Source organism: Achroia grisella, unplaced genomic scaffold, assembly GCF_030625045.1.
Source record: "Achroia grisella isolate CSIRO2021 unplaced genomic scaffold, CSIRO_AGI_Agris_v1 utg478, whole genome shotgun sequence".
Taxonomy (NCBI): Eukaryota; Metazoa; Arthropoda; class Insecta; order Lepidoptera; family Pyralidae; genus Achroia; species Achroia grisella.
The window spans coordinates 4,239,934-4,359,914 of NW_026712882.1; the positions used below are offsets into that span (position 1 = coordinate 4,239,934).

General features: G+C 42.9%; 7 protein-coding genes and 1 non-coding gene across 8 annotated transcripts; 5 read left to right on the forward strand and 3 right to left on the reverse strand.

Annotated features, from left to right (window-relative positions):
- Nucleotides 1-14,894: 14,894 nt before the first annotated feature.
- On the reverse strand, nucleotides 14,895-24,853 carry LOC131845604 (fatty acid synthase-like). The gene is made up of 16 exons (XM_059194679.1): nucleotides 24,676-24,853; nucleotides 23,544-24,310; nucleotides 23,107-23,337; nucleotides 22,686-23,012; nucleotides 21,966-22,275; nucleotides 21,225-21,418; nucleotides 20,811-21,039; nucleotides 20,388-20,613; nucleotides 19,178-19,433; nucleotides 18,156-19,097; nucleotides 17,399-18,013; nucleotides 17,106-17,315; nucleotides 16,474-17,028; nucleotides 15,972-16,159; nucleotides 15,370-15,512; nucleotides 14,895-15,019 (listed from the first exon to the last, which is right to left on the reverse strand). Exons 1-16 carry the CDS (start codon nucleotides 24,851-24,853, stop codon nucleotides 14,895-14,897), a joined length of 5,496 nt encoding a protein of 1,831 aa, XP_059050662.1.
- Nucleotides 24,854-37,734: 12,881 nt separating this feature from the next.
- LOC131845647 (TAR DNA-binding protein 43-like) lies at nucleotides 37,735-39,649 on the forward strand. Its single transcript, XM_059194735.1, has one exon. It carries the CDS (start codon nucleotides 37,906-37,908, stop codon nucleotides 38,848-38,850), a length of 945 nt encoding a protein of 314 aa, XP_059050718.1. The 5' UTR covers nucleotides 37,735-37,905; the 3' UTR covers nucleotides 38,851-39,649.
- Nucleotides 39,650-44,743: 5,094 nt separating this feature from the next.
- LOC131845662 (serine/threonine-protein kinase ICK) lies at nucleotides 44,744-48,064 on the reverse strand. Its single transcript, XM_059194752.1, has 5 exons — nucleotides 46,861-48,064; nucleotides 46,503-46,565; nucleotides 46,074-46,217; nucleotides 45,289-45,557; nucleotides 44,744-44,825 (listed from the first exon to the last, which is right to left on the reverse strand). The coding sequence occupies exons 1-5, from the start codon at nucleotides 47,697-47,699 to the stop codon at nucleotides 44,764-44,766; spliced, it is 1,377 nt and encodes a 458-aa protein (XP_059050735.1). The 5' UTR covers nucleotides 47,700-48,064; the 3' UTR covers nucleotides 44,744-44,763.
- Nucleotides 48,065-48,750: 686 nt separating this feature from the next.
- On the forward strand, nucleotides 48,751-50,792 carry LOC131845614 (uncharacterized). The gene is made up of 3 exons (XM_059194692.1): nucleotides 48,751-49,258; nucleotides 50,025-50,142; nucleotides 50,219-50,792. The coding sequence occupies exons 1-3, from the start codon at nucleotides 49,046-49,048 to the stop codon at nucleotides 50,575-50,577; spliced, it is 690 nt and encodes a 229-aa protein (XP_059050675.1). The 5' UTR covers nucleotides 48,751-49,045; the 3' UTR covers nucleotides 50,578-50,792.
- Nucleotides 50,793-50,809: 17 nt separating this feature from the next.
- On the reverse strand, nucleotides 50,810-53,548 carry LOC131845615 (tryptophan--tRNA ligase, mitochondrial). Its single transcript, XM_059194693.1, has 5 exons — nucleotides 53,330-53,548; nucleotides 53,088-53,264; nucleotides 52,426-52,816; nucleotides 52,123-52,274; nucleotides 50,810-51,741 (listed from the first exon to the last, which is right to left on the reverse strand). The coding sequence occupies exons 1-5, from the start codon at nucleotides 53,417-53,419 to the stop codon at nucleotides 51,430-51,432; spliced, it is 1,122 nt and encodes a 373-aa protein (XP_059050676.1). The 5' UTR covers nucleotides 53,420-53,548; the 3' UTR covers nucleotides 50,810-51,429.
- A 380-nt stretch (nucleotides 53,549-53,928) lies between these two features.
- Nucleotides 53,929-70,531, forward strand: LOC131845616 (reticulon-4-interacting protein 1 homolog, mitochondrial). The gene is made up of 7 exons (XM_059194694.1): nucleotides 53,929-54,155; nucleotides 56,047-56,258; nucleotides 58,553-58,764; nucleotides 59,927-60,154; nucleotides 60,314-60,426; nucleotides 61,572-61,830; nucleotides 69,749-70,531. Exons 2-7 carry the CDS (start codon nucleotides 56,063-56,065, stop codon nucleotides 69,917-69,919), a joined length of 1,179 nt encoding a protein of 392 aa, XP_059050677.1. The 5' UTR covers nucleotides 53,929-54,155; nucleotides 56,047-56,062; the 3' UTR covers nucleotides 69,920-70,531.
- A 5,128-nt stretch (nucleotides 70,532-75,659) lies between these two features.
- Nucleotides 75,660-100,838, forward strand: LOC131845600 (fatty acid synthase-like). The gene is made up of 23 exons (XM_059194676.1): nucleotides 75,660-75,768; nucleotides 84,192-84,388; nucleotides 88,849-89,615; nucleotides 89,706-89,936; nucleotides 90,028-90,354; nucleotides 90,432-90,741; nucleotides 91,280-91,473; nucleotides 92,086-92,314; nucleotides 92,716-92,941; nucleotides 93,024-93,279; nucleotides 93,674-94,621; nucleotides 94,793-95,407; nucleotides 95,489-95,698; nucleotides 95,782-96,336; nucleotides 96,652-96,839; nucleotides 97,147-97,289; nucleotides 97,373-97,493; nucleotides 97,720-97,919; nucleotides 98,015-98,212; nucleotides 98,711-98,920; nucleotides 99,484-100,100; nucleotides 100,230-100,394; nucleotides 100,481-100,838. Exons 2-23 carry the CDS (start codon nucleotides 84,217-84,219, stop codon nucleotides 100,835-100,837), a joined length of 7,239 nt encoding a protein of 2,412 aa, XP_059050659.1. The 5' UTR covers nucleotides 75,660-75,768; nucleotides 84,192-84,216; the 3' UTR covers nucleotide 100,838.
- A 17,865-nt stretch (nucleotides 100,839-118,703) lies between these two features.
- On the forward strand, nucleotides 118,704-118,793 carry LOC131845706 (U6atac minor spliceosomal RNA). The gene has a single exon (XR_009357648.1). It is a non-coding gene; the product is annotated as a U6atac minor spliceosomal RNA (small nuclear RNA).
- The last annotated feature ends 1,188 nt before the right edge of the window (nucleotides 118,794-119,981 follow it).

Sequence of the window (119,981 nt, forward strand, 5' to 3'; positions counted from 1 at the left end):
TCTCGGCGTCACCCTAGATAGGAAACTAACGTTTCGTCCTCACATCAAGCGTGTCCGCGACCGAGCCGCCTTTATACTAGGGCGACTCTATACTTTTATTAACAAGCACAGTAAAATGTCGCTTCGCAACAAGCTGACATTATACAAGGCTTGCATCCGTCCCATCATGACCTACGCTAGTCCCGTATTCGCCCACATACCCTACTGCTTAATCAACAGACTGCAGGTCATTCAGAATAGGTTTCTGCGTCGAGCCACCGGTGCGCCGTGGTTCGTTCGCAGCGTAGATCTCCACCGCGATCTTAATCTGCCCTCCATCAAGCAGTTTATGAAGGAAGCGTCTCGACGCTACTTCGACTCTGCCCAATCCCACCCTAATCCGCTTATAGTCAGTGCGGTCGACTACGCACCGAGGAGTAATATCCGACATACGCGACAACGTCGCCCGAGGCACGTTCTCATTGACCCCGACGACCCCATAACGGCAGGTAACCTCCCCACGGGCCCACCCGTTCCACCCCGACCACACTTTTACACACACACACGACACCGTCCTCGCCGGCGAAGACGACGACCTCAAACACACAATATCGCGCATTCAACCGGGCGCCTACGCGCGCCCGGGCGCTCCACACCGGCGCCCCCGGGCGCCCCTCCGATCGATCCCCCGTCCAATTCAAACGGGGATCGAAATTACGACGGCCTGAGCCGAGGTTCGAACCCCTAGTGGTGCCCTCAGGCTAAAGTCGTATCCGTCGGGCAGGAGTTGGCCTTCAGCCGCTCCATAAGTCCTTCCGCGGGTTTGGAGTGCCATCTGCACTCGCCCCATAACGTCCGGTGAAGCTGTAAAGGCCAGCTACGGCCAACAGCATCAGAGTAGTCCGAAAAAAAAAAAAAAAACAAATAAATCAATCCACGGATACTACTAAATTATTGGTTTCTCTTCATCCCATACGAGCCACCACACTGGTGACCCCTACTGGAACACAACCTCACCCGGGAAACTACTTGAAGATGACGAATCAAGAAGCCACTACAAACAGATCAACACTACAAGAAGTCGACGGCATTGCACTATCAATGCGTGTACCACCGTTCTGGCGAGATAAACCACGATTATGGTTCATCGCTTTCGAAGCTGTTACCAACGACCTCAAGAAAAGCGAACTACAGCGGTCGCAAATGGTCATTGCCCAGCTACAAAAAGAAGATATCGAGCAAATATGCGATCTCCTATACGGCGCACCCAGTGACAAGCAGTACACCGTCATAAAAGAACGACTCATATCCGTCTATGAAGAATCGGAGGGAAAACAATTACAGACATTGTTATCCGACATGGAGCTAGGAGACCAGAAGCCCAGTCAGCTGTTACGACGCATGCGCAATCTAGGAAGAAACAAAGTTCCTGACAACACGCTGAGATTGATGTGGATGAATCTCTTGCCTCCACACGTACGATCCGTCCTAGTGGTCAGCGACACCATCAGCAAGGATACTGCACTCGACGAACTCGCTAAGCTTGCAGACAAGATGATGGAACAAAGCCAGGAGATCTGTTCCACGTCAGCCACACCGCTGCAACCTACTCCGAAGCCTATCGACTCCCAATATATAGTCGAAGAGATAAGGAAATTACAACTAGAAATCGCAGAATTGAAGTCGCAGTCGCATAACAACCACACGCCGCAACAACAGCGTCATCTCACGCGCCGACCCTACTCACGGTCGCGCAGTGGACTATCTCCGTCTCGCTCACGCTCCGCTACACCGTCACCGTACTGCTACTATCATCGTCGCTTTGGCAAGAATGCAAGACGCTGCACTACACCTTGCAGCTTTAATATGGAACACAGATCGGAAAACTAGATCAAACGTTGGCAACGGCGGATTCCAACGTTGAAGAAAAATCTTACCGCCTATTTGTCACCGACAGGAAGACTAAACTTACCTTTTTGGTAGACACGGGTGCAAATATATCCGTCATACCGAAAAGAAAAGGCACGTCAGCCAGACCTACCTCATTCCATCTTTACGCCGCGAACAACACTATCATACCTACCTACGGCGAGAAGACATTGGAAATCGATTTGCATCTTCGAAGACCATACAAGTGGAAATTCATCATTGCTGCAGTAAACAAACCGATCCTCGGCGCAGACTTCCTTCGTCATCATCAGATAATCGTCGATCTCAAGAACCGCCAACTTATCGACAACACCACAAAACTGTCAGTCAATGTACCAGTTGGTATCTCCAATCAACCCACTGTACGAAGTATCGACTTACAGAGATCGTACCATGACATATTGGCTGAATTCCCGGGAATCGCAAGATTAACAGCTATGCAGTTAAATTCGAAACATAACGTCGAACACTTCATAGAAACCACCGGTCCACCCGTACACTGCCGCCCTCGTCCCATACCACCACATCGCTACGAACAAGTCAAGAGGGAATTCGAGAACATGATGAGCCAAGGCCTGTGCAGACCCAGCAAGAGTCCGTGGTCCAGCCCATTACATGTTGTGGCAAAGAAGAACGGCGAACTACGAGTTTGTGGTGACTACAGACGTCTCAATGCCATAACCAAACCAGACCGCTACCCTATACCACGAATAAAGGATTTCACCTACCAACTCGCAGGGAAACAGCTGTTCAGCACAATTGACCTGAACCGGGCGTACCAACAGCTCCCCGTCAACACAGCAGACATAGAGAAGACAGCAATCATCACACCATTCGGCTTATTTGAATTCCCGAGGATGTGTCCGGGTCTCAAGAATGCTGGACAGACATTCCAGCGTTTCATACACGAAACCCTCCGTGGCCTCGATTTCGTGTACCCATTCGTTGATGACCTCCTCGTTGCATCAGCTGATGAAGAACAGCACCGGCAACACCTACGCACAGTGCTTCAACGCCTAGAAGAGTACGGAATCACTATCAACCCATCCAAATGCACCTTCGGTAAACGCCAAGTTACATTCCTCGGCTATAACGTATCACCAGAAGGCATCAAACCACCAGAAGAGAAGATCCAGACCATTACTCAGTACCCGAAGCCGAAGACTGTAGAGGAACTAAGACGTTTCCTGGGTATGTTAAATTACTACCGGGAAAACATACCAAATGCCGCCGCCATACAAGCACCGCTACATACATATCTCCATAATACAAAAAAACGAGACAAGTCGATCATTGAATGGAATGAAAATTCATCTCAAGCATTTGAAAACTGCAAGAAATGCATTCAAGACGCAACCCATCTCGCTCACCCGCATCACTCCGTTCCGCTCGCATTAATGTGTGACGCATCCGACAAATGCGCGGGAGCCGTACTACAGCAGCTGATCGAAAATAGGTGGCAACCATTGGGTTATTTCTCAAAAAAATTCACAACAACGCAACTGAAGTATTCCACATTCGACCGGGAGCTTCAAGCTGTCTACCTGGCGGTGAAACACTTTAGAAAAATATTCGAGGGAAGAGAAATAATCATCTTTACCGACCACAAGCCGCTCACATACGCTCTACAGAAAGCATCATCGGACAACGAAACGCCGCGCCGTACAAGGCAACTATTATTTATCAGCGAGTTTACCAGCGACATTCGTCATATAAGCGGCAGGGACAACATCGTAGCTGACGCGCTCTCTCGCATCGAAGCTATCTCCTGTCCCTCTCCAATCGACTACAACGCAGTGGCAGACGCGCAAGAAAGAGATGGAGATATACAAAGACTGTTACTTCAACCCAATACAAAACTAAAGAAAATATTTTTACCGACCTCAACAAAGAAAATTTACTGCGACGTCTCCGCCACAGCAATTCGACCTTATCTACCACAAGAGTACCGTCTTCAAGCGTTCAATGTTGTTCACGGACTCAGTCATCCTGGTATCAGAGCATCACGGAAACTCATGCAGAAGAAATATTTCTGGCCATCCATGAATATCGACGTAAAAAAATGGACTAAAGCTTGTATTGCATGCCAGAAAACCAAGATACAACGGCATACACGAAGCACTGTCGCAACGTTTCCAACAGCCGAGCGATTTGAACACATACACATCGATATCGTCGGCCCGCTTCGAACGTCACCCACCGGGCACCGTTATGTCATAACAATGATAGACCGAGCGACCCGATGGCCTGAAGCATACGCCGTGTCAGATGTATCAGCCGACACAGTTGCCCGCACCGTCTACGAGGGCTGGATTACCAGATTCGGCTGCCCGGTGAGACTGACGACTGATCAAGGTCGACAGTTTGAAAGTCGCCTCTTCGTTGCTTTAACCAACTTACTCGGTATAAATAAAATACACACCACGCCGTACCATCCACAAAGCAACGGCCTAGTCGAGCGTTGGCACCGATGTATGAAGACGGCACTCACAGCCAGACTCACCACCAACAGTTGGGTCGACGAGCTACCTACCATTCTACTCGGACTACGCGCCGCGACAAGAAGTGACACTGGAGTCAGTGCATCCGAATTAACATACGGACACAACATACGACTCCCAGGCGATTTTTTCACCCCGTCGCAAACGGCCGACTCAATGGATTATAACTACGTAAAAAAACTACAATCTATAATCAATGAGTTACGACCAGTACCGGCCCAGTCCCACAGCAATGCCCGTTCAGTTTTCATACATCCAGACTTGAAAACATGTAAACAAGTATTTATTCGTGTGGATGCTGTTAAGAAACCGCTTCTACCATCATACCAGGGTCCCTACGAAGTGATTAGAAGGAACGGAAAATTATTCACCGTCCAATTACCACACAGGGAAGCTACCATATCAATTGACCGTGTGAAACCTGCGTATATTATCAACAATGGAAACAGTGACGTATGTACGCAGCCTGCCGTGCCCGCCGACGCATCTCAGCCCGTCAGTTCAGTTCCGAAGACAACTCGATACGGTCGTGTAGTCAAGCCACCGGTACGCTTCGCTTGAGGGGGAATACTGTAGCAGCGCACAAGAGTAGTGGAACACAGCTACGCGCCAACTGCCGGCGCAACGCGATCGCCGCGCTTATAAACCCGGTGCGAGCGGGAGCGCACTAGCATTGCCTTCTCACTTCATGAATGGAATCACCTGTTTGTATAGTATACTAATGACATGATTTTACGCACATAAGTTGTAAAGCATTCCAAATAAATCAATCCACGGATACTACTAAATTATTGGTTTCTCTTCATCCCATACGAGCCACCACATTATCATTACAAAATTCTTATACAACAAAGTAGCTGTCGCTGTCTGTCCGTCCCTATTTATACCTAAATCTTTAAAACTACGCAACCGATTTTGAAGGGTTTTCTTTTAACAGATAGAGTGATTCAAGAGGAAGGTTTATATATATGATACATGCACAACCGAGCAAAGCCGGGGCGAGTAGCTAGTTATTATTATAAATCCAAAAGTTTGTGAGTTTGGACGAACGTTTTTTACTCTTTCACGCAGAAATTACTCAACGGATTTTATTGAAACTTTACAGTAATATAGTTTATACATCAGAATAACATATGGGCTGCAATTTTTATTGAAATTAAACAAGGGTGAAACCGCAGGCACAGATAGTAGGCTTTAAATTTCGTGAGGATCCAACCCCGGACATGGCTAGTCTTATATGAATGAATGCATACTACAATTTACATATGTATATGTAATTTCACTGTCCGTACTTACATATGCATGTAGTAAAAACTTATATTACAATATAAATACATATATATATGTATATATATATATATTACAAACAGACACTCCATTTTTATTTATATGTATAGATTATATAGTTCTTAGTTTATATATTAAGCGTAAAAATCCTAAGACTTCATCTTGGGATTTCTATCACGTTTTTATTCTATCGCTGCTGAATGTTAGTTACTCCTCGCAGGGTTTTTGTTGAATGATGAATCTACGTCATCATTTCAATGATAACATCAAGTTATCAGAAATACAACTGTACACACAAACCATGTGAGAAGGTATCGAGCTGTATTTTTCTATTTTTCAGTAATGAATATGATATACACAAATAATCTTAGGAATTTTTATTCGTCATCATTAATTTTACAAATAAATGTTATTATACTAGCTGTACCCGCGACTTCTCTACGTGGAATTTAACTTTATTTTTCTAAAATAAAAGTAGCCTAAGTAACTCCTTGTTACATCAGCTACCTGCCAAAAAAAGTCCCGTCAAAATCGTTCCAGCCGTTTCAGAGATTAGCCGGAACAATCAGAGAGACAGACAAGAATTGTAAACGTTGTTATTTTGGTGTATGTACCGTATTTATATTAATATGCATGTAGTAAAAAACGATTATATCAATTTTACAAACAGACACTCCAATTTAATTTATATGTATAGATCCACAATTTATTGGTATATTTTGTTATATTTATAATTCAGCTGCTACAGGTAAATGAAATAAACATCTTGCTCTTACATGACTCCGTAACCTTAGGTTGTAATGCTGCACGAGAACTATATATATATATATGTATGTAATACTAACTGACCCGCGCAGATTCGTCTGCATGACACATACATTTACACGATTTTTTTACATTATAGCCTATATGTTATTCTGATGTATAAGCTATATTACTGTAAAGTTTCATCAAAATCCGTTCAGTAGTTTTTACGTGAAAGAGTAACAAACATCCATATTCACAAACTTTCGTGTTCCTTTATTTTGAAATGCCTGCATAATCCTGCAATATATTGAAACTAGCTACTCGCCCGGGCTTCGCACGGGTGTACACCGTGTACATGTATTATATATATAAACCTTCCTCTTGAATCAATCAGTCTAAACCTACAAGGATTGTTTAAAAGACCAACACACAAGTTTGCGTATTTAATTGAATAATGCTAATTGGTGGTTTGTATTCACACGCTTAAAGTTAAAAATGTAAAGTAATAATAAAATTATTTAAAAGAGCAACACGCAAGTTTCTTGCTCGATCTTGTGATGTGACAGCTTTCCGAATACGATTAGAAAAAAATGTGATGACTATTGAAAAGTGCTTCAATGTACTCGTAAGTTTATTTGAATAAATTATTTTCTATTCTATTCTTGCTTATTCATCTTGTGATGACAGTTTTCTGAATGAGCGGCAGATTAAAAAAAAAATGTTGCCTATTCAAAAGTGCTTCAATGTAAGTTTATTTGAATAAATGGTTTTCTATTCTATTCTATTCTATCTAATAAAAAAACCGCTACAAAATCCGTTACGTAGTTTTAAAGATTTAAGCATACATAGAGACGGACAGACAGCGACAGCGACTTTGTTTTATATAATGATGAAATCGTTGAATTTATCGGTCATAAACCTTTTGTTTGTCACCGTAATAATTACACGCTTGTATCCATAACCGGTTGTAGATTCTATTATACATATGCAATTAGGTTAGTTTATCATTAATACTGTACCCAGTTAATTACTTTAAACTCGTCATTTGTAGATAACACTCTCCTATAGTGACAATTATTTTATCCATCACTAACTGCCCGGCAAACGATGTTTTGCCATATAAATTAAAATCGCTATTAAAAAATAGGGGTTGATGCTAGAAGGGTGAAAATTTAGGGTTGTATGTATTTTTCAATCCTAAATAATAATAAAATGAAAATATATTTAGGGGTGGATATCCCTTACCAATTAGGGGTATGAAAAATAGATAGTAGCCGATTCTCAGACCTACTGCATATGTATATAAAATTTCATAAAAATCGATCAAGCCGTTTCGGAGGAGTATGGTGACTAACGTTATGACACGAGATTTGATATGTAAGATTACATAGTGTATAACAAAGTAGCTGTCGCTATCTGTCCGTCCCTATGTATGCTTAAATCTTTAAAACTACGCAACGGATTTTAAAGCTGTTTTTTTAATAGATAGCGTGATTCAAGAGGAAGGTTTATATGTATAATATATGTACACGAGCGGGCGAGTAACTAATAAAGAATATATTCAATTTAAATAATTACCGAGCGATTTGAAAGATGTACTTTGAAAAAGCACCATCAAACACTAACTTACAAATGTTGGATTTATGAGTTTATTGAATGAAAATATCAAACAGTAATTTTGTCACAATGTCTTTTAAAATACATATTGGTTTCTGAAAGTTTTTGGCTAAAGGAAATTCTTCTCATCTCGAAATCATTCCGAACTGCCGGTAGATTTGACATATCATAAGAGTCTGTAATAGACCTACATGAATAAAGATGTCTTGAATTTGAATTTGATATTTGATATTTACAAATAAACCGAAATAAGGACACCGTTTCCTTATTTTTTTTACCACGAAGGTAAGCAATCAAGCATACGGCCGATCTGATGGTAAGTGTTCATCGCCTAGAACGCTTGAATGATCAGAATCCTAAAAGGACTATGATTACAAGGTCAGAGAAAGGTGAATCTTCGCCACTTGGCAATAAAGTACACTTTTGTTTATACAGTTTATTACACCTAATACAAATAGTAAACAAAAGTTAAATAGTACAGGCCGGCTTATTGTTAAACAACTTCATCCAGACTACCTTTAGGTAAAAGCATAATAATCAGTTGGCGCACCATTAAATATAAATTCACATATATATACAGCATTAATATAATATATATATAAACATAATGAAAACTTAAACGTAATTTATATTCATAAGAAAATACTTATTTACACAGGTTTTCTAAGTGTTATACGTTTTATACATTATTTAAGTAGCTGTTTATTTAAATTGACTGGTAATATAATGTTCGACACGTGATAGTGTTATGAACAAACAGACGACATGTTTGTACCTTTACAAGGTTATTTAAGGCTGCAGCATGTGGTACGACCCTTATTTAAGGCTGCAGCATGTGGTACGACCCTTATTTAAGGCTGCAGCATGTGGTACGACCCTTATTTAAGGCTGTAGTATGTGGTACGACCCTTTTAATGCTGCAGCCCGTGATACGACCCTTATTTAAGGCTGCAGCATGTGGTACAACCCTTATTTAAGGCTGTAGTATGTGGTACAACCCTTATTTAAGGCTGCAGCATGTGGTACGACCCTTATTTAAGGCTGCAGCATGTGGTACGACCCTTATTTAAGGCTGCAGCATGTGGTACGACCCTTATTTAAGGCTGCAGCATGTGGTACGACCCTTATATAAGGCTGCAGCATGTGGTACGACCCTTATTTAAGGCTGCAGCATGTGGTACGACCCTTATTTAAGGCTGCAGCATGTGGTACGACCCTTATTTAAGGCTGCAGCATGTGGTACGACCCTTATTTAAGGCTGCAGCATGTGGTACGACCCTTATTTAAGGCTGCAGCATGTGGTACGACCCTTATTTAAGGCTGCAGCATGTGGTACGACCCTTATGTAAGGCTGCAGCATGTGGTACGACCCTTATTTAAGGCTGCAGCATGTGGTACAACCCTTATTTAAGGCTGCAGCATGTGGTACGACCCTTATTTCAGGTGCATCGTGTGGTGCGACCCTTTTAAGGCTGGAGCTTGTGATAACTGTGAATCTGCTTTTCTATTTCTGTACAAAAGTAGATATTCACCAAAAGCAGGATTTTCTAAAATGCCATTCATTGTAGTTTAATGATTTTAAAAATGAAAAATGATTATATTGCTACTTCTCCTCGATTGAAACTATTTCAAACTATTGCACTATTGAGAAACCCAAATATAATGTGTTTACATAAAAAATATACTTTTGGGATTTGATTAAAAAAGTGGAACTCTTTAATAAACTCCAAGTATACACTAAACTTATCCTCCATACTTGTACACATAATATAAACGGGTATTTACTATTATTTACGATATCATTTACGGTCGACCCGTGACTCTCTCAGTCATCTGAGACATCGAAATATATAGTTCATCTATACATACATATAAATAAAATTGGATTGTCTGTTTATAATACTGAAATAACCATTTTTACTACATATATATGAATATAAATACGGTATATACAACAATATAACATTTTTTATAATTTTTGTCTGTCTGTCTGTCAGTTTGTTCCGCCTAATTTCTGAATGGGCTGAACCGATTTTAACGGAACTTTTTTTGGCAAATAGTTGATGTAATAAGGAGTACCTTAGGATACTTTTATTTTAGAAAAATAAAGTTCAATTCCACGCGGACGAAGTCGCGGGTACAGCTAGTTAGTAATAAAATTAATTATTCAGAACTCCCAACTTTTATAAGACTTCAAGAAAGCAACCTGCGCGTGTTGATTTTACTTTTTTATATTGAAATAAATTTCTAAAAAAAAGTAGCCTAAGTTACTCCTTATAATATTGGCTATCTGTGAGTAAAAGTGTCGTGAAAATCAGTATAGTTGTTCAGAGATTAGCAAGAACTAACAGACAGACAGATAAAGAAACAAAAAAATAATAATTAATATTTTGGCGTATGTTCTGTATACACTTACAGATACATTTATTGATTAGCTGTTAATTTGTAATTACAAACACACTTAAATTTTATTTATTTGTGCAGATGATTCTTTTTATCTTGCTTTTAGATTACTGTCTGCAACGATTTACATTCATGTCAGCCACGCACTATTTTATTAGTTACTAGCCGTATAATATTATAAACGCGAAAGTTTGTAACTCTTTCACGCAAAAACTACTGAATGGATTTTGATGAAACTTTACAGTAATATAGATTATGCATCAGAATAACATATAGGCTAGTATTTTCTTGAAATTAAAGGGCGGGCGAGCAGGGATGAATGAAAGAGAAAAACATATTACGTCGACCACAAATAAATGGGATAAGGAAGAAGCAGATGATCATGCGACTCATTCTACGATCCAAGTCTGCGAATAGACTTGGTTCGTAGAATGATTCGCAGACTTGGTTCGTAGAACAGCGCGGGATGCTGTGAGACAAGTTTTAATAATCTCGCTCGGTGGAGACACCGTCGGAGCAGTCAGTGGTCGATGGCGGCGTTACCGCGGCGTGGTGGGCGCCACTGACGGTACCACCTCCCCGACCAGCTCGCGGAGCTTGTCCAACGTGAGAGTGTTTATCTCGTGCACGCCCAGCACCAGGTCGTAACTGCGCTCCAGGGTCTGCTTGATCTCTGCACTCATCAGCGAGTCCAGCCCCAGCTCTGCGAGGGTTGCCGTTGTCGATGTTTTGCTAGGGTTGTCGATTCCTGTGTAGTTTTTAAAATAGTATATAAATATTCTATTTGATTAGAGCTAGAGAGAAGTTCTCGTTCGTGTCGTCGACTTGGTCAAATCTTCCATTTATTGAACAATGTTTAAATAGATGTAAAAATAACCTTTATTCATATACAGCTTACTAAAGAAAACTGTCGCGGGCACAGTTAGTAAGATATATATTTGAACCAGCTGCTACCGCGACTTCGTCTGTGTGGAATTTATTTTTATTTTTCTAAAATAAAAGTAGCCTAAAGAACTAAAAATTATTTTGTACGTCTTAATTTATTAATTCCATTAAGTACTGTTCGAACTAATATATTTACATCCTGTATCATCCTTTATTTTATCCCCATGGGGGTTGAATTTATCAATATCCTATTTAAGCGAACGTCTTCATCATAGTAGCTCCAATCTTTAATTTCAGTTCAATCAGTCGAAAATGTAAGAAGATTTATACAAACTTTCATCAAACAGATGGTGGATGGGAGGTGGAATTTATCAAAATCCTTTCTTAGGAGATGCCTACGTCATAGTAGCTTTATGAGTCTCAGCCCGATCGGTTTAAAATTGACAAAGTTTCATACCCTATTTTATCCCCTTGGGGATAGAATTAATCAAAAAAATCCTTTCTTAACGGACGCCCACGTCATAACATCTACCTGCATGCCAAATTACAGCCCGATCCCTCCAGTGGTTTAGGCTGTGCGTTGACACACAGATCACTATGTCAGTCACGTTTGAGTTATATATATTTAGACTTCATCATACAGTCCATTTTTATTGAAGATCCCTTAGGGTCCATCTAAACTTCGAGTTGTATGACATACCGAGTATATTAGCGATGGTGGATACAACGTTTTGTTGCGGCACCGCAGGTCCGCGTCGCTTGTCAGCCAGCACCATGGCGGCGACCACGGCGTGGGGCTGTGACATCGCACCATTCAGAGTTTCCATACACGAGGAAATACGCTGCGGCACCGTGCCGCAAACTACCGTCTCGTCCCCCCCAGACATCGTCTCCATGACCAGACCCACGTCACCTGTAAAAAGAGACAATATAGAAAGAAAGAAAAATTTGTTTCACCTAAGTGCCGTTTGACGAAAGTTAGTAATTGTTGACTGTAGTCAATTTGCCAGAAAAAAGGATCAAATGGTTTCTAAAATATTTTTTTTGTAAAAAAAGTTCTCTATAAAAAAGCTTATTATAAAATTAAAGAATTTATAAATGATAATGTGTTTGTAAAAAAATATCTCAACTTAAAATTCATAGCGCTGACAATGTTATCTGATTGAACAGAGATCAAATGCTTAGCGGTTTCTATATTGATTGTCGCATGCCTAATCCTTGTTAATGTAAATCTAAAACAATATTTATTTAAAAGAGCAACACACAAGTTTCTTGCTCGTTCTTCTTGTGATGAAACAGCTTTCCGAATGAGCGGTAGATTAAAAAAATGTTATGACTATTCAAAATTGCTTAAATTAAGTTTATTTATTTAGAATAAAAGATTATCTATTCTATAAAAATAATAGTATTGTAATCAAATGCCAGGCGAAAACGTACCTATAGCGCCCCACTGCACAGCGAGTCCGGGCAGGCCGTCGGCTATCCGCTGTTCGCAGATACGTTCCATGACGGAGTTGGCAAATCCGTAGTTACTCTGTCCAGGGTTCCCGCGTCCACATGACACCGACGAGAACACCACGAAGTGGTCCAGCTGCGGGGCCAGCTCTCGTGTCGCCGCGTCCAGCGCCCGCGTGCCTGCACAGTTCATACAAAAGTATATAGAATCTACCTTTACATTACACGTTTTTTTACGCGCAATCAGGATGGTATCCGATATACCGGAGTATTTGCGCGCGCACGCAATCGTGATTGTTATTTTCTGATTGATATTGATATTATCGTTTGGAAAAAGTCAATAGGTCTTTTATGGGAATAGGTATAAAAATTTACAATAAGATACCAAAGGATATATTGGAATTACCCTTAAATAAATTCAAAACATCTGTTAAATCATATTTACTGAGCAAGGCCTATTACTCACTAAACGATTACTTGAATGACGAGCGTGCATGGCAATAGTTTTCATGTTCGGGATTTTTATTTGATGTTGGACATAGACACCTATATAAATACCTATGCATTGTAAATAAACTGGATTTAAAAAAAAAGTAATTCAATTGAGTTTCTTGCCAGTTCTTCTCAATTGGATCTATATACCGAACTGGACGGTAGGGAAAAAAAATATAATGTCAAAACTTGACGTTCATAAGCGGCTAAAGTGTCCTACATCAATAAATGATTTTTGAATTTGAATTTGATAAAGTTTGTATCTATTTGTTATCTCCATTTGTTCCAACGCGATTGCACGTGTGTTTCATGTAGGGGTTAAATTTTAATTTTCATATTATTCAACCTTCATTTTCGGTAGACTTAACGTGCTATCGTCGTCATCGATCTCTTACAGCCTCGGTGGTCTAGTGGTTTCGCATACCGCTTTACTATCCGATGGTCGTGAGTCAATTCCTCACACGGCACAAACATTTGTATTCATGAGTATGATTGTTTGTATCGGTCTGGGTGTTTTCTTTGTATAATATGTATTTATTTACAAAAAAATGTATCCATGTATTTCTATCAGTTGTCTAGTACCCATAACACAAGCTTTAGCAAGCTTAACTTGGGTCTAGATGGCGCTGTGTGAATTGTCCTGAAATATTATATTATTATTATAAATTTACTACTGAAGGCTATAACAGAATAGCAGAGAGGCTGGCTGGACTCATTGCCCCCCTCTGAGTTATAGACCGCTTTGTTTACTTCATTACTTTTAAATTTTATTATTGTATGGGCAGAAATTGTATTAGTTTGTGTTTGAGACAAATAAAGATGATTATTATTATTATTATTATTAATTAACATTAAGAAATTAACGGAAAATCTGTAATTAGGTCTTTGCTCATATGTTTCTAGTCCGCCATTTTGAAGAGATAATTATTTATTACAAAAACGCGCGAAATCACGCACTGCACACACACATAGAGCACGTCATTTTACCCATTAGGTACTTACGATGTTTGGTTTTTAGATATCTGTGATAGTTCCTAATTAATCGCCAGCGCACACTTAACGATTACACCCTGTATATCTACTGATATACAAATAGGCAGCACCATTGACTCACCGTCCACTTTAGCTTTAGCAACAGTTTTGAAGTCTTCTGGTGTGAGGTTTTCAAGAAAGGCGTCGCGTAGTACAGCAGCCAGGTTGAACACGCCGCCGACTGGGCCCAGCGTGGAAGCTTCGTCCAGCAGCGCGCGGACACCGCCAGCAGTGGTCGCGTCCGCCTGAGACACCGCTACCATCACGCCTGCCTCTCGCCACCTGCACACCACTAGACGATTCAAAACTCTCCGTCAACCGTGCGACCCATGTTCCACCACTGTATGAGTCTGCTGTGACCCACACAATCTGGATGCTATGATGTGTTAATGATAAGTCCGGGCTACTTTCCATGATGATTAAGTACACGATGATGGATTGGGTACTGATGCTTCCTTATGAGTATTTGGTGTACTGAAGGGAAAATGGTATGTGTGGGCGTTATATGGACACGGAGCGGTGTAAAATGCTGACGGCTGTACGTACCGTACAACCAGTTACCACCCGTTACCTGCGGATGCACATGGACTGGTAGCCGGTGCGGACGCCGCTGCGGGAGTTCAGCACGATCCGCGTGGCGCCGCGCACCACCAGCCACTGCGCCAGCTCGAGTCCGAAGCCGCCGAGACCACCTGTGCAGAAAATAACTTACTAAGATCGACTACCTTCAATACAGAATAGAATAGAATAGAAAATCCTATATTTAAATAAACTTAATTAGCACTTTTGAATAGTTCTTTTGTTAATCTACGGTTCATTTGGAAAGCTGTCTCATCACAAGAAGAACGAGCAGGAAACTTGAGTGTTGATTGCAGCACGGGCTTTTTAAGAAAGGTATATTAAAATTACTTAAGGTTCAGCAACGCTTTCGTGACACTCCTGGTATTTAAGGCATCCATAGGCTACGGTAACCATTTTCCATCAGGTGGGCCTCGTATATTTGATTGCCACCGTCGTGGTATAAAAAATATATACCACTTACCTACTAATACGTAACTCTTGGTGGGGTGCAGGTACGTGCGTGGGATGGCAGATATCAGTTTAGGAGCAGGTCGCGACGCAGCACCCTCTTCCTCTCGTATACGTAACAATACTTTACCGACGTGCTTTCCAGTTGCCATATATCTGGAAATAAACGTAAACTTCAATCGATATCTGGGATGGAAATTTTAGTAATTGTACATAATCTACGTTTGTACATTGCAGAATTCTCCTCCTTGGCTGTAAATAAAAAATACATTGAGAACCAGATAATTGGGATAATGTAAACCACGTGAACCGAAGAAGGAACAGAAGTAGTGCAACAGCACGATGGAGATTCGAGATGCCGTCAATCGAAATATACAGTCAGCGATATACTTGGTACAAAATAGATGTACCTGGAGAGTAGTGGTCTGAAGAAAGAATGCTAGTGGTACTTTCAGCCTTGAGGAATCGACTAAGAATAAAAAGAAATACATAAAAGCTTAAGTTCAACCGCTTGTCTGGCCAACGGGCTAGTTGTAGTCTAATCATTCTCGTATAGGGACAAAATCAATTGCATCAATTATTTAAAAACTGAGAAATTAAAGAATGCGCGTGTACCGGAATGCCTGCTCGAGCTGGTGGTCGTGGTAGACGGTGGCGGGCAGCGGGCGGACGGCGCCGCTGGCGATGCCCTCCGTCATGCAGCGCACCACCGCCGCCTTCTCCGCGTCCTCGGCCGACGCCTCGAACAGCGCGTCCAGCAGGATGCCGTGGAATGTTGTGTTCTTCAGGAAGATTGACATACCCTAACAATGAAGAATTGAATTATATATTATGGACAACTTCACGATGCATTGACTAGAAATATGTACTTTATTTAATTTGCATTCTTTGTCTTTTTTTTGAAATTGGAATGGCAAAGAGCTGAATATTTTAACATTAAAACACGCTGAACTCGAGCCCGAGTATACACTCCTACAAGAGCACCACGTATTAATCTAACGCACTATACGTGTTTTAGGGTTATATTACCATAGTACAAAAATAAATTAAACAGTTTTAGACTTTTTTGTTTAAAAAACTTTATTAAAATATTTGGATTAATCTTGATTATACTAACAAGAGAAGAATTATTGGAGAGGTCTAGCTTGCCGATCTCAAGGAAGCGGCCGCCCTCGGCCAGACAGCGCACGGAAGCCAGCAGCATGTCGGCGGCGAGCGAGTTGAGTATGAGATCGACGCCGCGACCGTCGGTCTGCTGCAACACCAGCTGCTCGAAGGAGGTGTCGCGCGAGCTGCCGACGTGGTCGTCCCGCAGCTGCGGGAAGCGCTCGCGCAGGAAGGCGCGCTTGTCGGGCGTGCCCACCGTCGCGAACACGGTGCAGCCGGCGTGCAGCGCGATCGCGATGGCGGCCTGCCCCACGCCGCCGGTGCCCGCGTGCACCAGCACCGCCTCCCCGCGCCGCATGCGCCCGCGCACCGCCAGCGCGTAGTACGCCGTCGCGTACGCCACCGGCACCGTCGCCGCCTGCTCGAGCGACCACGCCGCGGGCACCTCCCACAGGAACCCCGAGTCGGCCACCACGCTGGTCGCCAGCCCGCGCGCTGCCACCATGCCCATCACGCGCGCGCCCCGCGACGACCGCCCGCTGAACTCCAGCCCCAGGATACACTCCTGCACCGAAACGTGACGTAATTAAAGTAAAGGAAATATGGTATTTTGTAAAATGTGAGGGGTCATCTAATGTGTACCTGCCCAGCAAGATTTCCCGGCAACGCGTCGGGCGGTAACTTGCCAGTAGCCAACATAATGTCGCGGAAGTTCAGTGGCGCGTAGTAGACGCTGCACAAGTCCGTATGCGCGGGCCACTGTTTCTCGCTGGCGTAACGCAGGGGACTTTCGATCCAACGGAGCGACGATAGGTCACCGCGAGTCAAAGTATTGACATATGCATGCTCCACCTGTTGTAGTATAATAAGATTATAATGTAATATACATAGAATTGTTAGAGCATCCATTCCCGAGTATAGGTGAAGACTGATACCTGAATTCGCGCATCGGCAGCGTCGCCGAGCAGCAGGTGCCTGTATGAGCCCCAGACGCCGGCGCGCAGCACGTTGACGGCCAGGTCCTTGCGCAGCTGGTCCGCGAAGTGGGGCGCGGCGGGCTGGAAGGGCTCGCGGCAGTCGGGCAGATAGAAGACGCGCAGCGCGCGGCCGCCCGGCTCGGCGCGCAGGCACGTGCCCAGCCCCAGCACGCCGCCGCCGGCCGCGCGCGACACCGCGTACACGCGCAGCTCCGCGGCCGCGCTCTCGGCGCGCTTCAGCGCCGCGCGCAGCGGCTCCACCCAGCCGTACGAGCGCTCGTCCTCCACCTCCACCACCACGTGCTCGGCCGGCGGCGGGACGCGCCGCCGCAGCACCAGGTACTCGCAGTCGGCGGTCGCCTGCCGCGACACCACCTCGAGGCCGGCCCGCTCCGCCGCCGCCGCCCCCAGCGCGCCGTGCGCCTCCTCCACCAGCACCATGCCGCCGTCGGCCAGCGCCTCCGCCAGCCGGCCCAGCACCTCCGCACTGTCAGGCGACGACGCCACGCCGCCCGCCACCACCAGATGGCACTCGCTGTCCGGCGCGCACTCGCTCGCGTCCTTCGATGTCACCTGAAATATTTAATAAAATAGTATGTCAGTATATATCTTGAACAGTAACTGATGAATAACTTCATTACTAATAAATCTGTATAAATCCTTAGAATAGTCGTGATTACTTTTATGAATGGTATCCAAACAATTAACAATTTACCTTTACATCGAGTTCTTGAAGAGCCGCCGCATAGTATGCAGACATACTGCCAGCAGCCAAACTGGCTTCGAAGCGTACCTGCGGCTCGCTGTCCAGTATCTGTAAAGCCTGTGGTGTTATTAACGCCTCCACGGGTCGACCCAACACTGCCTCCGTGATTCTTAAATTCAACGTAAATACATTCTCTAAAACTAACTGCAAGCTGACCGTTAAAGCCTCATGCTTTGTGAGCAATGGTTTTTTGGTACTAATGTCATTCTCAATATATGGCACAAAAGTATATCTTTCTAATTTTGGCTGTGACTGCATATTTATACGTCGAGGTGCGAGATTCATCTTGATCCCTCGAAATTCAAAACCACCACAGTTCACTGCTCTGATATTTCCATTACGATGCAACAACAACTTCCCAACGCCGTCTCTAACTGCTCGATGAGCCATCGGGTCAAAGAGAGCGCGTTGTATACGTGTAGGTAAAAATAACTGACGAGATTTCATGCCGATGACTTCAAATTGTACCATTGCGTCGGTAAAGGTGATCCAACTGTCATTCCAGGCAAGTTCTCCTTTAGTGCCTCTCGGATCAGAACTAAGAATACTACGGAATACGCCACTATAATTGTATCCCCGAAGACGGAATTCTTTGTATATGTCGTTAGTGTCTAGAGATAGTAGGTTTGGTTCATCAGCAGTTGCAAAAAATGGCGTTTGTAGTCGGTCGGCAGACGGTTCTTTTGCAAGTCGCACTTTACCTGTTACAACGACACTGCTTCCCTCACATACATCAAAGTCACCGGTACCATCTAAAATGTTTATTAGAAACCGAACAGGAGTGTTTCTCGTTATTATGGTTGCCTGTTTAAATTCTAAGTCTTCAAAAACAACTGCGGTCTCCTCGAGTTTTTGGTTGTGAAGTTTAGCTACGGTACGCCAAACGAGGACCTGAAAATGATGACAGTGGAAATTAGATTGGATGTAATCAAATAATAGCATACAGAACTATTTACACTAAGTTCACTTACCATGTATCCAGTAGCAGGGAAAAGTACTCGACCATCAATGTCGTGTCCTGCTATGTAGGCGTCCTCAGCTCGTGACAGATCAACTTCGACGATGTTCTCGCCTGAGCGCGATACGGTGCCGAAGTGTGCAACATTCCACTCGATGGAGTGGTCCCAGCGGACATGTGAGGCCAGCCCCGGCGTGCCGCGCGACACGGGCCACGTAACCGCGGGATAAAGCCGCCCAGCAGCTGGTTGCGCTCCCGCCGCGTACATTCTGTTGTTTACAACTACGTCGGTGATGAAGAGTTTATTGACAAGAGTTGATACATTATTTATAACAAACAGCGCATACGGCACTTTATAGATAGTTACATATAGCATGATATAATTTCAATATTTAGAATTTTAGAAGAACGAGACATCATCAAACACTCATCCTCATCATCATCATCATCATCAGTAGGATAACTACACATCACTACATCAACAACCAAACCGTCGCTTCCAAGCAATATTTTTTTAGGTCTCTGAACTACTCACACATGTTAATGCCATGCACATGGAATTAAAGAAACTACAACATTAAATATAAGCGAACGCTTCCGATTATGCCTCATCTGTCACATTATGATACGCAGTTTCAATTAAAATTTACATCCAAACAAATCAAAATTATAATTCTCATTTTTGCTCGTCGTAGTCGCCAAAAAATAAACGACGTTATAGCACATTAGCCTTTTATGCAAATGTGTGTACCTCAAGGGTGTAATCTTGGTCCATCTGGTCTGTATGGACGATCCATTTTATTAACCAAGACATACATTAAGATTTCACCGAAACAAACATTTCAATAATATTTTTTCTTTTCTATTTTGGTGATACATTATATTTAAATCCTTGAACATCTTTCCTGTTCAAATATTTTATGTGCCTTCTAATCTCAATGCCATATACATCACGCTTTAATCAAAATATATACTGCTGGCAGAAGATATCTCACATAAACATCTATGTGTAAAGTCTTCCTCTGTTGCTTGAAATTTTTCAATTTGCAATACTATTGCAAATTGAAAAATTTGCAAGATTATACAAGAGTCATAACCAAAATGGACCTCTCTTAAATTCTATATTTATCCAATAGAAAGAAAACGATACTATTTGAATTTCAGAAGTGCTGCCAACTCTAAAATTGCTAAAATTTTTGGTAGAAACGCGCCTTTATACTAACTTGCCGATGGCGGAGAGCAAGTAGAGCAGGGTGTCGGGGTGGTCGCGACGAACGAGAGCCACGTGCGCGGCGGCCGCGGGCAGCGCGCGCTTCAGCACCGCCTGCAGCAGCGCGTGCGGCGCCACCTCCACCACCAGCGCGCGCGCCGGCACCGCCGCCAGCGCCTCCGCGAACAGCACCGGCGACACCAAGTTGTTCACTTGGTACTCCGCGCTGCTCAGTTTCGCTGTTAACATAATATATGCTCATTAAACATACCTTTTCTGGCATTCATCTTGCATGGTTTTCTTGTAAATCTTAACTACTTTATTATAGACACAGTATTTCTATAAATTAAAATTGAACTAGCGATTTAAAACAAGCAAGCGAACTAATGAAACTATGACATGGTAAGTATTATAAATCAGTAATTTAAATATTTACCGAGCTCTGAGTTCCACTGGTCCTTGGGTACAGAGGTGGAGATCCACCGCGCAGATCTTGGTTTCGGATTAGGAATTACGGCTCCGAACCGCGTGCGCAGCAGCGGCACAGCCCCCGTGACATACTTGCTGTGGAATGCCATACCGCTGCTATTGATACGCCGCGCGAACACACCGTCCGCGTTCAGTTCTGCCACGAACCTCTCAATTGATGGCACGGGGCCGGACACCTAAAATAATAACAAAACTTTAAAATATACGAATGGCAAAATATCACCAGTTAGGAACATGGAAAGTTTTGATGCATGACGGATTCCATAATGAGTGGATTCCCCACAGAAAAAAAATGAATATCATTAGGGCAATAATAGCTGCACTAACTTGGAAATAAGCCACAATTAAATAGGATACGTACGGTGACACTGTCCGCGGCGTTGTGGCAGGCCGGCACGACGTCGGGCGGACAGCGCTCGACGCACTGCTGCCACGTGAGGCCGACGGCGGCCATCGCGCCCGGCGGCAGAACAGCGTCTACGATGCTGCGTCCGCGCCAGTACGCCAACAATACCGCCTGTTCCACCGTCAGTGTCTCGTCTGCGTACGCGCAACCTAAATGTTTATGTAAAAAATAATACATTTCCAAAGATAATTATTACAAATTCGTATAATAAAAAAAGTCTCACAAGTCCTATGAACTAAAAAAAAACGAAAAGTATGTACAGTTAAAAAAAAATATATTGGTGTAATCTACATAAAACGGGAATTGTTTTTAAAAAATCACTTCAGCCAATAGAGCACTATTTCGCTGTATGGCATACTTGTAAACGTTGATTAAAATTTTCGCAATACATACGTATGAATTAGTCTCCTCGAACTTATGAACCCAATTTTTAATCGTTTGAATACGAGGACAGTCATTAAATCTGCGTAATTTCCGATGTTCTCAATGTACTATACCGTCGCTGACAGTGATCAGGTAATCTTTCCAACTTGTGCTTTGTGTTTGCTTTTAACTACCAAATCGATTTGGAAAGATTATTTGTTGTCTCTACATAGTTATGTACTTATCTATAATAATGTTTCTAGTTGCTTAATAGAAGTCGAATGCTTGAAATAAAGTTGATATAGAAATAAGATGTGTATGCATCTAACTAACCAAGTTCCCCGGCAGAGTGTCCAATAATGCCATCAGGTCGAATGCCAATCTCCCTCAGCACATCTACAAGCGCCACTTGCACGGCCGTGATGGATACGAATGAATAAACAACGTCCTCAAATGCAGACTCCGGCGCCTCCGTTAGTATATAGAGCAGGTCGACGCTGTGCGGGCGCAGTGCCGCGGCTGCGCGCTCTATGGTGGCTGCGAAAGTCGGCAGACCCATCAGCTTGCACCCGCAGCCTGCCCACTGCGAGCCCATGCCCGAAAAGACGAACCAGATCGGTCGCGGCTCGCTGCTGTCTAATTGCTGTAAGCAAATGTTATGTTTTATCAATTTTTCAGTTTTATCAACACATTTTATGGGTCACAGTAACGCCACAACAGAGGTGACCCCGACGTGATCTGATCAGGGATCTCTCCAAGGGAGTACCTTTCTATACACAGGGGAGAAGTTGTTAGGGGAAGGGAGCTGTTCTAAATCTCACATCCCCACCTTGTTGGGACCCATAATCTTATTAGCTGGGGTAAGCTATTGGTCAATTCATGCAGACATTATTGTTCAGGCGCTGTGTCGTCATTATCGGGCTTAAGCGCCACTTGTCAGGCCCACGAGAGGTCATATACGAGTTTCAAAGACCGCCAAGGATTTCAGTTCGCAATCGAAGTAACTGTGTCCCATACATTTCAACAAACATTTGGACGCGATTAAAAACTCACGAGGATCTCCTGCACCGGGGGGTCAGCGAGCACGGCGTAGCCGCGATGCGAGTGGCCGGGGATGGCGCGTGCGTGCACGGCGTCGAGCAGCGCGTGCAGGTCGGCGTTGGAGGCGTGCTCGGCGGCGTGCTCGAGCAGCGCGCGCACGGCGGGCTCGGTGCGGCCCGACGCGACCACCAGCCGCGGCAGCGCGTACGGCGCGCGTGCACTCTCACGCTTGCCGTGCGCGCGCTCCGACTCCAGGATCACGTGCGCGTTCGCGCCGCCGAACCCGAACGAGTTCACCGCCACCAGCCCGCCCTCCCACGGTGTGTTGCGGTCCACCACCTACCACAGATTATAAAAAGACAGATTAGAAAAATATTGGATAATATAATATATTTCAGAATAATTCCTTAAATTGACTAAAAATATGATTTACCTTGATTCTTCCGTCAGCCAGGCTAGGAATATCAGGATTGGGTATGTTGTAATGCAAATTTCCAGGTATGACGCCCTTCTCCATGGCGACCAATACCTTAGCTATAGAACACAGGCCTGACGCAGCTTCGGCGTGGCCCATGTTAGACTTCACGGAACCCAGCAACAGCGGAGTTTTCCGATTCTTACAAAATAGTTCAGTCACAGCATTAACCTCCTGTGGATCACCCGCCTGCAATACAAATTGTTTCGTACTTATTACCAATCAAAAGGCTATTTCTGAGTCCTTGTTATTCACGAACATATACATATACTAATCCGATTTTATCGCGGTTCGTCCGAGGACACCGTACTAATTATAATTAGATTGTATATGTATAAAATAAAAAAATGAAATTATAAAAACTTTCTGAATAATTCTTCTCAATAATTACTTACTTTTGTACCTGTGCCATGAGCCTCGACATACGCGACGTCCTGCGGCCTGAGTCCCGCCTCCCGGAACGTCTCGGCGGCGAGCTGCCGCTGCATCTCTCCGGCGGGGTAGGTGATGCCCTGCTCCTTGTGGCCGTCGGTGTTCATGCGCGCGCCGCGCACCGTGGCGTACACGCGCCGCGCGTGGCCGCGCTTCTGCAGCAGCACCACCACGGTGGCCTCCGAGCGCACGTACCCGCGGCCCTCCGCGTCGAACGCGGCGCACCGGCCCTCCGGCGACAGCATGCTCAGTCGGTGGAAGTTGAGAGATGTTCCAGGTTTGAGACAGACGTTGGCACCAGCCACGACTGCAGCATCGCAATGTCCCGCTCTTATTGCTCCCACAGCTTGAGCGAGTGCGAACAGAGAACTCGAGCATGCTGTGTCGATGGCGTAAGAGGGTCCTTTTAAGTCGAACGTGTAGGATATTCGGTTAGCGAACATAGTGCGCCAACAGCCAATGATGCCGTATCCGTCGACCTTATCTGGTTCGAGTGTCCATATTTCATCGGTTTCGGAGTTGGAGACGCCAACAAAAACACCGGTGCGTGTGCCTCGCAGCTCGGTCGGGTTCAGGCCGGCGTCCACGATCGCCTCATACGTCACCTCGAGCAGTAACCTCTGCTGTGGATCCATGACGTGTGCTTGTTTTGCGTGGACGCCAAAAAAAGTGGCGTCGAAATGTGCCAAACTTTTGATTTTTCCATTTCGTTCTGGTAGTCCATGGAGACCTGTAGATATAATTAATTAGCCAATGGTAATTCAGGAAATAATTACCTTAACGTTAACAACTAGAACTTTAGACATCTCTTAGTCTACCTCTAGAAGTTTCATGTGCAGTTTAGCAGGCAGATGCTTACAAATTTGTTTTGTAATGCGTAAGAATATTATGCCAGGTACGCTGATTATAATCTCAAATTATTATCTCAACTCTTTCTATAACTGATTATAATCATTTTAACATCATAAACACTGGAAACAACTTTAATATACTCCTGCAGTAGAGTTCGTAGGGATGCTAGTCGTTCATATTTAAAGATATCAAAATTGGTAAGTCCTTCACAATTCAAATATATAAAAGAGAAGTCTCAAATACCGGGCGTCCAACGTCTGTCGTCGGCTGTGACGAGGTCCACTCCATCGAACAGCTTCTGTGCGAACTCTTCTATAGTATCCGACTCGGGCAGACGGCCCGAGAGACCTGAAATTACCAAGTCTGTGTCGGAACTGTCTCTCTTCAACCCGTTCACCACCGCCGAACCACCGGTCGGCATATCTGTTAAACAATTTAGTATTAATAGTATCACTAAAGAGTTAAACTTCAAGGGACAATACCAGGAAAGTAGACTATTCCATCAGCCGAGAACCAATATGTCTTCCGTCCCAATGCCACACCTGATATTTAATAATGATGAAATAATGTATCCCAGATTGGGTACTCAGAAGCGCGGTCAGCCGTACACGTTCTGCTGATGGATCATTTGACAAACCACAGGCATTGCATCATTAAAAATCATCGGACGATTAACAATTTTTAATTGACACTTTTTTTATTGATTTCGTTATCATCAGATGATTATCTATAATATAATTCGGAGCAGAAGGCCATCATTCTCTTAATATACTAACATAAAAAACATGAACACATTCTTCGTGTTATTGTTTTTTCACTTCGCTCATAAAAATTAACCATTGCGTCCCATTGTGAATTTTTGTTATTTATTAGGAAAGTACGTTCAATAATAAAAAAATCAAGAATACATCTAGGGTTACCACTCGAACTTTATAATAAAGTATTATTTCAGGTAATTGTACTCTATACTTTATATGAATAATAAAGTACACGGTAATTCTTTATTTTTTGCATGATTTGATTCTTGAAAAGTTTAATCGTATGTATCTTCTTATTAAGCGAAATTTATCAATTTAAATAAAGACTGTAACAATGCTGTGCAATTATTTTGTAGAGATACTAATTTGATACAAACTGCAAAAAGAAATTAAAAATATGTTTTTAATGAAGAATTTTAATGAAGAAAACCAAACTGTACTTTATTTTTATACTACGTACTTTTTTCTTACCTATAACCAATGTAATTATTTTATATAATTATTATAATTAACTGTAAAAAAAAGGTGGCAACCCTAAATACATTGTTAATTTATTGTAAAATAATATAAAATGTAGCTAGGAGTATATATAATGAGTGTCGCCGAAACACGTTACACAACAGTAACAATGTGAAGATTTTTTTCTGTCAACACTATTACACCATTGTTTTCGTTACTTTTAGAGATCTTTCTATTGTTAGTCGAATTTCCGTTACCTAAGTATCAAAATGTTCGGTACTACTAAACCCGCAAGATGCCGTCAAAATGCGATTTGAAAGGAAAGTTGTTGAGTATAGGTAGTGTAGGACTCCGTGGCATCCAACGTCATATATACCGGATACAAATAACGAACAATGAACCTTGAACGCTGCGACCTTTATATAGTACAATACGCACGCAGACTCTAACATATATCGCAGTGAAAATATAAGTAAAAATGTATTGTTTTGTTTCAGTGAAGTAACAAAGTCCTTAGCCTATCACGGACGGCGGCAAATACACGATCATCGAGGCGGCCGCGTGGTTCCGTCCGTCCCTTACAAATTTATAGCAATGCGACAGACTGTCTAAATTGCTCTAAATCATTACATAGTGTAAAACAAAGTCGCTGTCGCTGTCGCTGTCTGTCCCTATATATGATTTAAATCTTTAAAACTACGCAACGGATTTTTAAATAAAAGTTTTTTTAATAGATAGAGTGATTCATGAAGAATGTTTATATATATAATACATGTACATCCGTGCGAAGCCGGGGCGACTAGCTAGTAAAATACAAATACATTTGGTATCACACACAAATGGTATATGGCAAAGGTCACCAATATGAATAGCACCTCACACTCGAAACATCACGTGACGTTTGTGGTGCTATATAACTATGCATTGCCATTCCAGAAGCCTAAGTTGTCACGCCTGCGTAACTTGTAAGTTATGTGCCTTAAAACAGGATTAGTTAGTTATGAAGGTCTGGCAGTAGCTTAGTTTGTTTTACAAATCGTGTCAACATATTATACGAGTATAGTTTAGCCCTGGTTTTCTAAACTAAATAAATTTAATGTTACGGATTAAATTTATTTAGTTTAGAAAACCAGGGCTAAACCTTACAATGCAGCAAAAAAGTAATACACATACACATAGACTTTCAACAAAATCTATTTTGGTAATAATGTTCCTTAGCGTAAACGTAATATTTTTAATTGAGTTATAATAGAGAACAGCCTCGTGACTTTTACAAATTCAAATTCAAAATATCTCTATTCATGTAGCTCTATTACAGACTCTTATGATATGTCAAATCTGCCGTCAGTTCGGAATGATTTCGAGATGAGAAGAACTGACAAGAAACTCAGCTCGTATTCTTTTCAAATAAATGTTGTACATGTTTACAATAATATAGATTCATTTAAATTCAAATTTGGGAGAATAGAGTGACCACCAGTATATGCTATTGCAAAAGCAAATACAGTGGACCTGCGGTAATCCGGCCCCTGTCTAATCCGGCCCCCCTTGTAATCCGACATTGTCTATTATTTGTTATTGAATATTACTTTGACAATATACTTCAGAGTGCATATACATACATACATATATAACATAGAATCTTATCACTGGATCTGTAATTTGTCGGATTACAAGATACTCTTTTGTAAAAAATTCCGGACTATAAGCAGGGGACCCTTAAGCAGCACTCTATAATCCGACAAATACGATGGTCCGACACTGCCCTGGAAAACGTTTGTCGGATAACCGGGGTTCCACTGTATGTATATAATATAAAGAATCATCATTGGATCTATAATTTGTCGGATTACAAGGTACTCTTTTGTAAAAAAATTCGGACTATAAGGGGTCTTAGGCAGTATTCTATAATCCGACAAATTCGATAGTCCGACACTGCCCTGCAAAATGATTGTCGGACTACCGGGGGTCCACTGTAGTCTACAGTAGGTAACTTCAATGCTCGAAGAAGTGTGCAGCAAAAAAAAGGTTTTATTTATTCACAACAGATAGCACATTACATAAGTATTACAAGTTGTTAAACAAGCAGCTACTAGTAAATTTCATGTACAGTTTCCAATAACTAGATGTCATTACAAATATACGCCATAAAAAAAATAGGTGAAGTTCGAGTCACACTCGCGCACCATATATATTATACTGTATACATATAAATAAAATTGGAGAATAAATATTATATATAAATAAATGCATAATGATCCGATAATCAAATTTTAATAAAAATAAATTATTATGTTCCCGCAATTTCTGTTTAGACGAATTTATTACATTATTATATATATATTAGGCATACGACTAGCCTTATGACTGTTACTTTTTTTAATCTATACATATAAATACAACGTAACAATAACAAACTGATTTTACCTAAATGTCGTTTGGCTAAAGTTAGTAATTCGTTTTATGGCAATTGCGTAAGGTTTTACAATAAAATACCAGAGTCTGTTATAAATCTGCCAGAAAAAAGATTTAAATGTCAAATAAAACAGTTCCTTTGCAAAAAAGCTTACTATAAAATTGAAGAATTCGTTAACGATAATAATGTTTTTATAGAAAAACTTTAAATCTATAGCACTGACAATATTATCTGATTACATTAATAATGAGTGCGTAGCGACTTCTATGTTGATTATCGCATGCCTCTTACTTGTTATACTGTAATTATTTATATAAAAAAAAACATCTATTAAAAAGAGCAACACACAAGTTTCTTGCTCATTCTTCTTGTGATGAATCTGCATTCCGAATGAGTGGTAGAATCAAAATATGACTATTCAAAAGTGCTTGTAATGAGTTTATTTGAATAAAGATTATTTCTATTTCTATTTCTATTTCTAAATAAAATTGAAGTGTCTGTTTGTAATACTGAAATAACCGTTTTTACTACATGCATGTAAATATAAATAGGGTAGATACACCAAAATAACATTTTTTACAATTTTTGTCTGTCTGTCTGTCGGTCTGTTTGTTCCGGGTAATCTCTGAAATGGCTGAACCGATTTTGACGAGACTTTTTTGGCAGGTAGCTGATGCAATAAGGAGTAACTTAGGTTACTTTTATTTTAAAAAAATAAGATAAAATTACACGCGGACGAAGTCGCGGGCACAGCTAGTAAATATAATCTCAGAACAATTTACACAGCGCCATCTAGACCCAAGTTAAGCTAGCTAAAGCTTGTGTTATGGGTACTAGATAACTGATACATATACATAGTTTTTTTTGTAAATACATACATATTATACATAGAAAACACCTAGACCGATATAAACAATCATACTCATGAATACAAATGTTTGTGCCTTGCGAGGAATCGAACCCGTGACCATCGGCCGTAAAGCGGTGTGCTAGACCGCTAGACCACCGAGGTCGTTACTAATTTGTTTTATTGTCTTTGTAATGTAATTTATTTATTTAACTACAATGCACATAAACAATCTAAATATATATAACTCAAATGTGACTGACATAGTGATCTATCAACGCACAGCCCAGACCACTGGACCGATCGGGCTGAAATTTGGCATGCAGGTAGATGTTATGACGTAGGGTGATGAGGGATGCTAAGAAAGGATTTTGATTAATTCTACCCCCAAAGGGATAAAATAGGGGATGAAAGTTTGTATGAAACTTTGTCAATTTTAAACCGATTAGTCTGAGACTTTGCATACATGAAGGTACTATGACGTAGGCATCCCCTAAGAAAGGATTTTGATAAATTCCACCCTTAAGGGGATAAATTAAAGCGAGCAGAGCCGCGGGCAAAAGCTAGTGTTTACATATAGCGGACTTAACTCGCGGAATCAACTCAATGTAATAAAATCCTTTCGTACGAAACCATCCTTTTTGCTAATGGTCCTTACCTTCCTTTTAAAATAGTCCAACAGTCCTACTATTTCAAGAATTTAAAGCGTCGTGCAGAAATAGTAAAAAAAATCTTTTAAATTGTTATTTTTCAGTATGGTTAGGTCAATGCAATTATAATGAATACGTTATAAGACACCCTGTACAGTCACACAGCTCCATCTAGTCCCATATCAAGCAATAAACTTATATTATGGGTACTAAACAAGTACTACACATTTGTTTTTTTGTAAATACATAGAAAACTACCAGACCAGTACAAAAAAACATATTCATGAATGTTTGCATCGAGAAAGGAATGAAAAAAAACGAACCAGTGACCATCGAAATTAAGGCGTTTGCTATACCGCTAGAGCAGTGGGGCCGCTAAATCTTAATGTCATGTAGATAGAAATTATGACTTTGTGATAGAATGTGTGAGAGAAAGAGAGCATGGACAGATGGACATGGTCAAGTCACACCGTCAAGGTTCACTTTTATATTATTGATCAGAAACCATTTTTTTTTTAATCGTTCGCTCCTCATTTTCGGTCATCAGTCTTACTTTAATTTTTGTCTTAAATATAGAGACAATTTTCAGAACTTTATATTTTTCGATAATTTCATATTGAACTCGTATTGCTTACTGTAAGTTATTGAATATATCATTATATGTTACTAAATATGCCCCCGATTTCACCCGCGAAAAATTTATAGACTATATGTTATTCTGGTATATAAGCTACATTACTATAAAGTTACATTAAAATCCGTTCAGTAAACCCGTCTGAAATTTATAGCCTATATAATTCTGATGTATAAGCTATATTATTGATGAATGCTGGAACAATTTACCACCCCCGCTTCAAAATACTATTCAGTTTCGCCTTATACGCCTTAGGGGTCGAATTTATCAAAATCCTGTCTTAGCGGATGTCTACGTCATAACATTTTTTTTTATAACAATGGGGAAAAACTAGCTTGCGGCTCACCTGATGGTAAGTGATTACCGCCGCCCATGAGCACCCGCAACACCAGGGGAATTGCAAGTACGTTGTCGGCCTTTTAAAAAGGAATAAGCTCTTTTCTTGAAGGTTTCAATATCGTATCGGTTCGGAAATACCATTGCGGGAAGGTAATTCCACAATGTGGTTGTGCGAGGCAAAAAGTTTCTAGAAAATCGCACTGTAGAAGACCGCCATTCATCCAGATGATCAGAATGGTATTCAGTTTCTGGCGGGTGGTACGGTGGTGAAACTCAGCAGCTGGTATTAATCCGAACAATTCCTCAGAACACTCCCCGTGATATATGCGGTAGAAAATGCACAGAGATGCAATATCAAGCCGCAAAGCCAATGGGTCGAGTCTGCATGCCAAATTTCAGTCCGATCCGTACAGTGATATGGGCTGTGCGTTGATAGATCACTATGTCAGTCACCTTTGAGTTATATATATGTATATAGATATATTAAATATATAAATAAATATGTTACTTATATTGTATTCAAACTATATTACATTACACAAAAGTCTTTCTATCAACACTTTTTTATCCTTATATATTTTTCTTCTATTTGTCACACATACTTATAATTCATCCATTTAACTCGTTCTTCATTTTATATATTTAAATTCATCACGAATGCTATTTCTTTTTTCAAGTGGCTCCACTGAAAATCAGCGCTGTAGTGACACGCTGCGGCACCAGCTGGGTGGAGACTCTTTCAGCTCATAGCGAAATTTTAGTTTTTAAGTTTTCTTTTTTACTCTGCACTATGATGCTGAATAAATGATTATTATTATTATTGTAAAGTCTCAATAAAATCCGTTTAATAGTTTTTGCGTGAAGGAGTAACAAACATCCTTACATCCATACATCCAAAATCACAAATTTTCGTGTTTATAATATTAGTAAGAGGCAACCTAATTAAATACAAACAGCATTAAGTACATCCAAATTATTACAAATTTATAAATCTGTCGATGCGCTTTTAGCATTAACATAGCAGTGTACCGGGGGTAAACTAAAACTGGCTTGACTCTCAAGACTGCAGCATCAGTAATAAGGTTTACAATATCTTGTATTGCATAACAATTACTTAATAAAACAGGATCTCTCATCGCTTCCACTTTATTATGACCATAATGACATATAATAATCATCTTGCTTCAATGATTTTACAGTATTGGTGTGGAAGGGGATTGTCAGTAATGTGGACTAATAACACCTAATAGCAAGGTACGATGTCAGGTTGACCTCATGTGATTCTCCCTGGAAACCATCGTGATAAATTCATGGTGAATTGACCACAATGGCCTAACTGAGCTGATTTCATGCTCGTCTTATCATCCTCCACTGGTGCCCTGCCAGCGTAAACCGTTAGCGCAGGCAGGTGCACCGTTTCAGTATCATCCATAATATATTACAGTATTGCTACAGTACAATTTATTACTAAGAAATCCAGAATATGGCCTATTTCTGTGCCAAATTTCATTGATAACCGTTCAGTAAATCTTGATGAAGAAAGAACATTGTTACACATTTTTTACTATAGAATAGAATGGAAAATCATTTATTCAAATAAACTTACTTTGAAACGCTTTTGTATCTTATTTTTTTTTAATTTATCACTCATTTGGAAAGCTGTCTTATCACAAGAAGAACGAGAATGAAACTTGCGTGTAGCTCTTTTAAATCATTTAGTTGTAACTTTACATTTTTAAGTTAAAATGTGTGAATACATACTACCAACTAGCACTAATCCAGAGTCAAAATATTTTCGATATCACAGTGATGATTATGTTGAGAATTTTGTGTAAAATATATTTAAATAATAATGATTTAGACTCACCTAAAGTTAGTGAACTCAGACTTTTGAAGTGACTCAGTTCTAGATAGAAATAATGTATTATTTGTAGTAGTGACACTCCCTTTATGTTTGTTTGTCGTGATAGTACACTCTCACTCGCGGAGGCAGCGCGGGACTACGATAACTCTTTGCTACGCCATCTGCGACTGATCAATTTTATTCTAACGCGTCACTGTTTTACGTTTTCCTTCGTGACACGCTGTGACGATGTTCGTTATGACCCTAGGCTGTATTGTAATCGCAATCCAACGACGAAAACTAACTTATTATCCAGTAGGTACTAACAGGTAACATTCATGCGGCGTTTTTGTAAACATTCTACTGCCACAACGTTTCCTCTATACCAGTGGTATATCGACCCCCAGGGGTCTATGACAAACTGCAAGGGGTCTACGACTGCGGTCATCTTGTTGTTTTTAACACTAAACTTTACTACAGTTCAGAATTTACAAAAAATCAATACCAGGTAAGATTGGGGGGTCAAAATCCAACTACCCAAAACCGAAAAATATGGCAAGGGATCTACGATACGAAAAACTCTGGGAACCTCTGCTCTATACTAATAATTAACAATAATAAATACCTAATAAACAACGACGACCAATGCCGTAAGGATACTACAACAGAATAACCGCTTCCAATAAGTTGAAGATGTGTAGACACAATGGCGAGGAGATACATCCACACAGAACAGCAATTTGCAATCGACACCTGCGCATGTTGTTAAAATATTAGACGCTGGTTTAACACCAACATTACCGAAATACTCAAATGCATGTGATGTTGATCCAGCTACTATATTTACATAGTATAAAACAAAACGACGTCGCTGTCTGTCCTCTTATATCTTTTAATTACGCAACGGATTTTAATGCAGTTTCCATCAATAGATAGAGTGATTGAGGAGGAATGTTTATATGTATAATACATGCTTGTTATAATCTAAATATATAACTCAAACTTGACTGACTGACATAGTGATCTATCAACGCACAGCCCAAACCACTGGACAGATCGGGCTGAAATTTGGCATGCAGGTAGATGTTATGACGTAGACATCCGCTACGAAAGGATTTTGATTAATTCTACCCCCATGGGGATAAAATAGGGGATGATGCAGGATATAAATGTATTAGTTTGAACCTATCACTACCTAATGGAACGAATAAATTAAGACGAACAAAATCATTTTTAGTTCTTTAGGCTACTTTTATTTTAGAAACATAAAGTTAAATTCCTCGCGGACGAAGTCGCGGGTACAGCCAGTTAAAACATAGGTTGATAGGACTGAATTCTTGTGTAGGTATATGATTGTATATGGAAAAAGTGTGAGAATAATTGTTGCTTTTTTTCGTACTACTCTAATGCAGCTGGCCTTTACAGCTTCACCGGACGATAGGGGGCGAGTGCAGATGGCACAAAACCAGAAGAACTTATAGAGCCGCTGAAGGCCATCTCCCGCCTGACGAGTACGACTAGTCTGAGGGCACCGCTAGGAGTTTGAACCTCGGTTCAGGCCGTTGTAATTTCGACCCCCGTTTGAATTGGACGGGGGATCTATCGGAGGGGGTGTATAATTATGTATGTGTGTGAATGTACGTATATTTTTAGAAATTAAAGATCTAGTTCCCTGTGTAGATACTAGACTTGTAACTTTATACTACTAGCTGTGCCCGCGACTTCGTTCACAAGGAAAGAGGACGAATAAGGAATTTTAATTTCATCCCTATTTTTACCCCTTTAAGGGTAAAATTCGTACAAACTTTGAATGTCATATTGATAGTCAAAAGCTTATTAAATAAGTTCCAAGCTTCTAGCTTTAAAAATGATACTTCCATAGAACGTTTCATCTCCACTTTCAACCACTTACAACCCTTTCTTCGCACTAAAAAGTAGCCTATGTCCTTTCTCAGGGTTTAGACTACCTGTATACCAAATTTTATTCAAATCGGTGCAGTAGTTTTGGCGTGAAAGCGACACAGACAGACAGAGTTACTTTCGCATTATAATATTAGTAGAGATAGCTGACTGCAAACTTCTGCGGACGCCCATTTCCAGTTGCTGTCAACACAAGCTAATTTGTCATGCACTATGTCAAAATATACGCATGTTAAGGTTTCCCCACACAAATATGCCTACGTGTATGTATTATTCATTATTTACTACATGCCAGTAACAAACACACCGAAGACTGGAATTATTTTAACTAAAACATTGTGTTCTTGAACTTTGCTTTCTTGCAATAAAATCATGACCGTTGGAGTTGAAATCATACGTGAGAGTTCCGTTTATGTAATAGTTTGTACCCATCAGTGGCAACTTTATAGTTCTACATTAGGGGCCATTCAAGTATTACGTAAGCATTATGCACGGGGGTCTTTGGTTTGCTTTTTTTTTTTTACATAAGCGGTAGGGGAGTCCAGATTATGATTACGTCACACTTTTTTACACGAATGGTAACCCTCACATTGTCTTTGCTAAAAAAAATACATTAATTGAAATGTTTATGTAATCACGGAGGGAGGGGGTAAGAGCTTTGCTTACTTTTGCCACAGATAATATAATAGTTATTTGGATAAACTATAGGTACTACAGGTCCGCGAAATTATCGTAAAAGTTGTATAAAGATTTTGTTCACAGGATAATTCACACGGCGACATCTAGTACTAAATCTATTATATTACAATAACAACCAATTTAAACCTATGCTTTTGCTGACAAGGGGGTTGGGGGGTGAATAATTGTAATAAATCTGCTTATGTAATACTTAGACGGCCCCTTACCAGGTACATCTTTAACCATTGTGGCACAGCACCGACAGGTCCCAACTTTTTGTTGCGTGCTGCACCACCGACCACGGCAATGTACCTGTCCCGCCCACACTACGCCACCAAGGAACAGGACATTGTCCACTATACCCGGACCAGAAGTAACCTGACATTGAGGGTGATGCCGCTGGAAACGAGTCACAATGCGAGCTTCAACGCGTTCGTGGCCCGGGTCCCTACTAACATGCTGCCCACCTTCATGAAGGAGGACTACTGGCCGAAGGATGTGGTGTATCGGCGCTACCGTGGTAGATTGCTGTCGTCAGTGCCGTGACCATAGAGACAATTTGAATTTATATTTTATTATTATTTCTTATGTAAGTTAGTCTCTATGCTATTTATAATATGGGCCATGTAGCCTGAATTAAATAAAATAAATATATAAAAAAATATAGTGTTAGTCTTTTTATTGATGACTAGTTGACCCGCGCAACTTCGTCTGCGTTTCATTTCCCCACCTTTTGCAATATTCTTCATTGCAGCTCCGCTCCTATTGGCCGTAGCGTAATGTTATATAGCTTAAAGACTTCCTCGACGAATGGACTATACAACACAAAAATAATTTTTCAATTCGAACCAGTAGTTCCTGAGATTAGCGCGTTCAAACAAACAAACTCTTCAGCTTTTCAATATTAGTATAAATCAGTGGTTCCCAAATAGATTTTGCTGCGTTCCACTTCAAACAAAACCTCAAACCTTGCGGACCCCTTATTGTAGCAATCAAACTAATGTTATAAATGTGAAAGTTTGTGAGTGTGTGTATATGTTTGTTTTACTGATAGGCGCAACTTGATGAAACTTGCCGCAAATTGAAGCCCTTTTGAACAGTTACTGTTGAATATATTCACATACCCGACTACTTTGTAACTACATAATCTGGCCAGCCAGAGCTGCTTTGCGCTGATGTCCAAAAACTCTTAGATAGTAGTGGAAATTGAGGTTTTTTAAAAAATGTAAAGCAAATTAATCCTTACATAGTATAAAATAAAGTCACTATCACAGTCTGTCTCTATGTATGCCTAAATCTTTAAAACTACTCAATGGATTTTGAAGCAGTTTTTTATTAGATAGACTGATACTAGAGGAAGGTTTATATATATAATACATGTACACCCGTACAGAGCCAGGGTAGCTAGTATAGAATAAGGAATAATTAATCTGCATTTTTAAGATAAGCGACTTGGTGACCTAGCAATTTGGCACATCACCTTACTTATCCAATGGTTGCAAGTTCTATTCTGAATGGTGAGTGAATTTATATCAATGAGCATGATTGTTTCCATTTGTCCAGGTGTATTCTGTGTATATATTTATTAAAAAAAAGTAAGTATTTCTATCAGTTGTTTAAAACCTTAACACTATTTTTCATAAGTCAGACATTTCCTAAATTCATGCTCAAATCTACAGAATGAACAGTCTCTGTTGTTTAGTCTTTTCTTGTCTCACAAGATGTCTACAACTGGCTCTTCTTTTAAAAGTACATCATCATTTTTAATGTTCTGTATTTGATTAGATACTGCATAGTCAAATACAGGACTTTAAAAATACTACATAAATTCTAAAAAAAAATCCACTACAGAATTAAAGTCCATATTATATTGTTAACAGTGACTGCTGTATCATACAATCATAAAAAACCGACTATAAGTATACTGTCTCAGAGTCTAGTTTTTAACACTGTCATACATTTTTCGTAATATTCCTCTAGTCCTAGCCTTCTCTTCAGAAATTCGAAACGTTTAATGAAGGAATAACATATGAAAGTTTTCTCATAGCGCCAAGTCTTTGTTGAGTTTATTATTGGAAAACCAAATGTAGCACAAATTTCACCCACTTCTTCTCTGTGATGCAGTATATTGCAATTTAATTTCTTCATTCCTACTGCTATAACCATGTTGTGTCTATAATCAATAGTCAATTAGAATAATGAGATAAATAATAATGAACATAAGTTACTATAATACGAACATAAATGCAGTACAGTATAACACAGACAGCCATAAGCACAGATTACTACTTATGCAGACATGCAGATACTTAGTTCGCAGTGTAAGTATTTACAAAAATATTTATAACTAAGAAAATGGATCTCGTTCTTTGATAAATAATAATACAGCGAAAGAGATAGAGGCACTATCGCATTTCTAATATTAGTTTTAATGTGCCAAATTTTAAGTTAATATTCAATAACAAATAAAATATATTAAAATCATTACTTGCCTATACCTAAACTAGAAGTCTCTTTCTAGCATTGGATTCCGTTAACATTTAGATGGATAGAAATATATATTCTTTTAATATAAATAAAGAACTATAACTCATTGATCTTAGATAGCCTGTAATCTAATTTAATAGTTTCAAAAACACACATTCAAAAGACTTTTTATTTTAATTTCATGTGAATGAATCCTGAGAGCAATGAATCATTGTTCTCAGTGTGAAACTGAACGTGCTCAAAATAGAAACTTCTGTCAGTGACATGAAACGTCACGTCATGCGTCATACGTCACGCGTACGAAGTAAACGTAACAGGCAAACGATTGCAGAAAATCATAATTTAGAAAACCTAATACTAAACTGATTCTGGAATATTTCACGGCTGCATATAATGTAAACGAGATGAAGCATCGAAAAGAGCAAGTGGAGCGGTGAGCGAAATGTCGATAGAGTACGTCCCGGTGAGTGAGGGCGAGCAGGACGAGCCCATCGAGTTGCCAACTGAAGAAGACGGCTCGCTGCTACTGAGCACGGTAGCAGCGCAGTTCGCCAGCGCCAGTGGCCTCAAGTACCGAGCGGGCGGCCGTCTGCGCGGCGTGCGGCTGGTGGACGAGCGCCTGTCGCCGCCGGCGGAGGGCTGGGCGGCCCACCGCTACTGGTGCGCATTTCCTCGAGCCTCGCCCTCGCCTACGCCCCGGCCGCGCTGTTCCGACCTCATCGTCCTCGGATTGCCTTGGAAAACGGGCGAGGATGCCGTGCGAGAGTACTTCTCCGCGTTCGGCGAGCTACTCATGGTGCAGGTGAAACGAGACGTCAAAACCGGGCTATCGAAGGGCTTCGGTTTCATCAAGTTCGGCGATTACGAGGCGCAAGTGCGAGCCCTCGGTCGGCGGCACATGATCGACGGGCGCTGGTGCGACGTGCGCATCCCCAACGGCAAGGACGGCGGCGCGACCGCGCACCGCAAGGTGTTCGTGGGTCGCTGCACCGAGAGCCTGACTGCAGAAGACCTGCGCGAGTATTTCGGCGCGTTCGGGCAGGTGACGGACGTTTTCGTGCCGCGGCCCTTCCGCGCGTTCAGCTTCGTCACTTTCCTCGACCCGGAGGTGGCGCAGTCGCTGTGCGGGCAGGACCACATCATCAAGGGCGTGTCGGTGAACATCTCGACGGCGTCGCCGAAGCGCGACCGCAGCGAGCGCAACTCGCAGCTGCTGGGCTGGGGGCTGGTGGAGGGCGGCGCGCGCGTGTTCAACTGGCCGGCGGGCGACTGGCCGCCCGCGCAGCCGCCCGCCCACGCGCCGCCCTCGCACGCGCCCCACGCGCCCCACGCGCCCCATGCGCCCCACGCGCCCCTCGACACCAAGCTCTACCTCAAGTATGAGTGACTCCTTGTAAATATTGTCCAGTGTCGCCTGATACTTTACTTGTTGATCGCTGTCAAATTTTATATGAAACTAAATGTGTAAATAATATAATATAGTATGGAGTTGTCTATCTGCATTTCAGTTGTAATGTTGTTGGGAATGAAACACAAATACTAATATAATTAGTAATATTAAGAAATCAAAATATTTAAAATGCATCAACATGCATTTGTTACTTTTTTTATAAGTATCCACAGAATGTTAGAAACAAAAGTCAAACCTGTTGCAGATTTGCTGACAATCTGACTCGGTGGTAGTTGTGACAAATACATAGTATTGTAGCTACCCAATACATGACTAAATTGAATATTAAAATTTCATGGTTAGTGCACACAAAACTAATATCTCCATGGGCTCCGTAGCCCCCAAACCCCAGGAAAAAGTGTTGACAAAAGTAAGAACTTTGTGTGAAAATGTAAAATAATCAGGCTGACTTTGACTAAATTAAATTAGGGTTGAATCTAAATCACATAAAACAGATGTCCAATTATTATGTGAGAATAGATAGAGAGTAAATATTTAGAAATATATTAGAAAATTACATACAGAAATTTCCAAAATAGCATTGATATACATATTACATCTGTTGAATGTGTATTTGATCTGATCCTGATGTGGTTGTATCACAAGTCGGAGTACAGTACAGATTGTTATCATATTCAACCTTAACCATAGATTTTCACTACAAATTAAAATTTTATTTACTATGGTTGAAAACTAAAACTGTACATTAAATATTTTTGTAATCTAAAACCATGGTTTTTGTACTTCACTTGTCTGTTTGGATTTAAACGACTCAATTTTATTATTGGTTTATTGAACTGCTGAATTTTTTTTTTAACTACTATTACTAGTATTTTCAGGTCCTCAGACTATGAGGAACTTATTTTTTTTTTCCTGGTTTATCCGTGATCAGTATGTCTACTATAATTGGATTGGTTGGCAAATGGCAATGAGAGTCTGCAGTCCATTGAGTGCAAGATTTATTTAATGACATCATCTGGCATACATTCAGGAATTAAGAACTGGAGTGTATTTTTATGGATGATAATGGAATGCTGCATCCGCCTGCGCTAACGGTTTATAACGGCCCATCGTGACAAATTCACCAAGATTTATCACGATGGTTTCCTGGGGGAATCGCGTGGAGGTCAACCTGACATGGTACATGTACATGCTAGCAATAGGAGTATTAGTCCACATTACTAACAATACCCTTTCTCTCCAAACTAGAGTGTTGCTTATCCAAATCCAGTCGATATGTTCGATACAGGCGTTTTTAAAATTTTATTTTGAATTTATAAACTACTGCATGGGTGAGGCTAGTGTAGCACGGGTAGAGCTATGTTCAATAGTGTAAAAACAATTTACAGTGCAATACTTGCCTACTGTGGGTTTAAGAGAATAGGTGAAATAATATTTCACGTATTCTGTGACTTTATGCCTTACAAATTAAATACTGACTTTCCTGTTTATAGTATTAGTCTAAAAATAATTTATCAACAATGTTTTAATGTAGTAGGGTATATGTATGGACTATATATTATATTGATGGTTATTTTTAATGTATGATGATGGAATGCTGCACCCACCTGTGTTACAGTTGTATATGGCGGGGCAGCAGTGATATGATGAATGAGCATGAGGTCAAATCAGCCCATTGTGACAAATTCACTAGTAATTTATCACGATGGTTTCCAGAGGGAACCGCATGGAGGTCACCCTGACATAATACATTGATAGCCATGGGGTCATTAGTCCATATTACTAACAATTCCCTTTCATTCTACAGATAATCTTTTTCTGATTTCTGATCGTCTTTTCTGTGTGAAAGATGATATGGTAAGAAAGGGAGTAAATAACGAGATGACTGCGAACAGAGATGAATGAAAGCGAAAAACATATTACGACGACCACAATAAATGGGATAAGGAAGAAGCAGATGGTCCATGTATTTGGTATGGCTTGTGTCAGGAGGTTGTACATGTGTCATGTACAAGCCAATTTTATATATAACTAGCTGTACTCGCGACTTTTTTAAACTTTATTTTTCTAAAATAAAAGTAGCCTAAGGTACTCCTTATTACAGCTGATGTAATAATGAGTAACTCAGGCTACTTTTACACCTGCCAAAAAAAAGTCTCGACCAAATCGGTCCAGCCATTTATTTAGATTAGCCGGAAAAACAGACAGACAGACAAAAATTGTAAAAGATGTTATTTTGGTGTATGTACCGTATTTATATTCATATGCATGTAGTAAAAAACTGTTATTTCAATATTACAAACAGACACTCCAATTTTATTTATATGTATAGATTATTGGGAGGAAGCAATAACAAAACTCACATTAATATTATACAAACTTTTTTAATCTCATGACATTAAAACTGGTACTTACTCTCTAACACTTGTTACAGAAATGTTACACAATTACTAAATTAAATAAAATTACATTTATTTGGCCCACACACATGTTCTTTTGTGAATAATACAGTGTATCTGCTGTGTTGACCGGGACAGTCCTGTTTGCCAGTATTGTGATTGATTTTACCTCTGTACAAATAAAATCGGTGCATCGAAGTCGCCAAATGGGCATCGTAGGTAACAGGAGATTTGTTACTTGAACACAGACAGGATTGGGTAAGAATTTATAACTTCAAAGTTGGACCGTGTATAATATAAAAAAAAATTTGCCCTCGATAGAATAACTGCCAAAGTGGTCCCACTTCCTATGTTAGGATTTATTGATATAATCGCAACATAAATTTGAAGATGGACAAATATTATCAAAGATTGTTGTAGGGGATCTGCTTTCGAGAATGCATTGGGGATTGAAATATTTTTGAAACCGCAGTAAAATAATATTACATATTTCAAACTAAAGAAAGTTATAGGCAAATGTATATTTTTTATGTATGATAATGGAATTGCGTACCCGCCTGCGCAACGGTTTACGCTGGCGGGGCACCAGTGGAGGACGATAAGATGGGCAGGAGGTCAGGTCAACCTGACATGGTAGGTACATTGCTAGCAATAAACTCATTAATCTACATTACTAACAATCCCCTTTCCCCCTGCAAATGTACATTTGGACTGTCCGAGCTGTAAACAATCTCATTACAAATTAGGTGTCGACATCTATATTAATATTGTACATATTATACAAGTTGGGTACTACCTACGTGAATCACATTACTTGAAGAGATCATAACAAACATTCCTTGTGTTCTATTACGTTGACAAAACTCACCAACAATTGTTTAATTATAATATCTCAGGACCAATTGCCCTAAGATACCTGAGACACAGCGCCATCTAGTCACCAAACTGAGCAGAGCTTGTGTTATGAGTACTAGATAACTTATAGAAATAAAAATAAATAGATTTTTTTTATATACATACTTAATACATATAGAAATCATTCCGACCGATATTAACAATATTCATATTGTTTTGTATTGTACGGAGTAGTAAGGCGGAGTGCTGAACCGCTAGTCTAAAGAAGCCGTGAAATCATCATAATGGATCACAAAGTAGGTAACATATCTATTTACAATATACAATATACGTAAGCAGACCATGGTGGGACAATACAATCTTCACATCTAATTGTATTACAATCCTTTTTTTTTATTAATATGGTGACAATCAAGCACAGAGTCCATTTTATAGTAAACGTAGCTTATGAACGCTTGAAACACCAGGACAGTTGGTGAGCGTTGCTGATCTTCAAGAAACCTTAATATATTCTACTTGAACAACTGTGTCTCTAGAGAAAACAGGTCGGCAGGTAGTTAATTCTACAATATAAGTGTCGGCAGGAAGCTCCACTGAAACCGCACTGATCAGAACATTTACGGCCCGAGTGCTAGCGACAGCTCAATGGAACTAATTACCTCTCGGTTGAAAACTTATATACATTATATAAGATAAGGTAGTTCTATTGTGAAATCTAGTGAACGTCAGCTCAGGTTCTGAGGGTGGGCTGAAGAGCACGATCATCGCAAACATTGTGATTTATATTTTGTTTTGTAAAATAGACCTTATACAATATAATTTTAAAGTTAATTTCAGTTCTTATTTAGGAAATTTATTTTAACGTGTCTACTGCTCACTAGATGGCGTTAGGTGTCTATACTATGTTGTACATATAGAATTTGTTTAAAATCTTAAAGGTAGGTTCTTCTTTCTGTTAATAATAAATAACAATTATCTATAGTTTCTGGTTAAAGATAATGTCTTTTGTTTGTTATAACTGCACTTAATCCAGTTCTAACGTGAAAAAGTTTCCTGCTGCCTTTAAAAAAAAAACAAAAATATTATTTTATTGAATAAAAATAATTTATATTCAACTTCATAATTTAATATTCAACTATACAATCTGCAGCGCTTACTTTTAAAATAGAGGGTAGTGTAGACAAATACACCTAACATCAAGTGATATTTGCTGGAGATTCGTACGAGCTTATTCAGGTATTTTATGATACACACGTGGCCATACTACTGTTTATTGCATCGACGGACATGTTACAAATCTACTGTTCTGTATTCATATTTTGACTACCACTGTGTTGTGTTATATTACGTTAATGAAACTCCCCAACAATAGTTTAATTATAATATCTCAGGACAATTCACACAGCGCCAACTAGTCACCAAACTGAGCAGAGTTTGTGTTATAGGTATTTGATAACTTATAAAAATAAATACATTTTTTGGGAATACATATAAAAAACATCTAGACCGATATTACCCATCATACTCGTGAATAGAATTGTAAAAACAGGAATGTTATTTTAATAAAAAAATAATTTATATTCAACTTCACAATTTAATATTCAACTATACAATCTGCAGCGCTTACTTTCAAAATCGAGGGTAGCATCAAATATTACGTTATCATCGATAAAACTTTAATAATTGATACAAGGATATGGACTATGGATAAGACTTAAATTTTGAACACGAATGAAAACATAATGAATAAACATACATAAGAATTGGCCTTTGGCCTCATCAGTTGTTCAAATATGAAGAAGTTTAAAAGTAGACTAGGCTGTACGGTCTAAGGATCTTTGCCTGTTCCATCACTGAAAAAGAGATGGACGAATATGGAAAAAAAAAAATATCTGTGGTAGTATGAACAAATACACCGAACATCAAACTATATGTGCTGAAGATTCGTACGAGCTTCATTAGGGTTTTTATGATACACACGTGGCCAAACTTATGATAATTTCATCGACGGACTCGTTACAAATCTACTGTACGGTACGCATATTTGTCTACGGACATATCTTTAGCAATAATTCATATTGCTAAAGATATGTCCGTTTTGACATTTGACACATGTTAACATTTACTAACAAAAAAATTGCGGTACCTATACATTACTCGTTTGTCTATTCTCCCAAATTTGAATTTAGAATTTCTATAAATGAATCTGTATTATTAAATTTTTTTTTCTCTTCTTTTAGCTCCGGCGGTTTGTGTTGCCATTAGCCATTGCCATTAGCCATATTCTGCAATATATAACTTGAAAGAGAAAGAAAGAATAGCATACGCTGGTGGTTAATCTATTCTTCCAAATTTGAATTTAAATGAATCTGTATTACTGTAAACATGTACAACGTTTATTTGAAAAGAATACGAGCTGAGTTTTTTGTCAGTTCTTCTAATCTCGAAATTATTCCGAACTGACGGCAGATTTTCCATATCATAAGAGTCTATAATAAACCTACACGAATAAAGATATTTGAATTTGTACTAGAATCATAAGGATTATCTGCAATCGTCTAGAATATTAGAACGGCGTAGTAGGTATATATGTACATGGATAGTTACGAATTATCTTATCTGTGATACTAGCAACTCAACGTAAATATTTAGCCGCCCAATCTACTCGGGACACGCCGCTGCCCACTGCTGCCGTTTCTGCAAAATAAAATTATTAGTAATATTGATACATTATGCATAGAAAATTGCATCATTATAAACTATATGTCGTATGGAGAACTAATAAAATATAAATCACAATATAAAGATGCGACGAGATATCAAAAAGGACCTCTATACAGGATAATAAGATTAATAAATCTCGGGAATCATATGTTCGTAGAAAGAGATGAAAATCAGATGACTGAAAATCTGATGATGAGTGATTTAGCGCCTTTTTATAATAATCAATTACTGTTAAAAATGGAGGACATGTGACTTTACGGGCAAACGCGTAATTATAGAGTTTATAAAATTTAAACGTGTCTGAAAAATATAATCTGTGACATAAAAAATAAGTAAAATTAGAAAAATGGCTCGAAACGCGCGCTTTCACGCGCGAAAGAGTAATCGCAAAAAATAAATAAAATGCAATCACACTCGATAGAAATCTGAAGAGTACCTTTATAATTACCTCGATGCGTTCGAAGTGGTAGCGGGCGGAACAGCGAGGTGTCGATGCGGCCGCCGGCGACGTACCGCGAGGCGCCCAGGTAGGCGGCGGCGGCGGCGGCGGCGGCGGCGGGGGCTGCGGGCGCGGGGGGCGCGGCCGCCTGCAGCGCCGCCAGCACGCTGCGACCCCCCGCGCGCACCTCCCGCACCTCCCGCACCTCCCGCCGCCCGCCCGCCTGCAGCGCCTCCGCCGCGCCCGCCTCGTGCACCACCTCGCCCCTGCGCACCGCACACTATACACTAACAATGCCCCCTTGGACTTATGATCCCGTTGTTGTGTACCATGTCAGGTTGATCTCCATGCGGTTCCCACTGGCAACAATCGTGATATATTCGTGGTGATTTTGTCACGATGGGCTTAACTGACCTGACCTCATGCTCACGTTATCATCCTCCACTGGTGCCCCGCCCGCGTAAACCGTTATACAATCAATACCACCATCCATCATCATCCATTAAAAAAAACTTTAACCCTTTATTATTAGGTGTAGGAAAAGGATTGTTAGTCATATGTCACATGTCCCATTGTGTATAAGTCTGCTGTGACCCACACAATCTAGATGCTATGATGTGTCTATGATAAGTTCGGGCTACTTTCCAATTTGATTTCTTGAGTACACGATGATTGAGTGTGGCCTGTTGCTTGCTTGTGAGTATTTGCTGAAGGGAAAATGGTATGTGTGGATGTTATATAGACGTATATAGCGGTGTGCGATGTTTTCTCATTTATATTACCCGAGAATATCGGCGAATCTGTCGCGATGCGCCGCCACCACGACCGGTATGACGGGCGCTACGACGGCAGGCGGCGGTTGCGGCGGCGCCGGCGCCTGCACCAGACCCATCGGAGGAGCATTCTCCAATTCACTTCTACTGCTCCTGAATTTTTTTACATATATGTATTTATAAACCCCACCCTACTGACCAATACCACCTATTGGGGGGAAAGCTAGCAATGTAGTAAGTCAGGTTGATCTCCACGCGGTTCCTCCTGGAAACTACAGTAATAAATTCTCGGTCAATTTGTCACGATGGACCAACTGACCTGACCTCATGCTCATCTTATCAACCTTCACTGGTGCCCCGCTAGCGTAAATTGTTAGCGTAGGCGGGAGTACCATTCCATAATCATCCATAAAAAAGATACCACCTATTATAACGAACCTTCTAGCTCGGGATGCCGGCAGGGGAAGAATCAGAGCGGCTCCGATCGCAAAATAAGGAAATCTGAAAACATATAAATTTATTCTATAGCAACCGAATAGACTTTGTCAAAAACAAAGATATTAGATCCATATTTTACTGGAGCTTAAAGTCAGTAACCTATTCTAAACGACCAAAAGAAACATTATTTTTTTTATATTTCAAGAATTATTTAGCGACACGGTAGTTTGATGACTCTGGCAATTAAGCAGTAGTACAACTTTTTGAAATCTGATGAGAAACTGAATCACTCAATGATTACTATTAGGAACCGCCTGCTTATGTCACATATTAGGACCTAATTAGTATTAAAACAAACCGTAAGGCCTGAGGCGCGGTGGGTCGGTCTCGTGGAGGATATCGCAGTAGCGCAGTGAGGAGCGCGAGGGCCGGTGGAGACGCGCTGGGTACCACCCGCGACATCGCCACTCCGGTGCACGTTGGAAACCGAAAACGCAACGCATCTGCCAAGGCGTACCCTTCGGGCCACTCGTCGCGGTCAGGTGTGCCGAGCACTGCGCATATCTTGTGCAACTGATCTATCTCAGAGTTACCGGGAAATAAAGGACGACACGTGTATAGCTCCGCGGCGATACAACCGAGCGCCCACAGGTCAATTGGGGCTCCATAGCGTGTGTCGTGCAGGAGAACTTCAGGAGCGCGATACCAACGAGTGGAAACGTAGTCGGTGTACGGCGGCCGTGAACGCACCTCACGCGCTAGGCCTAAGTCCGCAATTTTCACGAGTTCTGGACCGGCGCACAACAGATTCTCCGGTTTAAGATCGCGATGAAAGAAACCATGGCGGTGCATATGCGCCAACCCCTGCAACACCTGATATAGCATATTTCGCAGGACCGGCTCTGGGAATGGACGTTCTGCGTCTCGTATTAGTTGGTATAAGTTACCACGCATGTACTCGAACACAAAATATAGAGTGTCATTCTCCCGAATCACTTCACGTAGCTTGACGATGTTTGCATGATTTAGTTTTTTTAACGACTTAACCTCACGCAAGTTCATGGCCTCGTCCCACGAGTAGTACTTTCTTTTCATACGTTTAATAGCGACCTTCTCGCCGTTGTCGCGCCGCTGCGCCAGCACCACCGACCCATACGTGCCGTCTCCGAGTTGCTGCAGCACCACGTAGCGGTTCATAATGCCCGCGCTCCTCAACAACAAACTTAATTCACCTCAGGAATTATAGAGGTACACGCGGGCACATTCCATTTGTCAAAGTCGATAAGTTGAAATGAGATAATATGCTGAAAATTTTAGGTAACTTTTTATTTTACGAACGTCCCCAAATCGTTCACAGTCATGCTGACTATATTGTTTATTAATGTAACATACATTTGAAAAACAGATTTATAATCCCAAGACTTTCATATTAAGCATCACTGGGACAGAATCTCCTTTTTCCAAATCCTCAATGATACAATTCACTAATATACATTTGAGATATTGAACCAACATTGTAAACTTTCAGTTTTCCTGGTGCAGCACTCATAGCCAAATAATACGCATTTAACGTGAAACTACACATGCTTTAAATTGAAGAAATAAATCACTATAATAAGACAAATATGAATATTTCATTGAAATTATTTATTTCCTTTCAAGTATTTATCAACATTACAGCAAGTCTTGTAATTATTATTGGTTACCATGGTTTCCAGTTAACAATATTTACGTAATAGATCGATATTTCAAGGGCCTAGTATGGCACTACCAAAGAATAAGGAAATATGTGTACATGTTATTCTAAATAATATAAGATACTATTATTCATCATATTTCATGCTGATGAGGCTAAGAAGATTTTCCAATTAACTAAGTAGATATGTACGTACATATTTATTGTCGTCAATCTAACTTTTGTTTAATAAAATAAATAACATTTGTAAAAGGAGCGTAAGTTCACATGCTTTTTGTTTAAAATAGATAATTATGCTGACTACAAGTTATACGTAATATTTATTTTCAAATTAACAAGCTTAAGTTATTGGACTCCTCTGTCGGAATCGAGTTTTTTTACAATTGCGCTTTTATTAGCCCGAAAACTGACCGATATGATAACACTGAGTAGCAGTCAATGTCAAGAAAGTCTCCTTCACAGTAGTACAGAGTAGAGCAGATCTGCAGATAAATCTGTGGCTCTGTGAATAATAAAAGTTTTGCATCAGTCAGTTTCTGAATTTTGAAATCAATTAAATAAATAAAGTATTATGTGGTTGTCTGTAATAAAGAAAATATAGTGATGACTATATTACAGAATATTCTCGTGCTAACATAGTTTTGTCTATTTAGTTTAGTGTGGCAAATAGTGGTATAGAATTAACTTTTTGTTGGTGAACTCGTTCTTGACATACAACTATACTTACTGTATCTTAGATTTATCAATAATAGTTATTGAATGGATTTACCTATATAGTTAAAACTGTCAGCAGTGTACTTGCCTCCTGTATGGTCAGACGCGGTGACTCCGGCTATGTATATAAACGATGAGTGGCGTTTTAGCAAGATGTAGAGTGAGTTCGGAACAGTTGGATTTATTGCTGTCTTTTATGGAAGAACACCTCGACTTTGCTGCAGGCAAGCAATCGATATATTCGCGCTTTAGCTCAAGTAAATTGTGGAGACTACTCGCGGAGCGCCTGAACGCGGCGGCGGCTGACAGCGGCGGCGCACGCAAGTCGCCGGACAAGTGGTGTCGGGTAAGTACACTACACCTGCCTATTATACTTTCAACATTGTTTGTTTATATCATTGCAATAATAAACAAGCTGATGTAGAATTTATCCTCAGCAGAAGCGGCGACCAGAGTTGGGTAGACAAATATTGACAGCATCACACAATTCAGTGTCACAACACCTGTATTGCCATCCCTGAACTTAAAGTATTTCACTGTCATGTCAGTATCTTCTCATTATTTACTTATTTTCAAGAGTCAGTAACATATGTAATAACTACTTCCCGGAGTCCATATGCTCTGGTAACCATTTATCATCAGTTGGATTATATATTTGATTGCTAACAGAAATAATCACCTTTTAAAATAGCACTTAGCTAGGGGATAGAAATAGGTGAAATTGAGGTATCTATGCAGACTTAACTTTTTATTTTTAAACTTTTGTGTTTAGGTTCTTGTTGTTTCATCTTGTAAAGGTCTCCTTTTAGTAAATTAAGAAGTTTCTTTAGCCCTTCCCAGGTTTTTTATATGTGTAGAGTTATTACATAAGTGCTTTGTTAAATGAATCTGTATAATTATAAAAATGTACAACATTTATTTGAAAAGAATACGAGCTGAGTTTCGTATAAGTTCTTCTCATAGTGAAATCATTCTGAACTGATGATAGATTTGACATATCATAAGAGTCTTGAACTTGTTTTATAACCATCATATATTACAGTAGTGTTTTGCCTATGTAATTTGAACAGAAAAAACTCATAATAATTTAGTCTCTTCTACAATTGTTACAGTATTGGGCAGACATAAAATATAAGGCACGCAAGAAGTCAGCAGCGGGAGGCGCATTGGGGGATCTCTCTACTGCCGAGGAGCGTCTCCGCAATATCCTCAACGGTAGCGGCAGAGAATGTGAGTGATTTCTTTGTATGCATTCGTCAGCGCATCAAACAATGTATAATGTGATGACGTGATACGGTGTGCGCAGTGCCGGGCGGGCGGCCGGGCAGCCGCTCCGACGAGGACCACAAGCCGCCGCCCGACGACGACATGTGCTCGGAGGGCTCGGCCGACGCGCCGCGCGTCTCCACCGAGGAGGTGCTGGCCGAGGCGGCCATGCGCAGCGCGCTCGCGGCCGAGAAGCAGGCCGAGGCCGTCGCGCAGGCCGTCGACCTGCTGCGCGACCTGCTGGCGCTCATGCGCGACCGCGCGCCGCCCTACGCGCCCCACCCGCCGCACCAGCCCCACGCGCCCCATCAGCCCCACGCACCCCACCCGCCCCACCAGCCCCACGCGCCCGACCACGCGCTCGCGCCCATGCAGCAGCACCATCACCACCGGCTCTGACTGCCCCCGAAATTATTGCGTATGCAGAGTTTTCACTTGGTGCTCGTTCTGAAGGGACGCTACTGTTGAATGAACAATGTTAATTACACTTCTGATCATACTGAAGCCTCTTAAATGGGATATTTCTCAACCCTATACATATGTAGTCTTGTGATTAAAAGCCATACTGCATCTAGATTATTTTCTTAAGATTTTTTTACAATAAATAATCATTTATTATAACATTTACATTTGTCCCATTAAATAAAAATTATAAAAAGATAGATAACTATTCATATACATATGTTTAAATGATATTCCACATTAACTATCAATAGAATTTATTCACAACTTTTCTATTTCATAATTCAACATTTGCTTTGTTTTATTATATATGTACAATAGTAAAGAAACTAACAATATGCATTGAATGAATTTTTATATTTACAAAATCATTCATGGCTAACTGAAAATGGCCTAGTAAATGGAGCAGGGTTTGTATGTTATTTCATTTTATTCCGGCCAGTTCTTGACGTTTATATATATATATATATCGGTCGTGATGTAGTCGGTTCAGATAGATGCTAATGTATTCATAGCTCAGAATCACTACTCCAGGTGGGACGCAAAGAAAAAATATATTAACTATACACATAATGTAAATGCGCGATCGCGATAACGCCGATATCGAAAGCGAGCGTAATTAGGAATAGAGATAATAGTCCCTGCATAATTGTGCCTATTTTAATTATAGTTGTATCGATTTCGTTTAATCCTAGTTTCATTGAGACTATCCTAGTGGTCGTAAAATATAAACACTTATAGTACGTGACATGCGAGCGTCTGTATGGTGTGCGAGATGCACTGCTGCGACTAGCGAGCGGGCGGCAGCAGGCCGACGGCGGCGGCCACGCGCGCGTACACGTGGTCGGCGCGGCGCCGCGCACGTGCCGCGCCGGCCCGCAGCACGTGCCGCACCAGGCGGGGCTTCGCGCGCAGCGACTCGGCGCGCGCCCGCAGCGGCGCCAGCTCGGCGGCCAGCGCGCGCGCCACCAGCCGCTTGTACTGCGCGGTGGTGAGCCCGCCCGCCGCCTCCACCGCCTCCTCGGCCGACAGCCCGCCCGCCAGGCAGTGCAGCGCCACCAGGCTCGCCACGCCCGGCCGCCGCTCCGGGTCGTACGTCACCTGCACGGTTAACATCCGTCGTTCGTGTTCGGCGACGAGGTAAATATATCTGCGTCGGCCGACTATTAGATTTAAGATTCGATAGCACCGTTAATGATTTCGATAATAAATAAATATTAAAGTAAAAAACCAGTGTATTTTATTTTTAATGGTTCCCAGTAGAAGATTACAAACCCGAACTTCAAACCTACGACACTGATGTGTCACTAAAAAATGTTAAAAATCAATAAAACTGTGAGGATTAATACGGTGACATTTAATATAAATTTCAAATTAAAAACATCTGTTGTCACAACAAATTGGTGACATGACAAAAAAACTGAAATTTTTTATTATGTACAATTGTGTGATGATTGATAAATCACTTATATTAGGACTCACCTGGGGTGTAAAATCTGTAACAGCTTTTCTGATCTTAAGAGCGATAACATCGTCAGAGTCGGTCAGCAGTATCCGAGATTTAGGATCTGGATCCGATTTAGACATCTTTTTTGAAGGGTCTCGAAGACTGCGTAAACGGTCACTGCCGTCATCTGAATAAAATAATAGAGTTGATTAATGATCATATTATAGTATGTTAGACCCTCAAATAAATGTAAATTATTTATATTTTAAATAATAGGTCTACTAGATTCTTATCAGCTTATAATAATGATGTAGTATTTGATCGGGCTGATGAGTTACCACCAGGCAGTAGCGCGCGCGGCGTGGGGAAAGGCTGGCAGCCATAGCGGTGACGGAACGTGCGTACGAGCTGCGCCGCCACCTGAAGATGTTGCGCCTGATCGGCGCCCACGGCCACGTGCGTGGCGCCGTACACGAGCACGTCGGCCGCCTGCAGCACCGGGTACAGCAGCAGCCCCAGCGGGACCTCCTTGAGCGCGGCGGCCTTCTCCTTGTACTGCGGCAGGTGCGCGAGCCGAGCCTGCGTGGCGAGGCACGCCAGCAGCCAGCACAGCTCCGCGTGCCGCGGCACCGCCGACTGCGTGAACACCACGCTGCGCTCCGGGTCCACGCCCGCCGCCAGCACCAGCGCCGCCAGCTCCAGGGAGTTATCCCGCAGCGCCTGTGGGTTCTGGACCGCGCCCCACTCTTATTGACCATATCATACACATTTTATTTTTATGAACTTTTAATAGCGAACAATCTGACAGCCCACCTGCACCACCAGCACTATGACATCACATTGTCATATGACACCTGTGACACTATATTGGTGCCTAAATGGATAGTTAGATAGACACCCGCACAGATGAGTTACTTTTCGTCATCACTACACTATTGCCTGGTTAGTGACCTCTTTGTTTACCTTTTTAGTAAGTTCTAAACAAACGCAGTAAACTTACATGATGCGTTGTAAGGGAATGTAGGTCAGCTATGAAGATCATGAGGTCTTCGCCGGCATCCTGCAACTGTACGCATCGTCGCAGAGCGCCAAAATAATTGCCAACATGTAGCGCCCCCGTAGGCTGCAATCCTGTTATCACGCGGCGAGGCCACTCTTCGCTTTCTGCTTCACTTTTCTGAAATCACATAATAATTTATGTGAAGTTCTTCGATTTTAAATTCAATATTTTTAAACACACACCTTGGTGCAGTAATTGTGCCCAAGTCCACAGTAATGAAAACGACGTGGATACCGTCTCAAATTAACTATACTTCGTCTAATAAATTCCATTGCAATGATAACTTCCAATAACTTTATTTAATATTTCCTAATAATTCATACATAATGATGGTCTAAGGTTATTTAATACGATATAATCAAAATCAAATGTAACTTATATGTACATTTGACATTGTCAAACTTGTGTCACTCAAATGTCCGAAGTCGAACGATACGTATTCGTTGTGTCAAATCACAGAGCAAGGAGTGTCCAACAAGAAGAGCAAATAATCACTACAATAAAAACGACCGAGTAAAGAAAAGAACGAACCTTATTCCGTAATCATTCAAACAAGTTTGTTTTAAACCTTGAACCGTAATGTCTGAACAACAATTAGAGCAATACTGTTTATTGTATAATTAACAAACTATTTAACTCTCTTCAAACCACTATTACTAAAGTTCACCATTTTTGGCACATTGACACTTTGAAATTAGTCAAAATAATTATTATTGACAAGTCAAGATTGTCATGTCAAATACTATCGAATTCTTTGACAGTCTTAAGTACAGAAATTTTAAATGAAACTTTCAAAATTTTCTAAATTGAATTATATAAATAGTTCGATATCGTTGTGACCCCTAGGTCACCGTGCTAGGTACTGTACTATACTGAGTACAGTACCATAGATTTAAAAGGCCGTGAATTTGACCTACAAACACTTAAATATTGTATAAGAAATCATTTTTATTACTAACCCTCCGGTAATAGAAACGCCGATAACAAACCAAACTAATCAGAGATAAGGTCTGTATCGTTTGAGTATATCAAACCTAAATTTAGGATTCCGTCATCTGCTGAAGAAACTGCTCTCTCGTTCAAGCTGACTGATTTTTATCGTTATCCAAACCTATCAACATATATTAACCAGATGGAAGGGGCTTGTTAGTAATATGGACTATTAACTTCATTGTTAGCAATGTACTACGTTAGATTGACCACCAAGCGGTTCCCGCTGGAAACAATTATGATAAAAATAGAATGAAGTCAGGTGACTTCAAGTTTGAATTTAAAAGTGGATAGCCGCCAGCCGTTAGTGTAGTGTAGTAGAAGTAGAAGGGTGCACCATTCCATTATCACTCTTAAAAAACATATAATTCAAATCCATCAATCATATTCTATTAATTAACTATAAAGCATTAATAAATCTAATTATTGGCATTTAATGTGAAATAGAACTTCATTAGATACAGTTGCAGGTGACAGTTACTATGATGAGTGAGTCCTTTGTGATCCCGTACTCACAGGATAAAGACTATCTAAGATGCATATTGCACATGTGACAACATACTTTACTATTATTGTATATACAGTATCAACTTGACTCATGTTTGGAAGTGAACGGTGGGTATGGTAGAAACATGGAAGTTGGATATGGCCACAATGATGTCTTACTCAATAATAACCAAACGTAAAAGTATAAAAAAAAAAGAAAAGAAAAAAAAGAAAAAAAAAAAAAAAAGGGAAAGGGAAGTGATAAGGGAAAAAAAAAAAATTGCCGAATTACGACAAAAAGTGAACTGTGAAATTAAACAATCAATAATTAAACAAAACCTGGACTATAACAAATAGTGAACTTTGAAAATAGTGTTAAAATAAGATTTCATATAATTGTATATGCAGTGTAAGAATTCATAATGTGTATTGTTACATTATGAATTCTTACATTGCACAATGTAATGAAAACTGTGAAATAAGTAGTAGTGTAAGATTTATATAATTGTATATGCATATTGATAAATCTAATCCTCCAAATAAAGATGGGTGACACTGCATGTTGTCAACTCACCCGGCCGGCCAGCGGTGGTTCTGGGCCAGACGGATAAGGTCTGCCTCGGTGTCACTGTTAGGCAAATTGTAACATCTCGGCTGGAGTTGTACAAAAATGGAAATTAAATAAATATTATAATATTAAAGTAAATTAAAAAAGGCACGGACGAATATGTCTGTGGAAAAATGTATTTAAATATAAAAAAAAAATAACAAAACTATTTAATTATAAGCAGTGGTTGCTCCCTATCATACAAAGTTGCATTCATGTACATTGCGCTGAATGTATTTCTCTCTCTCTCTGCCTAGCCATTTGCTATATCGTTTGGGGTCGACTTTCCTAGTCTTTCTTCGCCAGGCACATCTGTCCTGGGTCTTTGAGTCGGTTACTCAACGACTCAGAACACATGTGTGTATGTATTTGGATGTATATGTTTACAAGAGATGTGTACTCTCCATGGTATGAGTCCTACTTGAATTGGGACGAGATATATGATAGGGCAAGATTATATAATTATTATTGGCATATGCACAATGAATAATTATCATAATATAAGTATAGTTACATCAAAGGCATACAAGTTTAAGTGGTCTATTCTCTATAAAGCAATATAGATATTAAAAACGAACTTAAAAGTATATAAAATTCTCGTGTCACAGTTTTCATTCCCATACTCCTCCGAAACGGCTTGACCGATTCTCATGAAATTTTGTGAGCGTATTGAGTAGGTCTGCGAATTGTCCAACATCTATTTTTCATCCCCCTAAATATTAGGGGTAGTCCACCCCTAAATTTTTTTTTAATATAAGGGAATGTAGTAGTAATGACTGTATTTTGTATGTAGTGAATGTTCCACAAACGTTATAGTTTTCAGAGTGGAGGCATGGAGGAGTGCGCGGCGGCGGCGGCCCGGTGCGTGCGGGGCGCGGGCCGCATGGCGGCGTGGCGGCTGCACGCATACGGCGCGCCGCATGGGCTGCGGCTGGAGGCGGCGCGCGTGCCGCCGCTGCGCGCGCCCGACGAGCTGCTCGTGCGAGTACACGCCGCCTCCCTCAACCCGCTCGACGTCGCCATGATCGGTGCGTACGGCGACGCGCGGCCTGTAGGACTGTTCAAATACCATTAATAAAAAAAATTGTATACAACATTTTCGAATGAGAGTAATGAGCCTGTAGCGCGGTGGTTATCACCCCATCATTGTAGAATAGAATAGAATAGAATAGAATAGAAAATCATTTATTCAAATAAACTTAATTTAAGCACTTTTGAATAGTCATAACAATTTGTTTTTTATCTACCACTCGTTCGGAAAGCTGTCTCATCACAAGAAGAACGAGCAAGAAACTTGTGTGTTGCTCTTTTAAATAATCCTTGTAAGTTTACATTTACAAGTCGAAACGTGTGAATACAAACTACCAACAAGCACTAATTTTTTGGGTCAAATATAATCATGCAATAAGATTAAATCAGTCGTAGTGATAAGAGCAGACCAGTCCCTACAAGCAGCACTCGTTCACGAGTATGACGGATGAGCCAGCCATCACTGCGCTCGACCATATTTTAGGGAGCCCATTGACCCGGCCCACCACGCCGCCACATGTCTGGACATTTTAGTGAGCATGACTACTCATTCCACACGACCACGTCACAGCTACAAAAATTACTATATGGTAGTTACAGTATTCGCACTTTACATAAGGATGCATGCGGCAATCAATACAAAAGCCGCTACGCTATCATATATCAAATATAGAAAGCAGTATGAAAATTAAAATTATAACGTTGTCCGCAAATAAACTTATTCTTGCTATATATTGCTATCATCTATAAATTCATATATCTTATAATAGGCTTTTTTACATAACATTTGTTTAATATAAGATTTGAATTGCCTCTCTGTAAGATTTAGCGTAGACTCTGGCAGTTTATTATAGAATCTTACGCAATTACCATAAAATGAATTACTAACTTTGTGTAGACGGCATTTAGGTAAAATTAGCTTATTTTTATTGCGTAAGTTTCTACTTGTACAGTCTTTAAGTTTCTTGAAACTATCTAAGTTTTTCCTTGTATACATAATATTTTCATAAATGTACTGTGAGGCAACGGTGAGGATATTTGATTGTTTAAAGCATTGACGTAATGACTCTCTAGAACCCATACCATAAATAGAACGTATGGCTCTCTTTTGTAAAATAAATATAGTATTTATATCGGCAGCTTTACCCCATAGCAGTATGCCATATGACATAATGCTATGGAAATAACTAAAATATACAAGTTTTGCCGTCGCCACGTCTGTTAATTGCCTTATCCTTCTAATTGCATAAGCAGCAGAACTAAGTCTACTGGCTAATTTTGAAATATGGGGCCCCCATTGTAACTTCGAGTCCACTGTTATTCCTAAAAAAACTGTATCATTAACAAAATTTACTATTTCATCATTAAGCAATAGCTGCGTATTTACTTGTTTTACATTAGGCAGCGTGAATTTAATGCACTTAGTTTTGTTGGAGTTCAATAATAGATTATTACATGTGAACCAATTTAGTATAGCAGAGATAGCATAATTTACATCGTCTAATTGATTACATTGGCGACCAATTTTAAACACTAACGAAGTATCATCCGCAAATAACACTATATCTGCAACTTTCTCTACCATGTAGGGAAGGTCATTTATATAAATTAAAAAGAGAAATGGGCCTAATATTGAACCTTGAGGAACGCCCATTTTTATATTAGTTCCCTTAGACTTTACACCATCAATATCTACAGTTTGCACCCTATCCTCTAGATAACTTTTCATTAGACTTAGGTCATTATCTCTAATACCATAATATTTGAGCTTGTACAAAAGTGTTTCATGATCTACGCAATCAAACGCCTTCGACAAGTCACAAAAAACGCCGAGAGCATCCTGTGAGTTTTCCCATGATTCGAATATATGTGTAATAAGCGCTACACCTGCATCAGTAGTAGACTTGCCGGCAGTGAAACCATAATTTTTTGATTGATTTGATGATTGTAGTGTTATATATGATGTGATGAGGTGTCGCTACATAATTTATTGTTTATTGGTACATAATTTATTGGTATATAGGTAGTGAGTATACTGGTGTAATAATTGTACATTACTAAGTTTATAAAATAATACATGGCTCATTAGTAACGCGTTTTAAATCTATGTTATTGGAGACATAAACTGATGGAAAGGTACTACACGTGCCTACACGTGTAGGCAGAAGCCTTAGTGATTGGCTTATTTACTTGATTAGTTAAACAATATTTGAAAAGAAAAATGTATTATCTTTTTTTTCATAATCGTCCCGACGTGCGGCGCCGCTCCGTTACACCGTAATCGGTCTCGCAGGCGGTTACGGCGCGCGCGTGCTGAACACCCTGCGGGCCCTGGACGGCGGCGACGGCGTGGAGTTCCCGCTGGTGACCGGCCGGGACTTCGTGGGGCACGTGGAGCGCGCGGGGGCGGGGGCCAGGCTGCGGCGCGGACAGCGCGTGTGGGGGGTCGTGCCCCCGCACCGCGCCGGCTGCCACGCCGACTACGTGGTGGTGAAGGACCGCTGGGTACGTGGGGGGCGCGGGGGGCGCGGCCGGCGCGTGTGGGGGGTCGTGCCCCCGCACCGCGCCGGCTGCCACGCCGACTACGTGGTGGTGAAGGACCGCTGGGTACGTGGGGGGCGCGGGGGGCGCGGCCGGCGCGTGTGGGGGTCGTGCCCCCGCACCGCGCCGGCTGCCACGCCGACTACGTGGTGGTGAAGGACCGCTGGGTACGTGGGGGGCGCGGGGGGCGCGGCCGGCGCGTGTGGGGGTCGTGCCCCCGCACCGCGCCGGCTGCCACGCCGACTACGTGGTGGTGAAGGACCGCTGGGTACGTGGGGGGCGCGGGGGCGCGGCCGGCGCGTGTGGGGGTCGTGCCCCCGCACCGCGCCGGCTGCCACGCCGACTACGTGGTGGTGAAGGACCGCTGGGTACGTGGGGGGCGCGGCGGCCGGCGCGTGTGGGGGGTCGTGCCCCCGCACCGCGCCGGCTGCCACGCCGACTACGTGGTGGTGAAGGACCGCTGAGTACGTGGGGGGCGCGGGGGGCGCGGCCGGCGCGTGTGGGGGTCGTGCCCCCGCACCGCGCCGGCTGCCACGCCGACTACGTGGTGGTGAAGGACCGCTGGGTACGTGGGGGGCGCGGCCGGCGCGTGTGGGGGGTCGTGCCCCCGCACCGCGCCGGCTGCCACGCCGACTACGTGGTGGTGAAGGACCGCTGGGAACGTGGGGGGCGCGGGGGGCGCGGCCGGCGCGTGTGGGGGGTCGTGCCCCCGCACCGCGCCGGCTGCCACGCCGACTACGTGGTGGTGAAGGACCGCTGGGTACGTGGGGGGCGCGGGGGGCGCGGCCGGCGCGTGTGGAGGTCGTGCCGTTGAGTACGTGGTGGTAAAGGACCGCCGGGTGTGTGCTTATGACCATGTAGCAGCAAACATTATTCGTGCAAAACAGCTATGCGCCAACTGCAGGCGCGACGCAGTCGCGTCGCTTATATTTATAAGCTCGGTGCGAGAAGGTGCGCACTCGTATTGTACCACTTGTTAGGATAGGATACTAATGACATAGTTTTACGCACATAAGTTGTGAATTAAATCCGAATGAAATTGTCCACGAATACGACTAAACTAGTGGTTTAATTCTTCCCATACAAGCCACTAGAACCGTGCGTGTGTGTGTGTGTGTGTGTGCAGGCGGGCGAGGCGCCATCGTCGCTGGGCGTGGAGGCGGGCGGCGCACTGTTTGCGGCGCTGAGTGCGAGCGCGGCGCTGCGGGCGGGCGGGCTGCGGGGGCTGCGGGGGGCGCGGGGCGGGGGCGGGGCAGGGGGCGGGGGAGGGGGCGGCCCGCCCCGCGTGCTGCTGCTGGGGCTGGGCGCCGTGGGCCGCGCCGCGCTGCAGCTGCTGGTCTACGAGGGAGCACAGGTACCCAAACACTCGCCGCGAGCTTTTCTTTTCGTCGGCGAAAAGAAGAGATCGGCGATCGCCTCTATGTGATCCAGCCGTGACTGTACAAGCTCCGGGAGTTTATGATTAGAGCGTGACAGTGTAGGGTATGCCGTTGACTTCGCGTTCCCTGTGCAGGTGGTGGTGGGGTGCTCGGGTGACCTGTGCGAGTCCGCGTTGTCGCTGGGCGCGGTGGCCGCGTTCGACCGCCACGCGGCCGACTACGACCACAACGTGCGAGACGCCGGACCGTAAGTCTTCTATTCTAGATTTGTAGTCTATTTTCATTTGTAGTTGGAAATAATTATTTAGTTGTTGTAGAAATTTTTATTATATATAAAAAATCATATTTAAACAAATGAATCTGATTTAAATGTTTGAATAGTGCAAGAAATCGAACCCGCGACCATCGGAAATAAAGCGATGTGCTAAAAGGCTAAACTGGGGCCATATAGAAACCACCCTTCATGTAACCGACGGGTTTAAAATGTTTCAATTGAACGATGAACGTGTCCTACCATTCTGCTCGTTCTAGCAGAATCCTGCTATTCATCCTTAACTTGACTGTCATATCCTACTCATCAAAATATGAGTACCGTTACCACGTGGAGGTGGTTGTGTGTATGTTGTAATTCAAATATTGTAATGGGGGAAACTGTGATTGGTACAGCCTATGTTGTAAATAATATAATTGACGTAGTGGAGTAACTTGAAACAGTCATACAACTTGTGAATGGGTGCTGTTTGTGGGGAATGGTTGGTTCAGGTTGAGAACACTGTTTAGATTTTTTGATTTTTGCAATAGCATATGCTGGTGGTCACTGTATTCTTCCAAATATGAATTGTTCAAAATCTACCCTGTATCATCGTAAGCACAGATTATTATATAGAGCCCGTTAGTTTGTGTTCCCGCGGTTTCTGTTCGCCTCCCTTACCTAGTACTGAACTGACCGTACAACGGACTTGACGCGCGCGCGCTTTTGTGTTGTGAATTAAAATAAATTAGAACTGTGTTAAACCTACTGTGAAACCTACTGTGAAACTGGAAAGCTAGCGAAGATATCTTCGAGACCCTGAAGCCCAAGAAATCCGCAGAACCATACAGGTACGTGACAGACGCTTCCCTATATATATACATAGTACTTTCCCTAACATTTTGGTAGCAGAGAGTATTTTCCCTAACATGAATTTAAATGTATCTGTATTACTGTGAACATGTATGATATTTACTTGAAAAGAATACGAGCTGAGTTTCTCGTCAGTTCTTCTCATCTCGACATCGACTTCGAACCGACGGTAGATTTGACATGTCATAAGAGTCTGTAATGGACGTACATGAATAAAGATATCTCTAATTGAATTAGTGCGGGTGGTGAATGTGCGTGTCGTTCGGTAGGTACTATGCGGCGCTGGACTGCGCGGGCGTGGGCGGCGCGGGGGCGGGCGCGGCGGGGGGGCGGCGCGCGGCCCGCTACGTGACGCTGTCGTCCCCGCTGCTGCGCCGCACGGACGCGCGCGGGGTGTGGTGCGGGGCGGTGCGGGCCGCCGCAGAGCTCGCCGCACACAACGCCGGGCCCGCACACGTGCGGTGGGCGTTCTTCTCGCCCGCGCCCGACGACGTCGAGCTGCTGCGACGCCTCGCTGAGCGCGGACAGGTGAGACACCCCCCGGAGCCCGACTGAGCGTCGGTGCTGACCCCGCATAATGTTAGATCACCGTGCCCTACGAATAGACGGCAGTATCACTGCATCCCCGCGAAGTCTGTGCGACGGTGCTCCACCCCACGGTGCCCGACCGAGCCGACACTCTCCCTGCATAATGTTCCTATCGTTCACCTCGCCCTACAAATTGACGTCGGCATCATCATCCGATCCGACATACGAGCGACGGTGCTCTTCTCCGCCGCCGTCGTCAGGAGAATCCCGTCTAGAGGTCGATGCTCTGCCTCGCATAGTATTCTTATCAATAATCGTCCTCCAAATCGACTAAGTTAGTCAAAAATATGTATGTAAATGTAGAAAAGAACGTATCTGCATGTACGGGCTAGCATCGTACATTATTTCACAACATTAACATTTTATTTTACATTTCACATTTCATTAAAATCAGTTCGCATTCGGTCATCAAGGACGCCGCGCGTACTCATTACAATCATTAATCAGTTATATTTTAAGTTTCAATATACAGTTTTAATCAAGTTTCTATCAGTTTTACCTATCAGAATCTTTATAGTTTCGGTACAACCCAATCATTGGTCCTTCGAGCCGGATGTACTCAAGCTTTAGCTAGCTTAACTATGCTAGCTCGTACACTGCATTTTATGTATAGTTGCGAATAGTAAAATATGCATTGCATATGCTGCGGAATAACCCTCTATATTTACATAAAGTTAATAATAATAATCTCAAAACAATTCACACAACGCCATTTAGACCGTAGTTAAGCTAGCTAAAGCTTGAGTTATAGGCATTGGATAACTGATACAATTTTTTTTTGTTTCGTAAATATATACACATTATACCTAAAAAACACCCAGAGCAATACAATCATACTCAAGGATACAAATGTTTGTGCCGTGCGAGAAATCGAACCTGTGACCAACGGATGTAAGACGGTTTGCTGCAAACGCTAAACCACTGAGGCCATCAAATCAAATTAAAAAAAACTCTTGTCGATATTGATACGTCGATCACTTACTTAGGGAGTAGTATAGTAACATTTGGCGCGTGTTGCGAGTAATAATACCAGGTTGTTGGTTGAGACCATGTACATTATTGACTAGCTGTACACGCGACTTCGTCCGCGTGGAATTTAGCTTTCTTTTTCTAAAAAAAAATCAATTTTTTCTAAAATAAAAGTAAGCCAAGTTACTCCTTACTACATCAACTACCTGCCAAAAAAGTCCCGTCAAAATCGGTCCAGCCATTTCAGAGATTGCCGGAACAAACAGACAGGCAAAAATTGTAAAAATCTTATTTTGGCGTATGTACCATATTTATATTCTATGCATGTAATAAAGAATGGTTATTTCAATGTTACAAACAGACTTTCCAAATTTTATTTGTATGATAGATATACATAGGTAACTATGTCCCATAGTGTGTACCTAACGAGTGCAGAATGCGTGCGTCGTCACTCGACCGCTGTACATTTTCTTTACACTGCGAGTGCTCGTCCGGGGTTGCCATCACGCGGCGACATCTCTGATTAACAGATGATAACGTGATGTGCACGGAGTGATGCTGCGGTCGCCGACGACCTCAGCACGACACACCGCCGACACGTGACCTCCACGACCGGACGCTGTTGTAGTTTTATTTTATTTGTGTATATGTAAAACGAAAAAGACTAGATATACGGAGAAATATATTCACAAAGTATTGAGATAAGATTGAAGTATCAAAACTAGAGTCATTATCTAAATATATATAACTCAGAGGTGACTGACATAGTGATCTATCAACGCACAGCCCAAACCACTGGACGGATCGAGCTGAAATTTGGCATGCAGGTAGATGTTATGACGTAGGCATCCACTAAGAAAGAGTTTTGGTTAATCCTACCCCCAAGGGTATAAAATTGGGGATGAAAGTTTGTATGAAACTTTGTCAATTATAAACCGATCGGGCTGAGACTTAGTATGCATAAAGCTACTATGACGTAGGCATCCCCTAAGAAAGGATTTTTATAAATTCCATCCCTAAGGGGATAAATTAACGCGAGCAAAACCGCAAGCAAAACCTAGTCTTATATATAAAATTCTCGTGTCACAATGTTAGTTACCATACTCCTCTGAAACGGCTTGACCGATTTTTATGAATTTTTATATGCATATTTAGTATGTCTGAGAATCAGCTACTATCTATTTTTCATACCCCTAGAGTTGTTCACCCCTAACATTTTTTTTTATTTTTTGGACCATACTTTTATTTTTGTTTTGTTTTTATAACATGGCATTAAACATACATACAACTCAAATTTTTTACCCTTGTATCACCAGCTCCTATTTTAATTTATATGGCAAAACAACGTTTGCGGGCTCAGTTAGTCATTACATAGCATAAAACAAAGTCGCCGTCGCTGTCTGTAGTAGTGTAATATAAAAGAACTATAAATTCAAAATAAAAAATATATTTTTGATTAGCCAGTTACAACACCCGCGTCCACCGTTTACGTTAAGCGTCGCGTACCTCGGCGAGGACCCGTATAAAAATATGTTATAGACCCTTACGAAGGGTAAAGATTTCTCACAGAAGAAAAAAAATTGCATAAAATTAAAAGAAATATTTATTTATCATCTAACTATATCTATCTGTCACTTTTTCCAAAATTTTTACAAGCAATACATATTTTTTTTTCATGACTAATCAAGTCCTGAAAAAAAATATTTGATCAACAGCGCCATCTAGACCCAAGTTAAGCTAGCTAAAGCTTGTGTTATGGGTACTAGATAACTGATACATATATTTAGTTTTTTTTTTGTAAATACATACATACATATTATACATAGAAAACACCTAGACCGATACAAACAATCATACTCATGAATACAAATGTTTGTGCCTTGCGAGGAATCGAACCCGCGACCATCGGTCGTAAAGCGGTGTGCTAGACCGCTAGACCACCGAGGTCGTCAAAATATACACTCTACTTGGCTTTTTTTCGGCAAATGGATTTATGAAATCATTGCTGCAGCCGATGCGGTGAAAAAGAAATTACTTTTTGTAATTTTGTTTGTTTGTTTCTAACACTTTATTGTACAGTAAATACAATTAAATTAACTAAAGATACAATGATCTTAAAAAAATAAGTTGTACAATGAAGGACTTATCCCAAATGAGGGATTTCTTCCAGTCGACCTTTGAATGACTGAAAGCAATTGTGGAGTGGTGGAAATATATGATAATAACAATTAACAATTGTAATTTGTGAAATGAAAAAACAATTTGGGAAGTTAATTTTTGCTTACGCACGTTGGGGACACCCGGGAGCCCCGCATAATTAATATGACAGTAGCTACGCCCCTGGTTTACGTACACCTACACGTAATTATAATGTAACCGGCTGACCCCGCGAACTTAGGTCCGCCTTAGACTTATAATAGGTCTTTTTTTTTAAGTTTAGCTACGCTATAGATTGCTGAACGAACCCTGTTCGACAGGTACGAATAGTTTGTATGGGAAATTAAAATTGCTGTTTTTATTAATTTCTAAGCAATTTCTTCATATTTTATCACCATTTAAACCTTCCCTGGACGTCCACGAATATTTCAAGACTATAATTAACGAAATCGGTTCAGTCGTTCTCGTGTTTTAGCGAGACTAACGAAAAGCAATTAATTTATTTATATATAGATATAAGATGTGACGACTTCTATATTTGTAACACAGTCGATAATACCTACGACTGTTATGAGATGTTATTAGTAAACAATCATGAACTATCACAGTGAACTATTACGGCGGCCTCGTCACCTAATGATGATTATATATAAGTATAAAACTACACCACTTTTACTATGCGCATTAACCCCCCCCCTTCTCCCACGATCGATCCCCTGTCTAATTCAAACGGGGATCGAAATTACGACGGTCTGAGCCGAGGTTCGTACCCCTAGCGGTGCCCTCAGACTGACGTCGTATCCGTCAGGCGAGAGTTGGCCTTCAGCCGCTCCATAAATCCTTCACGCACTTGAAGTGCCATCTGCACTCGCCCCCTATCGACCGGTGAAGCTGTAAAGGCCAGCTGCGGCCAACAGCATTAGTGTCCGGAATAAACAGCGTGTTGAAAGTACGACAATGTAATCCGCACTCGACAAAATGAGCGACTTTTACTGGATCTATTGCATCATATTGTTTGGTTGTAACTTCACGGGCTTACGAAATGATCGAGTGCGAACGATACCGTACCGTATTATCTACATGAGAGATGTTAATTTGTGTGGACCGTGTAGTTGAGAGATGATCACGTTCAGGCGCCGCGCCGCGGTAAAGAGGCAGCAGCGCCGCGCGGTCGGTGATGTGATGCACACAAACACGCGGCGGATGACCTCCGTATCCGAATTTATCAATATTTCAGATAACTTTATAACCTGACATATCATATTAAATAATAACCTATTGTAATCAGTCAATATCAAAACGTTGTTTTCAGAAGCTTCTACTGTAGGAAAACAGAAGGGGAAGGTTATATTTTATGTGAAGATTATCAGAGCACGATACAATCCAACTAAACATATCGTTCAATTGTTACTATGTAGATGAACAAAAACAAACATGTAACAGTCGTGGTGCTGTATACACGTATATTTTTGTTTTCTTACATTTGCATCGACTTTGATTAATATTTTTTTTGTGCGTCAGTCGAAGTGACGACGAGGGAGAAAAATATTCATTGCAATCAATCAATACGATCTAGATAATAATGGTTATAAAAAGCCACCGTAAAAATCAGTTCTTCATAATTTTTTATTCAAATTCATATTAAAAAATCATCTATTCATGTAGGACATTTTAGCCGCTTATGACAGTCAAACTTTTTCCCTACCGTCCAGTTCAGTATATACTCGTAGATCCAATTGAGAAGAACTGGCAAGAAACACAATTGAATTACTTTTTTTTAAGCCCGTTTATTTATTTATTTGTTAAAATTTTAGATAAATTAATAAGTACTCTGCTATTGGGGACGGAAGTCAACACCAACAAAGCAGAGACTATAGAACAAGTCCAGCCTTTTTAAATTGATATATTTATGCACATAACCAATATACGTATTATCATATTATTTCTTAATCGCTATATAAATTATTATGTTGACATAAATATATAAATTATTATTATGAGGAAAAAAGAAATACGACATCTCTGAATTGCAAAGGAACAAATGAAACAAAAAAATTACAAACTAATTGAGATGTAGATAGGTAGGTTCTTTTGAGTCGGTTTAAAATAAAAGGAATTAATAAATATTAATGAATTAACACAAAATGTTGCTTGTATTAGAACATGTACGGTAAAAAGAGAGACGAGCAGACAACAATAGTCGGCCGTACGGCTGACTCCGTGATCGTTGAGAAATTTTCGGTAGAAAAAAAACCTACTTTAAATACATAGTATTTAAAGTCGGTTTTTTTTGACTACTCTAATGCTGTTGGCCGCAGCTGGGCTTTACAGCTTCACCGGACGGTAGGGGGCGAGTACAGATGGCACTCCAACCCAAAGGAAGGACTTATGGAGCGGCTGAAGGTCTACTCGCGCCTGACCGATACGACTTTAATGTGAGGGCACCGCTAGGAGTTCGAACCTCGGCTCAGGCCGTCGTAATATCGATCCCCGTTTGAATTGGACGGGGGATCGATCGAAGAGGCAACTTAAAGTCGGTAACGACTCGACAAACGTATGAGGCGTGAGGTGTCGCCTCAAGGCGGAATGTTGCAGGATGCGATTGAATTCGGAGAGACGATCTCATGTGAGAAAAGTTGTAGTTTCTCAGTTTTCTCAGTTGTGTTATAAAATTAAATTGAGATTTATATTATGCCGTAATTGAAACATTGCAAACATATTAAATATATATTCCACTGGGTAGAAGCCGGGGTTATCTTAAAATGACAAGGGTCGGTGGTTGGATTAGAGTGGAAATTCCAATGCAAGTTTATTGTCAAAATATTGTCTTGTCAACGGGTTCAACATCATTTATAATTATCAATTAATTTCAATATATTAGATATTAAGAGATTTAAAATAGAAGATAGAAATTACAGACAGCGCATTGGGAATAATTCGGGATGTTTTTTAATCTCTGTAGTATATTTGACAAATATAAATACTAAAAAACAAAAAAATTCAATCGGGAAGACGGTTATAGGTTCGCTAATGCTTGGAATCCAGTGATTGGTTTAAATAAACAAAAACAAAAATCGCCATCAGAAATTGTATTAAATGTATTTGAACATACTGTGAGTACAGTTTGCCGAGATGAATATCGAGTGAGTTCCAGTAGTAGCTACAAACGAAGACGTGTGAAGGTAGACGAATACGTGTGCCCATAAAAAGATTTTACTTACCATCTACCCGCTGTATCTTCAGTTTACCCGTGATCATGGTGGTTAAAACACTGCCGAAATATCGGGAACTCAGCAAATAAGTATAAAACGTGATAAGATCCCGTGATTTTTACTAATTACACGTATAACTAAAAAACTAGTTGAGTTTGTCGCGGTTTGGTCGCCGAAGAGTCAACACTAGGCAACAAGCTATATCCGAACTCTATTCAACACCTAATGATGCCTCGTTCAGAGGCGAAACACGTGTCGCAATATGGGTGTAGACTCAATAACGGTCGAAATTTGATCGCCATCAGAGAAGGTCGTAACGGTAGTCAAGTTTCCACACCGAATATTTGTGGTCTCACACATGATAATTGTAGCGGGACTAAACAAAATAGTATAAATCCATTGAGTAGTGAAAAATATATTATAAAGTCATTTTAGAACTAAGCAGGAGAGGGCTAGGCTAGTCGTGATTCCTCGTGACTCTAGGATATTTGCTCTCAGAGTAGAAGTCGGGGCAAAGGAGAGTCTAAATAACGACTCTACCTACCTCCTCCGTGGGGGGATTTCTAATCATTTGAATGATTAGGAATGTTTTTAAATAAACGGTATAGCAAGCGAGCTGACAGCCTACCTCGGCCACTGTCCGTCGCCTACATAATAATGTATTTATAATGTAATAATAATAACATAATTATGGTATCCCTGAACAATTCAAACAGCATCACCTCGTCCCAAGCTAAGTAGAGCTTGTTATGGGTAGTAGACAAATGATATAAACACAGTTTTTTTTATATATAATATACAAAGAAAACACTCAGACCGATACAAACAATCACTTATGAATACAAATGTTTGTACCGTGCGAGAAATCGAACCCGCGATCATCTCCGGGGTCGTCAATAAGAATGTATCCTGTACCTGTATGTATATGTATGTTATTATGTCGCCTGTATGTAGTATTCCACATGCGTTGCTATACCGGCATGGCTGATAGGCTTGCTGGTCCTCGCATATCTCATTCTCTGACCGAAAGCTTGCAATAAATCTGCTTTACTACTGGGAAATGAAGTGAGAGTCACTTCATTTACTAGTCATTTCTAGATAACCGAGTCAGTTAAACGATAGGTTTTCCTCTTTAACGTGTGAATCATATTTTTTTAATGGATGTAAATGTGATGGTGCACCCGCCTGCGCTAACGGTTTACGCTGGCGGGGCACCAGTGGAGGATGACAAGATGAACATGAGGTCAGGTCAGTTGGCCTATGCCCGATGCATCAGGGATTTGTCTTGATGGATTCTAGGGGGAACTGTGTGGAGGTCAACCTGACATGTTACATTGCAGGCATCAGGCTGGCATCAGGCTACATTACTAACAATCCTGTTTCCCCTAGTGAAGGGCACGGAAATGAAGGGCTTACCTCTCGAGAGGCTCCTTTTGAACCTGGGTCTTATATATGAGGGTGAGGTAGCTCCGCAGACGGGTTAGTAGTGAGCTTGAATAATGTATACGGTGCGTGTTCAGTTCTCGGTGTGCGTGGAGCGCGTGTTCCCGTGGTGGGAGGCGCACGCAGCGCTGCAGCGCGCCGCAGCCGGCTCCGCGCGCGGGAAGCTGCTGCTCGACTTCAGCGCACTCCCGCCGCCGCACGCGCAGACCACGCCGCCCACGCACACACACACACACGCACACAACTAGCGACGTCACACAGCGTCTGGGACTGGGCCCGTGGTGGGAGGCGCGCGGGAAAGTGCTGCTTGACTTCACCGCACCCCAGCAGCTGCACACGCAGACCACACAGACCTCACACACACAAAACTAGCGACGTCACACAGCGTCTAGGACTAGGGTTGCCAACTTTTGGCAGTAAAAGAGTATATCTGATTTCAAAGAATGTAAATAAAGAGTACAGACTTACAAACAAGAGTATCATTTATATTATATTATTAAACAGGTACTTTTTGTTGCACAACAATTTTTCATGGTTTTTGGTATTAGCACTAGTATAATAAACATTGTGTAAAAAAGTGTTTTTCAGGATACTCTATTAGTGTTTATAGAGATTATAGATTATAGAGTACGCCTACTTGATTAGAATACAATACTGTATTTTAGAGTACGGTTGGCAACCCTACTAGGTATACATATAGTTTAGTGCAAATATTCATGCTACTTGTAGAGACTGGTCTCCTTTGTAGCTATCACTGATTTGTTTTGTTACTCAAGTAACTATTTATGTATGTCAACTTTGCCTTTTAGCAGTTTGTAATAACAGAAAATTCTTTAAAATGTAATTATGAATAACATTTATTTAAATAACATTTATTGTAAATATGTACAACATTAAAAAAAAATACGAGCTGAGTTTCTTGTCAGTTCTTCTCATCTCGAAATCATTCCGAACTGACGGTAGATTTGACATATCATAAGAGTCTGTAATAGACCTACATGAATAAAGATATTTTGAATTTTTGAATTTTAAAAGAGCAGCACCCAAGTTTCTTGTAATGTCTACTTTCCGAATAAGTGGTAAAATAAATAAAATGTGACTAATCAAAAGTGAATATATTATGTTAATTTAAATAAAGATTTTTCCTATTTCTATTTCAATATTGTAGATATTTCTGACTATTAAAATAATGTTTTATGCACATCTCGCAACGTGAACATGAACACGTGTTAATTGTATTTTTCTGCATAGTTTAATACATTTGGATATAATAAATGTCACACTAAATGATTGCGAAGCCCAGCCCTACATTGTCTTTTGCTGCATTAGAACTTTAAACTTTGTAATATCGCGTGACTGATAGCTGGATGTCTATTTTAATACGTTTTTTTTTGTTTTCATTGTATTGTTGATCGTTGTACCCAAACAATGATATAAATCTACAAAATGTTGATACGTAGATATAAGTTGTTTATATTTTGTAAATATAAAATATTAGTACCAAAGTCCAATAGTATTATTTTCTTGTTTTTATCATATAACATTTGACCTTCATCTCATATCCTTATTGTTACTAACATACTATATACATAAAGAAAAAACTAGGCAGTGCGTCTGAAGCACCTTAATACTGAAACGAAACCGGACGATTTACTTCACCGGCGCGGCCGGCACTGTCTCACCTGTCACCTTACCAGAACACTATGAAAACATGGCTGTATGGGCGCAGCTCCCTTTGCCTTCGGATAAAGGACAAACAAAATAAAATCGGACCGCACAGATTCGCACAATAAAATGACTACATAGATTTTATTAACTAATCTTTATCGTCAATAAGAATAAATAAAAATGTATTATTCGTATATTGGACATAATTAATTTTTGAATTTGATTCAATTAAAATTGAATTTTTGTGTTGAATATTGTTAGTGCTAATTTTCACGTAGCTATTTTTGGTAGTTTGTGCATAAAAAGTCTAAAAATTAGATGCCAAAATACAACAAATATTAATGTGCTACGATCTAGAATCGAACCCACACTTAAAGTATACATCAAATTTAAATTCAAAAATCGTTTATTCATGTAAGACATGTTAGCCGTTTATGAACGTCATATAAATCATAACATCATAAAAAGTGTACCAACATTTTATATAACCGTACTATGTAAAAATCTTTATTTTTAAATAGCATGCGATACAAAAAATATAGGTACATACATACATTATCATTCATACTTTTTTATTACGACAGTTTAGCGCGTTTGACAACCTCACCTGATGTTGAGTGACGATACGGCCTAATGAAATGAAATGAAATTTATTTGTATAACAATTTATTCCTTCTTTACATATGTAGTATAAAACAAAGTCGCTAACGCTGTCTGTCCGTCCCTATGTATGCTTAAATCTTTATAACTACACAACAGATTTTAAGCGATTTTTTTAATAAATAGAGTGATTCAAGAGGAAGGTTTATACATATAATACATGTACACCCGTGCGTAGCCGGGGCGAGTAGCTAGTAGTTAAATAAAGGATAGGGATAAAGCCAATTTTCAGGTCCGTCTGGATCCTGTCCCTGAGCCCTGAGCCCTGTTCAATTGTAGGTAATAGGACCACAAGGAGGGATACTACCATTCCCCTCCGCAACCGTATGTTACCGTATGTACCTACCGTCCACTCTGAATTCAATACTAACAATGAAAGCAGCAAACGGTTTACTTCCGATGGTCGCGGGTTCGATGCCTCGCACGGTACAAACGTTAATATTCATGGATATGATTGTGTGTATTGGACTGGTTGTTTTCTATGTATATAATGTATGTATTTACATAAAAAGGATCTAAGTATATCTATCAAGTGTACTATGTTGGGTTGGGTACTGTGTTGGGAGTAGATGGCGCTGTGTGGAAAAATGCAGTGTTCAGTCCGACATAAGTACGACGAGAGACAGGAACGAGACGGCGCCGACTAGTTGGGAGTCAAGGACGCCAACCGACGCCAACGAGGACCCCCGCACTAAACCAGATCTACGGTTCCAGGTACAGGGACGCATTCACCCTCGTACACCTTTATTTAAAAATTATTCATTTTTTAGGTGTCTACAGACAACTTGTCATCCGAACATCATTAATTGGATGTAGCAAGTGTGACTGACTCCTAAAAATACACTAATATTATTTATTCTTCAAGGAATATTTAGAGAAATAAGGCGTAAGCTTATAAGTGAATAATTTCGTAAGGTTTTACAACAAACTGCCAGAGTCTGTACTCAATTTGCTAGAAAAAAATTCAAATGTCTTACAAAATATTTTCTTTGTAAAAAACCTTATTATAAAATTGAAGAATTTATAAATGATGATAATGGTTTTTGTACAAAATATCTAACTTAAAATCCATAGCGCTGACAATGTTGTCTGATTGAACAGAGATTAAGTGCGTAGCGGTTTCTATGTTGATTGTCGCATGCCTAATCCTTGTTAATGTACACCAGTTTCTTGTTCATTCTTCTTGTGATGAGCCTGCATTCCGAATGAGCCGTAGAATAAAAAATTTTGACTATTCAAAAGTGCTTGTATTAAGTTTATTTAAATAAAGATTATTTCTATTAATAGCTAAATTAGTACATCCTTACTCGAGTTTTTCATATAACAAACATTTAGCCACTCACTACAGTAAATTCGATAAGACGTGGTTTTCTCAGAAGACCGTAATTATAACCGTTTTAATAGTATACAGTCTTGACGTTGATACAATTCTGAATAGGAAACTCACCACTATTTCTGAGAAGTTCAAAATACATCGATGTGGATACCTTTATATGTATATATACTAACTGCGCCCTTGGTTCCACCCGCCTGAAATTTATAGCCTAAGTGTCATTTTGATATATTAGCTATATCACTGGAAAGTTTCAACAAAATCCGTACAGAAATTTCAGCGTGAAAGAGGAACAAACATCCATCCATACTCACAAAGTTTCGCATTCATAATATTAATCTGATATACTGGTATAGGAAACGCGCAGGCTGATACAAACAATTATACTCATGAATACAAATGTCCGTGTCGTGCGAGAAGCGGTCCCGCAATCATCGGAAATAATGCTATGTACTAAACCGCTACACTGCCAAGGTCAGGCCATGGAGGCTGGAGGCTGTAACCCTGCGTGCGACCACAGACGTACTCGTAGTGGTCTGATGATGCAGTCGCGGCGTGGCGTTACCGACTGATCTACGACAATAACAAGTCGCTGAGTAACAACAAATACTCTTGAATACTGCATAAATATATATGTATATGTTGTGGTAAAATTCCTATTACATACCGATTGACGTACATACTCAGTTTATTTAGATTTATTGTTCACTAGCGGCGCCCGCGACTTCGTTGGCGTCGAATAGTGACCTTGACCAAACAATTTAATAATTCTTTATAAATTATGAATTTCCATATAAACTTTCATCCCCTATTTTATTTTACTCACTTAAGGGTAAAATTTTTACAAACTTTGAATGTCATAATCTCTATGTATACTAATATTATAAAGCTGAAGAGTTTGTTTGTTTGAACGCGCTAATCTCTGGAACTACGGGTTCGAATTGAAAAATTATTTTTATGTTGGATAGTCCATTTGTCGAGGAAGGCTTTAAGCTATATAACATTATGCTAGGACCAATAGGAGCCGAGCTGCAATGAAAAATATGCAAAAAGATGGGGAAATAAAACGCAGACGAAGTAGCGCGGGTCAGCTAGTTATTTATATTTAATCAACTGCCTAAAAAATAAGATTCGAGCTTCTAACTTTAAAATGACGATACTTCTATACAGCCTATCACCTCTCCTTTCAACCAATTACAACTGTTTTTTTCGCATTAAAAAGTAACCTATTTCTTTTCGCAGGGTTTAAACTACCTGTGTACCAAATTACATTTAAATCTATTTAGTAGTTTTGCGTGTAAACGCCACAAATAGATCGAGTTGCTTCCAAATTTATAATATTACTAAGGATTTCTATTAAAAAAATTGTAACTAGGTACTATCTGTTAGTAGGCAGTAGAGCAGTACTAACTTACCTATCTGTTTTCATTTGATCTCTATGTACATCTACTTATCTATCGTTGACCGATCTAATACGCTGTTCATTGTGTCGTGTAGTGTAGTCATTGATGTTATTATCCATTGATGCAATGCCTACTATTATTGTATTGTAAACAGTAGCCAGCCACTAGGTACCAGAGTGCTACTTTGTGAAACTATGAAGTAGTAAATAAATCAACTGCAACCTACGATAATACATAATCAATAATAACAATACCTATAATTATATCTGTATCTACGACTATTGAAAAAAATTGTAGGTATTGCATACTTATTATTCCGGTGCCTACAGCACTGGTTAGTCATATAGTACTGTCGGCGAACAACATTCGCAGAAAAGTAAACAATGGTGTTTTGTGTGATGAGCTCGTGGGCCGTGGTCGGCGCGTGCGTGCAGTCGGCGGCCCGGCGCGGCGGTCACACCTCGCACACGAATGAATCCGGCTCGGACCATGCGCGCACTAGCCATAGCTGCCTACTGCCTACTGTTGAGACTGACTTGACTGAGTGACTGACGGCGCGCGGCACCGCGGCGGCGTGCTGGGGCTGCAGCCGTCAGCGGCGGCACCCGTCAGCCGTGCTCGCGGCCAACGGGACCGCGGCGATGCCGGCGTTGCCATTGGCCGCGTGCACGTGGCCTGATCTCGCACCATGGCAACGCGCCTCACCCCGCTCCTCGTTCACCCCGCAATTAGATATCGCGAAGGGAATCGACTCTGCAGCCGCAGTCGTGCCGCAAACGAACTCGCGGCCTGGCGTTTGTAGTGCGCGGTCGACTTGAACGTTCGCCCGACGGTCGATAATTCGCAACTCGCGTAATACGACGGCAATAAACTGACCGTACATTACGGCCGACCCGACTGTGGCCACTAACGAGTGTACACTGGCGGTGACATCGCACTGTTCTCATCGATTTATGGCATTCAAGTTCGAGCTAGGCATTCGGGAAAACCATCATTAAACCACCGGGAGCCGGCGGAGTGCACTTTGTTTATTGTAAGTAAGAAACCGGTTTATAATTTTTTTCTGCGATACCTACGCAAGTGAGGTAGGTAGCTACTTGAACTGAAGTAGTTAAGTACATATAGGTATAACACTATTTAACTGAGAAGCAAAATAACCTCATAAACGCATAGGGAGCATGTATATTATATTATATTATATTATATTGTTATGTTATGGTTACATATTTTCCGCATGTCGTGCTCGACTACATACAGAGGTGAGTGGGTGTACATGTAATTTTTCACTCAATCTCCGGCGCCGTGTCTTTAAGTTGGACAGTAGAGCAGGCGATAGAGTTCTGTAACCTCTAAGTACTGAAGGGTCGATTACAGAATAGGGTTGACAGGTGATCAATAATTGTGTAAAGGAAAGTGCTGGATATCAATTGTAATTATTTATATTAAAGTATGTTTAGCTGGCTGTCCGTTTATTACTTTTGGTTAAATAACTGAATGGGTTTTAATGAAATTCCGCACGAATACGTATCACGTGGTCGCGGCTAACGACTAACAGCTAACTATCTATTTAAAATTTATACAAAACATATATACGGATTTAATTTAATATTATAGACAGAGGGAGGTCAAAAGGATATCAGATCGACCTTCACGCGGTCGGCCGTGGAAATCATGATAACATTATCACTGACCTGCTTCATCTTCATCATACCATGCCCGACTGGTGCCCACCAGTGCATAGCGCATAGCGCATACCGCACCGACATCATTGGCGGCCGCACCACTCCATAATCATCTATTATAAAAACATAATGATGGGTAGAGTCCTATAGACTATGGAGTGGCTGAAACTTTATCGTTTTTATCCAATTCAAAATTTAAAATATCTTACATATTACAGACTGTTATCACATGTCAAATATACCGTCAGTTCGGAATGATTTCGAGATGAGAAGAACTGACAAGAAACTCAGCTCGTATTTTTTTCAAATAATAGTGGAACATGTTTACAATAAATATAGTTTTTAAAATTCAAATTTGGGAGAATAGAGTGACTACCAGCATATGCTATCGCAAAGAACAAAAAATTTAATCAGTGTTCACAACCTGAACAGACCAGTCCCCACAAATAGCACCCGTTCGCGAGTATGACGGATGAGCCAGCCGTCATTGCACTCTACCATATTATAGGGAGCACATATCAGTCGTAAGACTCGCCAATATTTTTGTTTGGAACTACATACCTACCGTTGTTGTGAGCTGCCTACCTACTAGTACCTACCCAGACAGATTTATTTATAGGATATCGATCGACCATCAGGCGCGTCACCCTCTGGAGTGTCACGGCCTGGCTATAAACATATTTGCATTCTCCCGGAAGTGGTGAACTTCAGTAGGTTCTAAATACAGTCGTACAGGTGTACGTTCCCACCACGACATCGGCGACGGCTTCGTAGCCAACACTTACAAAAGCAATCACCCTGACAAAATAGTAGCGAGTTCCATTAAGTCCCGACAGAAATGGCTGTCGGATAAAACTTATACTATTATATTACAGAGAAGAACATTGGATGAGTGTAAAAAATATATATGTATAATTTATAGATAATATAGTGGACTGGTGCTTTCGACTGCGCCAACAGTACACGCTGATCGGAGAGCACGTGATCCATCACGGCGATGATATGAGTAACAAATTACTCAGAGTAGTGCATTGTGATGAATTTACAAAGAAAATCTCAATAATTTGCAGAATTCTGCTAGAAATGATATTCCCCGTTATCAACAATCCCCTTCCCCCAATTCATGGGTATTGATTACCTTCAAAACCAAAGGACTTGACTCCTCAGCCAAGTGAACTGCTACACGAAGTGAACTGGCAGGAAAGGTATTGTTAATAATGTGGACTGTTGATCTTATTACTATCAAAGTATTATATCAGGTTGATCTGCACGCGGTTCTCTCTGGAAACCTTCATGATAAATTCCTAGTATTTCATTGGTGCCCCGCCAGCGTAAACCAGTGTGACCGCAAATGGCTGTACTTTTCCATTATTTGACAAGTGTAATTACTCGTAAGTACTCGTACCTACTGGACTCCAGTACAAGAGTTGTTGGTCGACACTCACGACTGCCCCTCCGATAGATCCCCATATAATTCAAATGGGGATCGATATTACGACGGCCTGAGCCGAGGTTCGAACCCCTAGTGGTGCCCTTAGACTAAAGTCGTATCTGTCAGGCGGGAGTTGGCTTCAGCTGCTCCATAAGTGCTTCCTTCCAGGTTTGGAGTGCCATCTCCACTCATCCCCTATCGTCCGGTGAAGCTGTAAAGGCCAGCTGCGGCCAACAGTATTAGAGTAATCCGAAAAAAAAAAACGACTGTTACAGTACAGAATGTCGCGGACGACTCGCAGTCGTGTCGCGTTATGAGCTCTGTATAAATATAACACGCGTAATGTTACAAACAAATATTAGATCATAAATGAATGTAATAGCAGGTAAAGCAATTGTAACTTGCGAATATTTGTTAAATGATTTTTATTTAAATAATGACACAACGCTGTGTGCGCGGCGAGTACGAGTAGAGACCACTACAGAAACACTATAGAAATAAATAACAATTGTATGTATAATAAATACTAACCGGGTATGAAGTGTACAGCGTACGGCTGTACCTACATATGTAGATCGACATCTGATAATCAAACGACAACAATAAGTAAAGCAACTACGATGCTGTACATCGTACAACTACACAAATATTACCTACACGTCAAACTTGCAACATCCCTAAAAATCTGCATTTCATCTGCGTTCAAATGACGTCGCTTCATAACGTAAAAAATGTCTCAAAATCCAGAATTTTATTCTATGTAGTTACAGCTGTACTCGCGACTTCGTCCGCGTGGAATTTAACTTTACTATTCTAAAATAAAATACTTTTTTTTAATAAATATAGCCTAAGTTACTCCTTATTACATCAGCTACCTGCCAAAAAGTATCCAGTCAAGATCGGTCCCGCCGTTTTAGAATTAGCCGGAACAAACAGACGGACAAAAATGGTAAAAAATGCTATTTTGGTGTATGTACCGTATTTATATTCATATGCATGTTATTTCAATATTACAAACAGACACTCCAATTTATTTTATTATAATTTATAATGTATATTATGATAATAATGAATTATATGACTTGTGTGGTGGTGTGGTGTGTACAGCTAATAGCTACATAGCCGTCGGCGAGTGGAGGTTACTTTAAGAGTTACGACGTAATTAACACGTAGACTCGCCGACATATTCAAATTTATATATTATCCTTCTGATCTCTGTATTACACTTATCTACGACATAATAAGTCTGACCCGATAGAAGGCTGTACCTATGTAAATAGAATGAGTTTCTGCGCAACATTCCAGAAGTTTCGGTATCTGTAACTTTTAAAAAATGTTTTTATTATCACTCATATTCATCACCCGCTCCGATCAAATTCAGACTAAATTCGTCAGCTGGAGTTGGTCGTCAGCCGCTCCATAAGTCGTTTGTAATGCCATCTGCACTCGCTTCCTGTCGTCCGGTAAAGATGTAAAGATGTAAAGGCCAGTTGTGGCCAATATAATAGTATTAGCGTATTCCGAATAAAATATATACTCACCGCAGCATGCCATACAAGTACAGCGACGCGTACAGACGGAACCGTACCAATTGTAACATTAAGTAACACTAACTGACACGAAAACTTAAAAATATATGGCATTTTAGGTACATGAAGGCGATTCCTTTGAATATCATATTCTTTAATTATATTACCGACTGCTGTACCTACCTGCGACTTCGTCCGCGTGGAATTTACTTTATTTTTCTAAAATAAAAGTAGCCTAAGTTACTCCTTATATATAATAAGGAGTAACTTAGGCAGTTACCTGCCAAATAAGTACAGTCAAAATCGGTCCAGTCATTTGAGAGATTAGGCGGAACAAACAGACGGACAAAAATTGAAAAAAAATACGTTTTAGTGTATGTATCGTATTTATATTCATATGCATGTAGTAAAAAACGATTATTTAGATATTAGAAACAGACACTCCAATTTTATTTATATGTATAGATGACTTATTTCGCTCACGGAAAAATAAATCAGTATATAAGAAGTTAGGAGAATTAGCGTTTAAAACAGCACAGCAAAACCACCCCAGGCCTTGTGCTGAAAAACAGCGTTGCAGCTCTCCAGCCGCTGCAGCATTATGCTGAGCACGGACCTATTCAGTAGATACCTCGACAAACATACACATGCACGCACACGCGCACACGCGCACACACGTAATTTGTAATTTTGTAACAATAAATGGTAATTTTTTTTTAATTGTTGCAACGTTTGAGTTTTTCTTTTGTTTGTTTAATGTGTGTGTTAGTTTTTTTTAACATCTACTGAATAAATATTATTTCATTTCACAAAAAAATAGAGACTAAAAACTTTTTTTTTGGCAAGACATGTGATACTTATCCATATGCTCCTAGGTCATACATAACTTGGAGGATGTAACTTCTACTTTATTTTCAGAGAACATTCAAATTTCAATGTCTCCGAATGGCAGAAACATCGAGCATTATAACATCGACAGGGGCAATAGATAGGAATCCTTACACTCCACACACGAGTGGCCTTTGGAAGCCCTAAAATGAAGAACTCCTACTTGATTAAAAATATTGTTTTCCACAACAATAGGTTGGCGGAGGTTCTTTTCACGAGACTATACTATCAGTTTTGACTCATCTATACATATAAATAAAATAGGAGTGTCTGTTTGTAATATTGTATTTATATTCATATGCATGTAGTAAAAACTACATGCATATGAATATAAATACTGTACGTACACCAACATAACATTTTTTACAATTATTGTCTGTCTGTTTGTTCCGGCTAATCTCTAAAATGGCTGGACCGATTTTGACGGGATTTTTATTGGCAGGTAGCTGATGTAATAAGGAGTAACTTAGGCTAGTTTTATTGTAGAAAAAAAGATTTTATTTTAGAAAAATAAATTAATGTTGCAAAATTCCCAGAGGCTATCAATTTTTTGCTCTACAGCTACAACATTTGAATAGCTGGTTTCATGCTCGCTATAAACTTCAAACTTGCGGCGGCGTGGTGGGCCGGTTCAATGTGCTCCCTCTAATATGGTTGAGTGCAATGATGGCTGGCTCGTCCGTCATACTCGTGAACTGGTCTGTTCGGGTTACGCATATACTGGTGGTCACTCTATTTTCCCAAGTTTGAAATTAAAAATGAATCTGTATTACTGTAAACATGTGAGACATTTATTTGAAAAGAATACGAGCTGAGTTTTTTTTGTTCTCATCTCGAAATCACTCCGAACTGACGGTAGATTTGACATATCATAAGAGTCTGTAACAGACCTACATGAATAAAGATATTTTGAATTGAATCGGTATTAAGCTCGGGCAGTAGGTACCCTACAACTAAGCGGAGTGTGTCCATTTCTTTGCACAATCGATCGAGTCCCCGCCGCACATACCTATTGGTGTGGTCGCGGTGTCGGCCACTCACTTGGTGTCAGATTCTGTCATTAACTCATTACCAACCGTCTACGACACGCCGCGCCGCGCCGCCGCCGCCGCTACTTGCACAGTTTCAGTACTATACAGTGAATTTATCTAAATCACTATCGTTTAAATTTTCATCTAAATATATTATCCTGATTGGCAACGAATGAAAATCAATTACAGCAAAAAGAGGAATATATTCAAATTTACTATCAGCTAACTCCAACTACTTAGCTATGCCTCCGTCAGGAGAGACCACAGACATCAGAATTTATTTTTAGAAAGGGCGACGGTACCGTTTACCATCAGAGGAGAGGACCAAAGCAGAAGTACTTTTATATATACAATTTTTTAACTAATTGCCAAAATATGGGGTTCCTAATTCAACTCTATTACTTTTGCTAACACTATACTGATCTGGTATCTGATATATCCCTTCCATTTATGTATCATAGGATAACTTGAATCTTAATAAACCTCACCTACATTTATCTACGTGTAAATATCACTTTCTCATTCATTGAACTACGCAAGAAGTTTGAAGTTAAAATGTATAATTTTTGGTTACTACTTCATGCTTGTAAGTAGTTTTTACAAAAGAACGTATAACTTCCCTCTTTGTCTTCACTACATAATCACTACACGGCCGGTACACAGTATACCTTGATCTCGCCCCTCGAAGCGCACCTCTGCGTGATCGTGTATAGGAGGCCCTTAGGGTTCGCAGGACGTTAATCATTCGGATACCTACGACGTGGACGATGAGCACAAATCACACTTATTGTAGTGTATGTTCGACTCTATTTCCGCGTTTAGGCCAGAACAGAAAATGCATGGAGTTGCAAACAATGTCAAAACATACAGCTGATGTAACGTGAGAACTTGACATATCTGTAGACTATGATATGGGAGAAGGTGAGCAGCAATAGAGTCCTATTGCTAGCAATGTACGATGTTAGAATGACTTCGACGCTGTTTCGTGATAAAGTCCCTGACCTCATCCAAATACAAAAATCATTTATTTATGTAGGACATTTTAGCCGCTTATGGTCGTCAAATTTTTTCTATAATATAATTTCGTCCATGCTATTTTATCATCCTCCATGGTGCTCTGCCATCGTAAACCATTAGCGCAGGCGGACGCACTATTCAATTATCATCCATAAAAATAATATATACTATGATATGTACAGTTGCAGAAGTTCCTAAGTTTCTTTGCTCTGCGTACCTACCTATATTATTACTGATATACTGAATTCCTTTTAAGAGATGTATATACATATTTACTATATATATTACAATTATTTTTTAGTCACGATAACCTGTCCTCTATCAAGGAGGCGACATGTAACTATTCCATTCTATAATATTCCGTAATGTACTACAACTTGTATTTATACTAGTAATTCAGTTGCCCTTTTGAGTCTTTTCCTTGTTATTGTATTGTGTATATATTATGTAATTTTACTCTGCTATTGTAATTACAATATTGTTAATAATTGTTATCTTTAGTTTATTTTATTATTTATTGTTTTTTTTTTACATACATAGGCCGTTTGTCTGTTAACGTATTGAATTACAATTGATAACATTGTCGACATGTAAGGAAAGGATTATCAATAAAACACAGCCGACGCAGTGGGTAGGCGTCGGCGTCGGCGTCGGCGTCGCGGTGTCGTGTCGTGTCGTGTCGTGTCGTGTCGTGTCGTGTCGTGTCACACACAGCACACCGCGTGCTCGCACGAGTAGGTATAGGTATGAAGTAATCTGGTATCGCGGCCGATCTCTATAATTGACGTACAAAGGACTGCTCTTGTTGAGTTGCGAGCTACGTACGTATGTTGCCGACTGGATCCTAATTGAATTCTCCGCTTCATGCGCCGCCAGCATAAAAAAGCGAAAGTAACTCCATACGTAGATGTATTAATCTTATAATGTTTTTCTGACCGAGTGAAAAGAAAATCACATATCTGGGATTACTCCTATTTTATTTTATTTATTTATTATTTAAGTTCAATCCACAAAACAATGTGTAGGTCGGACTTAACACCTTGCGGCGTTATCTACCAGGCCACCATGAGTGGTGCAGAGAAAGATTGTTGGCGGTGCACTAATATTTTATCCTATGTTCTATAAAAAAAAATGATACCAAGGTAATCTATTACTTCTCTATTACTATGTTATTTACTTGGTATCAGTTAAAAAAATATCACATCCCATAACGGCCATGGAGTTCCTACCTGCAGGCGCTTATGAGGTTTCGTATTACGCTTATCATTTTCTAATACGCGAATTTAATCTCGGGGTCACCAAATACTGCTAAAATGATAACCGCACAAAGGTCGTATCGGACACTGTTTATAAATACTGTGCTGAACTTGTAATTAAAAACATATCGCAATTATTGAATTGGGCCGGGCTTCGTTCGTTGACATGCAGCCGAGAGAAATAGGCACCGACCGAGCACCGGCCGAGCAGCAGGAAGAGTGGTATCGACCTTGCGCGTCCTTGTCAGCTGCACGATAACCCGAGGCGGCCGGGCCGGGCCGGGCCCGGGCCGCGGCGGAGCGAGCCATAGTCCGCGCGGTGCAGGCCGCGACCCCGCTATCGCGTACTTTTATCTGCACGTTTGGCTGATGCTGCACCACTCAGCTCGCGAACTCGACTCGCTCACCACACCACCGTCGACCGTCGCCGTCGCTGCCGGCGTCTTCACGCGCACTCAGTACAATATCAATACTTTATGTTGTACTATTTTTGATAAAGTTGAAAAGAAGTTTTTGAAAACTGTGTCGCCGTCATATTAGGTGAACCAACTTTGCAGTCTGACTGCTCTGTTATATATATTCAAACGACGGTGATGAACTGAAGTGATATTTTGATTACAGATAGTGAATTAGCAGCAGTTACAAGATGCCCAGCGCAGCTGTGAACGGGTTGTCAGGAGGCGCTACGGATGCGGAGGATGTGGTGATGACGGGGCTGTCAGGGCGGCTGCCGGAGTCAGACACCATCGAGGAGTTCGCGCAGCAACTGTTCGACGGGGTGGACCTCGTCACCGCCGACGACCGACGCTGGACGCCAGGTACTAAAATTTCCATCTGTGAGCGCCTGTGAGGGGCTCCTGTGTATTTAATTATGTTTCTTATTGTGCCCGTTATATCCTTAGGACTAATATAATAAATGTAAAAGTAGGGATGTTTGTTACGCTTTCGCGCAAAACCACTGAACCGATCATCATGAAATTTTGTACACATGTTCTTAGAGGAATTAGAATGAATATAGATAGATAGATAGATAAGTTCTTTATTCAACAATTACAAACACATAGCATACATGAGATACACTTTGTAAATAGAAATAAAGTTTACAAATTAAATAATACAGAAATATAATATTACAAAATAAAATAAAAATGGAGGTGGCTTTATGTGTCGCAATGATGAAGAGGCAACCAACTCAGCATGAAGCTACAGATAAGTCTGCAGCGCTGATATTCTGTTGGCTCCTATAATTAAATACATACTTAACTTACATACATATATACATATAGGATACTTTTTATTTAATAAAAAAAGCAAACATGTTTTTATAAAAAACAAAAAAATAAAATCCCTTTCTTAATAACATACCCACCCTTAATAATACAATAAAGGGCATAGCACAAAACTGTCGGTATATTATCTTTTGTGTACTAAACAGCTGAACTGATCTTAATGAACTTTGACGTGAAGGCAGATTAAAACACGAGGCCGTTACCTTTTATCTCAAAAAAATCTGGAGGCGGTGAAATTAGGGATTAAAGTTAAATAAATAACCCTGAACAATTAACACAACGCCATCTAGTACGACGCGACGGTAAGCAGAACTTGCGTTATGGGTACTAGACAACTGATATAAATACTTAGATATATATTTTTGGTACATACATGCATAATATACATAGGACCCAGACCGATACAAACAATCATACTCGTGAATAAAATGTTTGCATCGAGCGAGGTATCGAACCTGCGACCATCGGAAGAAAAGTGGCGTGCTAAACCGCTAGACGACCGAGGCCGTCAAGTTATTAATAATTTCTCAAGTAAAGGATGTAATAACAATAGTATGTACAGACAACCAGGACAATTTACAGAGCGCCATTTAGTTCCGAAGTAAACAGAACCTGTACTAAACAATTGACATAAATACTTAATTTTTTTTTATTATTCTAATATTTATGCACTAGCTGCACCCGCGACATTGTCCGCGTGGAATTTAACTTCATTTTTTCTAAAATAAAAGTAGCCTAAGTTACTCCTTATTATTACATTAGCTACCTGTCAAAAAAAGACTCGTCAAAATCGGTCCAGCCATTTCAGAGATTATCCGCAACAAACAGACTCACAATGATTGTAAAAAATGTTATTTTAGTGTATGTACCGTATTTATATTCATATGAATGTAGTAAAAAACGGTTATTTCAATATTACAAACAGACACTCAAATTTTATTTATATGTGTAGATTTGCGTATGATTGTAAATTACCTAATACAAAGTTATGAGTGCAAATGTTTGTACCGTGCGAGGAATTGAAAACCCGACCAACAAAAATAAAATTTTGTATCGCGAAGTAATGTCTGTGTACGTACGTAGTGTATATACACTTAGTGAGCGCGTACGATTGTAAAATCATTGTATGGCGGAACACGAATATTTATCGCGAATTCTTTCCATGAATGAACCATTACAGACCTTTCTCTGTTATTTAATAGGTTCATGATCGCCTGAGCGAGGCAGCCACTCGTACCGACCGCGCGTGCGTGTGTAGCGTGTGTAGCGTGTATAGCGTGCGTCTGCTCTGGTGGCGTGATGCGCACCGCTTAGCTTTGTAGTCTGAGTCCAGTACGTCTGTAGGCGTGGGTAGTTGTGGTGGCCGTGCAGTCGGCGCGTGGTAGCGTCCACTGGACTGTCGAGCACTGTTGACCGTCGCCTTTCATTGACGTGGGTACACTTGTACTCGGGCGAACCACACCGGCGCCCCCGGTTGCCCCTCCGATCGATCCCCCGTCCAATTCAAACGGGGATCGATATTACGACGGCCCGAGCCGAAGTTCGAACCCTTAACGGTGCCCTCAGACTAAAGTCGTATCCATCAGGCGGGAGTTGGCCTTCAGCCGCTCCATAACTCCTTCCTTTGGTTTGGAGCGCCATCTGCACTCGCCCCCTATCGTCCGGTGAAGCTGTAAAGGCCAGCTGCGGCCAATAGCGTGAGAGTAGTCCGAAAAAAAGACTCGTAGGTACTCAGCCAATAATTATGTCACCGGCGCGCGGACCGACTGCAGGAAAATTAGTGATTTTGATTTCGACTTCCGCCAATGACGTCATACAACAGGCGGTATCATAACACACAAATATTTGCTAATTCGCACCGACAGCGTGTTGTATGTATGTATGTATGTATGTATAAATATTGTTTGAAGTTGTTAACATTGAACTTTTGTGACGTTTATTATGAGAAATCATCAAAATTTGTTTTCACATGAAAAAATTACGTATATTGAATCGGTATTGTAATGTTGCGATGTTACCGTTTACGTATCTAATAACTATCTCTATAACAACATAGTGTTGAATACGCTCCTCATTGTCTGCGCTTGTAAACACACACCAAACTGAGGTGAGTGAACTTCTGATCTGCTGTTCACTACTGACGACTGACGACTGACGACTGACAGACATACAGTTCTGCCTACGTTCGTATCCGTGTGTCTCTGGCTCTGCATGCACATGCATATTACATGGCGTGCGTGAGGCGCGGCCGTCACCATCAGTGACGTCACGTGACTGTCGCAGGACACCAGCTGTAGCGGCACGAGTCACGAGGACCCTCTACCGTCCGGTACATGTACCACAACGTACCAATGACAACAACAACTATAATGTCGTCGCTCTACATTCCACAATAGGAATTGCAAGCAACGACCGGTCTAAAAATATGTCAATAGTAAATTTGGTTTTGAAAATTGTAATAAAAACATTTTGTTTATTCACTAGCTACCCACCCCGGCTTCGCACGGGTGTATGTGTATTATATATATATAAACCTTCCTCTTGAATCACTCTATATATTAAAAAACGGCTGCATAATCCGTTGCGTAGTTTTAAAGATTTAAGCATACATAGGGACAAACAGACAGCGACAGCGACTTTGTTTTATATATTATATTATATAGTAATTTAAAACAGAAAAACAGTGTTGCGAATATCGGCGTCCTCCACCGAGTTTGTAGAATTCGAAAAAATACATGCTATGACGTCACCCATGTCACGTTTGTCCAATAACATTTAAATATTTATAATGCTGCCATACTAAAGCTAATTATTAATCAATATTTATCAATTCATCAAATATTAATCAATATACTGGCTTCTGTCATACGGCTAATGCTAGTTCAGGAGCCAGGACTACACAGAAATACTAAAAGGAGATTGATATTGTCTTAAAAGTGTATCTATTGTATAAATATTGTTGTAACGATCCCTCTGAGATAAATAAAGATTATTATTATTATTATATGATATTAAATTAATAAAGGACAGAGACAGTGGTAACCAACTTAAAACTCTGTACCGACGGAACACTCGCGTTACGTGTCCGACACGCTCTTGGTCGTTTTTTTATTTACGTAATGTAGTATCAGTCGGTTAATTGATTCTGCAGATACACTTGTAACTTGTAGCTATAATTATGTACAAATGTTACATTACCCGCCATTGTTACCTGCGAATTGCGCTGCCAGTACGACGGTTGAACAACATTCATTCGCGCATTCAGTCTATTTGCAGTAGTATTTCAATATCCTACATATTTAACATGTCATATATCGGCGTTGGGATAGCATCCCAGCAACATACCTCATCTTTATACAATCCCTGGTGTAGCAGACGAGCGATAATTTGTTCTCTGTACTCCATAATAAAATACTACCATAGCCCAAAGAAAGTTGTCGTGTTCACTTATTTGATATTTAAGTAGTCTTGTCGCATAGTATAGTATTTATCACCATAATATTGGCATTAACTCTGCTTTATATACTCTACACGGGAAATATCCCCCTCTTACGGCTCACGGATCGTAAGCGCTCGGAGAGAGACGTTAACAGACCATCTAATACTAGTGTTACACGTACACTACAAGAGATGAGGTTCGAACCCCTAGTGGTGCTCTCAGACTAAAGTCGTATCCGTCAGGTAGGAGTTGGCTTTCAGCCGCTCCATAAATCCTTCCTTGGTTTGGAGTACCATCTGCACTCGCCCCCTAACGTCCGGTGAAGCTGTAAAGGCCAGCTGCGGCCAACAGCATTAGAGTAGTCCGAAAAAAAAAACTACAAGAGATACATTTAAAAAATACACTTTGATGTTGATACTCGTTTATATATAGTGTATCAGACGTAGGATGGTAATAATAGATTTTCATGATGATTTTATATCGTAACATAAAAATATAGAGAACCTATACAGTAAACAACTTCTAAGAGACCCGTTATACTCTTAAACAGGTCTTCATGGACTGCCCGAACGTAATGGGAAGCTTAAAGATTTATCACATTTCGATGCCACATTCTTCGGCGTGCATGCGAAACAAGCACATCTGATGGACCCTCAGCTGCGGCTGCTGCTCGAGGTGACGCACGAAGCGATCGTGGACGCGGGCATCAACCCTGCCGAGCTTCGCGGCTCCCGCACCGGCGTCTACGTCGGCGTCTCTAATTCGGAAACCGACGAAATGTGGACCAGCGACCCCGACAAGATCAACGGCTACGCCCTCACCGGCTGCTGTCGCGCTATGTTCCCCAACCGCATATCGTACACGTTCGACCTGAAGGGTCCGTCGTACGCGATCGACACCGCCTGCTCCAGCTCTATGTTCGCCCTGGCGCAGGCCGTGGCCGCCATCAAAGCGGGACACTGCGACGCGGCCGTCGTCGCCGGCGCCAACCTCTGCCTGAAGCCCGGCAACTCGCTCAACTTCCACCGACTGAGCATGCTGTCGCCGGAGGGCCGGTGCGCCGCGTTCGACGCGGAGGGCCGCGGGTACGTGCGCTCGGAGGCCACCGTGGTGGTGCTGCTGCAGAAGCGCGGCCACGCGCGGCGCGTGTACGCCACGGTGCGCGGCGCGCGCATGAACACCGACGGCCACAAGGAGCAGGGCATCACCTACCCCGCCGGAGAGATGCAGCGGCAGCTCGCCGCCGAGACGTTCCGGGAGGCGGGACTGAGGCCGCAGGACGTCGCGTATGTCGAGGCACATGGCACAGGAACTAAGGTCTGTAAACATAAGTCAGATTAAAATTACATTTTTAATGAAACGCATTTATCTACTAGATTCAAAATAACTACCACTGTTGGTTTACAGGTGGGCGATCCACAAGAAGTGAACTCGATCGCAGAATTATTTTGCAAAGACAAAAAGACTCCATTGTTGCTGGGGTCGGTGAAGTCTAACATGGGACACTCGGAGCCCGCGTCGGGCTTGTGCTCGATTGCGAAAGTACTGATCGCAATGGAAAAGGGCATTATTCCTGGAAATCTACATTTCAAATCTCCCAATCCTGATATACCAGCACTCAGCGACGGTAGAATAAAAGTAAAGTAACACTGATAATTTTCTAATAATATTATTTTTACTTAAAATCCATAATAATATTACATTTATGTAACGTACTACATATGGACAGGTGGTGGACCGCAACACGTCTTGGGAGGGCGGGCTGGTGGCGGTGAACTCGTTCGGGTTCGGTGGCGCGAACGCGCACGTGATCCTGGAGTCGGAGCGCGCGCACGGCAAGCGTGAGAGTGCACGCGCGCCGTACGCGCTGCCGCGGCTGGTGGTCGCGTCGGGCCGCACCGAGCCCGCCGTGCGCGCGCTGCTCGAGCACGCCGCCGAGCACGCCTCCAACGCCGACCTGCACGCGCTGCTCGACGCCGTGCACGCACGCGCCGTGCCCGGCCACGCGCACCGCGGCTATGCCGTGCTCACCGACCCACCGCTGCAGGAGATCCTCGTAAGTTTTTAATCTCATCCACATATTTGTTGTTCCGTGTTACTAAAAATTTGATTTATTATAACGTTTGCTTACAGGAATTTGACAACAGTGAGCCGCGACCGATCTGGTTCGTGTTCTCGGGAATGGGCTCGCAGTGGGCGGGCATGGCACGCTCGCTGATGCGACTGCCGACATTCGCGGCTACGATCGAGCGAGTGGCCGCAGCCCTCCGTCCTCACAACATCGACCTGCTGCACGTGCTAATCGACGCGCCCGACGCCGCCTTTGAAGACGTCATCAACTCCTTCGTGTCCATCGCGGCGGTACAAGTGGCGCTGGTTGACGTACTGCGCGCCGTCGACATCCGACCTGATGGCATCGTCGGTCACTCTGTAGGCGAACTAGGTCAGCCCATTTTATATTAATTCGACATATGGTAGTAGACTCGGCGAGATCATTTTAGCTAGTGAGAAATTACTCAGATATATTTGTACTACCTGGAAAAATAGAAAAAAGTAGTTGGTGTATTTCATGATCTATCCAAGGCTTTTGATTGCGTAGATCATAACGCACTAAATCATAACCTAGCTTTTTAAAGCATCAAAGACAACGTTCTGGATCAAGTTAAATCCTATTTATCAGATAGTATTTAAAAAGTTTAAGTTACATCTAATGGGTCTCTTGTATGTATAGGTGTATCGCAAGGGTCTAATCTAGAATCATTTTTATTTTTAATTTATATTATTGATCTTCTTTTACCATGCAGCGTAGATGTGACATATACATATTAGGTAAATTGTTTAAAATATATGACGATGTAAACATTACCTTGCAACGTCTCTTGAATTGATTTACGAATAATATCATGACATGCACAAGACGCCGAAAGGTCATATACGAATAAATTATTTTTAGTTTGAATATATTACTTCGGTGGTGACAGGGTGTGCGTACGCGGACGAGACGCTGACGGCGGAGCAGGCGGTGCTGGCGGCGTACTGGCGCGGGCGCAGCATCGCGGACGCCGCGCTGCCGCCGGGCGCGATGGCCGCCGTCGGCCTCACGTGGCAGCAGTGCGTCGAGCGCTGTCCGCCCGACGTCGTGCCGGCCTGCCACAACGCCGCGGACAGTGTCACCGTACGTACCCGCCCCGGTCATTGTTGACGTACATACGTAGTAATCATTAGCCGTAATGTGCGGTACCCGACAAGTAACAATAATAAATCTTTGAAAGTTTTGGTAGATTAAACAATATTATTATTGATTGATATAGAGCAACACACAAGTTTCTTGCTTATTCTTCTTGTGATGAATCTGCATTCCGAATAAGCGGTAGAATAAAAAAACCTTGACTATTCAAAAGTGCTTATATTAAATTTATTTGAATAAAGATTATTTCTATTTCTATTACTGATTAGCTCGGGATCGCTCGCGTTAATTTATCCCCTTAGGGGTGGAATTTATCAAAATCCTTTCTTAGGGGAATGCATGCAAAGTCTCAGCCCGATCGGTTTAATATAGATAAAGTTTCATACAAACTTTCATCCCCTATTTTATCCCCTTGGGGGATTAATCAAAATCCTTTCTTAGCGGATGGTACTTCATAACATCTACCTGCATGCCAAATTTCAGCCCGATCCGTCCAGTGGTTTGGGCTGTGCGTTGATAGATCACTATGTCAGCCACCTTTGAGTTATATATATAGATGATGTAAATACACATGTTCTCTGAAGGTGAATGTGTTATCAGGTATCGGGTCCGGTTCCGTCGATAGAGAAGTTCGTAGCCGAGTTGTCTGCAGCGGGCACGTTCGCGCGCCGCGTCAACAGCAGCGGCGTGGCGTTCCACAGCAAGTACATCGCGGCGGCCGCGCCGCTGCTGCGCGAGCGGCTGCGCACCGTCATACCAGACCCCAAGCCGCGTACTGCGCGCTGGGTCTCCTCCTCGCTGCCCAAGGACCAGTGGAACTCTGATATCGGCACGTATAATTTACTCAACTAAATTTAATCACATACAAAAACTATTCTTTGAGAAGCTTTAATAACAATATTATTAATGTGGCTGTAGAACAATAATTTAGACTCACGTTTAATATCAGTTAAAGTTTGCTCGTTAAGTTTGTATCGAGTTTCTTAAAACTAAAATATACGAGTGAATTGACCATAAAACTTTTACAAGATTCAAGATGTAAACTGTGTACTGATGTACTATAATTGACTGCAGGCGGTCGTATCTCTCGCTGAGTATATTCTTATAAATACTGTCATATTACGACAAAGCTTAAGTTTCTACAGTCTTAACCCGCTTCGACCATGCTAGAGTAGTCCGACTGAAGGGAATGCAGCTATGTATAATGACCGTGGTCGTACGGTGCTGCAGCGAAGCTGAGCGACGCGGAGTACCACGTGAACAACCTGCTGTCGCCGGTGCTGTTCGCGGAGGCGCTGGCGGCGGTGCCGGCGCGCGCGCTGGTGGTGGAGGTGGCGCCGCACGCGCTGCTGCAGGCGGTGCTGAAGCGCGCGCTGCCCGCGGCCGCCGCGCACGTGCCGCTCGTGCGCCGCGACCACCCCGAGCCCTGCGCGCACCTGCTGGCCGCCCTCGGCAGGTGAGTGTAGCGCGTGACGTGCGTGCGGCACGTGGCGTGCTACGCGTGCTGCGCGTGCTACACGCGCCCGCTCGTGCCGCAGGGTGTACGCGGCGGGCGCGCAGCCGGCGGCGGGGCGGCTGTACCCCGCGGTGGCGTGGCCCGTGTCGCGCGGCACGCCGGGGCTGGCCTCGCGTGTCCGCTGGGACCACTCCGTCGAGTGGAGCGTCGCGGACTTCGGCGCCGCCGCCCGCGCCGGGGAGAACGTCGTCGAGGTGGACCTCTCGCGCGCCCGACACGCCTACGTCGCCGGACACCAGATCGACGGACGAGTCCTCTTCCCTGCCACCGGATACATTGTGAGTTTCTTATTCTTAACCTTCCTCGATTTAATTACACCTACTCGAATATAGCTGATCGGAATTGATATGTAATGTTCTTATATTAACACACTGTAGCAGCACAATATTAATATTATTATTAATGAAACATCCACGAATACGACTAAAGTAGTGCTTTCATTCTACCCATACTGAACCACTACGACACCATAGTGACTGATTACCGTTTCACTGCTCCCTCCGCATTACAATTGAAAAAAGGATATTAGCGTAGTATTGTATTACCAGGCCGATCATGTTTAGTATTAAATATTATTTCGACTTTGCAAGAACTGTAACTTGAATTTATTAATATAACTGTATACTTTTAGCAGGCAACAGGACAATAATGACGAAATATAATAATTTTCAGACCCTTGTATGGCAAACTATTGCCAAGTTTCATAATAAAAAATTCGAAGAGACCGCGGTAATCCTCGAAGATTTGCAGCTTAAAAGAGCCACTATAATGTCTCGGGACGTGCCGGTCAAGTTCCTGGTGAATATTCTTGACGGCACCGGCGAATTCGACGTGTGCGAGGGAGGCAGCGTCGTCGTCACGGGCAAGGTGCGCCTCGTCGAAGAGCCGACTACGGAACGACTCTCCATGCCTCCAGTTAGTGCTGTGGAAGAACCGGATCTATTGCCACTAGTCACAGATGATATATACAAAGAACTTCGGCTCAGAGGATATAACTACGGCGGTGTATTCCGAGGAATACGGAGCTCAGATCCAAGAGGCACAAGGGGTGAACTCGAGTGGAATGGCAATTGGATATCTTTTATGGACACCATGCTTCAATTCGGTCTTATCGGTGCCAATACACGAGAATTATACTTGCCTACTCGCATTCAACGCGTATTGATCGATCCTGTGGCGCACGTAGCCGCCGGAGCGGGTGTCGACGTGTTGCCGGTGAGGCGTGACGCCGACGTTGACGTCGTCATCTGCGGTGGTCTAGAGTTTCGAGGTGTCAAGACGAGCCTCGCGCCACGACGTACCAACGTGCAATCGCCACCGAAGTTAGAAAAATACGTATTTGTGCCTTACGATAACGCGAATATTGGTACCGAGGACACGTCGCGATCGAAGCGAGATGCGCTCACTGTGAGCGTACAGCTCGTACTGGAAAACGTGGGAACGCTTCGGCTGAAGGTGACGGAGGCAGCACTGGATCGGCCGGCAGACTCATTGCTGGCGCCGATCGCACTGCAGCTGCTGGAAGCCGAGCCTCAGGTGCGTGTGGAGGCCAGCCTCGCCGCAGGCGCCGCGCACGCTGTCTACAAGGCGGCGCCGATCATCCAGCAGATGGGTATAAAGGTATATGACACTTTATTTACTTTAAAAATATATTCTTAATGTAAGACCGTAATACATGGTACTAATTTACCGAGAAAAACTGACAAATTTGAATCATTTGTGATAAATCATATTGATCGTAATTTGATAATCCTAAGATAGTACCATTTAGCATATTTAATTAATATATAGGTAACAACAAAAGACGCCAACGAAACCGCCCCGGACAGCGAGTGCCATCTGGTGGTGGCGGGCGGCGTGGCGTCGTCGCCTGACAGTGCGGAGGTGCTGGGCCGGCTGGCGGAGGCGCTGGCCGACGGCGGCATGGTGCTGGTGGAGGAGGCGCACGGCGCGCTGGGGGCGGCGGCGGCGGAGCGGGCCGGCCTCGAGCTCGTGTCGCGGCAGGCGACCGCCGACTGCGAGTACCTGGTGCTGCGGCGGCGCGTCCCGCCGCCGGCCGAGCACGTGGTGGTGGAGGTGGAGGACGAGCGCTCGTACGGCTGGGTGGAGCCGCTGCGCGCGGCGCTGAAGCGCGCCGAGAGCGCGGCCGCGGAGCTGCGCGTGTACGCGGTGTCGCGCGCGGCCGGCGGCGGCGTGCTGGGGCTGGGCACGTGCCTGCGCGCCGAGCCGGGCGGCCGCGCGCTGCGCGTCTTCTATCTGCCCGACTGCCGCGAGCCCTTCCAGCCCGCCGCGCCCCACTTCGCGGACCAGCTGCGCAAGGACCTGGCCGTCAACGTGCTGCGCGCCGGCGTCTGGGGCTCCTACAGGCACCTTCTGCTCGACGACGCTGCCGAGGCGCAGCTCCAGGTGCTCGTCTTTACCTTTACTATGAATAGATTTGATGTTCGTCTGTAGATTTAATTCTATCTCAGTATTGTATGGCAACAGGTGGAGCACGCATACGTGAACACATTAACTCGCGGTGACCTGTCGTCGCTACGGTGGATCGAGAGTCCGCTGCGATTTGCGAGCGAGACGCAGTGGCCCGCGCACACGGACCTTTGCCAAGTCTACTACGCGCCACTGAACTTCCGCGACATTATGTTGGCTACTGGCAAGCTACCGCCCGACGCGTTGCCGGGAAATCTTGCAGGGCAGGTACACATTAGATGATCCCCTCACATTTAACAAAAACTCCATATAGTACTCCTTTACTTCAATGACGTCACGTTTCTGTACAGGAGTGTATCCTGGGGCTGGAGTTCAGCGGGCGGTCGTCGCGGGGCGCGCGCGTGATGGGCATGGTGGCGGCGCGCGGGCTGGCGACCAGCGTGGTGGCCGACTCGGGGTTCCTGTGGGAGGTGCCCGCGGCGTGGTCGCTCGAGCAGGCGGCGACGGTGCCGGTGGCGTACGCGACGGCGTACTACGCGCTGGCGGTGCGCGGGCGCATGCGGCGCGGGGAGGCGGTGCTGGTGCACGCGGGCACCGGCGGCGTGGGGCAGGCCGCCATCGCGATCGCGCTGCACGCCGGCTGCACCGTGTTCGCGACGGTGGGCACGCCCGACAAGCGCGCCTTCCTGCGCGAGCGCTTCCCGCAGCTGCGGGACGACCACGTCGGCAGCTCGCGCGACACCTCCTTCGAGCAGCTGGTGCTGCGTCAGACGCGCGGCCGGGGGGTCGACCTCGTGCTCAACTCGCTCGCCGCCGACAAGCTGCAGGCCTCCGTGCGCTGCCTGGCCGAGGGCGGCCGATTCTTAGAGATCGGCAAGCTGGATCTCTCGAACAACACCCCTCTCGTTAGTATCTAATACCTAATCTTAAACCGTTAATTTGAGACTCGCACACCTTGGATATTCGGCATTTTATTGAAATTTTGTAAATGCGAAAGTGTGTCTGTATGTCTATTTTTTATCTTTTCAAACTTAAACCATAAAAACAAATCTTGATATTGAAGATGATTATTCAAATGAGATAGTATCTCAAGATCTAACATAGGCTTATCTATGTATAAAAAATCTGACCATGTCGCTGGTGACAACCAGTAGGTACTTACCAATGAAATAATAATACTAGAAAAAAAAATGAACCACTATTCAATACTGCTCACATAGGGAATGTCGTTCTTCTTGAAAAACACAACATTCCACGGCATCCTGCTGGACGCGCTGTTCGAGGCGTCGGCCGAGGACGCGGAGAAGGCGGCGGTGGTGCGCTGCATGACGGAGGGCATCGCCAGCGGCGCCGTCCGCCCGCTGCCCGCCACCGTCTACCACGACCACCAGCTCGAGCAGGCCTTCCGGTACACGGGCATCCCTACTTCCATGCTCTTTATTTAAATTAAAATGTTGATTTTAAAAGCTAGGAATATTTTATAAATTTAAGTTTATGACAAAAAGTAAGCAATAGTTATCGAATTTTAAAAATATTTAATTAATGGTCGAATTGGTACATGCGATTTTTTGTGTTACAAGTATTTTAGTTTAGACAATATTTTGAGTTTCATTTATATAGATGTAACAGACGATATCAGTCAACGATAAAAAAAAATGTCGTCAGAATTAGACTAGAACTGTATTTTACCGTTCGTTCTTGATGAACTTTTGCAGATACATGGCGACTGGCAAACACATCGGTAAAGTTTTGTTGCGCGTGCGCGAGGAGGAGGCTTCGACGACGCGCCCCATCACCAAGATGATATCCGCCATTCCGCGCACCTACCTACACCCCGCCAAGAGCTACGTCTTAGTGGGTGAGTGGCGGCAGAGCTAGTCGCGAAGTCTATTCAGATCGTTCCGATTGGGTGCGTCCTCTCTAAAATACCGTTTCGTGCAGGCGGCCTCGGCGGCTTCGGGCTCGAGCTGGCGCAGTGGCTGGTGGTGCGCGGCGCGACGCGGATCGTGCTGAACTCCCGCAGCGGCGTCCGCACCGGCTACCAGTCCATGTGCATCCGCAGGTAACTATCGGCCCGCTCCGGTGTAGCGGTGTAGCGGTGTACCGGTGTGCCGGTGTGCCGGTGTGCCGGTGTGCCGGTGTGCCGGTGTGCCGGTGTGCCGGTGTGCCGGTGTGCCGGTGTGCCGGTGTGCCGGTGTGCCGGTGTGCCGGTGTGCCGGTGTGCCGGTGTGCCGGTGTGCCGGTGTGCCGGTGTAGCGCGCGGTAGTGACGGGCGGGGCGGTGTGCAGGTGGCGCGAGGCGGGCGTGGCGGTGGCGGTGTCGCGGGCGGACGCGGGCGGCGCGGAGGGCGCGCGCGCGCTGCTGCGGCAGGCGGCCGCGCTGGGGCCCGTCGGCGGCGTGTTCAACCTGGCCGCCGTGCTGCGCGACGCCTTCCTCGAGAACCTCACGCCGGAAGACTTCAAGACCGTCGCGAAAGCCAAAGTCGACGGTGAGTCGTCTTCGATCGAGTTTCACGATGACGCGACTATATATATATATATATGGGCGATGGACATATTTACTGAACGGGATGTACGTACACAGGCACGCGGGCGCTGGACGCGGCCACGCGCGAACTGGCGCCGCAGCTGGACTACTTTGTGGCGTTCTCGTCGGTGTCGTGCGGGCGCGGCAATCCCGGCCAGAGCAACTACGGCTACGCCAACTCGGTCATGGAACGCATCTGCGAGCAGCGGCAGGCCGACGGTCTGCCGGGTCTCGCCGTGCAGTGGGGCGCCATCGGTATGTCTTTATATATATGTATATATTTATTAGATCTACAAAACTGGATCTCTTACAGAGTACATAACTTTACACAGATAAAATAAACTATTTAAGTAATACATCCTACTAGATGTAGACACAGTATGCATAGCTAATTTTTACACACACAAAATGACACCATACAATAATAATTTGAATTAATAAAGAATTACGTTCTTATATTTCAAGAAAATTACAGTTTAGTGTCCGTTTAATATTACTGACTGATGCACTGAACATATCAAATATGTGTCTGACATTATTCGGATGTTTCCCGACTCCTCCAAAGGGAAGTTATTCCATAATATTTGAGTCTAGAATTACGAATACGCGGCAAGATCTTTACATTGATTATCGGAAAAAGCGAGATGATAAAGAATTATTTTTTGTACTTTCTCTAATCTGATAATGCGAATAAAGATGATTCGTATTGGTGAGGACTGCGAGCGAGGGCGCTGAACGCGTGTCGGTCCGCAGGCGAGGTGGGCCTGATCGTGGAGACGATGGGCGGCGACGAGGCCGTGGTGGGCGGGACGGTGCCGCAGCGCGTGGCGTCGTGCATGCAGGCGCTGGGCGCGCTGCTGGCGCGGCCGCACGCCGTGGTCGCCAGCATGGTGCTGGCAGACAAGCGGCGCGGGCCCGCGCAGCCCGCACACGACGTCGTCCACGCAGTCGCCAACATACTCGGTGCGGACACCTCACCTACCTCTATTTCATTATTTGTTTACGGAAAACGTACAGCTATTGTAGTACCGTCTAGTAAATTTACAAATGTAGTCATTTACATGTGTGGTCTCCACAGATTGTGGAAGTGGCAGTAAAAAAGGATACACACAAAATAACACTGTTCTATGAATTTAATTTACTCTCAAAAATACTAAACATTGATATAACTTCATTGTGTATATATTTATTAATTGTATTATGGAACAAATAACGTGACAATAACATTCATTGTATACGGTACGAGCTCTAAATGAGAAGTGATTTTGAGTTCTAGAGAACGCCGGAAATACTTGTTTCGAGTGGATGCTCACTCGTCGAGAATTTTTAAATGATATATTTTTCAAAAGAGACGGCGAATCTATAATTATAAACAAAAAATTTCGTTCTTAGTTCTTTCGACGGTGTTCTAATGATACGAGATAATTGTGGTACACGATTAGTATAATAAACTGAGCAGCTGAAATGTTGTCACAAATAACGAGTTTCCATTATTATCTTACTAAAACGCACGACTCTGTTCGCAGGCATTAAGAACCCGAGCAAAACATCGAATACGGTCAGCCTCGCGGAGCTAGGAATGGATTCACTGATGGGCGCAGAGATCAAGCAGACGCTGGAGCGCAGCTACGACTTGGTGCTGGGCGTGCAGGAGATCCGGACGCTCACGTTCGGCAAGCTCCGCGAGCTGACCGGCGGCGAGCCCGGCGACGGCGGCGCGGCCCCCGCCCCCGCCCCCGCCGCCGCCGCCGCCTCCTCCTCCTCCCCGTCCCCGTCCCCGTCCCCCGCCGCCGCGGCCGCGCCCGGCGCCGGCCCCCTGGTGCGGCTGCCCGCCTCGGGCGACCTCATGCCCTCGCAGGTGATGGTGGAGCTGCCGAGCGCGGCGGCGCGGGCGGGCCGGCCCGTGTTCATGGTGCACCCGCTGGAGGGCGTGGCGGACGCGCTGCGGCCCCTGGCGGCGCGCGTGCGGGGCCGCGTGCTGGCGCTGCAGTGCACGGCCGACGCGCCGCTGCAGGACCTGCCCGCGCTCGCGCGCTTCTACGTGGCGCACGTGCGCGCCGCCCAGCCGCAGCCGCCCTACGTGCTGCTGGGGTACTCCTTCGGCGCCAGCGTCGCTTTCGAAATGACCCTGCAGCTCGAGAAGGTATATAGACGTTATATTTTTTGCATTCGTTCCGAAACGTATTCTGTATTGTGACACGGTGCCGGGCCGTTCGTATGAATGCGAACCGATATCGTATCGTTCTACTTTCATTTTTTTTTATAATTACAGTCAGGATGTGAAGTACACTTGATTATGGTCGACGGCTCCCCTGCGTACGTGGCGAAGCACACTGCGCTCGGAAAAACCAAGAACGTCCCGCGGACGAAGGCGAGCGACGAGGCGGACGCGCTCACCGTGTTCGTGCAGCAGTTCAAGGAGGTGGACGGCGCGCAGGTGAGTACTGGTCGGCAGGGCGGAGGCCGCGGGAGTCGTGAGACGTGTGAGGCGAGAGTGACGGAGCGCGTGTCGTCAACCCTCAGGTGTCGGCGGAGCTGGCGCGGCTGGGCGGGTGGGAGGCGCGCGTGCGGCGCGTGGCGGCGCTGCTGGCGGAGGCGGAGGCCGCGCTGGCGCCGGCGGCGGCGGCCTTCTACGGCAAGCTGGCCGTCGGCGACGCGTACCGCGCGGCCGGCCGCGTGCGCGCGCCCGTCACGCTGTTCCGCGCGCGCGACAACTACGTCGCGCTGGACGAGCACTACGGGCTGCGCGAGCTGTGCGCCGGCCCGCTCGCCGCGCGACAGCTGCCCGGCGACCACCGCTCCATCCTCGCCGGCGACGCCGCCCAGCTCATCGCCGACCACGTGTCCGCCACGCTGGAGCGGCTGGCCGGCCAGCAGTAGCGCTCCGCCCCCGCGCCCGCGCCGGGCGCCCTCCGCCGCCGCCGCCGTCGTCGTCGTCGTCGTCGACGCGGCCTCTCTTAGGCGACGGCGCACTGAACTGATGCGATCGGAGTGCTTCATATGCGTGTTATGAACTGTGACTTGACGACAGTGTGAAGCGTCGGGCGGTGATTACTTCAAATATATCGTAGGACGTCGAGGCGTTTCCGTCCTCGCAGGACGACATCGCGTAGTACGATCCGGTAGTCGCGATGTACAGTCGATGAGACGATACAATGACGACCTCGATGCTACACCTATGCCTGTATTGTACTGATTATATTCTACATTTCATTACATAGTTAATAGGAGCGTATGTCACAGTACAGTATAACACGTACTGTGTTATATGTTTCATAAAACTGTATCATAAAATTTACTTCTTCTTTCAACATTCCTGAGTGTCAACATAAATGTATATGTTTCATTAAGAAAAAATCATGCAACCGGATACAGTCTGCCAAACAAAACATATGTAAAATATGTACATAACATTACTGAATCCAATTTCTACTGTAGAGGCCTGCGAGCCCCGTGTAGAACTACAGCGCAAATGTAAATGTTTATATATCTCACGTATGAAGTGAGCAGTACTATTAAAGAATCTCGACTTGACATGACCACTTGTATTGTGTACCGGTACTACCACGTACCGGTCGGTAGTCGCGTATACTGTATATTATACAACGTGTAGGTAGTAGGTAGTTATTTTGAAATATGTATAATAACATATTGTCGAGATGTAAGAATTTCAAAATGTGAATAATTTTGAGACAAATATTTATTATTATTATATTATAATGTGATTATGAGACTCATAATTATTGTGTTGGAAATACATACATACATACATGCATGTATATATTTTATATTAATCTCTATTGAGTATTGCGGGTACGTTAGTTTTAACACAGCGGGTCATTCATAGAGAACTCTCTATTTAATGTACTTGATGTTTTATTTGTAGAGCCTAGCTCGTTAGTGTCATTGTGATAATTATTATTTTTTTTTTTTTTATACGAATGAATATTATTATACTGCATGCGTGCGTTCCGGGACGCGTGCGTGCATGTTCACTGTGCGTCGGCCGGTGACTGTGGCGCCGCCCCGGTGCGCACACTCCGCCCACTGTCCGCGGGCCAGGTCAGAGACTGACTCCGCTAGTGGCCACCTGGGCTCCTGTCGTGAGTTGTACAATTGTACATGTAACCGTGCGGCTGTTGTATGATATGTAATCTAATTTATTTTTTTATTGGTTGATTGGCGGCAGCGACTCGTCACTGCGACACCGCCTTGTGATTAAAAGTGCATTATTTTTTGAAACTTTTGTTTAATTTTTCAACGATACATTACCCCTACATTACCCCGAGGTAGCGATTACTCGTCATATTGCCCACTCGCAGTCATTTTCCACGTAATAGACGCCCAGCTAGCACGTCGAACGATTCTTTGTGTGACACCACAGCCTTTTATCACGACGTAGTACTGCGACAGCCACATGACTCCTGTTGTGGTCGTCAGTAGGACGGGATATTTAGAGGCAAACCATGTTTTTTTTTTGTGCAAGTTGCGAGGGCTATATAATAGTGCCTAAAATGTTCTGAACATTGACAATTATATTGGGTCTGTTAGCACATGAAACCTCTTTTTGTATAAAGGCCATAAAATTATAAATGTGAAAGTAACTCTGTCCGTCTGTCTCGCTTTCACGCCAAAACGACTGAAATGTTTTAAATTAAATTAAGTACACAGATAGGCTAGATTAAGAAAGGGCATAGGCTACTTTTCAATTTGAAAAAAGGGTTGTAAGGGGTTGAAACATATTTTGCCAAGCAGAAGATGAAACGTCACTGCACATCCTACATATGTGACTTTAGCCCTCTCATGCGTAAACTCCTTTGGAAAAAAAAAGAAAAAAAAAAGGTATTTGATAGAGTCATTACGTCAATGCTTTAAAGACAAATATGCTCACCGTTGCCTCACAGTACATTTAAGAAAATATTATGTATACAAGGACATACTTAGATAGTTTCTAGAAACTTAAAGACTGTACAAGTTGAAACTTACGCAATAAAAATAAGCTACTCGAGTCGAGTAAACATTATTGAATCTACTGTCTGTCTAGGAATCACACTAGATAATAAAATACAATAGGGTGCACAAATTCAGTCTTGCAGCGAAAGTGAGTTCAGCAGCTTTTGCCGTGCGTAAGGTTAGACAGTACACTGATACTGATACTGCTAGATTAGTCTATTTTAGTTATTTCCATAGTTATGGAATATTATGGGGAAAAGCGGCAGAAAAAAAAATAAAAAAAATTATTAAACCAGTTGGGACCCTATAAATAAATATATACATATACAAATTACTTAAAGTACTAGAATTAACATAAAGTAAGAATAATAATAAAACAGTATCACAATATTAAGAGGCCTTTCACATTTTTTTGCCGTAAAAGCGGGGTCTTTGGGGTTCTGGTTCTAAGAAATTAAGAGTCGGATATACATTTTGATTCCTGAATTATATAGATAGATATCTAATCTTAAAAACAACATCTTTGAAATGTTAATTTTCTCTTTGTTAGTCTTCCTAATTTCTAAAATAGTTTATTAATGAACGACGACCCCAAACTTCTGTTTGGGGTCGTCGTTCATTAATAAACAAACATAAATTGATATGATGTCTTTACTAAAACTTGATAATTACTTTATAAATTGAGACAGCATCGTCCTTTTTTATTTATTTTTTTTTCTTCAACTTAAATATCTAAAAAAACTATCATAATTAAACCCAAAATTTCAACAAAACTTTGCCGTAATCATTTCTAATTTTCTCATAAATACAACGAAATATTTGCCTAAAAAGAAAACATAATAATAAAGTTAATATACTTGTAAATTAGAAATATAAAAAAATATATAAGTTTCTAAGAAAAAAATAAACAATAATAATAATTTAAAGTTGTATAAATTCCGTTGCGCCAAAAGTAAATTCTCAGTGCTGCGCTAGCGCTCGTCGAGGTAGGATCTATGCCATTTTTTACGACACCGCTACGATAAGATATTCGTAAACATTTGTCAGTGAACATTACTATAGTGCGACTAAACAATTTTGATAATTTAAGTAATATTTAATTAATTTTGCTAATACATACTTTTATTTCTACGAATAATAATTTAAAGTTGTTGTTTATATATAACGAGGGTAGTTCCTCTATTTGGGATACCTCGTCATCAGAACCCATGTTGGGCATGGTGTAGGCACGAAATAATAGTCTTGATTTAAAGTATAATAGTCTATTAACTCACTCCCGATAACAAAATAATAAATTTAACAACGATCAGCCAGATGCAAACGGATTAGTCAGGGAAACGCGGCAAGTTCGGTACAGAGTGCAGAACAACCTCTCGCGCTCGCCCCCAATTCAAAAGTGCCGTTTCGTAATTGCCGTTAAAACTGCTTTACCCTGTACCGACCTCACCCAAGCAAACCGCTTGACGTTTCCAACAACGATAATAGATGGCGCTATTCTAGTAGAAACTAATCAATTGAGCCTCTTTGTTAATTCTGCGACACGGCCATCTTGACATTTCACACGTCCTCGTGTGAAGCATCTGAAACAAGAATTCACGGAAAGTAAAACGTCCTTTGCTCGGCCTCCCTGACCGACATGTAATGATGATGAAAACAAAGTCACACAATTTTATTTTGATTCACACAGTCTCTCTAAATCTTATAAAGGGAATCTCAATATCGCAAATAATCACCACAGTGTGATAATTTCGCATAAGGTTCATAATCATAATCAATATTCAGAACAAATCGTGAAACATTCCAACCAAATCCAGTATGCAATGCTCTGTTAGGTACCAAGTCTCTGTAACACAATGCCTCCATCTGGCAATTCAACGGGACCTCCATCCGGTACCCGATCACAACACAATACATTGCCTCCATCCGGCAATTCAACGGGACCTTCATCCGGTACCCGATCACAACACAATACATTGCCTCCATCCGGCAATTCAACGGGACCTCCATCCGGTACCCGATCACAACACATCACATTGCCTCCATCCGGCAACTCAACGGGACCTCCATCCGGTACCCGATCACAACACACTACACCTACTTGGCACCCCAGCAGTTACTTACATCACCATGCCGACGTTGGCCACCAACCTTAAGTAAACACTTAGGCTCGCAGCCACGGACAACATCGAAATGCACGCAATCCGAGTCACTTGCATACTGTATTTGCTTCTTCCCATTCCTCACATAAGGTCACCATCATTGTCAGCCGGTCCTGTCTCGTCAGTCGGAATTGTCTCGTCAGTTTTGCTACAGTCATGGTCAGAGTCAGTGTCAGAGTCCTTGTCGTCAAAATTATCACTATCAGGCATTTTTCGAAGACGGTCGTGCGCATACTTATACGTCCGATTCGAATTGAGAGCTTTGAGTACATACCGGTCTCCTTCCAGTAACTCTACAACTTTAAAAGGCCCTTTGTATTTAGGATCGAGCTTTGTCTGATTTCGTTCTTCATTTTGCAGCAGTACAAAGTCACCAATAGTAAATGGTTGTAATTTAGCTTTGGTAGAATCAAAACGTACCTTATCATAAGCTGAGCCGTTCTCCATATTCTCCACAGCCTGTGACCTTACCTGCTCGATATCGACTACGTGGTCGTCATCCAATACTGATAGGACATCTAAAGGCCTCGCAACCCTCCCAATGAGAAGTTCTAAGGGGCTGGCTTGTGTGACTCGATTCATCGTGCAGTTGAGAGCCAGCTGCACGTCAGGCAAAGCATCTTGCCACGAGCGACTACTTGTTTCTATTGCAGTAAGCATGTTTTTCAATGTGCTCATGACGCGCTCCACCTGGCCGTTGGCCCTCGAACTACCTGTCGCTATTAGGTGAAGCTTAATGTTAACAGACTCGCAATAGTCCTTGAAGTCTTTGCTGGAGAAGCACCTACCTTGGTCGGCGATTACACGGTTGGGCGCACCAAATAGTGAAACACTAGATTTCAAAGCCCTAATACTACTAGCTGTGTCAATGTTTAGCGTATGGTGAAGTAATACGTACTTGGTGAAGGCATCTACAAGCACAAACACATACTCCTTCCTGTCATTCTTGCCGCTTAGTTTTCCCGTAGCGTCAATATGTACGGTGTGCCAGGGTATAGCTACCTTAGGAATGGGGTGCATTTTTGCCTGTACTTTGCCAGAATGTGACTTAGAAATTTTGCACGTAGCACAGCTGTCTACAAACTTTCGTACAAACCTCGTCATTTTGTCAAACCAGTAAAGTTCGTAAACCTTTTCTAAGGTTTTTTCCCATCCCAAATGCAGCAAGCCTTCGTGTACATTGTTTATAATAGACCACCGAAACGTCCTTGGAATTATTGGAAGGCACAGAGTCTTACCACGTCGTTGAATTTTACGATGCAAAACGCCTGATCGAAGCTCATAGGTCTTAGCTACATCAGGAGGAAGTTTTCCGTCCTTCAAGTCGGATAGGAGCTTCGAAAGCTCCCCATCTTTCTGTTGTTCTGCAATCAGCCAGTTGTCGTTCAGTTCGGCTAAATTAATTTGTTTACGGCTTACCTTCTCGAAAGGATCGCTCTCTCCGTCATCTGGTAATGGATTCCTTGAAAAGAAATCTGCATGAGACATTCGCTTACCACTACGATGAACAACGTCGAAGTCAAAGGCTTGCAAGAAGGCCCACCATCTGTGAACACGTGGCGTTAGGTCGGTTTTCTTACGAGTCGACTGCAACGAACTGCAATCTGTGACCACGTCAAATTTGCGACCATGCAGATAATGTCGGAAATGCTTAACTGCGTTGACTACAGCGAGGGTCTCCAATTCGTATGAGTGATACTTAGACTCTGCAGCTGTAGTGCGCTTACTGAAATAAGCAACAGCATGTGTCTTACCTTCTTTTACCTGGACAAGAACGGCTCCATATCCAATCGCACTCGCATCCGTATGCAACTCTGTCTTTAGTACTGGATCATAAATCGATAACACTGGCTGACTAGTTAGAATAGAAATTACCTGTTGTCTTATGGTCTCATACTCGGGTTTCCATTCGATCCGACCATTACCGGAGGTCAAAGTATACAGCGGGGCCATAACTTGAGAAAACTTTGCTATGAACTGACGAAAGTATGAGGCTAAACCAATAAATTGGCGCAATTGCGTTACCGTCTGGGGTGGTGGTAATAAAGTCAAACAACTCACCTTGCGAGGATTAGGTCGTATCTGCCCTTGACTGACTTCAAATCCGAGGTACTCCACTTTCTGTTTTAGGAAGGCACATTTCTTATGATTAAGCGAGAATCCCTTATCTGAAAGGACCCCAAGCACTATCTGAAGTCGCTCAAGAGCCTCGTCAACGTTTTCTGCGACAATGAGCACGTCGTCCATGTAGACTACAACATAAGTATTCACCAAATCCCCAAGCGCATGAATGAGAGCTCGCTGGAACACCGAGGGAGCGTTTCGAAGTCCGAACGGCATGGTCAAATATTCAAATTGTCCGTCAGGTGTCACGAAAGCTGTTCGCTCTATAGATTCATTTGAAATGCGGATTTGGTGAAATCCTGACGCCAAGTCTAAAATGGTGAAGAAATGGCCTCCACGCAACCTGGCTATTTGGTCAGAGATAAGCGGTAATGGGAATCGATCAGGTACCGTATTGTCATTCAGTTCGCGGTAGTCCACACACATTCTATCCGTGCCATCTTTCTTTTTAACGAGAAGAATAGGACTAGCAAACGGTGATGAACTACAGCGAATTATATTGGCCTTAAGCAATTCATCGATTTTGCTACGTACAACCTGTCGTTCCTCGGGGCTCAACCTATAGGGACGTCGATTAACAGTCTTATGGGAGTCTATAAGGCGAATTTGCATGGGTTCAGTATCTGCAGGGGATGTAGGTACACCGGAAATAAAACAATTTTTGAAAGATAGCAAAATATCCAATAATTCAGATTTTCTTTCAAGAGGAACGTCAGTGTCTATCGTGTCAAAGTCTTTATAGTCAACTACCAGGTCACATGTCTGAACTGTCCGTATTTTCTCAAATCGTATCTTATCTGATGATATATGAACTATTAGACCAATTGATAATACCTCACGTCCAATCATAATTCCATATCGCAAAAAAAATGTCAGGTAAAACGTGTAAAAGAATTTCAAAAATAATTCCGTCAATCTCAACAGTAGTCAAAATTTGTACAGTTGACCTAATAGAAGTCTGTCCAATACCAGTCAATGTCACATTTTCATAAATTCGTTTACCACTAAATTTACAGGACATAGATTCTTTAACAAGCGAACACTCAGCACCAGAGTCATAATAAAAATAAAATTGCTCACCAGAATGCCATAAGGATCCAGTAGGTGTCTCCACAAGACACACATCAACTCGCTTCTCCTTGGCGGGATCAACCGTGGTGCTCCTCTTAGGACAGTTGGAGGCGTAGTGTCCTTGTTCGCGGCAATTGAAGCAGGTGATCCAATCGGCTCTCCCTGGTGTCTGGTTACTTCTGCCGCTGCTAGACGCCGACGTCCTCGATTGCTCTTCATGTGCCTTTGGGTCTCTTCTCGAGCGACATTGCGCCAATCTGTGTCCTGGTTTCCCACAGTTGAAACACTTGGGCACAGCGTTGGGCCAATTCGGTCGGTTCCTTTTCGCGTCAGGACCTTCACATTCATCACCACCAGATGGGGCGCTCCTCTTCAGAAACGAAACAGCCTTCAGTTCTCGGTGTAGATCGTTGCGGGTTTTGATGTCGGTAGTAAAAGACAATCGCTGAACCCGTGTATCATTCTTCGCGATATGAGCCAGCACCGTCGCGATAGCAATCTGCTCCATCGTGAGGCCGTTCCATTTCGACATGATGGTTGTCATGAGGGTAGCTGCATATGCAGCCAAACACTCGTTCTCCTTAGGTTTGTTTCCATGTAGATTGATTAGAAAGGAAGCAGTAGTCTCAGGACAATCATACCTGGCTATAAACAGTTCCTTGAAATCGTTCCATTTCATCCCAGGGTAAGATATGGACGACAACCATGATGAGGCTTCTCCCTTGAGTGCGCGGCTCAAGGCAATCATTAATGACGCACCTTGACTACTCGGATCGGACACACACATGTCTGCTGTTGCCAGCCAAGCACGCGGTTCAACATTCCGTTTTTCAGGGTCAAAATCCGGTAGCCGAACATCTACAGTCGCAGAAGGAGTTTTCATGGCCTGCACGATAGCCATAAAGTTTCTGTTTTGCTGCTCTAACAGAAAACGCCATTTTTCCGTCTCTGTGTTACCTTCAAGCACGTGCGCACTGTCTTTGCACTTTTCTTGGTTAGCACTGTCACTTACACCACGTGGGGCGTTTGAGTTGCATCCCACTTCTGATAACGAGGGTAGTTCCTCTATTTGGGATACCTCGTCATCAGAACCCATGCTGGGCATGGTGTAGGCACGAAATAATAGTCTTGATTTAAAGTATAATAGTCTATTAACTCACTCCCGATAACAAAATAATAAATTTAACAACGATCAGCCAGATGCAAACGGATTAGTCAGGGAAACACGGCAAGTTCGGTACAGAGTGCAGAACAACCTCTCGCGCTCGCCCCCAATTCAAAAGTGCCGTTTCGTAATTGCCGTTAAAACTGCTTTACCCTGTACCGACCTCACCCAAGCAAACCGCTTGACGTTTCCAACAACGATAATAGATGGCGCTATTCTAGTAGAAACTAATCAATTGAGCCTCTTTGTTGATTCTGCGACATATATATATATATAATATTTATTTTAGCATGCCAAGACAAAAGTACAGTTATGCTACATATACAATACAAATTTAATACACAAATACAATATTGACTTTACAAAAGAGGGCCATTCGCTCCATTTATGGTATGGGTTCCAGGGAGTCATTGCGAGAGTGTTTTATGGAATCAAATATCCTCACCGTTGAAAGAAAGAAAGAAAGAAAGAAAATTGTTTAATTGGTACACAGAAAATAATTTTTAAAATTAAGTTTACATTTTATATTAATAATTAGAGTACCAACTAGGTCTCCGCTCAGCATATGTCGTGACGGGGTGCCACGACGCTGGTTTTCAGCGGACACCTTATATACAATAAATATAATAAAATAATAATAATAATACACATACATACATAAATCCAGGCGGACAACACAAAGCAAACATTTACGACATAATACCATATATAAATAAAAACCAAACATAAACTACACACTGAAAACATAAAATAAACATAAACATAAATTCTGGTGATACTAGGATACCCTGCATTACCCCGCTCTTGGAGTGCAGACACATCACGGCACAGTTTTCTGAGAGAGGAGGAGTATTTTTTTTTTTAAATTTATTTTTAAAAATCTGCACAGTTAAGGAATCTTTCACAGGAGGAGGTATATTATTCCAGCACTTCGTAGCAGAATAGCGAAAACTACCACGAAACGCTGCCGTTCTATGTGAGGGGCACATCAAATGAACGCCGTTGCTTCTCAATACATTTATGAAAATATCATCTATGCCAGAAGGAATATAGACAGTTTCAAAAGAGTTAGTGATTGCACTAATAAAAGCTTACGTAACAATAACAAACTGATTTTACCTAAATGTCGTTTGGCTAAAGTTAGTAATTCGTTTTATGGCAATTGCGTAAGGTTTTACAATAAAATACCAGAGTATGTTATAAATCTGCCAGAAAAAAGATTTAAATGTCAAATAAAACAGTTCCTTTGCAAAAAAGCTTACTATAAAATTGAAGAATTCGTTAACGATAATAATGTTTTTATAGAAAAACTTTAAATCCATAGCACTGACAATATTATCTGATTACATTAATAATGAGTGCGTAGCGACTTCTATGTTGATTATCGCATGCCTCTTACTTGTTATACTGTAATTATTTATATAAAAAAAAAATCTATTAAAAAGAGCAACACACAAGTTTCTTGCTCATTCTTCTTGTGATGAATCTGCATTCCGAATGAGTGGTAGAATCAAAATATGACTATTCAAAAGTGCTAGTAATGAGTTTATTTGAATAAAGATTATTTCTATTTCTATTTCTATAAAACCTACCTACCCTGCTGCACTATGAAAAGCACAAGAGCATGGTATTTCGTCACACTAATGGCAATTACTTGTTAAAATTAAAAAAAAACATTTTAGTATTTTTAAAAAGAACTGCTCATTTGAGAGCAAAATGTAAGAAAATGTAAACGAATGTTACTTTATGTTTACTTTGTAGTTTTTTCTAAATTAAAATAGGGTTATTGTTTATAAAAATACCTTTATTATTTTTACGTACATTTGTCTTGTGTTATATCATCTAGTATGCAATGTGGATCGTAAATAAATTACCAAATTATATATAAAATATATTCCTTAATGTTTAGAGATATTTACTTTATTTTATTTTACACAATACAGATATTTCTAAATTGCAGCCATTGTGTTATTATACTCGTTGGACTTTCTGTTACTCTGTCTTTACTGTACAGTTATGTCAAATAGTCAAATAATTATGTGTGTTTGGGTGAAAAGTCAACAACATAATAAATGTTTTTAACGAATGAAAATCTGCGTTTTTTTTTTTTTTTTTTTTTTTTTTTTTTTTTTTTTTTTTTTTTTTTTTTTTTTTTAAGATCAAAACATACATAGATCTATCTATTACATGTGTAGAAGATATTTTAACCGGAAATTGAAGCCGTTAAAATGGTATTGGCAGATCAGTTGGAATCATCGGTATTCTTGGTATATGAGCTGGTTGCCCAGCTAACGTTATAATGGTTTACAATTAAATTGTCTTTCAATTCTTTAGTAAGCAACATATCCAATGGGACGCCATTGCACATGATCGGCGGGCTTAAATTTCATGATTGGATCATGCTTTTGAGAAATTCCTTCCTCAAGTTTGAGCAGTTAGTGTGGGAAATCACTATCTGTGCTTCCATAAAAATGGGCTCTCATATTTATTATATTAGTAGTTGTAAACTTTCAATTAAAGTCCATAGGCGTCTTGTAACTTTAGTAGAACTTAGTAGAACTTTTTTTTTTTTTTTTGGGTAATTTCCTTTCCTTTATTTGGTCAATTTCATTATACCACGTTGACGAAGTCGCTGATACACCTAATATACATAGAAGGATGGGAACTTTAAATCGAAACAAAGCCATGAAAACACAACTATTATATATAAATAAAATAATTATTTGCCTAAGTTTAATATTTAGAACAAGTGAATATGGCAATAATGTATCCGATTCTTATAATAAATTATATTGTATTTATTAAGTGTGTGCGTAAATCCATACGATTAAACCTAAAGTTGAGCAGCATCATTTGTAATCCTCTTAAACAGTATTACAGTATCTTACCTGGCCGCGCACACGACGACCACATGTGATTATTACTGAAGTAAGAAAATAAATATATTTAAAGAGTGTAGCAGCACACATGATTAGTGTAATCATTAAAGATATTTGTCACACATCAACGTCTTAAATTATTGCACACTAGATGGCGGGTAAGACGGATTCTAAAACCGAATGAAGTTTCATTCGTTGTGGTGACACAACGTCTTAAGAATTCCTGCTATCGCACACTAGATGGCGGGTAAGACGGATCCTAAAACGCGATGAAGTTTCATTCTGGTAATACTTTAAAGAATCGCAAGTGCTATCCAAACCTGCGGTTTAGGTTTAGGTTTAGGTTTAGGTTTAGGTTTAGGTTTAGGTTTAGGTTTAGGTTTAGGTTTAGGTTTAGGTTTAGGTTTAGGTTTAGGTTTAGGTTTAGGTTTAGGTTTAGGTTTAGGTTTAGGTTTAGGTTTAGGTTTAGGTTTAGGTTTAGGTTTAGGTTTAGGTTTAGGTTTAGGTTTAGGTTTAGGTTTAGGTTTAGGTTTAGGTTTAGGTTTAGGTTTAGGTTTAGGTTTAGGTTTAGGTTTAGGTTTAGGTTTAGGTTTAGGTTTAGGTTTAGGTTTAGGTTTAGGTTTAGGTTTAGGTTTAGGTTTAGGTTTAGGTTTAGGTTTAGGTTTAGGTTTAGGTTTAGGTTTAGGTTTAGGTTTAGGTTTAGGTTTAGGTTTAGGTTTAGGTTTAGGTTTAGGTTTAGGTTTAGGTTTAGGTTTAGGTTTAGGTTTAGGTTTAGGTTTAGGTTTAGGTTTAGGTTTAGGTTTAGGTTTAGGTTTAGGTTTAGGTTTAGGTTTAGGTTTAGGTTTAGGTTTAGGTTTAGGTTTAGGTTTAGGTTTAGGTTTAGGTTTAGGTTTAGGTTTAGGTTTAGGTTTAGGTTTAGGTTTAGGTTTAGGTTTAGGTTTAGGTTTAGGTTTAGGTTTAGGTTTAGGTTTAGGTTTAGGTTTAGGTTTAGGTTTAGGTTTAGGTTTAGGTTTAGGTTTAGGTTTAGGTTTAGGTTTAGGTTTAGGTTTAGGTTTAGGTTTAGGTTTAGGTTTAGGTTTAGGTTTAGGTTTAGGTTTAGGTTTAGGTTTAGGTTTAGGTTTAGGTTTAGGTTTAGGTTTAGGTTTAGGTTTAGGTTTAGGTTTAGGTTTAGGTTTAGGTTTAGGTTTAGGTTTAGGTTTAGGTTTAGGTTTAGGTTTAGGTTTAGGTTTAGGTTTAGGTTTAGGTTTAGGTTTAGGTTTAGGTTTAGGTTTAGGTTTAGGTTTAGGTTTAGGTTTAGGTTTAGGTTTAGGTTTAGGTTTAGGTTTAGCTTAAAGGTTTAGGTTTAGGTTTAGGTTTAGGTTTAGGTTTAGGTTTAGGTTTAGGTTTAGGTTTAGGTTTAGGTTTAGGTTTAGGTTTAGGTTTAGGTTTAGGTTTAGGTTTAGGTTAGGTTAGGTTAGGTTAGGTTAGGTTAGGTTAGGTTAGGTTGGGGCGTGTGGTCGGGCAACCTCCTAGTATGGGCCTGCCATTGGGAGGCTTCCCCATCCTCGTGGATACGTCCGCGGGGAACGGTGGCCGAGCAATGGTTTGGTTCTGGTACGCCCCGGGCGGGATAGTAGACGTTCCTTCGGGATACTGCTACTATGTCGGCCAGTAGCCCGGCGAGTAGGGGGTGGGCGCTGTTTAACGGCGCCCGTCCAATTATGGTGGCGTGCCACCTAGGCCGATTTCGGCGAGAGGGCGACGCGAGCGGCTAGGACAATGGGTCCTGACCCCAACCGGGACCCGTCCAGGCCGTGAGCGAAGCATTCGGGTCGGGTCCGGTGGTGCCTTGCGCATAGCCGGACTGACTCACACCGCAAACTTGCACTGGGTGTTGATGACAGGAGGTCGTCCACTTAGTGTGAGAGCGGGGGTCCTGGGTTCGCCCGGGGCTGCGAGGAGCCAACCTCTATAAAAAACCGCTCGCGGTCGGGTCAGAGTTGATGAGGAGGACGGAGTTGCGGGCAGGAGTGCCCGTAGACGACGGAGTTGTCTCTGGCCAAGACTGCGAGTGTATCATCATACCGTAAACTTGCACCGGGTGTGATGACAGGAGGTCGTCCGCTCGGTGTGGGAGCGGGGGCCCTGGGTTCGCTCGGGGCTGCGAGGAGACAACCTCTATAAAAAACCTCTCGCGGTCGGAGTCAGAGTCATGAGGAGGACGGAGTTGCGGGCAGGAGTGCCCGTAGACGACGGAGTTGTCTCTGGCGAAGACTGCGAGTGTATCTTCATACCGTAAACTTGCACTGGGTGTGATGACAGTGGTCGTCCGCCCAGTGTGAGAACGGGGGCCCTGGGTTCGCCCGGGGCTGCGAGGAGACAACCTCTATAAAAAACCTCTGGCGGTCGGCGCGGCTGTCGACGAGGAGGACGTCGTCCGGGCGAGGAGCGCCCGCAGACGACGGAGTCGACGCGGCGTGAGAAGACAGCGGGAGGATCGTTGCTAGGCGTCTTCGGATGCTGGGCAACATTCGAGGAGGCAACACTACCGGCGCCTACGGTTTAACCGTGTGGCGCGGTAGTGCTTACGGAGGATACGGTCCCGGAGGCGCATCGCGAATCTGGGTAAGTATTCACGAGTGGGCAGCTCCCGATTTTAACATGTTAAGATCGGGAGTCCTATCTGCGGAGGACATCCCCGGGCTGCTCCTTGGTGCGGTTTGGTGGGCAGACTGCTGACGGCGCAGGGAGTACGTCGCCGAAGGTAAGTATGCGTGTGTCGCCCCGACCCGTCGGGGCACCGGGCGGAGCGGTGCCTTCAGGACCGCTTCCGTCCGGCGGGAAGGCTATACGCGGTCGCGGCTGCGGTGCGCTTCTAGCGCAACGCAGCGGCGATCGCGGCCTTTGCGTGGGGGGCGGAAGGTGTATTTTTCACCCGAAGCCCCAACTTGGACACTCGGAGCGGAGGATGTAGGGGCATCCGAAGTTCCCAGGAGGCGAGTGATCCGTGGAGTGTGGGCGTGGAGTGGTCCCCGCGCCCAACTTCGGCGGCTCCTTCACTGGAGACCCGCGGCCGGAGTGCGGTCGAATGCAAATGCGAACCCGCACGAAGGCGTCTTTCGTGGTTCATGGAGGAACACCGAGGGGTTTTGGTGGGTCGGATTCGTCCAGTCCCACAGTATTCGTCCGCTCCCCTTCATAAAGGCGGACGTTTCGGTATTGAAACCTTTCCCCTCGTTAAAAAAAAAAAAAAAAAAAAAGGTTAGGTTAGGTTAGGTTAGGTTAGGTTAGGTTGGGGCGTGGGTCGGGCAACCTCCTAGTATGGGCCTGCCATTGGGAGGCTTCCCCATCCTCGTGGATACGTCCGCGGGGAACGGTGGCCGAGCAATGGTTTGGTTCTGGTACGCCCCGGGCGGGATAGTAGTCGTTCCTTCGGGATACGGCTACTATGTCGGCCAGTAGCCCGGCAGGTTGGGCGGGTTTAGGATTCCTATGCCTCGACAAAAGTCGAGGATCCCGGAGTCAAGAACCCGCCCAACTTCTCTCTTCGTTTTGTTTTTGGTTTTGTTTCCTCTTCTTTTATTTGGTTGTTTCGTTCTTCTTTTTATTTGGGTTTTAATTTGTTTTTGGTTTAGTTTGTTTTGGTTGTTTTCTATTTGTTTCTATCTTTTGGTTTTTCTGTCTTTTGTTTGTTTCTTCGTTTTTCTGTTTCTCGTCGAAGTCCGGGACCACACCCGTAAAAAGGAACAACATGTCATGGCTGATCGGAAAAAGAAGTTACCCCAGGGAGGTACCGGTCGTTCAACGATCGGAGAATCCTCCTCCACCGCACCGGATTTGCCGGGGGTGGACTGTCCCACGTATTCTGGGGGGACACGACCAGCGCTGAAGAGATGAGGAGGGTTATGATGAGAAGGGTCGAGATCCTGGATGAGCTGGAGGTTCTCGACGCACTTGATAGGGAGTCGCAGATGGACTCTGAGCGGACAGGTTCGTCGCTGTCAATAAGATCTGGAGACAGCCTTGGGTTGGCTCGAGGGAGGACCTCGCCACCCAAGAAACACCGCAAGAGGAGGATCATCGAGAAGCGTCGGGAGTTGGACTCCGACGATGATGAGGTGGACCTGGTGGAGGTTGCCTCGACGGGGTCTAGGTCGAACCGGTCCAGGGGCCAGCAATCGACCAAAAGAGGAGCGCGGACAGCCACGCCGTCGTCCCGCATGGAGACTGAGGCTTCGGCGTCCGAAGCGGAATCCCCCGGGACTGCGGCTGCTATCTGCCGAGAGTCCGAAGGGGACTACATGCTGGGATCCGACGAACTCGGAGACAAAGTAGAGGACGGTGCCCGCCAGGTACTAGACGCCGTGAGAAAGTCCGGCAACCTGAAGGGCACAATAATCAGGGACATAAAAGTCGCCATCGGTGTCATCCGCTCGGCTTCCAAGACCCTGAAGCTGAGGTCCGGGTCTTCTGAGGAGGACGCCCTCAGGAGAGAAGTCCGCAAACTTCATGCCGAACTGGAGGACGTGAAGGCTATGAAGGCGGCTATGCTCAAGGAGTCCGTGGAGGAGCGGAAGAAATTCCGCCAGCTCCAAATGGCGTCTCAATCCTCCGCCGCGTTGGCCGACGAGCTGGCCTCGCTGAAAGCGGAGCGAGAGAAATGGGAGCGGCAAGAGCGGGAGAGTGTCCTGAAGCTTGAGGACCTGAAGAAGCAGAACGCTCTAGACCGCCTTGCGCTCCAAAAAGCCCTACAAAAGGTAGAGGAGCTGAAGATTGCGGCCGAGCTCCCGCCGGTCGTAGTCACGGGAACGACAGCGGCTGCGCCGGAAGGTGCCCCGCCTCGGACCCTTAAAGAGGACGCTGAAGACCGGATAATCCGGCGAGTAGGCGAAATGATGGACAGCCGCTTCGCCGAGATGGAAGAGCGGATCTCGGCGAAGAGGAAACGGCCCCCAAAGATCAGGGGTACGCCTACTGCCGGACCATCCGGTCCTAGGACTGACAGGGCCCCGCAACGAGAGCCCAGTGGCGGACACGTCCCACAACCGTCGACCTCGGCAGAAAACGCGGAGGGCTGGTCAACGGTTGTGCGACGCGGTAAGCGTAAGGGTGCTGGCGCAAGCCAGACAGCTCCCACCAATACGCCACCAAAGAAGGGGCCACGCGGCCAAACGCAGGAACCGCAGCGGAAGAAGAAGCCCGCGCGGAAGGTGAAGGCGCGTCCCCCTCGGTCGTCGGCTGTGGTCCTGACCATAGGTCCGAGAGCCGAGGAGAAGGGCGTCACCTATAGGTCGGTGCTCACCGATGCGAAAGCCAATATCTCATTGGCCCAGCTCGGTATCACCGACCTTAGGTACAGAGTGGGAAGGACTGGGGCCCGTATCCTCGAAGTCCCCGGATCAGACACAGGCGACAAGGCGGACGCGTTGGCTGCCAAAATAGAGGAGGTCCTGCCCGAGGACGTCCGGGTCACGAGACCTGTCAAAACGGCCGAGCTCAGGCTCGTCGACCTGGACGACTCGGTGTCGGTAGCCGACGTGGTGGTCGCAATCATGCGGGACGGGGGGTGCCGGGAGTCCTCGGTGAAAACCGGGGAAATCCGGCGCAACCCGCAGGGTACGGGCTCAGTCTGGGTGCGGTGTCCTGTGGCCGCCGCCAAGAAGTTGGCCGATGCCGGTCGGCTCAAGATCGGTTGGGTGATGGCGCGGGTTCAACCTTTGGACCCAAGGCCGCAGCGGTGCTATCGCTGCTTGCTCACGGGTCACGTGGGCCTGCGATGCACCGCTGAGGAAGACAGCAGCGGAATTTGCTTCCGCTGCAGCGAGCCCGGCCACAAGGCCGCACGGTGCGCCGCGCCATCACCGAACTGTCGGTACTGTGCCGCGGCGGGTCGCAAGTCCGACCATCGAGTGGGCGTCACAAGCCTGTGTCGCCCGCCAAAGGCCCGAGCCGCGGCACGGACCACAGGTGGGGGGGGGGAGTCGATGGACACCTGAGCAATCAGGTGGGCATCGACTCCAGACTTGACCCTAGGGTGGAGGATTGTTAGGGCAATCCGAAGCTCACCGGGGAGGCATTAGGGTCTGGAGGTGGCGTGCAGAGACTGTTCCCTGCACGCCTAGATGGAGGTCCCTTCGATGGGAACCATGCCGGTGGTCTTGGTGAATGCTTTGCGTATCCCATGGCCACGGCGATTATGTCGAGGAGGAACAGTCGTCAGGTTTTTAGCAGGTAGGAGTCCGGCAGTATCCATTCCTCCCTAAGGGAATGGTTCTCCATGATGGATTTTCCTGACGTGAAAAAAAAAAAAAAAAAAAGGTTAGGTTAGGTTAGGTTAGGTTAGGTTAGGTTAGGTTAGGTTAGGTTAGGTTAGGTTAGGTTAGGTTAGGTTAGGTTAGGTTAGGTTAGGTTAGGTTGTGTCTATTGAAAGGAGAGACGGTTAGCACTCCCCTTGACAAGGATGGAACACACAAAATGGTTAAGGCACAACTTGACCACATTTTTTTAAGCCCTCGACCTCCTAGGCGTCAGGTGTACTGGTGGTCGGAGGAGATAGCGGCGTTGAGAGAGGAGTGCTCCGCCGCCCGCCGCCGGTACACCAGGCACCGCCGACTCAGGCGGGGCCGCGACGCCGACGAGGAAGCACAGCTGTACGAGCAGTACAAAGAGAAGAAGAAAGCTCTGCAGCTGTCCATCAGCAGGGCCAAGGAGACAGCCAGGGAAGAACTCCTGGAGACCCTGGACAGGGATCCATGGGGGCGACCTTACAGGTTCGTCAGGGGCAAATTACGCCCCTGGGCGCCCCCCGTGGCAGAGGGTCTCCAGCCGCAGCAGTTGGAGGGGGTGTTGGAGGAGCTGTTCCCGAGACAGCCTCCCTTCACACCTCCTCCGATGATGCCGCGTGGCAGTGATGGAGAGGCCAGCGGCGTCAGCGCTGCTGTGGTTCCTGCCATCACCGTGGAGGAGTTCGCCGCGGCCGTGGATAAACTCCGGGGCAAGAATGTCGCCCCGGGTCCGGATGGTATCCACGGCCGCGTCCTGGCCTTGGCCCTAAACACCCTAGGGGACCGACTCCGGCGCTTGTTCAATGCGTGTCTGGAGTCGGGACGGTTTCCCAATCAGTGGAAAGCGGGTAGAGTGGTCCTGCTCCGCAAAGCGGAGCACCCCGCAGGTTCGGTGGTTCCCTCGGCGTTCCGCCCCATAGTGCTGTTGGACGAGATCGGCAAGCTCTTCGAGAGAATCTTGGCGGGCCGACTCGTCCAACACCTGTCTCAGGTAGGTCCCGATCTCAGCCCGAAGCAGTTCGGGTTCCGAGAGGGGCGCTCGACGATAGACGCGATCTCGCGTGTGCGCTCCCTCTCGGAAGAGGCGACGTCCCAGGGTGGGGTGTTGTTGGCGGTCTCGTTGGATATAAAGAACGCCTTCAACACCCTGCCCTTTGCGACTATTAGGGAGGCGCTGAAATACCATCGCGCGCCTCCCTACATTCGGGACGTGATCGGGGCCTATCTCGAAGACAGGTCTGTGCTATGCACGGGGCGGAACGGTGTTGTAGTGCCGAGGGACATGCAACGCGGTGTTCCACAGGGGTCGGTTCTGGGCCCGATCCTGTGGAACATAGGGTATGATTGGAACCTGCGGGGCGCCCTTGTAACGGGCACTGACCTCGTGTGTTACGCGGATGACACCTTGGT

Coding starts and splice junctions, on each gene's coding strand:
- LOC131845604 (XM_059194679.1), bottom strand. CDS start 24,853: ATGCCGACCGGTGGTTCGGCGGTGGTGAACGGGTTGAAGAGAGACAGT. Junction 22,276..22,685: donor CCCCGGTGCAGGAGATCCTC/GTGAGTTTTTAA, acceptor ATTTGCTTACAG/CAATTAGACAGCAGCGAGCC. Junction 19,434..20,387: donor TTGCTCTCCGCCATCGGCAA/GTTAGTATAAAG, acceptor TGTAAACAACAG/AATGTACGCGGCGGGAGCGC.
- LOC131845647 (XM_059194735.1), top strand. CDS start 37,906: ATGTCGATAGAGTACGTCCCGGTGAGTGAGGGCGAGCAGGACGAGCCC.
- LOC131845662 (XM_059194752.1), bottom strand. CDS start 47,699: ATGAACCGCTACGTGGTGCTGCAGCAACTCGGAGACGGCACGTATGGG. Junction 46,566..46,860: donor ACCGCGCCTCAGGCCTTACG/GTTTGTTTTAAT, acceptor ATATGTTTTCAG/ATTTCCTTATTTTGCGATCG. Junction 44,826..45,288: donor GCATCGAGGTAATTATAAAG/GTACTCTTCAGA, acceptor TTTATTTTGCAG/AAACGGCAGCAGTGGGCAGC.
- LOC131845614 (XM_059194692.1), top strand. CDS start 49,046: ATGAGTGGCGTTTTAGCAAGATGTAGAGTGAGTTCGGAACAGTTGGAT. Junction 49,259..50,024: donor CGCCGGACAAGTGGTGTCGG/GTAAGTACACTA, acceptor CAATTGTTACAG/TATTGGGCAGACATAAAATA. Junction 50,143..50,218: donor CAACGGTAGCGGCAGAGAAT/GTGAGTGATTTC, acceptor CGGTGTGCGCAG/TGCCGGGCGGGCGGCCGGGC.
- LOC131845615 (XM_059194693.1), bottom strand. CDS start 53,419: ATGGAATTTATTAGACGAAGTATAGTTAATTTGAGACGGTATCCACGT. Junction 53,265..53,329: donor GGCACAATTACTGCACCAAG/GTGTGTGTTTAA, acceptor ATGTGATTTCAG/AAAAGTGAAGCAGAAAGCGA. Junction 52,817..53,087: donor ATTCCCTTACAACGCATCAT/GTAAGTTTACTG, acceptor GGCGCGGTCCAG/AACCCACAGGCGCTGCGGGA.
- LOC131845616 (XM_059194694.1), top strand. CDS start 56,063: ATGGAGGAGTGCGCGGCGGCGGCGGCCCGGTGCGTGCGGGGCGCGGGC. Junction 60,155..60,313: donor TGGTCTACGAGGGAGCACAG/GTACCCAAACAC, acceptor TTCCCTGTGCAG/GTGGTGGTGGGGTGCTCGGG. Junction 60,427..61,571: donor AACGTGCGAGACGCCGGACC/GTAAGTCTTCTA, acceptor GTCGTTCGGTAG/GTACTATGCGGCGCTGGACT.
- LOC131845600 (XM_059194676.1), top strand. CDS start 84,217: ATGCCCAGCGCAGCTGTGAACGGGTTGTCAGGAGGCGCTACGGATGCG. Junction 84,389..88,848: donor CGACCGACGCTGGACGCCAG/GTACTAAAATTT, acceptor ACTCTTAAACAG/GTCTTCATGGACTGCCCGAA. Junction 90,742..91,279: donor TCACTCTGTAGGCGAACTAG/GTCAGCCCATTT, acceptor CGGTGGTGACAG/GGTGTGCGTACGCGGACGAG.